The sequence below is a fragment of the Haemorhous mexicanus genome, chromosome Z, assembly GCF_027477595.1.
Source record: "Haemorhous mexicanus isolate bHaeMex1 chromosome Z, bHaeMex1.pri, whole genome shotgun sequence".
NCBI lineage: Eukaryota > Metazoa > Chordata > Aves > Passeriformes > Fringillidae > Haemorhous > Haemorhous mexicanus.
In genome coordinates, this window is record NC_082381.1 from 39,445,407 (window position 1) to 39,589,585 (window position 144,179).

At 40.3% G+C, this 144,179-nt stretch overlaps 2 protein-coding genes across 4 annotated transcripts; both read right to left on the reverse strand.

Moving 5' to 3' along the window:
• Positions 1–17,390: 17,390 nt before the first annotated feature.
• MOB3B (MOB kinase activator 3B) lies at positions 17,391–103,207 on the reverse strand. The gene is made up of 4 exons (XM_059836530.1): positions 103,076–103,207; positions 65,065–65,673; positions 34,239–34,441; positions 17,391–22,333 (listed from the first exon to the last, which is right to left on the reverse strand). Exons 2-4 carry the CDS (start codon positions 65,480–65,482, stop codon positions 22,304–22,306), a joined length of 651 nt encoding a protein of 216 aa, XP_059692513.1. The 5' UTR covers positions 65,483–65,673; positions 103,076–103,207; the 3' UTR covers positions 17,391–22,303.
• Positions 103,208–124,907: 21,700 nt separating this feature from the next.
• C9orf72 (C9orf72-SMCR8 complex subunit) lies at positions 124,908–140,361 on the reverse strand. Of its 3 annotated transcripts, none has more exons than XM_059873268.1 (11): positions 140,211–140,361; positions 138,572–138,766; positions 135,324–135,383; positions 134,321–134,416; positions 133,631–133,695; positions 132,727–132,799; positions 129,662–129,778; positions 128,733–128,968; positions 128,175–128,232; positions 127,578–127,687; positions 124,908–127,495 (listed from the first exon to the last, which is right to left on the reverse strand). In XM_059873268.1, the coding sequence occupies exons 2-11, from the start codon at positions 138,722–138,724 to the stop codon at positions 127,309–127,311; spliced, it is 1,155 nt and encodes a 384-aa protein (XP_059729251.1). In that variant the 5' UTR covers positions 138,725–138,766; positions 140,211–140,361; the 3' UTR covers positions 124,908–127,308. The 3 variants fall into 3 exon arrangements, with proteins under 3 accessions (XP_059729251.1, XP_059729249.1, XP_059729250.1); XM_059873266.1 differs by having other exon boundaries at positions 138,281–138,766; XM_059873267.1 differs by lacking the exon at positions 140,211–140,361 and adding an exon at positions 139,610–139,783 and having other exon boundaries at positions 138,281–138,766.
• Between the last annotated feature and the right edge of the window lie 3,818 nt (positions 140,362–144,179).

Genomic DNA, 144,179 nt, shown 5'->3' on the forward strand with positions numbered 1-144,179 from the left:
TGGCCGCTTGGACAGGCTGCTCAAGGTTCTACCCAGCTGGGGCTTCTAAATTTCCAAGGGTGGAATCTGCACAAGCTCTTTGAGGTGCTTGTTCTGCTGCCTCTGCAGTTCAAAGGTTTTCTGTCCATAAGGCCAGCCTGAGCCTCCCTTGCTTTTACTCTGGTCCACTTCAGCATACTTTTTGTCAAGGTTTGAGAAGCAAGTCTCAGGAGGCAGCTGTGCTGAAGTTGGGTTGGCAGCCAGACCTACCCATGAGGTGTTTTGCCCCATCTATGCTAAGTCAAACGATGAGAGAGCCAAATTTCTTCTTTGACTCTGGGCCTCCTAAACCCAGCAATTCCCACCCCTGCTCAGAGAAAGCAAGATAGCTTAACACACACCTGAACTCCTGGGCACTGCACACTCTATCTGTGCTCTGCTCCTGCTCTGCCTTTCCCGCCTGGGCCGAGAAGTCCTGAGAGGCAAGAGGCTCTCCCAGCGGGGCCTGCAAGAATGGGCAGGAAAAAAGCAAAAGAAGCAATAAGGAGCAGGGCAGTTGGCTCCTGAAAGCTGCAAGAAGCAGCAAGCGGACACACAACAGCTTCGGAAGGCCGAAGCTGTTGTGTGGGGGATTTTATGTGGGTAACCAACTAACTCTGTGTTGGCAAGTCCCTGCAGCAACGGTGGCTCCTCTGTTCCTCACAAGGCTGTGAACTGCGCCTTGGGACCGCTCTCTCTGCTGGCAGCAGGGAGCCTGCACAGACACTGGGCACAACAGGGCTCACTTTCTCACCAGTAGCACTAAAGCACATCATGCTACCGCTTTTTTGACACCAAGGCAAGTTCACAGTCCCTGTCAGAATGGCCGGAAAATGATGCCTGCCTGTGAGAGTGCAGACCCCATTTCCCACGTGTCAGTGGCTGGGCTGAAGCACTAAGTCATGGCAGGACTCTAGCCCTCAGCACCTTTAGCCACAAAGGACAAGTTGTGCCTGCTCAGAAACTTGCAGCTCTGCACTGCACCAAAGCTTTGCACTGAAGCAACCAAAGCTGCCACTGATTGGTGCAGGATGCTCAGGCCCTGGACTGACAACATGTGGAGGTTTGCTGACCTTGGCTTCCCCTTTAGCCTCTGGAGGAAGAGAGCGAGCCAGAGCAGGTTCTGCTGCTGCTGCTGTGGTGCTCTGCAGGCAGACAGCAGCGTGAGGGACAGGGAGTAAGCTGTCATAGAGGCCCTAATTTCTCCTGAGCTCTATCACCAGTGGTCCTAGTGAGAAGCTGTGAATTTCGATACAAGTGGGATCCTCAGTCACTAAAACTCATTTCAAGTGGGCCGATGAGCCTAATGTTTCAACAGGACTGCATATGCTTCTAAAGGAGATATTTCAGGCAGGCTACTATCAGCATGCAGCCTTCTGTCTGCAGAAGTTGACTTTCATTAGTTGAAACCTCCTTAATGGAGAAGGAGGAAACTGATGGAATCCTTTTGGTAGTGCTCATGCAGACATGGACTGACGTGGACTTCCTTTTGGCCTGCCAGCCTGGCACTCAACTGCAACAGGCCAAGGCCACAGCTTGCTCCACCATCCTCAGGGACCAGGAATGTCAAGGGTGCCCGTCCCACTCACCGAACTGTGGACTTGACTCCTTCCACCTCTGAGGCGACCTGCCGGGGCCAAGGGAAAACAAACCAGGTGAGGTTAGAAAATTGCTGGTGCTGAGGAATCCCACAGAACCAGGCCACCCAAGGAGAGAGCCTTTTCCTTTCACAGCCTCTCTACCAGGAGGACCAGTTCTGTAGCACAGCAAGCAAGACTGCAGGCCAATACCCCAGGCTGTGTCTACCTTTTGCTCAGCTTTGCTACTAAGGAACTAGAAACTTGGGGTCGGGAAGATGCAAATTGTTCCTTAGCAGTCGCTGCCTACACTGCAGCTCATTGTCCACCCTACAACTAAAGCAGCTTTCTTCTCCGCTCTTTCCTTGACTTCCTTTTTCTTTTTGGAAATTGCATGCAGCATGTCCCACGTGGTTGCTGTAAACAATTCCCCACAAAAGCTTCTGCCAAACCCCTCTTGGTGCTTGGAGCTTTGTTTGGACACAGCACAGGCCCAGCTCTGGGGTTCAGGAGCCCACAAAATCTGCTCAGCAGATTGCCCTACAGTGCAAAGCCAATCCCTCTTGTAGTACACGGACGGGTTCCAGTTGGAGAGGCACATTCTTTAAGGAGGGAATGCAGAAAAACAATGCCTTCCCTAAGTCCCTTAGAGAACTGCACAGTTTTTAGAAGGATGCCTGCAAAACTCTCCCAGTCTGCATTTTGGAAGTTGTCCACACCCTGCTGGGCAAGGGACACCCTCTTTTTGGCTGAAACTGTTGGCAGGAGCATTACCAAAGTTATGGCATCTTTATGGCATTTTTCTTTCAATGTGCTGCCCCCAAGGAACAAACCTCTACTTACGTCTCAGACCGTTAACAATTCTGCGGGCTGACACGGCCGAAAAAGCCCTGCTGACTGCCCTACGGATTTGCTCCATCGTTCCAGCAGGGCTTCTTCAGTCGTCGGGACGTAAAACAAAAATGGAAGGAAAACCCACTTGCACAAGTCCCCAGACTGTGCAAGGAAAAGAGGAAAAAAGGACACCCGCAGCAATCTGCGGACTGTACAAAGAGAAGGAAAAAACAAAAAGACACCTGCACAAGTCTGCAGACCGTACAAAAAAAAAAAAAAAAAAGTACACCTGTACGTGTCTGCAGACCCTACAACCGCAGGGGAAACAAAAGGATGCCTACACGAGTCTGCCGACTCGTACAATGGCAGGCAAAAGAAAAAGACTCCCTTTTCGGGGAACAGACTGTTGCCAGAGAACTCCTCTGTACAGGATCCTCCTGCAACAAGAACGCCAAGAGCTGTTCTGGACGCTGAGGCCTTGCCTGCACCAGGGCAACCTCCTCGTGACAATGCTGTGACGTGGCAGCCCTCTGATGGCATCACAATAGCAGCTGCTCTGGGTTGCTCTGTGAATTCATGCATGGCAACCGGACCTTCTCTCCAGCTAAATCAAAAGAGAGCCCGGAAAGTTCTCCTCTGTCCCAAAGCAGCACAATCCTCTCTTTCAGTCCATAACCCACAGCTCAAAGGATCCAAAAGTAACGCAAAGCAGGCATCAAGCGCACACGCTGGGTACTTTGGCCAACAACGCTTCTGACTAAAACAAGCAACCCTTGCTTAAACTCTAAGGATGAAATCATGCTTTGGTAATATTCCCGTGAGTTCCCTAAATTGGAATGCCGTCCTTCCTGCCCATTTCCTGCATGGCTAACATCTACCAGAAAGCTCTAGGGCTCGCTCAAGGAAGAACTCCACCATAGTGGGGAAAAAAATCTGAGTAACAAACTACCCATAGGTGTTTGCATGGCACTGGAACAGCGTTTGTGTTGTCAATATGACAGGGACACATCCTCTGTATGGGGCAGCGCCCGTGTCCTCGGCAAGGAAGGGAGCACCCTTGGAGCAGCCCTCACTCTGTGGGTGCTCTCATGGGCGCAACTGCTCGCTTTTCTTTTTGGACAGCAGCTCTTTGCAACATCAGCTGAGCCTGCCCCAAGCCTGGCTGACTGCATCCTGTCAGCAAAGGCATTGCAGGAAGTCTGGAGAGGAGGCAGCGCTGCCTGAGGAGGCTTTGTGCCCTGCCAGCTCAGTGCAGGACTGGCCATCAGGAGGCCTAAATGCTGCACTCGCTGGGAACATTCCCTTGCCGGTCAGCCAGCGCTTAAGCTGTGCCCAGCCCTGGCGCTGTCCATCGCGCTGGCGCTGTGCCTTGCGGCCGGACAGTCCCGTCCGTGGCTCCGCAGCTGCCCGTGGCTCTCCCCCCTCACAGAGGGGCCCCGCCCCGCCCCGGGCGCCCCCTGGCGGCTGCCCCGCCCCGCCCTTCCCGCGCAGGGGCGCTCCCCTCCTCTGGTGCCGCCGAGCAGCAGCCGCCCCTCACTGCAGGCACGGAGGCGGCGTCGGGCTCTGCTGCTCGGCCTGGGCCTTGGCTCCCTCCTTTCCAAGAGAGAGGAAGGCTTCAAAGGAGGCATTTTCCAACTGCGTCCCTCTGCTTTACTTTTTGGGGCAGGAACTCTGCCCTGAAGGTGGCCCTAGGACGACCAGAAGTGCTGGCACAGGAAAAGTCCCCTTCGTTCTCCCACCAGCTGCTCAAAATCACTGCCCAGCTCTGGAAGCAGAAATAGCCCGGGCAGAGTGGTGCCATCCCTGCCCAGCCCCGGCTCTCTGGCACAGCAGAAGCAGCAGTGGCGCTTGCCTTGGCTTCACCTGGGAAGGCTCTGTAGAACTTCAGTGTCCACATCCGTAGGAATAAAGGGATCACGGTCAGTTTTCAAATTTTCTAATTCAGAGGCTTTAATCAGATAAACGTTGAGATCTTCAGACAGAAGACTGCTTGCTTATTGTAGCCAGGGTGAAACATCTCATTCTGAAGCAGTCCTAGAACTGTCTAATGGGTCTCCTGAGCCACTTTGAAGTTTGTTTTAAAGACATAGATTTCAATTTCTTTCAAAAATCGCTATTTCTCCTTAGGAGAGCTGGTGATAGTGCTCAGGAGAAATAAGGGGCCCCATTCAGACAGGTGTGCCGGGCCCGGGGCATTTGAGGGGCAGTCGGGGCCTTTCCAGGAGCCGGGCCGAGCGCCGCCAGCCACGTTCGGCCCGCAGGGAAGGCAGAGGAGGCCCTGCGGGGGTGAAACAGGCCGGGTTCTCTGCTGGGGCGCAGTGGCTTTGGCAGCACCTACAAGGGGACGTGCCTGGCACAGCGCGCCCCAGTGAGAGGGGGTCTGGCAGGCGGCAGACGAGGGTGAGGGGAGAAGAGGATGGGGCTTGGCAGAGTGGGCAGAAAGCTCAGCCCGCTGCTCCCCTTGGCTATCAGGTGGCCATAAAATTGTGTCATGAGATTGCACTCATCATTGATATGGGCTAGTGAGGGAGTGGGGTCAGCAGCAGAAACTGGGACATGCTGTGTGGGGTATGCCGAGGCCCGGCAGCATGGAAGCCACCAGGACACCTCGAGGGAGAGCAAAATGAGATTAGTGGAGGGCACAGAGCATCCCAGAATGGCTGAGAGGTTCCAGACGTGTGGCACAGCATGATGGCGTTGTAGTCTTCCCACATTCCAACAGCATCTGCGTACTCCTGGAGATCGAGCTGCTGCATAAGGTGGCCACTGGGTTGCATGGTGTTGTCCAGCTCCTGGATTGGTTTGAGCTCTGCCAAAACTTCTTGTTGGTGATGAAGCGCCCAGAGCGATTCCAGGACCTCTTTGATTTCATTCTTGTGTGGGCATTGCTGTCAGAAGACAGGTGCAGGGGCTGTTCCACCACGTGCTGGAGGCCGTGAGGCTCTGCAGCAGCTGTGAGGTCCTGCACAGGGACATCAAAGCAGACACCATCCTCCTCCACCTGGCTACGGACGGGCAAAACTGATGGACTTTGCCTGTGGCACCTACCTCCAAGTCTGCACACAATTTGTAGGTGAGCCCACCCAGGGCTTTGCTCCAGGTCCAGGCATCTCGTGGATCAACCACTCATGGCCCAACCTGGGTGTGGCACTGGACATTCCTCCTTTTTGCTGCCAGTCATGGGTACACCAGTGAGCCACAGACATCTGCCTGTAATTGGCGGGAAGAAAGAAGAGAAGTTGAGGAGCATCATTGCCCTTCTTCTCGCTGCTAAATCAGGTTTTGTCTCCCTCATAAAAACAAATGCAGTTTTTCTGTACATCGATGGCAGCTTATTGCACCTGCTGATCTGGGAGGTTTTTTCCCCTGCTGCTGTGCTGAAGGCTGATTTAGCAACATTGCCTAACACGGAGATACAGAGAGGTATCTAATGCAATTGATTTTTTGCCACTTAATCTCAAAGTTCACCACTCTCAGCAGACAGAGATTGGAGGAGACTTGTGTATTCCCTATTTGCTGTTTTGATACACACTTGGCTGGCACAGCTTTCCCTGATGGGCAGTAACAACAAGGGACAGTTCCCTCACAGCCATGCAGCCCAGAGATCTGCAGGGCACCATCAGCACCTGGCTTCATAAGTGACCAGTTCTACTGGGATGGAAACCAACCACAAATCCCTGCTGACTTCAGCGTCAGCAGCAGTGCCAGCATCGGATCCCCAGGTCTGGGGCTGGGCTGGACAAAGGACACACACAGCGCATTGCTCCTGAAGAATGTGACTTTGGAAACAAGCACCTGCCACTCTCTGCTGTTGTTTGTGCTGGGGTCACCCCAGCCTGAGGCACCAGGCAGCCCTCAGTGCCACCTGGGACTGCAGATGACAGGCCCTGGCCTCTGCCACCAAACAGAAGGGAGAATTCACTCTCCAGACCAAGCTTCCAAATGGAAAATGTTGACATATGAGGCTCTCCTGCACATTAGCTGTGCCAGGTACAGAGCCCTGGGGAGCAGCCACTGAGCACTGGGACAAGAGAAGGCCCAGAAAGAGGGACAAACACAGTCAAGCATGGAGGCTTTTCATGATTGCTGAGCCCCAGATGGCCCCCAAGTGTGGTGCCACTCACCAGTCCTTCTGTGTTGACAATGAGCTGGTCCAGCGGGTGATGTCCCTCCTTGGCCAGGCACCACCCAGGCTCTTTGCTCTCCCCTCCCCTGTACTGGCAGCAGACATGCCTACCATCTTTGGTTCTACTTGCAGAGCCTTGTATCTATTAGCCATGGCCACCTGGGAGATGGGAGCAGTCACAGAGGAGACGTGCCATCTGCACCAGGCAGGAACCAAGGCCTCTGCGTGCACAGATGAAAACCTGTGCCCCAACGGGATGTTTTGGCTGTCCTGCTCTTCATTGCCTTTTGGCTGGAAATGCAATTGTACTTTCTTATCCAGAAGTCCTCGCCAGGGCAAAGCTGGGGCAGTGGGCTGTATTCCAAAGGCAGTGTAGACTGGAATTGATAAAGGAAGGAGACCGTTCCCAATTCCAAGCCACACCAGAACAGCCACAGGAGAGACTTTCTATCTTTAAGAAAGAATGGGCAATTCAGAAGTGAACATCGGGCACTATTTCTGGGTGAAAAGGAGGGAAATCTTTCCACCTTTTGAGGGTTTCTAGAATTTTTATTCTGTGTCTGGCTCTGTGCTGGCAATGGAAAAAGTAATCCTGAGGTGGTCCTGGTGATCTGCTCCACCTCCTCGATTGCTTCACTGCAAGTTTCCTTTGTTTTCATTTGAAAAGCACCTCGAGCAAAGATTTACATGGTGGGTGCCCATGTGATGTGTAGAAGGAATAGTAGAAGTGACACCAGTCATGAAAACACCACCAGTATGAAACCAGTCCCAAAGCCAATCAATTTCTCTCAAGTATTTTGTCTCCAATGGAGTCTAAAGGCAATGTAGAAAGCCAGCTATTCTGATCAATTTGACCAGACTAGCACACAAACCTTCCCTGCCTCATTTGCTAGGTTGCAGCCTTCTGCTGCTCAGGAAACAATCCCTGCTTTTGCCTTTACTGCACAGGGAAGCTCAGGCAAAGCCCACCCACTCCCCACTGCCCTCAAAGGCAAAAGGAGTGTCTCAAAATCATCATAGTTGTGCCTCCAAGGACAACAATGGCTTCTGTAGGGAGTCCAAAATGTCTCTCTTACACTGAAGTGTGAAGGAATATGTGCTACAGCTCATGCTGAGGCACACACACAGTACACATCCCTGGAAACATTGAAGGTCAGGTTGTCTGGGTCTCTGAGCAACCTGATCTACTTGAAGAAGTCCCTGATCACTGCAGGGATGGTTGGAGTTTATGACTTTTAAAGTATATTCCAACCTAAACCATTGTAATAGTCTGCTTAAATTTTTGAAAAAAAATTAATCCTTGGCAGACCCTCGCCTGCCCTTGTCCATGTGCAAACAGCAGTTCAGAAAGTTGTGGAACACAACTAACAGTTGCTTCATCTTTGCTATTTCTTCCCTAGCTTTGAGACTCAGTGCCTAGAGAAAAAGCAAACCTGGGATTCTACCTGGTTTTTTTATATCCATATGTGCTCACCTAGACCCCATATTTTAAGCTCCAGTCTGCAGTGTCAATTTCTTCCCTTGCAGAGGTCTAGAGGGGATTTTTCTACACCAAAAACTGACCCCAATGCAGCCACAGCTATTCAACATCCAAAGGATCTTTTCTGATTTTATTGGCTGACCTAGTTAGTAGGAGCTACACCATTAAAAGCACATTTTTCTTCTCTGAGGATTGACACCAGCTTTACAGCTATTTTAAACCCTGAGTTTGTTTTACTATCCTATTTCCAAGAATTGATATTAAAAATGCATCTCTGCAGTGCTCACTGGCCCCTGAAGTAGAGCGTCCATATTCTGGCACAGAGGTTATCAAAAATATCATCCTCACATCTTTATATTCCTCATAAAAATCATAACCAGATGAAAAAAGTAAAATCTATCAGCTGGTTCCTTGGATAAAGAAACAGAGATATTTGGAACTTCATGTTCATTGAACATGACTCAATTGTATGCACAAATATAATGAGATGAAAAAGCATAACTGGGAAGATTGGAGTCACCTGCAACTATGAGTTTCAGTAGCCTCCAAATTCTAGATGAGCTTCGTTTGCATGGACTTTCCATACTCACCTATTTTTTTTGCTTGACTGTAAGCTACAATTCGTTCAAACAACTTAGTGATTACAAAGTTTTTTGTTTAAAGATGTAATTATTTCTAACCTTAATTTCTTTTCAAGCTAATGCAGACTGCAGACTCTTAGTAATTTTTGTTATGGTTAACATTACATTAAATACCTGGGAAATATATCCTATTTGTAGTCTGTAACAGTCTGCCAAACTAAGTGATTACCCCTGTGCCAGTACACTCGAAAGAAATTTTAAGGCTGGAGAATGTTTCTAGCTTAACTGAAGTGAAAAAAGAGCATATTCAGAACTGAAGCTACAAGGTCTCACATAAGTAAATGATATGGCTCCCTCTGCTGACTACAGAAAGACAAGTCAGATTTTAAAGTGTAAACTAAAAAAAAAAATGAAAGGAGAGTTGCAGAAGAAAAATATGAATAAAATCCAGCAGCTGAGAAACAACATAATTATATTAGGACAATAGAGGGCTATAGTTTTTAAATATTTATTTAATCAGCACTTTCATTAGCTGAATTACTTATGTGTATAAAGTGAGTTGATCGCTTTATACAATAAGCAAGACTTTAAAATTGACAGAATAATGCAAAGATGAGAAGGAGGAGCATTTCTGGTGTGGCACACTTGGATCCAGTCTGCAGCCCTTGGAAATTCTGTAAAATGACTTTTGACTCAGTGAAGTGGACTATGATCCTACAGCCATCTCCATTCACGGAGGTATTCACTTTTGTAAGAGTCACTACTTTTCCAAACTTACACTAGGGCATGAGCACTTGAACTCTTTCTGGTGAAAAATGTAACATCTTTTTTATCATTGGAGGTGATAAAAAAGATGTGTGTGTCTCTCTGGAGGAGCAGAAGGCTGCTACCTCTGACTGAGGTAGACTGAATTCAAGTGATTCCTCGCTCCAAAGGAGAGGAATGGCACAGAGGCAACTGGCATGCAGTCATCCCCTCCACAATCATTCCAGGCAATGCACAGACCTGTAAAAGGAATTCAAGCTAAGATTAAGCATAGTGTATGTGACACTAAAGATTTGGGTTCATATCCAAAGCAGTCGAGGAATGACTGATTGGCTAATGAATGAATAGGGGTATAAAGCAATGTTAAAGAGCTACCAGGGTGTTTGTACTGCAAGACATGAGCAAATGTGATTTTGAACTGAGAGGATAGCAAAACTAGACACATGGTAAATGCTAGCTGTGGAAAAGAGTCCCCACAACATGACATCTGAAGTTATCCAGATTGGTTATAGATATATTTTGCTTCCATACAGTGAAAATTAAGATATATGTGTGCATCTGAATTATACAGATAATCTTATAAAAGGTTTAATTTCAGGCTACTAATCCATAGCTGTCTTGCAATTGATCTACAAGAATCTGGTTGTCTTATTATTTACTTTTCTCCTTTTAACAGATCACAGATTCTCTTCCATTTTATTTTTTCAACAAATAACTATAGTCTGACATCTGAAGGAATAAGCATTGCTAGAGGAACAAAGCCATCCTGCTAATTGTTCCGCACATAAACGTGTATTCTACTTAGGAGTATCTCCTCCCCTCTTTGCCCTCATTAAGTGCTCCAGAAGGGAACCAGCTGAGTGTACCAGAGCCAATGTCTCCTGCCCGTGGATTTTCTATTACATCATTTTCTATGATTTCTTTTCCTGGTTTTTCCCAAAACAAGTACCAGAGGAGGCTGTTAGTAACAAAAAATGCCCACAAAAACACAAAATCCCTAGCAACACCCCCAAAAAGCAAAGAAAGAATTAAACTCCAGAACAGAATAAAATGTGAGGCACTTCATACTAGTCTGCAAACTAATTTCTCCTCATGATTTTCTTTCTGTCCATCAATTACAGAATTGTTTTTTTAGTTAAAGCTAGCAAATGGAGTATGTTGCATTCCACTTGGAAAGAAAACACAGATTTTTCCATCTCCTAACTAAAAGTATATGTAGTGTATTCTTTAAAGAATGGAGTTCCAATGCCATTTCTAACATGATGATTCCTTTCCACAGCTTTACTCTGAACAGAATTTTAGCAATTCACTTTTATGCACTTGGGTTTGACATCCAAGAAAAAGGCTTAGTAACTTTAGCCTACAGAGAGAACAAGACAAAAGGATTTGGACTTTTTTTTTCCTTCCCTCCTCCTAGACTTAGGACAGAAAACCTAAGGCAGAGTAGCAGAGATCCTTAAAAATAAACAAAAGAAAACCAAACCAAACCAAGCAACCCAACCAACAACCCATCCACCCAACCAAGCCAAAAAAAAAAAAAAAAAAAACCAAAAAAACCCCAAAAAACCCAACAAACAAACAAACAAAAAAACCAAAACAACCAAATCAACCTGAAGAGCCTAAAGTCTGTACAGTAGAACAACTATAGAAGAGACAGTATTATTTTCCTTTATTTAAAGATAAAAGTACATGGGCAACAGCTGATATTTTTACTTTCACATAGGAACTAGAAGAGTAAAAAGAAAAAAAAAATACTGTTTCAGTGTTTGGACTTGAAAATATTTAACCAGTAATGGTTTCCAGACCTTTCACTAGGAAAAGTTAAATACCATATCTCTGTTTATTGTCTTTTATTACTTTATTGGTTCAAACAAACACTTTTTCTCATTCACTCACTTGTGCTGTGGGTTTCTCTGCTCTGTACATCTCTCTTTCCGAGAAAAGGAGAATGCCCCGTTCCACTATAAAAGGGGACGTCGGGGAGGATTCTTTTTGGCAGATTTCTCGGATGAAAATACAACGCAAATGCAGCAATGTTATATCTGAGAACCGTTTACTGATACAAAAGGGTAAGTGTTTCTACTAAAAGGGGGATGGAAAAAGGAGCAGAGAGGGAAAAAGAGAGATAGAGAAAGAAACAGAAAGAGAGGGACAGCGTTACCATAAGAGCCCTGACGCTCTGTCAGCGTCGGCTCGGCAGACGGAGCAAGCATGCTGCCAACCGTGGTGTCTCTGCGTAGCTCCCGTGGCGGGCGGGGCACGATTTCCAAACAGCAGCTCTCTGCGTGTCTCTTTTTTAGGCGAAGAACAGGCTGCCGTGGCTATGGATGCGCTCCTAGAGGGAACTACGGGTTCTCGGGTCGGGACACCACAGCTGCGGACGCGCCTAAGAGCAGGTGGTGGCGGCGCTGCGGCCGGGTTGCCCTTGGCGGCGGCGGGCAGGTCGCTATGGGCCAGTGCCACGGCAGGCTGGTGCCGCGGGCAGCGCAGGAAACCCGGCGGCGGCGGCGGGCTCGGCTGGGCGCAGGCAGCCGAGCAGCGCAGCGGGGGCGGCGGCTGCGGCTGCACCCGCACCCGCTCTGCCGGGGAGGCAGCGGAGCATCAGGTTGTCCCTGTGGTGAGCTGGTTCGTGGAAAAGGTGAAGCAGGGCAAAGCAGGTACGGGTAGGGAAGCAGGACCATAGGGGGGAAAAGCGAGAGGAGGGAGAAGGGCCAACATTGTCCTGCGAGTGAGCCCTGATCCCTCTAAGAAACGTGCAGCAAGAATGGCTGGCATTGTATCGCAGCTATTTGCTTTAATGTGCTAAGGTTTCTCTCACAGCCCGACTTCACGGGCGTTTTTGGCAGGCTTTCTTTGCGGGCACCCGGGCATCTGCCCCACCAGCCTGTGTCGGGTTCTCTTGCAGCCCGATCGTGGAAGTTTTTCTGCCCTGATCGGCTGTCAGGCGAAGCCTCTCCGGGAACAGGGCTGTCAGCACGTGTACAGCCCTTATAGGAATCCTTCACCTCACGTGTACCACACGTTGAGGCATAAAAAATCCCCAGATTGGTCCCTCTCAGGGAAGTGAATTTCATCCCTCTGAATACGTCTCATAACTGGGCTAGCTGGATCAAATAATGAGCCTTTGGCTGTGCCACAGATGCAGGAAATAGCCAGCCTGTTAGAGAAACTGTTTTGAATGAATGCATTTTGAATGGATACACCTTGAATCCTGCAAAACCACCTCCAAACTAAGAATGGGAAATGGCAGCAAAATTCAGTACCATTTTTCATTCCAGTCACTGAATGAATGAACGTCTCAAAGAAGGTTTTTATGACACGCTTTTGTAGAGGTCAATTTTTCAGCCACGAGTTTGATCTCAGGTGTGAGTTTTGAGTTTCATTATGTTCCTGTTACAGTAGTTTGATCAATTTTCAGAGACCAGTTTGGATAATGGCAAGCTGTGGAAATGCAAGAGCTCACAAATCAAAAGTGACAAACTAAAGACATTTTTTTCCCCCAGCACCTGAAGGGGCAGTGTCAGAAACAACAGCAGTACAGGCTGGCCTTTGACATTACACTCAAGGCCTGCAAAGTAAGTCCATCAGCTTGTTTAGTTGTTTTGCTCTTTTTTTTTTCTCTGCTGTATTTTGTATTTTGGAATTGTTTTTTTCCAATGGGCTGGTATATGAAATCAGCTTGTGAAATGCTGTCTAATAGCGACAAAATGCTATGTCAAACTTAAGGTAGTGATTTATCACAGTTTCTGCTCATTTGCAGGAACACTCCAGTTGTTTGAGATAGAAACCCTGGCAGACACTCAGACATTCATCTACCAGTAAAATATAGTTTTTGGTGTGTTACCTGGAACAGACATTTTGAGGGTCAGATATACATCACAAAGCTCAGGATCATGCACTGGTGATACTAAAAATCGGTTGGTTTTTTTTTTTGAGTCATCTCGGACTCTTCCTTTAGTTCAACCTTCTTCCCATTTTTATAACTATATGTCATGTCCAAGTAACTCTGAGGCAGAAACACAGACGGGGCAAATCTGATTTCATTGCCATGGATGATCATCTTAAAAGAAAATGATCAGCAGATTGTTTGATCAATGCGTTTCAAACACCACTACTAAAACAAAATAGTGTTCTTTGTGCAATTTTCTTTTTTTCATACTGATTTTTTTTCTGCTAGGAAAATCTAGTGCAGGATTGCTTAATGAAGCGTGTCCTGTCAGTGAGACCTGTTATTTGAGGAAATCTGCTCTCCTTCCCAGCCACATGCACTCCCTCATAAATTGATTGACAAAATCATAGAATCATAGAGTAGTTTGTATTGGAAGGAACTATAAGTGTCACCTAGTTCCAACCCCTCTGCCATGGGCAGGATCACCTCCCTCTAGAGCAGGTTGCTCAGAGCTCCATCCACTCTCTCCTTGAACAGCACCTTGGGCAACCTGTTTCATTGCCTCAGAGAGCTCACAGAACCTGCCTTTTTTCAGTTTAAAGTCAAAATTCCTATTCCAAGCCCTTGTCAAAAATTTTCTTGTAGGTCCCCTTTAGGTATTACATACCACCTTTTGAGAAGGATTTTGAGGGTGTAAAGAGTTTTTTAGCTAGTAAATATAATTTGTCTCTTCACACTTTATCATGTCATAGCTCCCTAGAAATTAGGCAATCAAGTAGATAGATTAATTTGCCGTAGTATTGGTATGGCTGGGAGAGGCAACTGGGAGATCAGGTGACCTAATTCTTAGACTTGACTCTGCAGGTCTTACCTGTTTGTGTGTCTCTGTAGCTACTGGTTATTATGAGAGGGTTTGGACTGCACTGTTAGCTTATTTCTCTGATTATTTTCTAAGATAAAGCCTCAGAAAGTTTAAACAGGTGGTGGAATAGTTTTCTTTATTTTGTTGACATAGTATAAAGTGCATGTACAGTTAGTTTACTGAACACTTTTCTTCTGGGACCACAATGGAACGGTTTGTGGAAACATCTGATTTTTACAGCTTGAGACCAGGGGAGGCTGAAAGACAGAGACCATGAGTGAAGTGTGCTCCAGCACAGCATGGTGAGACAAGGCTTGGATAATCACTTAGAGCTGACTTTAGACCTATCTGCAGACTCAGGAGGCCTTCCAAATCTGGGCCGGAATTCTGTAAATATCACTGCATCCACTGATTCTCTTTTTGCTAATGAACATTGATGCCAGTGTGTAGAAAACAAATTGATGATTTGTCTAAAAGGATAGCACCACTGAGACAGAGACTACCGGCAATAACAGATGCAGCTTTGTTCAGTTTGTTCCCAGCCATTTTGATGTTTTGCTGCTCCATCCACACAAAGTTAGATGTGTTCAGCAAGAGCTGTCCTTCAGTTGGTGAAAGTGATGTCACTTTTTAGAAGCCAGTCTCTTGCTATGAGACCTTTCTAGTGCATGAGGTGGTGGCTGTTGCCCGTTGCAAGTCAAAAAGTAACATGAAACATGCTTAACACTGAACAAAAAAAAAAAAAAAAACCTGATTTGCAGAGCTGACTAGCCTGACAAGATTTTGTGGTGCTCTAGGAGTACTCTCTGACACAATTGATAGGTTATAAATTCCAAATTTCATACCTACTCTGGTTTTGGTTTTATGCTTTTGTAGGTTTGTTTTTTTTTTTACTTTTCAATGGATAGAATGTGATTACACCAAGAGAGCCCTACTGTTCATGCACCTCTCTTCCTAACTACTGCTAACCTTTGTGCCATATTTATTCCTGAATGGTTAGTAATTACCCACAGTGTGGCTTTAAAGGGTGCGGTGTAATGTGTGGCTTTTACTCTGCCAGAATGGCTGCACTTCCCAAAATGCATGCATCAGGTAGGTGACACCTTTAGATGACCTGTAAATTTACTTCTTTAATTGCCATGACATATTAAACACAATCTAAGGTTTCAAACCATGAGTGTAATCTGTTCTGTGTCAGATGTAATTTTTTTTTAATCAGGAAGGTCTGCTTGTTTTTCACCCCATCACCTGCTGGGTTTGCCTCACTTTTATTTTATGCTGTCTCCAAGGACTGTGAACAGCAGTTTGGAATAGAAAAGGGAGGCTGGATCCTGCTTTGCCATCCTATTGAGCAGCAGCAGGAAAAAAATCATCCCATTTTTGGTGGTAGTGCATAGCTGAGACAACTTGTGTGGTGCAGGGTGGCGTGTGGGCTTCAATAGCCAGTGTCGCTTCTGCCCCACTCCTTTGCTTCTTTGCTGATGCAGGGAGGTGCCTTCCTCTTGCTGCTCAGCTTTCCCTGCTGTGTGGAATCAGGATAGGAAAGCATGCCACAACATTCTGTAGGAGGGTTTACCTACAGTGCTTTCCCCTGACAGAACAGGTTTCTTCTGGCCTCGACAAGGGGATTGGCAACAGCACACTGAAGAGCCTCATCACTGCTCGACAGCCTAGATAGGCTGCTGTGGTCACAGGCCCACCACACCACTGGACTGCAGGCACTGCTGGCAGTCCCTAGTCCAGTGCCACACTCAGAGCAAGGTCACTTTGAACAGGTTTTTCATGTGTTTAACACGAGTTTCCTGTGCTTTGTGTCAAATTGCTTCTGTCATTGGATACCACTGAGAAAAGTCTGATTGTTTTCTTCACTCACCTCATTAAATGTTTATATATAGGGATAACATTCCCCATTGGGCTTCTACAGCATAAACAGTCCCATCTCTTTCAGCTTCCCCTTGTGTGAGAGATGTCCTGGTCCATTCATCATTCTTGTGGCCCTTTCCTGTATTCCTCCAGTCTGTACTGTCTCTTGTATTGATGTGTCCAGGAGTGGACTTAGCATTCCAGGCATGACTTACCAGGGCTGATCACAGAGGAAAGATCAACTCTTGAACTGCTGGTAACACTCCTCTTAATGCAGTCCAGGAGGCTATTTGACATATTTGCCATGAGGGCAGATTACTGGGTTGTGGTGAGCTTGGTGTCTACTGGGGCCCATGGTCCTTCCCTGCCAAACTGTTTTTCAGCTGGGTGACTCCTGCATATACAGGCTGAGCCTGGTCCTCTCAATTGCAGGACTTTGAACTTCCCTTTATTCAACTTCATGAGCTTTCTCCTGGCATTTTTCTACAAACTTTTGAGGGCCCTCTGAATGGTGGCACAGCCCTCTGGTGTACAGAGGTGCACATGCTACCCTGTAAAACTTCCTGCTACTCTTGCCATTGGGCTTCTTTCAGCTTGCCAAGTTCCTCAGCTTCCCTCAGCAGCTGTTTTCCAGTTACTCCATTAGTCTCAGCATCTCTAATCTTCAGATCCTCCCCATGCCAGAGAGAGACATTGAAAGCCCAGCATCAGCTCTCCTACTGGATTTTGTCTCTACTGTGCATTCTTAATTCCAATGCTCCTGCTCCTCTCAAGTTCTGTACCTGACTCGTATTAGGTGCAGTAATTTCAACATGTAATTATGCACATACATGTGCTTATCTGTGCTTTAGGAACAGGGACAAAGAGAACAATGCAGTGAGTGCCCAAGTCCATATGCTGGAGATAGTTTCTATTGCCTTATTAGACCTCTTTTCCCTCTGTGGCAGCCAAATTCTAACTGAGGCTCTTGAGTTTTGTTTTTAGGAGAGGAAACTTTGCCTTTAACTGGCTTGGTGCTACTTACCCATCACTCCTGGAGGATCCTTGGAGTGTCTCACCAGGACTCAGGTAAAGGACATGATGAAGCCCATGAGTTACCCAAGCTCAAATATACGACAGGCAAAAAAGAGCAGACCAGCTTAGCTAAGGAACAACTACTCATGAGCTTTGTTGGATCCCACAGTGTTGGTGAGAGGCTGGCCAGTTGCATCAGCATGACATTTGGTCAGTTTTTCTTGGTATCACATTGGTGACAGGAGGACTGTGAAGTGCATTGGCAGTGATGGGTCTCACTCACCTCTGAGTCCAGGGAGCATGCCAGAAAATTCTGCTCTGTGGTATAAAAACCATGCATTTTTCTTGCTGAAGAGTTAGATGGCAAATAACTCCAGACACTTCTGCATTGTTATGTGTATTTTATTTAAATTTGTATTCCATTGCTTCATACATTATGATTGGTTTGAAAAGTAAACTTTCCTTTTCTTTTAATGACTACAACAGTTAATGTTGGTCTCTCTTCCCATACAGTTGAACAATTATTTAATAACAAACAACTAAAAAAGTCTAAGACAAATGTGACAGCATTAAAAATATTAACACACCAAACAGAGCTGATTACTGGGGGAAAAAAAGGAATCAATCACTTATTTCTCAGAAAGATGCATTCCCCTAAAAAATACCAAAATTAAAAAATTGTATTTTATGGGAAAGAGCGGGGAGTGTACACGTGAATATGCTGATGCTTCCACATCCATATCCCCAAACACACACAGAGATATATACATGTATATATGCACATCCTTGCACATACACAGACACACATGTATGAGACTGGACAAGTAACTTACTTTTTTTCCTGGGAGAAAATTATTATAACTTTTAATTATATTAATTATATCTGTCTTTAAAACAGGAAAACTTATTAAAACACAGAACAGAAACTACTTTAAGAGCTCTAACAAATTTGGAAATCATTGCCTATTTAGCATAGAACACATAAAAAAATCAACTTTGATAACTTTTTATTTAAATGTACACCATCACCAAGTTCTTAGTGCTGATTTGCCTTTGGAATAATTTCCATAATTATTTAAAATGTCTTTATTAAAAATTTCTTCCAATAGATAGGAAAAAATGTCTAAATACTGACCACTAAACTGGATGCCCCAGTGTTATCCCCTTTCTAAAGCCCATAGAGCATGCTTTACAATAGCAATTATATTTCTATTTTACATGTAGTGACTGCTGTTTTGCTGCTCTTGCAGGAACTTCCTGCTCTCGCTTTTGTTCTTCTGAAGAGATGGTAAACAGCCAGCCCTTGATGGTCTCTCTTCAGAGGGCATAGGTGAGAAGTAGCTCTGCTAGAGGCACAGAGACAGGTGAGCAAGCTACTTTTTGCAACAGCAATGTCCTTGGGGAAGCAAAAGGAACACTGAAGTACTGAAGATTGGCTCTGAGAGTTCCCATGCAGAAAATGAGAAACCTCAAGAACATGCAGAGAAAGTAAAAAGCAATAGGAAGGAGTAGCTTTTTGTGAGACATCTCCAAAATGTGTAATTTATTTAACCCAAAGGTGCTTAAAGTCCTTTTAGTCTGCTGTTAATAGAGCCTTGACAAGAGTGGCTTCCCAACTACAAAGAGTATCATTCTCTGTATTCTCTCCGCAGACAAGGAATTTGTGGTCACTGAGGACAATGTTCACCCATTAAGTTTCTGCACATCTTGAGTTGTTGTCTGTAGGTCCCTGTAGAGTTACACCTTACCTGTTTTCCTCTCTTTCCCTGCCTTGTTCATAATGAATCCATTCATCAGGAGAGTCAACTTGCCCGATGTAAGTTTTGCTGCTTTAGAGCCTGAGTTCTTAGAGAAAATTAGTAAGTTTCAGAAGTCGCCAGCTTCTCTCAAATCTGACAGAAATAATCAGTTTCACTGTTGTGGATTAGGAAAAAAAACCCCACCCTTCAAAAGACCCTGGGACTCCATTGTTCATAAAACCTGAGGGGGGTTATGTTCAGATTTGTTTCATATTACAGTTGTCACTAATCTATGTTAACACAAACCAGAAGTCCGTTACAAAATCTCGTACAGAGACAATCAGTGAAAGCTCTCAAGTCTTTAACAACTGAAGCCAAGTTTGGTGTCATAGGAACCTTTGACAACCTTTCATTACTTCAGAGTATTGCTGAGTTTCAATCAGTTGAAATGATTCCTCTATAAAGGCAGTATGAAGTGCCTTGAAGCTTAACACAACAGCATCTTTAAAGGTAAGTATCAAGGAAAAAAAAATGTAAGAAAAACAAAACCTGACTGAAGAACTAGAAAAGTGATTAAAAAAACACAACAAAACAAAAAATCCAAACAATAACCTCTTTTTTTCCCTCTCCTCCCCCACCATTCCCAATCCCAGAACAATAGGGAATGCTGCCATTATTAGAAACATACATAATAATCAGATCAGGTAGAAAAAGCATTAACAAGCAAAACACTATTCTGTCAGTTTGTGGCCCTGAGCAAATTACTGATGAAGCTGGAATACTTGATCAGAAGAATCAAGAGGAAGGTGCTTTTCTCTTGCTATGGGAAGGGGTAAAATAATACTTTTACATAGTGATGCCACATTCCAGACATTTGTATTTGCTTATCAGCTACCACAGTGGAACAGGAGAGATGGCCTGTGGCATGTGATGGGCAGGTGGTGGCTGACTAGCTGTGCTTCAGAAGCAAGAGTACCTGTTGGGAGATACTCAGCAGAAGGCCACATCTTGTCAGGTGGAGGAAGGAAACTCCACGTTCCTCCTAGGAGAATAATAACCAAAACAAGTACACTTTTCCCTCCTTTGCAGCTGGTTCATCTCCTGTGTGATAATGGGCTTTTACCATTACAGGGATTTTGGTCAGGTCAAACACAAGTCCTCTAGGGTTCAACTCTGCATTTCACTCTTTTGCTTCATACAGTGTGCCCTACCAGAAAATGAAACATAGGGGTTTGTTGGGAAAAAAAACCAGTTAAAAAAAAAGGAAAATGCTTCCAACTGGTAAGTTTTGCATTCACAAAATGTATGCGTTCACAAAAAGGTAACTGAATTTTTTCTCAGGTAATTTTTTCTCAGCCTAATATTCAGACTCACTGCAGTGAATAGTCTCAAAACAGCGTATCATAAGTAGTGTAATAAGATGAAGACTAAATTATGCATAAAACCCCATGTTTTTCAATTTGTGTAGTGACTTTGATCTTTATGCGCTAAATTCCACACCTTTGCATCTTTATGTTAATCTTTCAAATACAGTGCTGCCCCGACTGAGAGCACCACATGGCAACTGTCCATGGTGGCAGTGAAATTCAAGTGCACTGCATCAGCTACAGCTCCATCTCAAACAGTGCCATATCCCAGGCACTTTGGAGGAGTTCAGGACACCCTTTATAAAGCAATTGAAGTTATAATTCCAGGCAGTTGCCAGCTACATGAACCACCCCAAAGAATTAATATTTTTCATCTTCTTTGAAATGAAGCAAGCTCAAGAGTAGCTGTGGTAATGAATTCCAGAAGCTAGTTATATCCTGTAGAAGTGCCAGCAGAACAGAAGTCATCTGTGTGTGTATTCCAATCCCCAGAGAATTAACCTGATTGCAAAGACTACCAAAGGAGGTAAGAACACTTAGGTCCATCCCTTTGAAAGCAAAGGACAGTGCTGCTTGCGTAGCTCTAGAGATGCAGAAAAGCCCCCATCGTAGGTATACCAAATGTTCACAGACAAAAGCACTTTTTCCCAGCAAGAATTTTACAAGTCCTGATTTAAGCGAGCAGGCAAATAAATCATGATGTGCTACAACATTGAGCAAGAAAATATTTGCTGTTAGTCTTTAGTGTCTGCTACCGCTCTATTTCAAATGTTTCAATCACTGGATACTCCATGCGATTTTCTTCTGTTTCTGTCTCAGAAGATGTAAACATACCTAAACTTATTCCAGGACAAGGCAGCAACAGGGTTCAGCACTTACTAGCACCTACTCAGGAAAAAGTAACTTTTCACAATAACACAAGTGTGCAAAATTCATTACAAGGCACAGTATACATAGGTGTGTTCCACTTGATTCCCATTTATTCAGAAGTATTTCTCTTGTGATATTCTGTATCACTTTAATTTTTAAATTTTTTTTTTCAGAAGAAAGCCTCCTCAGGGCATATTTGGTGTAGAAGACTTGATTTGGTGCAATGGATCCTTCTAGACTGTCCATACATGTGTTCATTTTCCAGAATTAAGTTCTGGAAAAAAGTATTGAGTTAGTCCAGTGTGTAAAGCAAGTCACATTACTGGGCATTGTTTAGCTGCAACAGGGACATTCAATTAGTCCCTCCTGCTCTAACCTTTTTTTACTACTCATCTTTACTGTATCTTCCTGCAAGTTACCCAAATTAAATTTATTTTTCTCTGAAAAGATGAAATTTTAGGGTGATTGAGAAGGATCCTTTTCCTAAGGGGATAAAAGGATATGAAATTACACAACAGATTGATGTACTTCATAGGGTACTTCAGGAAAATGATGACTGTAGCTGGTTTTTTTTTAATGTAATATAGAGATACTGAGAACATGTGCTGTCAGTCACAGCATGAATTCAAGGAAAATACTTCAGCACTGCAGAGCTATATCTGGATCCCTGTTCATGTAGCTGAAATCAGAAACCCTTGCATTGTCATTAAATTATGAGTCACAATGAAGCATAAACTGAACTGCCTGTTCAGCTGAAGGACATGGCTGTCTTCCCGGAAACACAAGGCTTGCTAGCATTTGGGAATGGTGGCCAAGCTTTGGGTGGCCTGGAGCGGGGTAGGGGGCATTAAAGGCTAAGTCTTCTTTGATTCCAGAACCTCTTAATAGTCTGTTGCAGTTAGGAAAGAAAGCACATACCAAGAAACAAAATAAAAAGAAAGCAAAATTGCAGATTTCATTTCAAAACAACTAGTCTGGAGGTCAGCCCAAGGACCTGAATTTCAGTAAAACTTTCGCAGAAGGGCACTGTCTGCCACTGTTTGTGGCTGAAGAGGTTCTTATCCCTGATAAAGGAGTTAGAACTGATACTGAATTCTTCTTTTTCTCAATAATCCATGTTGCTCAGATGAGTTTCCTAGCAGCATATTTAGGGTTAACAACATTGACACTGGAGAGAAGCATTTGTGACAGTAATTGTGGCTCCCACCTTTCCTGCCTTCAGGGATTAACAAGCAGGCTCAGTCCATGAGGGCTGTCATATTCTTGAACTCTGCAGTCGGAAGGAAATTGGACTTTGCTTTTGTTCAGTGGGTAGTTTTTAGTGACACATCCTGGTTGTCATCTCTTTCTGTAAAACAAGAAGGGGAAATAAAAAAACAAATGGCATTTGTGATAAAGTGTGCACAGGCCTCTTCACTGTTAGTATTTCTGCAACTCTGAAAATTCGTGTGGTTTTATATGGCACCATGTTTCTGCCCCTTTCTGTCACTTTCAAGGACAGTGAACTTAACTGCAAGTAAAATACAGCATTTTGTAATTTTGACAGCTTTAATACCATTATAAATCCCTAGCCATGTCAGATAAATGGTGCTACATCCCCCTGCCCTAAGAAATAAATCAACTGCAAATGCCAGACACCTTTTAATTTAATGTAAGAAAAAGGATTAAAATCATTCGCATGGAACCTGCAGTCAACAGGAGTCCTAGATATACCTTCTCTGCCTAGTTATTTCTGTCTACCCACAGGCACAAAGGGAACTCAAAACTTGAGGACTTGACCAGAGCTGTGGCATTCATCTCTAGGATAGGGATTTGGACCATTCATAGACTCTGTTAGTAACTGGGGTTTGGGATCCACATGGGATTTCATTTGATCTGATTTACAAACACTCTGATACAAACTCTCTGGTAACTGGCTGCCCCATTCTATAAAACTTCATATTTGTCAGCAGATTTCTGGGAAGGCATTATCTGACCAACAGCCATCCACATATACACCATTTAGCTTGGAGAATCAATTGAGATTTACCAAGTTAAATCTGAAAAATCTCTTAGCTTGCTTGAATAACTTTTTATCATTTTTAAGGTCATTAAGATCTAGTGCAAACAGCTTCATGACAATTTTGTAACCGTATCTTACTCTGTGTTTAACAAATTACTTTTCCACCTAAAATCCAACACACAATCATGGGACTTTCTCCTCCCTTTCCAAACCTTTACCTAGTTTTTCTTTCTTGTATAATTATCTTGCATTACTTGTAATTTTGTTGCCATGCATGTAGCAGAATGGGATGTTGTCATTTGTTATAAATACAATGGTAATTAGTACAGGAGTTTATACAGTAATATGTGATCTCCACAGTGATATATACAGTAAACTGAACTAGTACTGGCTTTTCCTCCAATGTGTTAAAGATGACAAAGCTAACTGTTCATGGAAAAATCTGTCTCCTTTTCTCCTTAAATGTTTTTGTGGGTGTTTTTTTGGGGTTGGTTTTTTTTTTCCCCTTAAACAGCTGGGATTAGCTTTATTTCATTAGAGCAAGGAACACAAATGCAGAACTAAATAAAATTCAGCACAGTGTTGGACAGCTTCCTACTGAAGAATAATTAGGTGTTCATGCATTTCAAGGCAGTTTTTATCTTTGCTGGCCCCTAATTTTGCACATATTTAGTGTCTGCATGTTCGTAGTGTACTTCCTATAATAAAGGCTGATAGATCTGTGAGGTAAAACATTGCATCTTCCTTCTGCAACTTCTGTTGAACAGTGATTTTCAGTCAGATTGTATCATCTTGCCCTTTTATAAAAACAGTCCAGGGAGTAATGTGGACAATATCAGAGCCATTGTAAACTGGGCCACCCTCCTTCAGACACAGTGCAAACTGCAATAGCACCAGAGGTAGGAGTCTAGATATGGATAAAGTTGTCCAGGAAACGGGCAGAGTAGGAACTTAGATGATCTATGCCTAAGATTTAAACAAGAGGCCTTTAAACTAGTTTGCTATGACAACCATGAAGCATGAACCTATCATGCCATTTCTAACTTCTCTCTAGAGGCAGAATTTATGTTTTATAGTTATACAAATTCTCCCAAGCCTCTTTCTCTTTTAGTTCCTGAGGTTTTTTTTGTTATACAATTACATCCACAGTCTTCTCCCTCGATCCTATTTCTCCACCCTGTAGGAGAACATTGCTGCAAATGGCTCCGTAACTTCCTTTCTGCAAGTCCTTCTGTCCCAACAGCTGCTAGGCTACAGTTTTGGAAATTTCACCAAAACTGTAAAGTCAGAAAAACGTTTAACCTTAATATACATTGACATCACTGATGCATAGAAACATTCTCTGTATTGATCTGTATTGTTACTGGTAAATGAAGGACACATACACAAGTACAGTCAGACTGCATGACTGCATATATGTGCTTGAGCTTTTACTGATTTCCCCCAAAGACAGTGAATTAGATGTGCTTTAAAAAAAAGAAAAAGCCCATGATTCCTGTGATAGTGAACTGGTGCAAGCTTTGTGGGAGTGACCCACTTCTACATGTTATTTTCTTAGAGGAATTCACAAAGCAACCAGGAAATAGTTTCTCAAAGAGACTGATAGAATTTGGATGCTGGCAAAGAAAAAGTCAAAATGCTGGTGAGAAGGTGAGGAAGGGCCATACCTGTAGCATCCAATCTTGGCTGGGTGGCAGCATGAGGCAGCATGAGGCATACAGAGCCTGCTGCTGAGCCTGTTACTGAACAATCTGCTCCTGCTTGCCAGACTTTACCCCCTCTGAGATACTTACTTTTCAAAATTAACTACCCCCTCTTTTCAGAGCCTACTGGCATATCTCTCACTGATTCGAATGGGCACCAGAGAACTTAGCACACATTCCCCCCTCCACTGAACTCTGCAGAACAGTCCCCCTCAAACCTCACCAAAGATCTGATCCTTAGTTACTCTGCTGCTGCATAGCCTTGGGTGGAGCACTGTCTAACAAAAAGCTATAAAGAGTATTTCCCAAACATGGCAGATGACAACTAGGTATCAACTGACTTTTCTGAGAAGGCAGGAAAACTGGAAATGCACTTTGCCTTAAGGTACTGTGATACCCAGTCCCAGCTGGATATTGAATGAAATATAAAGGCTAGACAGACAAGGGAATCAGAAAGTCAAACACAGAGACACAGATAGGCACACATGAGCACTTGAAAACATATTGAAAACTTTCAAAGTCTTTCTGTGCTTGTTAACAGAAACTTTCCATACCAGAATTTTGATGCCAGATGCACTTCCTCTTGAAAATTAATTACAAGACACTCCAGAGCATTGTTCTGCATTTCTATATTCAACTCAAAAAAATAAAGGCAGAAGTAGATGCTGTTTTTCAAATCCAAAATGCAAATCAGAAGCCTGAACCCATTCTATGTGTTGAATATGCCCAAGACCAGTAACTGAGGAGAATTTAACATGGAACTCACTTCTAAGGAACATAAAGAGAAACATTTGCTATTCTTTATGAAGTCCTTTGAGCATTTAGTTACTTGCTGGAATTAATGCTAACAAGCCACTCTGTAAGCATCAGGAATCTATCTGATTTGTTAGTATTTGTGATTTCATGGAAGGACACATTCCTGAATATTTTTCAGGGAGTACCAACTTGATTTCACAGATGAAGGGAAAAAATAAATATTTTAAAAGGTAATCAATATTTATATCTAAAGAATGTCTGGCCTTCTCCCTTCCATTATGCCCCAACATAAATTTCAGACACATTCAGCACATAAATCTATACTTAACTATTTCACTTTTTACTCCTCAGTTCACCTTTAAATGTAGCAAGAGAAAAATGGAAAAAATGCAACATAGCCAGAAGTAGCTAAGAAAATCTCTTTTTAATGCGATAAATTTACCTGTGGTAAGATATTGATTGCATCTGAATGGATTAAAGAAGAATGAATTTCCCAATAAAGAATGATGTTCTTCTAAGAAAATTGTGTTTCTATGCTTATGCGAGTATAATATATAGCTGGCAAAACATAAGGCAAAAACCCTTCAAACAAACATCACCTTTGTACCAGTATATAATGGAAGCCAGAGGTGCCTCTGGAAGTAATAGTATTCTGTAAGAGCACCAGGAAAAAAAATAAATGCAATAATGACCTACACTAAAACCAGTGTTATTTTAAAGACTCAAATCCTCCTTCAGTGCCTGGGTCCCATCCTCACTTCCAGTTCTCCAAATTGAAGCAAAGCATGTTTTGATATTCCCGCTCCTCAGCTCCTCCTGCTGCTAGTTAGCAAGCCTAAGGATGATGTGGAAACATCTCCTTTTAACCCTTTGACAACTGTTTTAAACTTAGTGAGGTTTTTAAATGTATATACAAGTGTGTTCACAGACAAGTGTAGAGAAACAGCATTATGTGCCTACAGGCAGGGATACCTTGCCTGGAGGCACCCATCAGCCTGGAAGACCTGACCAAGAGGCAAGGAGCAAGGACGTGCCAGCAGCAGGCACCATGCCAAATACACTTGCCAAGCTTACTGACTCCCCAGGGAGCCACTCATGTCTCCAAATAATGCAACCAAAAAAGCCCAACCCAACCCAAACCAACCCAAACAAAAAAACCTCTACAAACAAAAAGCATTGCCCAGCATTACCCACAGTCTCACAGGTAAGGAACTTAGAATTTTTTCAACCATCCTGTGAAGCAGTGTTGGGCAGAAAGGCAATACACAAACAGGCCTTTCAGTTTATGGACCCTTAACAGTCCAATCCAACCTGACCTGTGGTTCATGACTAGAAGGCTCTGCTGAGCAAACACAAGCATCACTGGGACACACATTTCTCATCCCTACTCTCATGGACAAAAAAAACAAGCCAAAGCCACAGGGAATAGTATATGCACACAGAGAGGCACCAATGCTGCCAGTTCAGAGTCTTTTTATAGTTCAAATCACAACTGTAGAATAAGCAGATGAAAAAGAGAAAGATCTGTTCATCGAAACACAAATGGCTATGACCTCTGCTGCTTTTTCTTGCTGCTTTCTTCACAAACCTCTCAATAGTTAACAAATAATTAACATGTGGACAAAGCTCTTTGTGTCCTGATGACAAAAGAAGCTGTTTACAATGGAATAGCACTGGTCTATGATCCTGTGCTGCACAACTAATCTGTATTCAGATAGCTGATTGATCAGGATTGGAAGGCTGACAACAGAATTGTAACAATAAATTCATGTGCAAAACTTTTTTTTTTAATGGAAGTTTTAGTTAGAACCATGCCCTGAGTATTCATTTAGAAACTGTTCTCCAAAGTTAGTAAAAAAGAAAATCCTCTGCTTCTTCCATTACTGCTCTCTCTGTAGCCTGACTGAAAAAAACCTTAACAGACCGGCAATTGCTGTCCAGTGGGTATATTGATCATGCAGTTATTTCCTTTGTTAGGTTTCACAATGTCTTCCACTTGAATGAGTCTCAATTATCATGATGCACAGTATTAAATTAATCTCTCAGACAATCTCTTTGGCTTCAGGGTAGTTATTTTGAAGCTAAGGACAGGCTGACAATAATCCTGTTTGGTTCCTCCTGAATTTGTTTGGTGATGTTTGCAGGACACAGATAATACTCCTGTCTGCAAATGTAACCCCTTATCACTGATGACAAAGGTATTTATCAACTGACTGCAAGCAGGAACAGGATCAGGGAATTACCCTGCCAAATACACCTGTGAGTAGAGCTAGACCCAGCTAGATACAAAGTACATGCATTTGGATGACTGACTTGCTTAAATCATCATATTCCAAGGAGGTATTTTCACCTTCTGCATGTTTTTGTCTTCTGTAACAATAAAATAAAAGTTGGGTTTAGTGTACCTTACCATATTAAATGGACTTGAAATGGGTTGCTTTTTACACTGAAGTCATGCAGAGTGAATAAGCAAACACTACAACTATATTTAGAAGAAAATTTTTGCATAACGTTAATCAGGAGACATGTTAGTTCTCTACTATGAACTACAATTTTGTTGCATGTAGTAGGTATTTTGCATTGATTATTTTATACACTAACAGATCTGATTAAATGGGACAATAAATACATCTTGCTTCATTTCTTTTTTCTCTTGCAGAACTTCTAAGCTCATGTGACATGAGATTTTTTTTTCTTTGACAATTAGAAAAAGTGGACTTGTTTCTCAGTTTTCTGGTTCTTGTGGGTTTAGAGATAATATTAATAGTTCAATACAACACTCAATAAAATTAATAGAGTTACTCAACAAGTATTGGTCAAATTAAGAAAACACATACTTTTAGTAAAATACAGTAGCTTTTCTGAAATTTCTTCTGTATACTGCCTTTACATTTGCCTTATGACTAGCTAGACTGTTGAAGGGAACTGTTAACTGCTAAAGAAAGGAGATCATAGGCATTTTTTTTAACAGTTAACCAAAATCTCACTAGGAAAGTCATTCTGTCTTCAGTTAAGTACAAGCAAAGCAGCTGATGCCATAGAAATAGTAACTAAAAATGTGTGCCAGAAATTATATATTCAGAAAATCCAGCACACCTTAAGGCTCTGCTTTCTTTGAGCACCAGAGTTGAGAATTCTGTTTTTCAGCAATGTTAAATCCTAGAGTTCTCAATTTCCTTCTAATTTCCTGCAGGACATGGAAAAGATGGCATTTACCTATAACTGGTTTCTTCTTTAGTTAATGATCAGATCAATTTTTTTAGAAATTCTCACTGCTTGTACAATGTAAAGAAAATCCTGTTGGATATTAACACTGTAACTAGATGGGAGGGCAGGAAATACTAGGTTGTTTGGCTTTTTTGGTTGGTTGGTTGGTTGTTTTTTGCACTTCTGAAAGAAAAAAAACCCCCTGTTTTCTAGTTATCAGCTGTGACTGAACAAGTCTGAGTAAGGCTAAAAGTCACATGTTACCTGCCCAAAGATTAAGCCATCCCGGCAGCACACACAACACACTGGAAAGTCTGGACGGATAAACAGCTGGAGGTATCTTTAAAACAGTGTCTTAATATTAGTGTTGTCTTGCTTCTTCTAAGTGCTATAACACAGGACACCTTGAAAAGATCTGAAGGGTGGTACTCTGATGGCAATGAGCAGCAGCATAGAAGTAAAACTGGGTAGCTATAAAGGATAGTGACAACAAGAACACAGTAACTATAATGAGATTAGTTCTCCTGTTCTCTTGAGCTCAAACTCTGCTGATTGGCAAATAATTTGTATTTCAGACTCTACTGATTTGTGGATGTATTCTCTGCTTTTATGAAGAATGTAAGTGGATATACAAAGAATATGGACTGGGAAAGAGCAAATTTTAATTTTCAACATCAACATAAAAAATAACTAGGTGGGAAAAGAGATATTTTGGAAAAAACTCCAGTGAATTAAAAAAGGAATACTTTTATTTTTAAATATATGCTTGAAAATTTTGTCTGCATAAAAAGTCTCTTCTAATCATCCTGTTTCACACAGTTGTGCTTCATCTGAGCACGCCTGTGTCAAAATGCCAGTATTTTGCCATGTTTTGCTAAGTCTGCTACAGCTGAGTTTTCCACTGTGAGTACTGAATGAAACTAGTGCCAGAAGTGTTATGTTTATCGTGTTTCTACTACATTTATGGCATTCTGACAATGAATTGCCTGATGAACAAACATTCTTTTGTGGTATAGACAAAGATGCAGCAAAGTGGCTAATTTTTTAGTGAAAAGACATAAATTAGACATATACCAGTAGCTGCATTGGCCTCATGCACAGAGGCAGAGTGACAAGACATAGAGGGCCGAGGGAATAATATTTATGAGGTCTGTAACCACAGAAAAACAAAAAGCACAAAAGAGAAATTCTCAAGTGTTCACCTGAGCAGTATATGACTATATTACTGTTAATTGTCACATCCAGAAATAGACAGAAGACTTGGTGGAACTTGTGTGAAAACAGAGGCTTCTTGCTTTGGTATCTTGACTTCCATGTTATAATTACTTTTAGGCAGCTCCAAATACCAGATGAAAATGTTTTCAGAAACCAATCATACTATATAGCCAATGGAAGCTTTTACAGTGAGAATAATGAGGCAAGAAAATCCTAATGTCCTTGTTTATCCTGCAGAGGAAGTCCATACTCATAGAGGCAATTACCAGCTTCACCATTTTTATACACTCAGCTCCACTGATGGTCACCACTCCCAGACCCAGTTCAGCCGTGGCTGATGGTCTCTTCACCAGTTTGGCAAGCCTATGGCTGAAAATGCTCTTCCCCTCCTCTGACAGACGGACCCATCAGTGCCCAGCAGGGAAAAGCTTGCTCACTTCCCATTTCCACTACTGAAACTCCTATAGCAACTGCAAGGCAAATCAGCAAACACCAAGTTAATGAACACAGAAAGCTTTGGTCTTCCCATTTATTTTGTATGTCCCAAGGATCCAGTTTGCTGCTGAAGGTAGGAGGTAGAATTAGAAGCAAGCTCTCCTCTTGGTACAGCTCTTATTTTGTGCCACCAGAGTACTTTGCAAACACTTAAATTCAGGCTCACAAGACTTCTGTCAAATGCTAGATATTTTTATATGAAGACATAAGAAGACTGATGAAGAGACCTATTATACAGAGATAGGCAAAAAATCTAAAACAAAATTGGAAACAGAAAGAAAGTCTTTAACCAACAGATCCCACATGACTTAGAAGAGGTTGCTTTGTACTGGGCCTTACTGGAAGGGTTTTGGTGGCAGGGGGCTAGCAGGGTGGGTAATGGTGGCAGGAGGTCATGTACTGTCCTGTGCCAGCCAGCTACTGCCATCTGCCCCTAACACCACTGCAATAAACCCAGCATGGGCCAAAATTTCTGCTAGACAAGCACATGGTGCCTTTGCTCACAGATATTTAAGAAAGCAGCAGCTGTTAAGAGGAGAAGACAAATGATGGCACTGTTGGGATGCGGTTGGAGACATATTTTTGGAAGGAAGGGCCATGTGCCAGAGCCAACACAGCTCTGAAGGGACTGTGGGTCATGGGTGCACAGCAGACCAGGGACACTGTGGAGGGACTGTGTCCCACAGTAAACCCATGCTGGGGTGGAAGAACACAAGTAGGAATCAAGAAGCAACAGACACCTCCCCAGTGTCCTGCATTGCCCCTCACCTCCTTGAAGGGATTATGAGTATCTGAATGTAACCTAGCAAACTCAAGGTAAGTAGAGACCTGCAAGCAGGGAGAAGTTTTATACTGAATTAGAGCCTAGGGAAGAAAGGCATTTCTTTGCCAACTGTTTTGTTTAATTCCCTTTTTTCTCCTCAATACACAGATCAGTAATCAAAAGTTTTGTTAACTGGCAATAAATTGAATAAATTCTATGATTCTATGTTTTACTCATTATGTGCTTATAAAGTTATATGGTGTATTTCTTAAGTCTTAAATACTGTAGAATACATTGTCAGAGAAAAGGGATCACAGGAAAGAAGTAGAAGGACAATACTTGCCATAGCTGTACTAATGTTTGAACAACAAATTTATGTCCTGAGGCAGCTGTGTACAGATTCTCACTAAAAAGTATATTTAGATGCTGTGTTTGAATTTTGACAAGCTGTCACCTACAAGGGGTGAGGGTGGAATGGAGGTAATAGTCACCCCCATGCCTATGGTGTTATGGCTATTGGAAGAGACTCAGAAGTGAATTAAGGTGAACTACTGACAGTGGGAAATAAAGCTGGCCACACAGGGAGACAGCACAAAACAAATAACACATGATGTACTTAAAGTGAAGTATGTTTCTCTATAGCCTCCCCATGGAGCACACTTTAAAGGTCTTCTGAGAGTGCTGCCTCGTCTGTTGGCTGCAAAGAAGAAATAATATGCTTTCAGACATCTTCTTTTTCCCTAAATTAACCAATTGGACATGTATTTTTTTTTCCTCAGGATGTCCTGTGGGGTCAGTGATTATATCAGTTTCCTCTTTTGTCCCATATAAAACAATTCTGTGAAGGACTCAAGAATCTTGCAAATTAACCTGCTGATGGATATGGGAAAATGACATGTAGCATTTTAAACTATAACCACATCTTTGACTGCAGAAAGGATGAGTTATGCAACTCCCAGATGGGAGGGAGAACCCTGTTTGAATTATTTCTTCATTTGATTTTATAACTGCTGCACTGGATTGCAAAAGTCTGATAACATCTATTTTAAACACAGAGCATAAGTCCCACAGACTAATATTATGATTCATCTACTGCCAACTTCCCCAATTATTCTCCCTTCTTTAGGTTATGTTGATAAATCAGTTTCTTCTCATTTATTAAAGCATGTGGCAGTCTGTTTATTTAATCATCTCTTGGCCCATTTTCTAATTAAGGGACATAATGCAGGCTCATTTCCTGTCATGGTGAACCTGGCAGTCCACAGGTTGTCCTCAACTACCACATTAAAATTCAAGACTATTTGTAATGCCTGCTTTGTTTGGCAATTCCCTCTCTCCTCCTTGCTCAGCTGATGAGAAAAAATACAGGCATGTTTTTTTTCTGCATTTCCACACTGCTCGCACCCACCCAAGTCAAGGACAGGAAGAGGGAAGCAAGTGAAACATTTACTTGGGAGATGGTGATTCCCAGCAAAGTTAATAAACATACAGTGATTCCAAGGATAATTTTGTGAAGGGAGGAATACAAAAGGAAAGCACACACCAACTGGAGCACATTCCCATCTTGCTCTGCTGCTGGGCTTGACTAACCTCCTGCACCACTCTGTCCCTATGTGTCAACTTTGTGCAGTGGTATTGACACCCATTAAGTGCAGCTCTAAACCATTCTTGTCCTCTATATATTCTAAAGCTCTTGTTATAGACTTAAGATGACCTCAATTCCTATCTCTGAGATATTCTGATTTGTATCTTGCTTATGATTCAACCTCAGTTTTTAATAGCTACAGGCTAACCTAGCATCACTAGGCTGGCAGAAAAACACTCTTTAGCAGGCCTGCCTTCTACCCCTTAGGACATATTTATATCACATATTAAATTCTCCTGTGCAGAAAAAAAACATAGATACATTTCAGTTTATCAATACAGGCCAAAGAAGTGTCTTTCAGGGGCCTTGCAAACTGTTGAAAACAAGATGATACATTTTGCTTAGTTCACAGACTCTCCTCCAATCAGTTTAAGTATATACAAGAACTACACCTGCAACAGCTCCAATCCCTGCAGAAATGCAGGCAATCATCACTTTGCCACACTTTCAGAATTGTTTCATATCAACTGTGCTACACACGGCCATGTAATGTGCCTTTACATGAAACAAGTAAAACATGATGTGGTGCTGGGTACCCTTTCTAGGTGACATAGGGATTTGGACAACATGATATCCACAGGTGCCAGCCAATACCTCAGCTGTCTTGTGAGTCTGTGAAAAAAAAAAAACAAACAACCAAACAACCCAGTGATTCCAGCATTTCCTAATAGGCTGTATGATAGTGTAGTCCAAACTCTGACCTATGGGGAAAAGTCTTGCTGATCCCGTATAAAGTTGGCTAAACACCCACAGTGAGGATTTGAACTGCTTTCTGCATTGTTCCTTACTTTTCCCTCTCTGCTTATAATTTTCTTTAATTTGCATTTGCAAGTAACAGCAAAAGCATTTCCATTTCTGGGCCCTTGCTTCTGGAAACAATAATTTTAATTTTAATCTATTTCAGTCCACAAGGAAGCTTCTGGTTTTGTTACACTGCTAATTATCTGAACCTCTGTCTCACTTCATCTATCTCACTTAGATTCAGAGAGTGCTCTGGATCTGACACACTCAATACTTACACAAACACCTACTTAAGGACTTTAAAAACCTCACCTTATATAGATAACTGTTCCCTTAACACGCATTTAACTGACTGCTATGACTTACTGCCATGCTGGTACTGACCAGTGAAAACAGACAGAACAAAATTATATGCTAAGTATATAGTACAGGAGGAAGCAAAAGACAAATGAACTTCTATTTTCAAACGTCAGGATTTTCCACCTTATGTTTTTCCATACAACATACATTGCACTTTTTTCTTTCTACAGAGCCTACTGAGGATTTCACAAATACTGCAGCAGAAGGAATGGGTCTATGCAGAAAGGCAGAGTACATCCCTTTAAACTGTCTGTGTTGAATGAAAAACCTTGTTCCTAAAGGAAACTAACTGCAACAAGGATGAGAAAGTCTTGTTGAAGGGAAGAGGAAAATTTCCTAGAGCTTTTGCCCAGGCCCCACACTTACCAAAGGCTCCAGTTCTTTGCGGTCTATGAGGTTGAGCTCTGTCACAAAATAATAAAAATGCTTGTAACAGGTGTTGACATGGGCCTCAGCCCCCATAAGGATGATACGGTCGAAGTGATGGATGTAGACATGAACAAACACCCGAAAAAGCCGACAGAGTATCTTCTTACAGATCTGCAGAAAGTTCTTTGGAAAGGGAACGCCTGTGAATAGAGAAGGCAAGGTTGTCATAGCCATCCTGTCATCCTCTCAAGACAAAAACTTTACAGCCAAGTGTGAGATTGTAACTGCAAACTAGGTTATGACTTCCTAGGCCCCCTTTCCAATCCAGAAGATCACTTTATGCATGCATTTATTTCACAGCTAGCACCAAAGATAGCCAAATACATCAACAACTTTAATGGATTGAGACTGACAGGAACAAGTTATTTTTTCCCTATATATAATTTGATTAATCCATCCAGTATTGTAACATTCAGAAAGGTGATTTTCACCACAGTGCACACCTAACTATTAACATCAATGGATGTACATCATGCAGTAACTGTTCCCCAAAGTGATACATACAGAGCACTTGGAAGTAACACACTTCCTGCTCATGTTTCTCAACAGCAGCATTTCACAGCATCAAATTTAATAACAAATGTGAAATAACTGACAGAAGGACCCTTTGTGCTTTCAACTTCCTCACAGTTACATGTACCAATCTGACTGCTCCTTTAATAGCAAATCTCTTGAAGAGATACACAAATGGCTCTTTTGAAACACTTTTAAAGTTACACTACTTTGTACCTGGAGATTCCAAAGCAGCTGCAAAAGCACCATTTGCTAATAAACTGTTAGGCATCAATAAAGAGGCACAATTAATTTCTTCAGAACTGCTCTCCATTAAAGACTGGTCTTGCATGGAGTTATGTTCCACTAAGCTATCCCCAAAATCCTAAAGTTTCATCTCCTTTTATGATTGTTTCTCAGACATAATTTTAGTGCCATACTTGGAACTTTACTGGTACTCTGCTTTGTTACACAGTTTCCTGATTTTTTAGTTATCTAATTCACACTTTAGATAGATTCGGACCACATAAATGCAGCTATTGCTTCTTAAAAAAGTAGAAAAACCCTCACAGCCAAGCACTTCCATATTGCCTAAAAGCCCATTTCATGCTCTGAACAAGAAAAATGTTTATTATTGGCAGAAAGAAGGTGGAGGTACTAAACTAATACTTTTGCAAGCTTTCTAGTTTTCAAATTTTAGTCTCCTGTTAAATGTTGCTCAGCACTCATAAGAGTGGTGAATTGACAGACAAATTGCCCAGTTTCACTGAGGGTGATGTGAGGACATACAGAGAGAATTTCCATACCAAAACCAGATTTTTGATTACAGATGACATAAATTATCAACTGTGCTGTAACCAGTCTGAATCTGATCAACATAAACATGCATCTTATTTTGGAATCCCTGGCCAAGGAGGCACCAGGATATACCCACTGTGGATATTAACATTGGTGTGTCCATCAGCATGCGAATATGGAAACACATTGGCCTGCAGAATTAAACCTGAACTGCTTCTATATTTGCCATTGCTGAGGTGCCGATAATGTTGGGAAATGTCTTGGGGTTTTTTGGCCTGTACTGGGTTCACCAGATATTTCCAAATCCTTTTGAAATAATTTTAAGTAGCTTGTAGACATGCAGTGCTGCCCTTATTCCTGATGTACAAACCAAGGATCAGAAAAATAGCTGCATCTATCAAAGCATAGCTACTTTATCTTCTTAAGAAATGTTTGCTTTTTATTGTCAAATCCATTCATTTAAATGCTAAAACTATTTTGGAAGGTTACAGAAGAGAAGCCTTGAATGCTCAAGTCATGAACTGAGACATGGTTAAATTTCAGAAATGACAGTATGTACAGATGTCTTGACAATGTTTAAATCACAATTCCACACAATCAGCCAAGCACCTGGATTATAACAATTGTTGTTATTTCCAAGGGCAAAATAAACAAAATCGATCAAAAACATAATAGAAATTCCAAGTAGTTGCTCATTAACAAGGGGGATCGCATTCACATTCCAGATATCAGAGCATGGCTAAATTCAGGAATTATTATAGCAGCAATTTGCTTCACACTTCTGTAAAATATACCCATACCAGAAATTAAAAGATATACCCAATAATATATCCAGTTTTTAAAAAGGGGGAAGGGGAATAACTGGCAGTCTTCACTGCAAGCTGGCTTGCTGAATTGAGAGATGAATTCTTGAAAGCACTGTATTTTGTAATCCAGAACAAATATGTTCCAAAATGGAGAATAATTAGTTTCATCTTCCAAGGATTGACACATAATTGTTACTGAAGAATGTTGCTGTAATGAAGACATTCATACTTCTGTATTAACTAACTAAAACCATCTGAATAAACCAAGATGATAAATCCTTCCTTTCTCTTCAAGATATGTTCTCACTTCATAGTTACAGGCAGTAACTGCAAAAGCCACAGAGCACTGTTTCTGCTGCAAGAGAGGACATTCTCCTGACAGTTTTTTATATGCATTACACAGTCAATTTGAGAACATGTAAACAACACATTTTAAAAAACAGCTGGTATAGAACAGCCTAGGATTCATAACAAACTTGCAATGTTTCCCCCTGCTCCTCACATGAATCAAGGTTTCAGACCAATTGCATAATTTCACTTGCTGTTGCAGAATCTCTCCTATTTTGTGGAGTTGTATATGATGCATTTAATCTTAAATAAAGAATGAAACATTACTGCTATCACAAATATATCATTTGGGCACAGTAGAATTGGTAGTGGCTCTCTGGTTTCTTTCACATTCCAGCAAAACTGATTTACAAACTGACACTATGTCCTAAAGAGTTAAAAAGCATCTCCTAGTATAACTGAAAGCAACTGATAACTTTTTGGTAAACTACCTACACTGTCGGTCTGTCTGTCTGTCCCTGGCACACAGAAGAGACTCAAGATCTAGTCAGCCTCAAGGTACAAACATGCATATTGAGGTGCCTGCAACCCTATTTTGAACATACACCCTGCTGCTCTTTGTGCTCAAAATTAGATAAAAGAGAACAGATTCTGACCTCAATTACAATAGAATGAACTCCAAGTAATGTCATCAAAAATGAAAAAAATCAGAGCAAAACTATTCTAGATTTATATTCTGAGGTCAGAATTTGGCCTCATGTTTTGTTCCCATTGCAACTCTACAGTTATAAATAAATCAGCCACAGAACAGAATAATTACAAGTGTCTCTTGGGACTGGAATAACTTATATTTAGATTCATTTGATTTGTTAAGAAGCCTGTTCTCTGTCCTTCATCTCAGCCACAGCAGTCTTTGCCTTAGAATCATCAAAGCTGGAAGAGACCTACAAGATCATCCAGTCCAACTGTCCGCCCAAAACTATGACTGTAGTCCCTAAACACTAAACCACATCACTAGCACCAGACCCAGGTGCCTCTTGAACACTTCCTGGGATGGCAACTCCACCACCTACCCCAGACAACCTATTCCAGTGCCTGACCACCTGGCAGAGAATTTTTTTTTTTTTTTCTAATTACTGATCTGAATCTCTCCTGTCTCAGCTTAAGGCCATTTCCTTTTGTTCTCTGACTGCAAGCACATCAGGGGCGACCAATCCCCACCTCCAGTCAGCTGGAACTTCTCCAGTTAACCAGGACTGCTGGGAGATGATTGAGAGAGGTTTGGCAAGTTCTTCTGCCTGTTCCCTCATTACTATGAGGTGGACCCATCAGGTGCCATAGACTTGTGTCTAACTGGCATAGCAGGTCACTAACCACTTCCTCCTGGATTATATGGACTTAACTCAGATTCCTGTCCCTAACTTCCAGCTCTGGGGGCTGCATATCCTGAAGACACCTGATCCTGATATTAAAGACTGAGACCAAAAAATAGGCATTAAGTACATCAGCCTTTTCCTCATCCTTTGTCACTACACTACCCTCTGCACTCAACAAGTGCAGAGGGTAGTGTAGTCAAGACTCTCCTTAACCCTCCTTTTCCTGCCAATGTATTTATAAAATGTTTTTTCATTGTCCTTAACTGAAGAGCAAATCAAGCTCTAGCTGAGCTAGAACTTGGCCCTTCTAATCTTCTCCATCCATGGCCTTACTGCATCCTGATAATCCTGTGAACTTACCTCATCCTCCTTCCAGAGACAATAGATTTCTTTTTTTCCCTAAGTTCCAGCCAAAGTTCTCTGTTTAACCAGGTCTTTCTTATTCCTGACAACTTGTCTTTCTACATGTGGGGACAGCCTGCTTCTGAATATTTAACAATTCCTTTCTAAAACACATCCATCCTTCCTGGACTCCATTGCTCTTCAGGGCTAAGTCCCAAAAGACTCTTGTCAAACAATCTCCTAGACATGCCAAAGTCTGCCTGCTGGAAGACCAAGGTGAAAGTTCTGCTGGTGCTACTCCTTACTTCACCCAGTATTGAAAACTAACATTTCATGGTTACTATGCCCAAGATAGCCACCACATCACCCACAAGTCCTTCTCTGTTCACAGTCAACCAGTCTTGCAGAGCACCTCCTCTAGTAGTCTCATTTATCAGTTGTATAAGGAAGCTGTCTTCCACACACTTCATAAACCTTCGAGACTGCTTTCTCTCTGTTGTGCTGTATTTCCAGCGGACACTTGGCAAGTTGAAGTTGCCCACAAGTACTAGGTCTGGAGACTGTGAGACTTCTGCCAGTGCTTGCAGAATGCCTCATCAGCCTGTTCATCCTGGTTGGGTGGTTTAACAGACTCCCACCACCTGCCCTGCAGATCTTTGCCCTGATCTTCACCCACTGGCACTCAACCATGCCATCTTCATCGTCATCACTTTCAATACAATCAAAACACTCCCTAAGGTACAGTGCTACCCCAACCCCTTTGCTGCTTTGCCCATCTCCCTTCTGAAGAGTTTATAGACATCTATTGCAGGTCTCCAGCCATGGGAGTCATTCCACCAAATTTCCATGATGGAAAACTCATCATAGCTTTCCTGCTGCACAATGATTTCCAGCTTGTCCTGTCTGTTATCCACATGCATTGGTGTAGGTGCTGGGCTGTCCATTGCACCAACTCTGGTATGTCACTCTCAGGCTCACCTCTAGAGAGCCTGGCCTTATGCCCTTCCCCTTCTAATCCAGTTAAAAGACTGACTGTATTGCTATCTGCACTGTGACATTGTAAAGAGACAGAATGTAAACCTACCAAACCAGACTGCTCAGTTATGGTTATTAAAAGACAAACAAAGATGTTACTGAAATTTTTGAGCTAGCTGATTCTTTCTGAAAGAAGAATTTCTAAATGAGTGAAATGGCAGCCTTGGTTCATATGTAGAATGATCCACAGTGCTGCCATAATGCAAGAAAGTAACAAAAGAATCAGTTTGGTTAAGTTGGCATCTGAAAGTCTAGAGTTACCCAATACGTTCCAAGAATGTGCGAACAGCTTTTAAACGTTTCAGTCACACAGCAGAAGTTCCTTTAACTCAGAATTACATATGCAATTGGAAAATAATACAGTGGGACTTAGATAGGCATGATAACAAGCACTGTGAATATGACTGTTCCTGTACCTCTCAGGAGTGTGGGCCGTACATACCACTTTTGTACTAAGGGATGATGTACTCCTGCAGAAAAGCTGCACCCAAATGCTCTGGTGAGAGATCACAGAATTGTTAGAGTTTGCCGCCCCCAGCCAACTGGTACCTCCTCGTTTGTTAATACAGGATCCAGCACACACCTTTTCTCGCTGGCTCCTTCACCACTTGCATCAAAAAGTTATCTTCAGTAAACTGCAGAAACTTCCTGGACTGTGTGTGCTGGGCTGTGTAGCCCCTCCAGCAAATACCAGGGTGGCTGAAGTCCCCCAGGAGAACCAGAGCCTGTGCTGCATCACTTCCTCCTCCTGACCATGTAGCCTATGGTGAACAAACACAAGAGTGCCACCCAAATTGTGCCTGTCCCTCAATTCTTACCCATAAATTTTCAGCTGGGTAAAGCTTGATACATTCCAGTTACTCTCTCACATAAAGAGAAACTCTACCACCTCACCTCTCTGACCTGTCCTTACTAAAAGAGAGATTCCCATTCTTTGTATACATGGCAATATTCCAATCATGTGTGCAATCTCATCATGTCTCAGAAGCTGCAATGAGATCATGGCCCTGTGAACACATACACACATACATTTCCAGCTTATTTATTAATTAATTATCTTACTTATTTCCCATGCTGCATCCATTTGTATGCAGGCACTAATATCTATCTATCTATCTATCTATCTATCTATCTATCTATCTATCTATCTATCTATCTATCTATCTATCTATCTATCTTATATATATAAAATATAATCAAGAAGCCACATTCCACGGGAGGGGTGTAAGAGGATTCACCGTAGCCATAAGCACCCACAATGCGTTTTGTGCTTCGATCCTCAACTCCAGGGGCAGCCAAGGTACATCTGACTCTGCAGTGGTTGCTATGACCTGCTCCCCAGGAGGAAGCAATGGCACAATCTTTGCCATTTGCACCCTGCCTCCCAAGTCCTTCAGTTTAAAGCCCATCTCACCAGACTGGCCAGAGTGCTGCCAATGATTCTGTTGTCTGTTTTAGCCAGGGAGATCCCCTTCCCCCATAACAGCCTAAAAATCATAAAAACACAACCCACTGTTATCGAAGACAAAACCTTCTTGATGGTTTTGGCCACAAACCCAGACATTGATTTGAACAATGTGTCTGCCTCTGGCTGTCCTGATTTCTCTAACAGGGAGGACAGATAAGGAGATGACTTGGGCATGGGGATGACTTGTGATATTTTTCACCTGCCTTGCCAGGGCTTTATAGTCTTCCTTGACCCCACCTATTTTTTGGCTTGTGGCGTCACTTGTACCCATATGAAAAAGTGATGGGGGTAGTGGTCTATGACAGGTCAGGGTACCCTCTTGGCAACACCATGGATCCCAGTTCCTGGAGGGCAGGATGCCCCTCCTGACTGTCTATCAGGCCAGCAGATGAACAGCTCAGTGTCCCTTAACAGAGAGTCACCCACTACAATTCTGTGTTTCTTTTTACTGTAAAGTGCTGCTGGTGAGGCTCTCCTTGTTGGCCTTGTTCATGGATATGTAAAGCCTTTGAAGCAGCATATCTGCTTGTGGACCACAGCAGCATAGTAGAACAACCACACTGTTTCCCTGGCACACCAGTCTCCCCATACTCCTTTGATCTTTTTGCTTCTGTTGACTTGCTGGAAAGTCTACTTCTCACAAAAAGCAGGGCGCTCTAAAACTCACAAAACTCAACTGGCCCAATATATTTCTGAAGGTTTTAAGAAAGACTTAAGGTCTTAAAGTCTTTGGAAAATAAAGGGATTTTCCTTTTCTTTTTGAAATCCGCCAGATACCCATGGCTCTCTGTGGCTATCAACTTCATTTGTTACATTTTCTTAATTTGCTGTCAGGTGATCTGCCCCTGTGCTAGAGCGAGGATCCAGATCTCTCTACCCATCATCAAGCAGACTTACAGCACAGTGCTACAAAAGCGAATCATGACATTGATCTTTTGCCTTATTTCTTTGCATATTCCACCTGCATAACTGCAGAGAGTGTCATGACCCTCCTCTCATGACTCACTCTCCAAAGGCACAACTCCTATCTTCTCAAAAAACTGGTCACAAGGACATGGAAATATATGCTGAGCATCCTGCACAGTGATTACCAGTAAGCTAATTGTTTGCTGGTTTAAAACACAGATGTTTTAATGTCATGATGAATATCCTAATTTAAATCCTGTTGATAAAAGACTTGCTCTTTGCATGATTTAAAAAAAAAAAAAAAAAGATGGATTAAGAAAGAGAGATTAAAAGTTAAGGAAATTAACTTATGTCTGGATAAAGGAGGGTAACTAAATATCTGAGATAAATGCCACAGGCAAAAAGCTTATTTCATTTGACATACAAATCTTGAATATTCTTACTTCAATATGCCTCACAATGTCCCTTAGGTCAATTGCACAAGTGAGAGAGGAAATAGAAGAAAAGTCATTATACACATGGTCTTTGTTGCCTGGTTTTCTCTAGGCAAGAATCAGAATGCATAAGTTCACAGAAAGACAATGCTGAGGAGCCAGAGAGAACAATCTGCCCTTTTGTCTGCCACATTACCTGCAGTTCTCAATTGGCCCACAGTCCTCCTGTCTGTAACAAGCAAGGAAAATGACTGCCTAGTTAAACCTTCAGTGATCCAGATGCATGACCAATTTTACCTTCTGTATTTATGTGGTTTGAAGTCATGCTCTACTCAAGAGTAGCTGTTAAGTCCTTTGGCAATTGTGCACAGAAATTTTGATGCACATTTGAAAATCCTTTTACAGGCTACAATCATAATTGATTGTTTTTTAAAAATACATGCTGGGGGAAAAAAAATTGCGTTTTCCATTGTCAAAAGGATTGATACTATTCTATTGCAAATACAGCTTAAAAATGTAACAACCTGGTAAAGTAAGAACTGTTTCCAATTTTGTAATAGCTATAAAGAAAACAGAGTTACCAGAATCTAACAATGTTGAGAAGTTAGCTGAACCAAACCTTTCCACTCTTCCTCCTCAAAGCACAAAACTTTGCAAAAAATGCCCTTTGCGGCAAGCATCTAGCCTGAGCTAAGCATATGTGTAATGTTTTCACAGTGTGTGAGTCAAGGAAGTGTCTATCTGAAAGGCCAATGAAAACAATGTTAGTTTTGCTGGACTTTGTTCCTCAAATAAGTAAGTAGATAGCTGCAAAATATTAGGGATAATCTACACCACTGTGTACCTATATTGTCATGGTACTGCCTTCCCTTCTGCTGTCAAATCAGAAGGAGCAGAAGGAAGGAAAACACTCTTGAGATTATATGGCTTCCTTAGCAAAGTGGTGTACTACTTTCTTTTTAAATGGGAACACCCCTAACAGTGTTACTCTTCAGTAACATAAATCAGCAGGCAAGTCCACTGTCAGTTCTTCAATGAAAGTATTCATGTGCTGTCCTGAAGAGAACTCTAAAGGCAACAGGTTACAAATCAGAAAATTATTGGAAGCATTGCAGCATTTGAACATCCCTAACAGCTCTCTCTACTGCTCTATTTCAAGAAATGGGTGACAGCACTAAAATCTGCCATTTAATTGTCAATTTCACCGCAAGACCAATCTTATAATGCACATACTGTGAAACAGTATGCAAAGCAACTGAATTAAACTCTCCCTGAAATCATAATACAGAGACTTAAATTCCTGCCCTGGATAAACCAGATCCCTTGGACTTAGAGCAAATTTACAAAGGCTGCCACTTGACTGCAATCTTACCTCCTCCCTTTTACTGATTACTTCTGCTGCTGCTGCTGCTTCAGAGGAACAGAAGAGAAAGTCTGCAATGCCACAGAGCAGAACACGCTTGCTGTCTGTTCCAAGCAAAGGTAGTTTTACTCCAGACAATAATCAGCCTGATAAACCCATTACAACAGCTCTGTAACTCTTCAAGGCAAAGAGAACACTGACATAAAAAGCTGCAGAGTCATGATTATGTGTCAGTATAACTCATCTGCCATGGAAGATTCATTTTCCACATAGTAACATAATTAAGTTTGTTGGATTGCTGCATTTGAACAAGTCTGTATGGCATTTACATACATATATATCCTAAACTAGCTGGGAAAACTATTAGAATACTTCTGAGAGCAGAAACCATAGTGCAGGTGAACTGCAAAATGCAGCCTCTTCTGGGACAAAAAATATAGCAGCCACTTGGCAATATAACAGCTTAGGAAGGGAAAAGAGAATTTATTAACCCATTGAATGAACATAAGGAAAAAGTACGTACATTCATACAACACTGGAGCATGGCCAAGTTATCAATAGAAAAGCACTCCTCCCTACTTTTTAATAGCCCTGTTCATACAATACTTACAATGAGCTGACAGTTTCTGGGCAGTGATGTGGTTTTGCTTTCCAGGCTGAGTGTACCACAGCACAGCTTTTACTTTCTTTAACTCCTGATGTCTTCAATACCAAACATTCTGGTTGCCCATTAATTTCACAGGGAAACTGGAAGACACATTCTGTTGTAAGGGCCCCTCTCCAAAAGGGCTGCAAGAAGCAGCAAAATGAAACATTATCAGGAGTAGCAAGCAGCACAGTCTTGGTGATGCACTCAGACTTCCGGTCCGCAGCACACAGATATTCCAGCAGTTAACTGAAAAACACAGGCCCCACATCTGACAAAATTCAGCATGACACTAACAAGCAGCTGTAGTTGACAGGTTAATATCACAAAAGAAAATTTTTCTCTTAAGATGATTACTGTGCTAATGTCATTTTCAGTGGCCCAGTAGAAGAAATAGGCAACTTTAACTCCTGACACCACAGCCCTTATATTCTCTAATGCAAGGTATTTTCTGACTCTTTGTGCCAACTTACGAAGCTTGTATGTGTATGACAATATTCTCAGTGCATATCAGGAGATGATTCATATAAGGAAAGCCATTTCAAATTATTCTGGAAAAGGAACCAGAGTACACTCACAGATGACAGCAATCTCCAAGAAATTTCAGGTTATATCAGCAGGCACACACATGCACACACGCACATGCAAATTCAAAGGAATACAGGGAAGGCTGCAGAAAAGCTATCATTGACTGACAGGTTTGGGTCCAGCAAAATTTCAAAGAAGGAACACAAACCATATAAAGAAAATTTGAATATTTTGATTGCATATGCCCCATAACACTTATGTTAACTGATAAGTATAGGCCAAAGATGCTTGGATTTACAAGGCACTCCAAACCTACTATTGTCTGTGCAAAAGGAGCTACTATCATTTAAACAGATTATTCCAGTATGTCATTAATAGATAACATCTGACTGTTCAGATGCCATGGGGTCCATCTGCTACCTGGAAATCAAAGAAAGCTTAGCCACTAATTTCCTTGAAAATACATCTGGAGAATCAATAAGCAAAAGTATCCTACCTCTTTCAAAGAAAAAAAATCTAAGCAATATAAGAATATATTAATGTCATTAGCAAAGGACAGTTACAGAAAAAATTTCAAAAGATTCAATAACTAGACCTACACCAATGACTTCTGTAAGACACATTCAGGGCCAAGTAAAATTTTGAAGAAAAATAAGTAAATAAACATCAAATGCACAATTGGATCAAAAGTTTTGTAAGGGAACAAATAAAGGGGTTATTTTAAGAGATAACTAGCCAAAAGTAAGTAAATTTGCTCTATCATCAAATTCAGCTGAAAAAGGGAGGTACCCTGATTTCACTGGAGTAAATGTTTCTTTTTTACAGATTAACTACGGGGTTAATACAAACTGAATCCTTCCCTAAGCTGGCATCCATCATCCAATTCTAAAGTAAGGCAAAAGTAAGAGAGTTAATTGTTTCATTCCCTGCAGTAGCACCTCATTAACATGAATGCTTATATTTTTCTTGGACGACAGATTTCAGTGGCCACTGAAGCTGGAGTACAAACTGTTTCAGCATTCTCTGGGGTCTTGCTCTTTATTCTTTTAGCTCACCCACTCATAACATCTTGGCCTGCTCAACTTTCTTTGGCAGTTATTCATTTGGCAGTTGAGCCATTTTCTGCTATTTCAACTTAGTGCTCAGGTATATTGCATCATCAAGAATAATCTGGTGCCCGTGGTGTATAAGACTTTCGTAAACATCTCCTCCCACTTTCAAGATCACAGAAAAGTCTTAAAACTTCCCTACTGCCCCGTACTTTATTCCTTCAGGCAGTTAAGTTTCACAGCACTCCTAGAAGTTCATGCTGTGTATCGCATTAGATTGAGATTGTTCATTGGTGCGAATCATGTCCTGCCTCTTATACATTCCCAGCATCCACTGTAAGGCTTATTCAAAGAACATTGCGATTCTGCCATTCACACAATCACATGATCAAATCATTAATAATTTCTGGAAATTTAAAAGCTACTCCAAGCTTTTCCTTTTCCTTTGAGACCACCAGCATTAAAAGTAAACATTAAGAGTGTTTCATGCTTCTTCTTGAAAAAAAAAAAAAAAAAAGGAAGAAAAACCCAATTCAAAATGGATGACATTAAAAAACAAGTGAAACATACATTGGAAACTTTGTGGCTCTCTCAGAATAACCATGTTAGAAAAAAAGCACTGTGTGGAGTTCAAATGTGGTATTCAGATGATTAGTTTAATAGTCTTTAAGCACCATTAGATAATTTTACAGCTTGTCCCTGTCCAACAAGGGGAAATGGGCCATTAAAGATGCAGTACCAAGAAGGAGCCATCTGCCAAAGCCTGCAGAGGCTGGCTGGTTGAATTAATGTCTGCGTCTACAGCTGAGAGACCTTGCACTCGTGTCTTTGTCTATCACAGTCAACAGGAATTAACAATAGGAAGTTTAAAAAAGAAAGCGGTGTCCATTTCGCTCTGCAAAGAGTACCTGAAGTTCCCCTACCTGTCTTTTGGGGATCATATTCTGACAAATAGATAGCTAGTCAAAACTTTACTCATTGGGTAACAGAATTGGTGGTGGAAGATAACAGCTTCAAATTGCTATCTAGCTGAATAAATCTAGACCAGATGACTATATACATTATAGAGGAGAATGCAGGGAACATGTAGCAGCCAAGAAGAGAGAAAATATAAACAAGAGAAAGATATTATTTGTTCTATTCTAGAAGATAATATTATGAAGAAAAAGAAAAGCAAAAATAATCTGAAACTAGTAATCCTGATCTTCAATATTCTAGTTTTCATAGTCAGGCATACTACAGTGAAGGCAATTTTCAGTTTTAAATAATTTAAAATATATCTGGGATTTAATTCATAATCTGTATTTCCATAGTATCTTTTTCTCTTTGCCTACAAGACAAATACATCCAAATATATTTTCTGAACAAGTAAGTGTGATAAGTAGCTACACTTGGAGAGGTTTTATGGAAATGGATTTTGCTTGCCGAACCTCCTGTTATTCCTCCCCAGAGCCACCTGCCTATGTCTCGTAGCTGCTACCAGCTACATGGCCTCAAGGGGTTTTGAAAGAAGGGGTTTGACATCCACCAGATACAGCAGAGAACATTTTGGCAGGTCATATTCAGGCTAGTTTGCCATCTAGGCTTACACCACAAAATGCCATTTAAAATGTAATTATATGCACATCAGAAACTGTAACACTTGTTGTAAGTGACCACATTATAGATATTGACAGAAGGAGGACTGCAGTGAGGAATGCAGGCTTTTAAGGAAGGAGAGGCAGGCAGGGTGATATGGGGAATAACCTGCTTTGTGAGAACATTTGAAATGCAAACAGGTATGCCTTGGGGCAGGACAGGAGTCAGTGGAGAGCTTCTGCATCAAGATTAGTGGGCAGACCAACATGCGCACTGTTATGGTGGGAATGTGTTATGGCTTGCCTGCTCAGGAAAATGTAGGTAACGTCTTCAGCAAACAAGCAGAAATTTTCACTGCCTCTGGTCCTCAAGGGGAGCTTAACACCCTTTAGATCTCCTGGAAGGACAGTCCAGCAGGACTCAAATAATCTAGGATACTTGTGTGCATTGCAACCTCCTGGAATACATAATGGAGAAGCCAAGAAGGAAAGGTACTCAGCCAAGTCTGATATTTAAAGAAGATGGAAAAACTGTTGGGAAACATGAAAATTAGAGGCTGCCTTGGCTGCAGTGACTATAAAGTGGTGGAGGGCAGATCCTAAAAGGAGATAGGAAGGCAAAAATCAAGACTACAGCCTTGGATTACACAAAAAGCCATTTCCATCTCTGCCTGAAAGAATGCCATGGGATAAAATCCTGCAGAGAAGAAGGTTCCAGTAGGGCTGGCTGATATGAAAGGATCACCTCCTGGAGCTCAAGAAAGGTCTGTCCAGACCTTTCTTGAGCTTCAGTATAAAATAAAGCAGGATAATCTTCCAGGAGGACTGCATGGATGTACAATGAGCATTTTGCTCCTAACAGGAGCTGAAATATTGGAAAGTATGTGAACAGCAACAATAAAGGATTTTACAAGTAAACAAACTGCAAAAGAAAAACAAAGGAAAATATGTGTCTGCTGCTGAATGGAGCATGGGAACTGGTGACAAATGACACAGAAAAGTCAGAGCCTTCCTAGGCTCAGTCTTTACTAATTAAATGTGCCTTTAGAAACATAAGGCCTCCAAGACCAAAGGAAAAGTATGGAAAAAAGAATAATTACCCTCAGTGGAGGAGAACTGACTTAGGGGAAGGTTAAGCTATGTGCTATTTGACATCCATAAATCCATGGGGCCTGAAAAGTGCTGAGGGAACTGTTTCTGCAAGACCAGTCTTGACTACCTTTGAAAGGTCATGGTGATCTCATGTTCCTAGAAATGGAGAAAGCAAAGATCACTTCTGCCTTCAAGAAGGCTGAGCTGAAAATGTGGGGAACTCCAGGACACAGAGCCTCACCTCAGTCTCTGTGAGCTACTGGGAGAAAATCTTACTGAAACACATTTTCAAACATAAGAAGTTTATTGATAGCAGTCAGCATGTATTTATGAGGGGAAAACACACTTGTCCAACCTGATGGCTTTTACAATTAGGTCACTAGTTAGGCAGATAAAGTAAGGAGAGAAGCTGATGTTCTTTAACTTGACTCCACTAAGTCACTCTATCTCTGCCATCACAGACATGCTGGCAAAGTGAGGGTTAGAAAAGTGGACAAGGATATGGATTGAAAGTGGGCTGAGCTGCTGGGCTCAAAGAGTGGCTTGAAATCCAGTTGGAGGCAAGTCAGTGTATCTGTGTATTTGGAGGCTAAATACTGGGGCCAATACAGTTTAACCTTTTCACCAGTGACCTGGTATCCTGGGTCAGGGTACACCCTCAGGAAGTTTGAAGAGGGCACAAAGCTGGGAGGAGTGACTGATAAACCATATGGGTGCCGTGCTCCTCAGACGGACCTGAAGAGGTAGGAAAAATAGGCAGAGAGAAATCTCATTAAGTTCAGCACAGGTAACTGCACAGTACTGTTCCTGGAGAGGAACAACTGAGGCATCAGTATATTTTGGCAGCTGAGAAGCTGGAAGGCAGCTTCGCTAAGGAGAACATTTGGGCTCTGGCAGACCAAGCTGATCACAGGTGAACAGTATGCTCTCAGGGTGAAAAAGGCCAACAGCATCCTTGGCTGCATTAAGAGGAGCACTAGTAGCAGGTCAAAGGCAGTGGTCCTTCCCTCTACTCAGCCCTGGTGAGGCTGCACCTGAGTGCTCAGTCCAGTTCTGGGCTCCTCAGTAGAAGAGAGGCATGAATTTAACTGAATGGTGTCAAGTGCAGGACCCGAGAGATAATGGATGAAGAAACTAGAACATTTCTCATATGTAGAGACGCTCAGAGGTAGGACTATTCACTTTGAAAATAGAACACTCAGGCGATTTTATCTATGTGTATAAGTACCTGATGAGAGAGAATGAAGATGAGGGAGCAGATTCTTCTGCATAGTCCAGCTGGCAGGACAAGAGGCAACTGGCACAAATTAAGAGATGAAATACCACCTGACCACAATAAAATGAGTTTTTGCTTTGAAGGCGGTCAAGAACTGGAACAGGTTGTCCAGAAAGGTTGTGGAATCTACATCCATGGATTGGACAACCTGCTGTACATGGCCCTGCTTTGAGCAGGGAGGTTGGACCACATGATTTCAAGAGGTCTTTTCCAGTCCAAATTATTCTGTGATTCTAATTTTGTCCAATACAGCCCCAAATGTGAGGATCAGTACCAGAGAGCTCACTGTCTTACCATGCTGCACTCATAGCCTTTAAGAAGCACCTTTACACCAGAGCTGCTAGGATGTGATTTAAGCATGATCACTTCAGGAGGTGAGGAGCCCTGTTCCCATCAACCAACCTGGAGTTGTATTGTACAGCTTCCAAATGGACTTGCACAGCTACAGAAGTACTTTGAGAGAGTAACTTAGGTACCAGACCTAGACCAAATGCTACAGATTACCTTGAAAGGTTCACAGAGCAATTCCTTCCCCAACAGCAAGAGAGGAATGGACACACACTTGCACTTCCATCCAGCAGCAGAGCCTAGAGACTGGAAACAGATTCAGGAATGCAGACATCTCAGCCAGGTACCTTGGAGAAGGCAAAATATGTCTTTGACACTGGACAGGTTCTCTTCTCATTGCTGGAATAGTGAAATCTAGTTTTCTAGTTATCACTGGAAGCATTTGTAAATATCTAGCTTGCAGTCTGGGGCCAGAAATTTAGGAGGTGACAGTTTACATTATTATAATATGTATCACACAATAAGACTGAAAAGGACTTGTTCAGTTCAAACATTAAATATTTCAAAAGTCAAACTATTAAAAGAAATGGGGACTGAATTCTCTAAAGGAATAGTATTTTAATAGGACCTTTAAATCCATTTGTGGGCTCCATAGCTATATATCCCCATGATGCTGAAAGGAGCTACAGTTCATTAGTTGTTACTATTTCCAGTGAGCTTTTATGGGTTTAACTGCAGGATAAAGCAAGAGTTGAAATAGCTTTCAAAGGTGGCTGAATTTTTTTCCATGATTGCTGCAGCTGCCTGACACAGAACTTTTTGTCAAAGCAGAAATCCAGTTTTGTTGTGCCATGCGTAAACAGTGCACTACAGTAGTACTGATGTACATCTGAGGATCCCACCTGTTCAAGAAATTTTCTGTGACCTTTAGGACAGTTTTGGCTAAGCAGTCACTTAGCCAAAATGCTAAGTGAGTGGTGGAAAGAGCTGTTAGGGTTTTTTTCATCTACTTTTTGTTTTGGCCTAAACACTCTGAAATACTTCCAATGACAGAAATCATTAGTATATTGCTCCCAGTTATGGCATCAAGAATCAGCGTGTCTTAGGAAGGTTTTATAAAAGATTCAGATTTTAGATTCAAAAATGTCACTGAAAGTCAATGATATTTAGAGCCTGACTCTGTTTCCTCTATATTTATGAAACCAAGCCTAATGATAAAAAATGTCAGGGGAAGTTGCACTACCAACAAAACAGAATCCCAATACAATAAATATAGCTTTTGTTAATTAGCCCTATAAAAACACACATACAGAAAAACCTGCTCAAAAAAATCATGGAAGGTCCTGTTGTCACCAGCATTCACTCTGAGAATTAAAGGATTTTTATGGTTTATTTAAAGAGGAACTGTTAAGACTTATTGAAAATGAAAAGAAATTTTGTATGCTTTAACAGCTGAGGCCTTATAAGAGGAGACATGCTAGAGTAAGCTTGGGCAGATGACAGGAGAGATTAACAAGGAAAACCTTCATTTTAGCTAAGGCTATATTCCATGTGATAATTTTCTCATCTTGAATACATACAACATTGCTTGTTTTATGTCAAATTTTTCAGCTCACACGCAAGCAGCTGAATCCTTAGGAAGATGTTCTCAGTGTACTGCAACCCAATTATCTGCAGGAGGCACAAACTATGCAAAACTAAAACTTTATCCCAATGCTGGTGATAAAAGTCCGCATGAGTGAATAACCCTAGCTCCTTTGAGGCAACAAGCTTCAGTTGTGTTTCGGTTTTTTCCTCCTTTTCTGCTGTTGGTTTATCAGAAGACAATTATATTTTTATAATTTTTAAAAGTTTCTTGATACCTTTTGCCATGCGTTGGGACATTTATAAAAGTCTGCAATCTCTGTGGCAAAAATATATCTTGTTATTTAACTGATATTCAACCAGCTCCAATTACAACACAACCTGAATACTAAAATTAACATTGCTTTCTGCTCAAAAATTTTGGGTCTGGCTGTGACTGCTACTGTGACATAAAATTTTTTCAACATATGCCTGTCCAAGGACAATTTATCATCTGCTCTTTATTTTGCCAGGAAAATTCATGGGCAGAAATTCTCAATGCAGCCCAAAACAGTAGAGAATTGAAATGCATAAAACAGGGAGTCACCACAAAGATAAAACAGTAAGATTGTAATTTGTGAGATTTTTCCTTCTTACCAGAATTCCCCAGATCAGAGAAAATTTTGACTCCTCCAAGACAATCTCTATCATGTGGATTGCTGGAAATTGGGAAGTAGCATCTTTCCCTTTCCCTTTCTTACACTGAACAATGAACATTCCCTGTCTGGCTGAATGGACCCTTGCTTTGACCTTTACAGCCTTGCTTCTGCAGACTGTGAATTTAAAAGCCAGGGATCTGGAACCAAATGTTCAAAGTATGATCTTATAGGTCCTGAGTAAACAAAGAGCTAGGCAAAACATTTCTGTTTGATCTATAATTTTAATTCCCCCAGAAACTGCATCAAGAGGGCAAGAAATGCATGGGATTTGGAGTCTTTCTAAAGCCTTGGAGGGCAAGAAATGCATGGGATTTGGAGTCTTTCTAAAGCCTTTCAGTTTCCATTCTCTTTATTCTAAATGCATATACAAAGCTAGGAGTTTAGTAACAGACAAAGAGTACACTTGGTGTCACTGACACTACCATGTGTTTGTAACCTGTTTCTGGATCCACAAACAAACAAAAAAAACAAGCAAACAAACTGCAATTCAAGAAAAATGCTTTTTACTTAGAATTTCCTACCTGAATAGCTACTTATACACTATGTAGACTACTTTTAGTACCTGAGATTTGGCCTTCAATTTGACAAGTGAAATAGTAACATTTACCATGCCTTATAGGGTTCTTGAACAACTACATCTCATTAAAAAAAAACAAAAAAAAACAAAAAAAAAACAAACAAAACCAAGCCCTAAAAATCCAAAAGAAAGGCAGGCATGGTACACAACTAATTTTAAAGCATATGAATTCCAAACAGATGTGTTATTATAATGCCTAAATATTCACTGGCACTTTTCTAAAAGATATGATGTCATTCAGCATGTGATTTGGACATATTTCTGCTGCTGAGTGCTATAGCCAGCTTCAGGGATTCGTCTATTAGAGGACTGAGTTTTTTCGGTTACTCTGGTTAGTGTCAATGCTGTAAAAATAACAATCACTATTATTTCACCATGCTAATGTTGACAGTATACATTCACTGGTAAACTATAATGTTTCTCTGTTCACCTGAACATCATCTTTTTAAATGAAAAGATACTTCTTTCCATATCCAGATGAGAGGTTAGTCTATCAAAGACATGCGTTCATTGTCCTCCCTTTCCCCCTCCAACTATTAATTGACTTTAATTGTTCCCTTCTCAATTATCTCTGATTCCTGCCGATTACTCAGCAACCATCCTTTTGTTTCTAAATGAGTCAAAGTGCCACCACTGATTCACATTATGAGAAGGAAATACAAGTTTCCACTGTATATTTTTAAGCATATGAAATGACACTGCCTTTCTGAAATTCCTAGACATGATTCACTGTGAGATGGAAAGAAATAAAAAAATCCCCTGTGTCAGCACTGTCAGTAATACCCGTTTCACTCCTTACTGTTGCTGAGATGCTCTCAGCATTTGTCAGGTCTTTCCTAATCTTTGAGTTTCCTGCAGTGTTATTTTCTGCTCAATAATACAAAATAGTCACTGAACAGGTATCACATATACCCCCTACTACAAGGATTCTAAGCATGACTCAAAGGATTTTCCAAGTGAAGCTAACTTCTGGAAAGGGAGACATATGAAATGCTACAGAGAGCTGTTTTTCTAGGAAATTCCTATGTTCATTTGCACATTTGCACATGGAGGAAGCAACTGCTGTGGAAAATCATCTGCTGGACAGCATCTTGGGTGAGTCTTCCGGAAAATGGAACAATTTAGGCCTTGGCTTTTGTGTTTTTTCTCTACTTGGAAACAATTCTTTCAAGTTAAATGTGTAATCAAAAATTGTGTAATGACTTGCAGTTTCATACAAACAGTGTCAGGCACTGAAAATTATGTTATATTTCCACAGTCCACAATATGCACATGTAAGTTTTGTGGCACTGTAATGGAAGAATTTGTACTATAAAGACTTTATCCCTGTGACACAGAGCTTACTACTCAGCCCAAGAATGACTGTCAGGCTGCAGAGCCTTTCTCTGGGGAGCCTGTCATTAATGTGAGTTACAGGGTAGGACAGTGGCCTGGTGTCTCTCAGTCACTGCTTAGGCACACAGAGCCAACATTGAACATTAGGGTAGGAAAAGTAAAGTTTATTGCCTCAATACAGGTTATGCACACCTATCCACATGGCTTGCAAAAGGTAACAGAGAAGGCAACTATTCACATTATTTCTTTTACTCATTGGATCTATTTGTAGTTCAAGAAATAGGCCCTGACACAGAGAGATTTATAAGATTGACTTTAATCTTTTGGCTTTGAACACCAAAAAGAATATGGAGGATGCACATTTTTTTTCCTGTTTCATTGCAAGCAGTTTCTGGAATGTGTTGGCCGATGGTTGGTTGAGCAGCCAAAACTGCTCAGCTTACAGTCAGTTACAGCATTAGGAAGAGAATGAAAGAGAATTATTAAATTCCAGATTCTGTTGTATATCTGTTCAATTCCAGTCAAACAGAAAGTAGATTTTCATGGGGATAAAAGCTCTGCATAGAGGTAACTTATGGGTAGATTGGAAACTGTACATGAAATTCTACAGGACTTAAAAACCATGATCCTGTAAAGCTGTACACCTCCCATGAACAACCACAGGATGGTTTTTTAAAGAGCAAGAAAGCAAATCACATAGAAAGGCCTGTGCTGGTGGACTGAGAAAACACAACTCCCAGTTATCAAGGACTCATCTATATATAAAATATATATAAAAAATAAAATTCAAGGCTTCTGCTTTGATTTTTCCAGGGCATTGAAAAGGTGTAAGAGGGCATTTTATGCTTTCATGGATAGACCCATAAAAGCAGAAAGGAATAAGCTACCAAAGCTTCTAAGTTTTGTTTAGGTTTTCTGAAGTCAGGCAGTGCCCCAGCACAAAACAGGTTTCCATGCTAGAACCAAAGCACACATTTGCCCCTATCAAAGCATGGAGCATAAGCTGGTGAGTACCCATTTTTGTTCAGTTGTTCTAGTGTTTTCAGTTACTTTATTTTCTACCATTCAGTGTGAACCTATGTATAGTACAAAAACTTTTCAGCTATTTACTTTTTGAAGTTTCCATTAGCTAGGAAGTGGCAGAAAACATGTCTTGGGAGTATTACAGTACTGCCAGCTAATATGAACAATTCTATGCTCAGACGCCACTTTTGACAGGAAAACAATTTTCCATTTAAACAGGGAAAAAACTCATTACTTTAAACTCATTACTGGAACATTAAATGAAGAAACATTTTTTTACAGCAGTGTCACTAGAATTTGTGTACACAGCACCAGCTGTGAATCCTGTGTGGTGCCAATAGTTTGACAGCTACGACAAAGACATGAACAAGCTCTTTTCCCATAGTGAACCAATGATGACTTGAACCTGCTTTTAAGAGTAATCCAGCTTTTCCTGAATGTAGCACACAAACTTAAATCTGTTCTATTTTAATGAATTGCTAAATTACTCTATCACAGTCTTGTGGAACATATATGGCAAGCCTTGGGTCTCTTTTCTAAGGACAAAGGGACAGTGAATAAGCAGGACATTTGTGTGTACTGTAGAAAATTTTTCTAACAAAATTAGCATTGCCCGTAACAATGCAAAGACTGACAATGGTGCAAGACTGACATCTGCATTTTTCTCCTCCTCTACTTCCTAAGCAACATTTTATGTTCATGTTCAGGGTTGCATCCACTTACATTTTTCAGAAACAAAAGGGAAACTGTTGTCCTTCCTACTTAAAGTTATCTGTTAACATCCCAGGCCTCTCACAACCCTTAATAATCAATACACTAGAAGAAATACAGCTGTCTTTTTCAAGATCACATCATAGTCTAGATTTCAAGTTGTTTACCTCAAAGTACTGAGTAGCTAAGGAACAGAATATTGACAATCCTCTGCATGAGGGAATACAGTGGCCCACATACAACAAAAATAGTATATACAACAACAACAGAGCTAAAGAGAAGCCACTTAGAGTCTCTGAAATAAACTCCCTTCAGAATGACCCCCATCATTCCTACGAAATAAACTCCCTTCAGAATGATCCCCATCATCCCTACCTTTAACTTTTTTGGTATAGCCTTAACACATGAAAACACACTCATGAAGAAAAGAAATACATAAGATGCAGTAATGTAAACAAGGACTAATCATGTTATGTGCAGCACTACTAGTGAGTGTTCAGCTGAAAGCACAAACTAATATGATGCAGAAAAATCCATCCTAGCAGAAGCCATACTACACAGGTTTTCTCTGGAAATAATTTTTCTTCCTGCAATCTCTTGCTGACTTTTTTTTCCTATGAGCATGTAAAGCTCCTCAAGGCAGAGAACCTCTGCAGAACTAGGCATAGAAATGTACAAATACAGTTGTCTTTCAATGGTTAACATACAAGTGACTTAATCACACCTATAAATACTCCTGTTGGAAAAGTTTGATGGTTTTCTCTGTGGCATTATCAGAATTAACACTGTACTTACAAACTTTTCAGGTTATCTGAATATATAATTCTTGGCTTTGTGTTTAAAGATAAAAGAATCATGAAATTATTTAGGTTTGAAAAGACCCTAAAGATCAAGTTGAATCATAAACCTAACACTGCCAAGTTCATCACTAAGACGTGTGCCCAAGTAGCTTCTACATGACATCTACATGTCTTTTAAGTATCTCCAAACGACTCAACCACTTCTCTGGGCAGCTCGTTTCAATGCTTAACACTGCTTTTCATGGAGCAATTTTCCCCAATATTCAATCAAAACTCCTCCTAGCACAACATTTTCTCTTGTTTGGCTGCTGACTACCTGAGAGCAACGGCTGACCCTCGCCTGGCTGCAACCTCTCATCAGGTGGCTGTAGAGAGCAATGCCCCTCTCAGACTCCTTTTCTCCAGACTAAACACGCCCAACTCTCTCAACTACACCACATAAGACCTGTGCTTCAGACCCTCTACCAGCCTTGTTGCCCTTCTCTGAAATCACACCTCAATGCCCTTCTTGTAGGGAGAGTCCAAAACTAGGCACAGGATTCAAGGCGGGCCTCCACCAGTGCCAAGTACAGGGGGAAGATCACTGCCCTGGTTCTGCTGGCCACATTATTTTTGGCTTTTAGCTGCACAATGTTTTTTTATCCAAGTATTTTCTACATACATATTTGACTATTTTCAAAGAAATACCTATAAAAGACATGAGAACCTGAGAATTTAAAAGCAACTAGTAAGTTTTCTCCCTCCTAAAGTTTCTGCTTTTGCTCCATTTACACAATCTATATGAATTTAGGGGGCCAAATTTCTATTTGAAAGAGGATGGAGAAACTTAAAAGATAGTATTGATGTTTCTGTCTGAAGCAAAAATCTTCTCCTAGATTTAGGTCTTTGAAAGGTTCCCTAAGAGCCACACTAAGTGGCACTCCAGCCACTCAACAGAGAAATCAAATTGAGATTGCTGCGTAAACAAATAAGGACTAAATTATTTTATTTTCATGCTTCTATGATCACACTTTATTCTGATGATTGGTATCATATATCTGATGCAGCTGATGGTTCCCTGTCATCAGGACATAGATCTCCTCCCTTAGCCAGACTGTGCATAAAACGTGCCCCAAAGTACCAGTGCTGTCCTCAGAATATTGACCTGAAGGATGAAAATACATTTCTCAAAATAGGGACTACCATGAGCTTTCTACAATATTTCTGAGCTTAAACAACAACTTCAATTTGGCAAAAAAACATAAACAAGAGGTAGTCACTAAAAAAATTTATTCCTGTGTATCTTATTTGTTTGTGATCCAAACAATGAACCTGCAAAGTCATTATGATATGTAAATTCTTCTCCTACACACATTCTGCCCTGCAGCCTGTGACACAAAGTATTTTTTATAAGGTTTCACATAAGAAGCTATTCTTATTGTTCATCACAGAAAGGAATTCACACATCACTGCAGAACGCACAGTGCTCAGTTCACAAAAACCCACTTTCTAAGGTAAAGCATGTTCAAGGTATCACATTTCCCACACTTTTTGAGTTGGCTCAACCCCAGCATGCCTACTTTAACATTGTAGACACTGGCTGTACTGTGAAGGTGGCTAAACAGAAGAGGTCCCAAGTTCAGTTAGGGTAGAAGTTGTGGTCGTGGCATTGCTGATTGTCTGAGAGACTAATTTAAGTAGTGTCCCACAACATATGTACTGACAACATTCTGGAAAGATGAATTCCTCAAGAACAAGGGAGATGGCAGATATTGGACAGACCACCCCAGTTCCTACACGGGACACCACTCCTTGTGGGTGTTCTGTACTTTTTTCTTCCTCCAAAAACAGCATCAGACTGAGCAGAGATCCGGAAACCTTTGCAGAGCCAGTTAACACATCCCTCTCCTCTCAAGTTCTCCCTACACCACCATTCATGCCACCACTTAAGTTGATTTCCTTTTATTTCCCTAGTTTGAGAAATGGAGAATGGAGGAAGAAAGCCATTGAGACCTGCTTCTTAGTCTGTTAGCAAAAGTGCTTTTTAGCCCTTAATGACTACCATAATACTGAAAATACGTCACACAAGGCATCAGAATCCCAGTACACGTTCTCAAGGTGAGACAGCGTTCCTTCACACCAGCAGTGCCAAATCCTTCTCATGGAGAATACACTAATAGATTTACACTTACTTTCTACTGTACATATTTTCTTTTACCATCAAAACTAGATTGCAGAATGGGTTGATTCATATGTCTGAGCTGACAGTGGACCTTCATGTGCCTCAAATGATACACAGAGCAACAGACCAAGGGGGTACACTGAGGAAGGCATGTAAGTGATATGGCTTCAGGACCAGACTACTAGTCTAGACTACTCCCAAGCTTCAGTCCCTATTTTTGTAAAAGTAGAATACCTAATCAAGGCATTTCAGATATCAGATACAAATAGGGAATCAAATTCTTCCAAGATATAATCAGTCAGCAAGAAAGTAATGCAATGCTAAGAAGACCTGATAGCTAACTGCTAAACTGCTTCACTCGCCATCCAGATGGACTTAATGCAATTTTCATCAATCTTTTGTGATGATACACTTGAAGCATGCTAGGTTTGTGGGCTGGTTCATATGCCAGCTTAGGTTACTTTGAATCACCTGTTAGATCCTGAACTACAGAGGCAGGAAAAAGGTGCGAGGAGAAGGAAGCTCAAATGTATGATCTAGTACTAAAATATCTACCTGATTTCTTCCAAGCACATATATTTCAAGACACCAAACTCTCTAAGAGCATAGCTGTGCTGCTGCTATAAAATACATATAAGCACATAATTCATAAAGTTTAATAACTGGAAAAAAGCTGTAGCCATAAGACAGTCTGTGTTTTGCAGAATTTTCTTTATCTCATTGGCATAAATAATAATTCAAAGCTTTTGCAGGTACATCCATGTTGAAGGAGTGACCAAGAAAAGGGAGCAACAGAAGCAAGCAGGTAAACCTTACAAAATAAAACCCTTCTACAGACCAAATTCACCAACAGTGTGACAGGTGCAAAGATCAAGCAGAAGGGATTATTTGGATTTTACATTGGTCTTCAGGTGGTAGACTACAGCTATATGCATCCAGCACTGGGGGACTGAATTACCAATTAACAGCCAGCAATCTGACCCCTCCCTTTGGTCCTTGGCAAAGCTTTGTCTTAAAAAAAAGGGAAACATACCAGCTATAGAGATTGTATATTTTTTATTGCAGGGTGGGTGTGCACGAAACAATGGCAGTTCCTAGATAGTGCAATTGCAACAGCAGCAAAAAAATGAACAAAAAAATGTATGCAGGAAATGCCAGCAAGCACCACTTTGCCCACACTATGGACACTTCCTCAATACTTTGGAACAGGAATAAGATAGACATAACTGTAAGAAATGAAAACTGTAGAAAATTCTACAATAATAAGTGTAGAAAATTCTACAATACCACAAAATTAGTAGGAAACCATAGAAAATTTTGAATCATGTCTACAAAGGCCCTCCAGAATCCTGATCCGCTTTGTAGGTGCATTGTTGTGACATACTGGATTCCTTTATTTGAAAGCAGCACCACATACATGGTCTGTGCAAAACCTGAGGTTGCTAGCTACCAAAATTTACTAGCCAAACATGGAACAGCCAAAGTATTGATGAAAATACACTAATTTTTCAGCTGAAGTCCTAGGCTGTAAATATGTTCAAAGTATTTTTATTTTTATCAGCCACAACTAGGCTATTTGATTACATTAATAACTTTCTAAATCCTCCTATACAAGAACTCTCATACCTTAAAAGTGATTTTGTACATCTTTTAAATGTCAGACTGTGGTTTCTAAAACTGCTTAATCAGGTTTAAATAAATTTAGCTCTTTTAGTTCCTTAGGCAGCCTGGCAGTGTGAAATTGGAATTAAGAATCACAGAATATTTAAAGCTAGCACTGGTTTTGGGAAGTCTGCATCCCATCAGATGCTTGGGGTGTTATTCTGCCTGGTTTTGAAAACCCTGGAGGATGGAGATGGCACAACCTTTGTTATCTCTCAACTGCTTTATTTTCTTCATTGGGAAAAAAATTTATTATGTCAAGCCAGAAAAGAAGTCAATTTTCTGTTAATTTCAGTAACATTTTCTGTTGTTTGACCATCTTCTCACTTCAGTCTGTGGACCTGATGAAGAAAATATGTGGTGATGTTCCTTTGCCTGTGTTATGCTGGTATTAGGATTAGAAAAAGTGACATAATGGCCGGTGGCCTTAAATTTCTGTGTATCTTTCCCAGTGACTCTTACAATAGAAAAAATCCTCAGCATTCTATTCACTGAAAAGTGAATGGAATCCCAACAAGACATAAGTACTCTCATTTTAATGCTGCAATGAGTACAGGAAAGAACCTTAAGCAAATTAATTTATCATTTTTGGAAATCAGGATTTAAAGGGACCACAGGAAAATAGAATTCTTCTGTGAGAATTCTTTCTAAGAATTCTTTCTTAGCTCCTTTTTTGAGGTTGCCAAAACCCATATGGTGAAAGCCGACACAGTTCAACAAAAACTGCATCTTTTCCTAGGATCTACTGCTTTCCACTCCAAATTATTTCTTCAGACTGTTTACCAAAAGCTGAGAAATATAGTCTTTCTAATGTTAAACAGTGAGACTAGTAGGTGCCCTAAAGAGCAACTAGTACTTACCAAAGAATTTACTCTAAAGCTAAATAAACTCCAAGCACATTACAAAAATTAATTTTGGGGATGGACAGCTTCACTGTAGTGGCTGAGCAGGCATACAGACTCTCCTCTGTTCTATTATTGCATTCTCCCCCACTGAGGACTGAGACTGATCTCTATGTGTTTATTTTCAGAGCTTGTTTCCAGAGCTATCAGCCCCTTACATGCCTTAAATCCAATTAAATAGATAAAGAAATTGGTAATAATGGAAATAATAACAAGAACATAATTGTGTATACAATCTTCTACAGACAGCGAGGCCATTTTAAAACAGTCCTTCAAGTTTTGCTATACAAAGAAGTGGTCTCGATATTCAGCACCTGCTTTTATCACCTGCACACAATTCTTGAGAGTTCTTCTTCTTCCATGTAACCAGCTCCCTGTAAGTGGGAGAGTGGTTTTGGGATGAGGCTCTTTACCAGAAAATGAATAAACCAGCAGGACAGGGGAAAGCAGAAAGGAAATACCAGACCACAGGATGACCGGTAAGAGGCCATAGGCCATTGTGCCAGTATAAACACTGACAAGGTTAAATGTAACGTTTATAACAATTTATAACTCAATTGCAATCGTGGTTTTTTGTTTTGTCTTTTTTTTTTAACCACAGAGGAAAACCACCACCACAAAATGAAGATCCCACCAAACCTGGCTATCCCTACTGAAATTATTTTCCTTGAAACTAGCTCCTCAGTGAAAGCTGCACTCAATTACAGTTCTTGAAATCCTTCTTTAGATAGTTTGCATGAGACATACCAAATGACAGAGGAAAAGTTTAATAGGATTAAGCTGAGAAAAGTGTGTCCAGGGTTTCTGGGAACAGCACTTATTAATCCAACTCTGGATCTCCTCATTGAACTTATCTGCTGAAGAAAAAGTCAGCCCAAATACCATCCACTGGACACTGTTTTTTTTTTTTCCAGAACAACTGTCTTTAGACTAGAAAGATTCAAAGCAATGAAGCAGTCTCTAATTTACTTTATAATTTACTTATCTCTAATTTACTTTTACTCAATACTTTAAAACTGTTGTCCTATTAGTAAGGTCATACATAAACCTGTTTTGTTTTCTGAGTATATAATCTTTCAAGATTTATTTCAGCTGCTGTGAAGAATGAACAATTGTCATATTCATCACCAACAATTTATGTGAAAGAAAAGACAGATTTTAATTAGTAGTATGCCTATGGTGCATAGGCTAACCAAAAGGCTGCTGCAGAACAGGTAGGAATAAACAGCACCTAACACAGCAACAAAGGTTCCCTCTCTGATCACCTGTGAAATGCAGAACAGGTAGCATGCTCAGTGAATGCACATGCTCAGTGAATGCATTTCATTCAACAGCTTTATAAGCAGTACTCAGATAAGTTTACAGGTAGTATCCAAATATGGGACTGATATAAAAATCAAACAAAAAGATTATTTTGAAAGGCAACCTACCCCAAGAACAGATCCAAACTTCCCTTTGAATGTTTTGAGTCCCTAAATAGGGACTTACTCACATAAGAGATACCCAGAACACTAAATTCAACACAGCATATATCTGTCCCTGAATCGAAAGATCTAAAGCCTCCTAAACAATTTTATCAACAGTTTCTAACAAAAAGTGGTTAATCAAAAAGATAATGAGAAGTATGCAGGGGGCCAGCATGGTATCTGCAACAAAGGCTAAAGACAAGGCAGGAAAGAAAAAGGTGTACAGGTGCTGCTCTAATAATGCTCTAAAGGTATCTATAGAATCTCTTCATGGGACTGTCCAATCATTTCAGTCTGCAATAAGAATACGGCACAGTCCAATACAAGCAGACTTGTCCCTTTCTTTTGGATCAATTCAGAGTGAGACAAAGATTTTTATGAACTTTGGGCTTTCCTTTTTTGACTTTTATCAGAGTCCAGCCCCATTTTAGAGACCAGATATCTTTCCCCTTCTTCAGTTGCTTCATGTTTGATTTAATTGACAACAGCAGAAGCTGCTGGGAGAAGTAGACTCAAGAGTATCTACTGATGTCATTCTTAGCTTACAGTAGGTAAACCATCAGGACAAAAGCTCCTTCAGAAGTGTCTTACAACAAATATAATGGTGGGGCATCTAAGGCTGAAGATTATTAGCTGGTTCAGCAAAACCCATCAGCACACCAGCTGTGCTGCCTACTCCTCATATCTGCTGGCAGACAGCAGTTTCTCCATATGCAAACGATACAAAAACAGAACAATATTGGAATACTCCAAGGCAGAAACTTGGTATAATGAAAGCCTGCAGAAATACCAATGGAAGCAAAATTACCTATTTCTCTGCACCTTCAAACAATCTTCAACTCCAAAAATCATTTACCCTGAAGAAACAAAAAGCAACCAACGCTTGAGAAATCAAACCCATTTTTCACTAAACAAAATATATGATACTGTTTCTTCTGATATCATCCTTCTTCTTGCCATGTTGTCAAAGTTCAGATTAAAAATGTAATTAATGCACCCTTTCTACCTATTAGAGTGGAACAGAAAAGTGATAGAAATTATGAAACAAATCATAGATTTGTCCAGATAGATGGCCATAGATAGATAGCCAGATAGATATAGCCAAGTCCAAGTGTAAGGTATTTCAAAGGTCTGGAAACACTGATAAACACAAACTCTCGATGCATGATCTACGAATTAGTTGCAGGCCCTAGCTGCCTATAAACTCCAAAATATTGGGCTGAACTTATCTAAAGATATGGCATTCTTCCTGTTTGTTACTCATCTGGGCCAACTAATACATAACAACTTACATTTCTTAGAGAGAGCTCCCAGCTTTTCTATTTGAAAGCAGTAAATCAGGACCCATTAATTAAAACTGCTAAAAATCATTCAAGTACATTTCTAAAGCGTAACTTTTTTGTTGTTGCATGCAGCCACAGCTAAATATTTATTCTGTCTATACTACACAATGCACTCTTCCACTTTCAGCAAGGATACTTCAACCTACTTGTGCCACTCTTCAGAGAGAATACTATAAAAAGAAATTTGTGAAGCTGTTAACAGCTCTCTCATCTAGGCTGTCTGATTAAATAATAACAATGCTTATTAGTTATATGTAGTACTGAAAACAATACTTTGGAGAATAATTCACTTCACAACTTATGAGTTTTGGATGAGAAATCAAGAGAGGGTGGGAGGCCATTCCCTAAGTTCACTGCATTCTTGATTCTCCACTGTCTTGTCCATAAATGTACACACTATGAGAGCAGTCTGACTAGTTTTGCTTTCCATCCATTCTGTATCTAAGTAGGTGGACAAAGTGCAAAGCCATACAAATTTGATCAGTTTTCAAGAAGGTATTAATGCAATGCTGATCACCCTCAGTGATTAACCTGAGAGACTCATCAGGCGCAAACATTTAAGGCAAACACTACCATACCTAGAAACCGCAGTTAACATTTCATACACTATTTCTGATCCCTCCTACTCCTCACCTGCTGTTCAACAGCTTTTATGTCCCTAAATATGTGGGAAGAAAACATGCTTAGTACAAGAATAAAAGGCAGTTTATCCTTTAGGACTTCTTCCTTACACTTACCTACACTTGTGGGAAATATATCCTCATTGTTGATTTGCACCTCGATCCAGTCCATGAGAAGATTCATATATTGGGGTGCTGGCAATGCTGTGGGCTTCTTGTACTTCAAGTCATCCTGCCACCGATACTCATACCTGGGGCCTCCAGACATCACTGGGCAGGTCCTCTCTGTGCAGAACTCACAGATAGTCCCATAAATGAGGTTGATCCTATTGAAGAAGTCGACAACATGAACAGCCACCCAGTCATTCTGGTCTTCTCCACTGGGCAACTGCACAGCTGCTTTCAAGTCCACGCCTGAGTTGAGAGATGCCTGCGCTCGTTTGTGAAGTTCAAACCTCTGGGTTCCAGGTTCAAACTTGCGTTTTGGGCGGAAAGTCTTATCTTTATTAAAGACTTGCTTGAGTGCTATGGACATGTCTGTTAATCTTCTGCACCGCAGCAGCTGGCAGGAAAGCACGTCTGAGATTTAATGCAAGTATCTGAATAGAGCTGTTCTCTATCACAGGCTTTCCAGGCCCTGCACTTTTTCCCAGAGAAGCTTGTATCAACTTCCAAGCAATTTATTAGCTCTTCCTCTTGAAAGCCTCCCTCAAAGGCTTCATTTCCCTAAGGATACAGAAACAATACACATCAATGGCAAGCTCAGGTCTGATCCTGTCAGTTTGCTACTGTTTTACCAGAATTTTCTAGCAATTATAAGATGAAAAATAATGTGTAATACGCTAGCCTTAAAAACTGCCCAACCCCTAACTAGAAGATTTAATTTTTTTAAAAAGTGACTCATTTTTTGAAGTATTAAGGAATTAGCTTCTCTGTTCTTTAAAATATCTACCCAAATAGAGGATCTTAAGTTATTAGGATGGGAATTCAAGAAATCTTGTATGATCTTCAAATTTTAAAACCAACTTTTTCACTTTGCTACATTTTTACACGCGCTGCACAACATTCAAAATGTGCAGTAGAAACAAAACTATGTGACAATTTCAAATCTTCATCTAACAGCTCCTGGAGCTACCAATGGGGCCTCTAAGAATTTGCCACAGCTTCAGTGCTCATCTCTGTGGCAAAAAGAAATCAGTAAGCAAAACTTATCCATATTTGTTCTCTATTTTAAATTATTGTGGTGTTCACTTTTGCAAACCACACAGAATCAAATAAGAAGGATAACTATGGTATTGCACAGAAATAATTCCTGTTTCCCACAAAACAAGATGGAGATGGAAATTGTTACTTTTATTGACCCACCTTCAGAAATTCAGTAGTGGACTTAGATTTCTATTGGATTGTGTAGAACTATTAGCAATTGTGAAGCCACCACTTTTTTATAGCTCTATTAATCTTCTTTACAGGGGAATACTTGCCATTGTTCTTACAAAAGCAAGAGAATAGACTTTGCGTTGTTCCATCTAACCTAAGCTGGCAGTGGAATGGTTTCAACAGTGAGCCTGACTGAACAAATAAATTACTGCATTACAGCTTTGTTTGCTCTTATATATGTACATGAAAGAGAGTATATTATCACTAAATGTATACACTAAGGAGTGACAGGATAGATAGGTGCTGCTTCAATTAGACTTTTGTTTTAGTACTAAAGATTTTGTGAATAAATATAGAGAATAAACATTTCATTCTGTGAAATATTTAAATTAAATAACACAATATATCTTAAACCTGCACGGCAATACAAAAATCCTCCCCTATCAGTGGCCAATTCTTATGGGATTATCTGTGTTCCACTGTTTCCCTTAACTGAAATCATGTCCATGAAAATTTTACTAGGCAGTATGTGCCTAGCACTAAATTCTTCTGAAGACAGTTGCCTGAGGCTTTGCTGAGGGGAAAAAAGGAAGAGAAAAAGGTGTTGCTTTCTTCTTAATAGCCACAAGAAATAACAACTCCCTTAGTAAAGAGAAATTTGGTGTGCTAGACCCTGTGTCCACACAATAGGATGTAAGTGCTATAAAAAATTATCTTCCAAATACGTGAAAGACTAACATGCAACCTAATTTACTGGCAAGCAGCAGTCATATGGAATCAGCAGAGAAGTGCTTGCTTCAACTTTTCCTGATGGCATGATGGAGGGATATTCCAATCATGACCTTGTAAACAGTCTTTTTTTTTTCCACATCTGCAAAATCCAAGAGGTTTTGGAATTAACTCCAGAGAGATTATTGTCATATCTCACATGCCCCTTGAGTAATATTCAAAGACTGAGATCCTGAATATTCCAGTCAGGAAATTCTTCCCCTGAAAAAGATCAGGGAAAAAAGACTTTAAACAAAAGTAGCCTTGGAACAGTTAAGTGTCATTGGCAGCAAATTAAGGTACTTTTAAATAGTCAATTTAGCCCTACAATTTGTTGTTTGTAAGACCGAAAACTTCCAGCCTCAAATACTCTGTTTATTTAAAAGCCCTTAAAAACATAGATGAGTAGTGCTGCATAGACTGAGCCTGTGACTGACACACCTGAAGATGGCATGGGGCCAATGTCCCAGTTTGCAATAATAAGCAGGTTAAGTCCAGAATTTTACAGCTCAGGTAATTAGGTTTAACTCCCTTCATCACCTGCAAATATTCATCAGAATATGTAAGGAGTTTTATTTAAAACAACAAGCTGAGCAGCAAATAAAACTCATCTTCAAAAGGGACACTTTGAAGCACAGTACGCACTGCAATTAAAGCTCCTTCAAGAAAAACAGAACACACTTTATTTTATAAGATATTTTCTACTAAATATGCAAACAAAATGAATCACATTAAATACTGCTTCCCACTCCTCGCCATATATTAAGGAAATCTGCATAAAATTAATTAATTCAGAGAAAATTCAACCAAAACATTCAGCAAATAACTCATTATCTCAAGTCTTATGTTGATGTTGAAGGTCTCTGTGGAAGCACACACACATTCTGGTCAAATTCACCTCAAAGACTCATCCAAAAAATTATTCTACTTTGCAGCCAGATGAAACTGTTCTTTAACTCACCAGGGCAGAATCAGAACAAGCAAGAATTTCCTATACATTTTGTGTCTGGGGAATCTTCCGTTCAGTATCCTGCAATAAAAGCCAAGGCTGTTTCTCGTTCATCTTTCTACAAAACAAAATTTTACAAAATACAAAAATACAAAGCTTGTATCTCACTGTTTAACTTCTCTTAAGAGATACAGCTCTGCTAAGAGCTTATTTTTTTCCTCTTTCTCTGTTTGGAAATGTGACTGAAGACTGTGCAACGCTAGGGGACGAACAGACTTGCTTTCTCATGTATTCTCACATTCAAGAATGCAAAAGAGAAAACTGTAAGACCTGACCTTCACAAAATACTGCAGTGAATCAACCCTTTTTTTTTTTTGCATCCTGGCTCTTGGTGGTATTTGCCATTGTCCTTACTCAAAAGCTAACAGAAATGAACAAAGAAATAAAAATTTACACTTTTGTAAACATTTACAAGCAACTTCACCACTACTTCTTTGAAATAAAGAAGCTTTTCCTTTACTGACAGAAGACAAAGGAACAGGCTCACCTTATTTGCAGTAGTGATCAAGCACAGGCATTTTAGGTTTGGATCTTTCAGAGGCTGATGCTAATCGGAGAACTCTAGCCAAAGCCATTGTGCTCTAAGACCATCTTTTCTGCTTAGGTAATAAAGTGGCAGGTGTTAATGATAGGATGGCCACTCCTTTGCTTAGGCCTGATTCACTAATCCGTTGCAGGAGCTCAATTGCCTTTAGACTTCCAGCACTCCCTGTACTGCACTTGAATCAACAATCATGACAAGAGGTTTTTAATTTCACCCCAAACCACATGCTGTCAATTAAAACTTTGTATGGGGGAACTTAAAAATCAAAGCTATTTCTTCAAAATTGCATAACATCAGCAAAAATAAAAACTCATCAGATAGCTTCAACAACAAATAACAAACAAAATCTCACCATTTTTAAAGCACTGAGAATGTAATTTGCCTTGCCACATTCACTTCTATGACAGTTTTTACCTTACAAGAATGAAAAATGCTTCCACTTTCATGATCTCAACTGGTCTTGGGAGAACTGCTTCAAAACTGAAACATTGTGGACAATGTGATATGGGTCAGACTGAATCACAGCTCCTTGAAACCTGTGGTATGGTAGCACCCACCCTCACTCTACATAAAACTAAATTTGTCTCTTGGTAAGAGATACTTTGCAGTTTGCTGTTATAGTAATGCCAACAGACTGCTCCTGGTTTATCCTTGCATCAGAAGTGACAGAAACTGGCTTCTAGTCTTTTATGACAGGTTCTAACTATACATAAAGGCATAAAGAATAACCTTATAACTCATGGTATTTGGCTTAATGGTATACTGGGACAGTGTCCTGCACGTCCCTCTGAACTAAATGACTGTCCTGGTATGGGCAGCTCAGAGAGTTAATTCCTCCTAATGATTTAGTTTCTCTTTTTTTTCAGAGCAATGTATTTCTGAGACAGTCACCAACATCTTTTCCTGGTGGACTATTCCAAAGCATGCATAATGCAGCTGAGTGAATTCCCTTGCTGGCAGAACTATGCCATGGTAAACACAAATGTGGAGTTGGTCTCAGGACAACTAGACCTCGTAAGCTTCATCCACGGCATCAGCACCACAGTGACCAACTCTGTCCTCCAGTTCGTGCACAGAGAGAGACAGAAACTTGGCCTAAAATCACGTATACCAACATCTGGAAATAATAAAGCAGTCCTACCCATGTAGATACCATTAAAAAAAAACACCCACAACAAACAACACATCATGACTAGCATCATATCAGAGTCACTGCTGCATTAAAAGCATACGATATAATTTCTCCACATATTTTCTATTAAATCACAAAGAACAAGAATGTTAAATGACACACTGTTTTCTAGACACATACCTTTCATCATGATATTCTAGGGTGAGTTACACAAGCTTTAGAGGTCTGCTGAGAAGGTAGCTGATATAAATCCTGTTTTATTAAACCAGACAGTGAGGAAACATTACTTTTCCAACAAAAAACACACACAGAGATGACTACCCAGCGATGCACAATACGAAAACCAACTCTGCATCAGCTAATTTCTACATTTTTGTATTTTTCTTTTTAAAATCTAAGTCTCCACTCCTCATTCTTTCAGGAGTGATACCGGTTGAGTGTCAATTTCCTTTACTCTAAAGCTGCTGGAATTACTTTATGCTAGAAATGACAATAATGACCTGCAGACTCAAGACACTCAGGTGGATTAGAAAGAAGCCTTCTCACAGTCAGAAACACTTCTAACTATATGCATTCATTTGACATGCAATAACTACTTTATGCTCTGTCTGGGCATGGGGAAAAAAAAGGAGCATGTGATTTTGCAAGAATAACAAAAAAACCACAATTTTAAACAATCCCAGGAATCAGCATAGTGTTCCCATAATCAAAGTATTAAGGCCCAATAGAGCAATTATAAATAACCTTTGATATTTTTCTAAGTAAAAGACTGGAAAGGGAAAGCAAGATACAATGGATAGCTGTGCATAAAACTGTGTGTTTTAAAAATGAATGCAGCTATGAAACAAGAGATAAATAGTTGCTAAATTGGATCAGCCTGAAAAAAGTGATTTATGGTTCTTAAAAAATACTGAGGTTTTCGTAGGGATAAAATTGAAAAATAATATTTGACTAAAGAACACAATCACTGTCATGACTGAGAAGGAATGGCTTGGGCTTAGAGCAGGGCACAACACATGACATTTCTAGTCATTTTTAGACTGATGCCCTTAAACATCACATCATATTTTCCATGAGCATGTTAGGTGATGTTAGGGAGAACTATTGCATTTATGTATCCCAATAATTTATTTACAAATTTTTAATTCTAATTCTTTCAACAAAGTTCCCTTCTATACAGATGGAGAAGCCCCTCTTTCCTTTTAGAAAAAGTGGTTGTACAAAACAATTAGAAGTTGACTTAAACAGCAGTCATTCCTGTGATGAAGAGCATCAGCTGTTCAACAGCAGCAGAATCAGGTATGAGTGCTCAAACCTTAGATGATAAGTGCTGTTTAACAATGCAAATGAAGCACGCTTTTTCTCGATGGGGATAAATGTTTATGTTTTAACAGATGACTGGCTGCTCAACTAGTATCATTCCAGAGTCTTTTACAAATCTTAAATCCAATTACATCTCATCTGAAGTTCTGCAAAAGTACACTGATCACCACAAAGGAACTGAAAATACCCTGACACTTATTCCTGACAAGTTTATATTGGTTACAGCATCCATGGCAATCTAGTTAGGAATGTGGATTTCCTTTAGCATATAATTTAAGGTGAATTGAAATAAGTATCTCTCAGAACTACTGTAAAGAAACTACACAAGGTACATTACTTAGATTACACTGAAATCATCTTATGTTCCCCAGTTATCCAGGAATATGAGGTCTTAACCCATTGCAGGCTGAAAGTCATGCAGGGGTGTGTATGGCTACATTATTTTTCTGAAAACTCAGTCCTACTTCCTCTTCTCTCCCTTCATGTTCCTACCTTCTTGACATCTCCCCTATGATACCTGGCCCAAGCATTTATACATCCCATTGCAGGGAGCTGTATGAGATTGACATGTAACTGTAATAATTAAAAAAAACCACAGATTTTTTCATCCCAATCAACTTCTTTGATCCCATTTGGTCACACAGAACAGGGAAAGAGACAACATAAGAAAAGGTGTGTGGAAGGCAGAGGATGAGACAGATGGACTAAAAGCCCCTCTGGGAGTGGTTATTTAGCTACGGCCACTTAAATGAATTACAATGTTTGCCATAACATAATTTCAGACCTCCCAAACCTTCAAGCAGATTGGGAACTCCCTTCAGCTTAGGCAACTACTAAGAGTGACAGATCACAGTGAAGCACACAGTTCTGACATTCCCTTTGAATGCTGTTTTTTTTTTATTGCACACTGGTTTTTCCAGTTCTCTCTCTGGTTCACAGGCTTTATACCGGCTTGAGCTGTTGGTAGTGCACATGCATGCGCAGTGAATCCTGTGCCACTAATCCAGAATCACTAAACCACATTTTCTAAGTACAGAACCAGCCTCTGCTTTCAATTATCAAGGCCCTGTTACCTGCTACATCCTTCCACCACCAACAAAACAAAGCCTTTACAGCTGCACGTGGCTTGTTTCACCAGCTGCTGTTACAGTCACTGCTCTTATACACAGCTGACTATACTGTCGGACTGCAGGGGTCAGCTTACTAACTGTGGTATGAAGACCAACAGAACCAGCTCACTAACCCTGCTTCTTCTGCCAAAATCTCTACGTATCTGGGGACAGAGACTTCACAACAACAGTGGATGGTTGTTAGGCTTTTGTAGCATGCATGCTGCAGCATTTGCTGCAACAGAGAACAGTTATCCTTCATTCCTTTAAAGTCAATGCACTAAGATCAGGTGAAAGGAGTATTTTCATAGCCTTGAAGAAGAAGAGAACACAAATTAAATTACATTTTGATTCTCTATTATAACATTTGTTTCCTCCAGATTGCTTAATTTTTGATTCCAAGCCATTCCTGAAGATGAAATGTTGACTAAACTGCATTCAGTGGGAGCTGTGATAATGAATTCAGAAACCAGAGCTAAAATTTTACTGTTACACTCTGAAAACACTCCTTTACAAAACAATAACATGTCCTTTTCAAACTTTGGTTGAACTTCAAAAATCTCTCTGTTCTGTTCAGCTTAAATCCTAAACCTACATTCTGGCTTTTAAAAGCACTGACAAAACCGAGTAAACTCTGAGAGAGTTAAAATATTATTTCCTGCCCTCTCCAACATTATCAGATCATCCATGTAATTCCCATATGAAAGCCTAAAACCAAGTCCAGTCAATTCCGTTGAAAAGACACTAGTCAGCTCATATGAGCTATAGGAACTGAAAAATGTGCACATGCAAAAATGTGATTTCAGACCTCATGCCAGGGCCTTTCTGTACAAGGCGTATCTACTAAAAGCCAGTAATTTATATGCCCTAGAACTTCAGGTGTCCTAGTCTGCATGCCCTGGCCAAACTCAAGTTTTATTTTTGGTCTAAATCTTAGCTTTAGGAAACTGTGTATGTGTCTGCTTTAAGAAAAATGTCTAAATCATATGCTCCATCTCAGTGACATTTCAGATAAAGCCACTCATTTTCTTGTCCAAGTAAAGCATGTAAAAAACCAGGGATACAATGGCTGAGTCCAGTTACAAACACTAAGCTGGCAGAGACAAATAGCTAACACTGTGATGAAAACAGCACTTCCCACAAGCAAACGCACTAAACAAAATGTAAAAAGTTCAGCTGACATATTCAGACCCATTAGCCTTAGCCTGGCTTCTCCTACCAAAGCTCAGGTTAATGTGGCAGGATGGACAGCAGAGACACACTGTTGGTGACACAGTGCCTTCAGCAACTGTTCTAAGAAATTCAGAGACATTTTCCAAAGCAAAGATCTGCAAGGAGGCTATGACATCCTTAGCTGGTGCACTGCACTTTTTCTTAACAAACACTGATAAATCTCTATATGAACACGATGATTTTCAGTTACAAAAAAAATACCCTTAACTCCATGTTGCTAAGAAACAAAACTCACCTTAAATCATGTGGGAGTCAGTGCAGCCCCTCAAATTAATGGCAAATTACTCAAAAGTGATAATTTAATTGTAAATATCTTCCAATTATTTATACCATAAATATGTAATCTTGTCCAAATGGACCTCCAGCAGCTGTAGGACCCAATCTATTAATTTTAAAACATAGCTCTGCATGATTATCAGAAAAGCTAAATGAATGAAATAAGAGCAGAAGTCTACTTTCCATGGTTTGAATCAAAGCACTCAATATGGCAATACACAGAGTGGCAGCTGATTATCACAAAATTCCTCTGTAGGAAGGGACCCATCAGGATCATTAAGTTCAGCTCCTGGCCCTGCACATAACATCTCCAAGAGTCACAGCATGTGCCTGAGAATACTGTCTAAACACTTCTTGAACTCTGCCAGGCTTCGTGCTGTGACTACTTCCCTGGTGATCCTGTTCCAGTGCCCAACCATGCTCTGGGGGAAGAACCTTTTCCTGACATCCAGCCTTAACCTCCCCTGACATAAGTTCAGGCTATTCCCTTGGATCCTGTCACAGGTCACCCCAGAGAAGAGATCAGTGCCTGCACCTCCTCTTCCCCTCATGAGGAAGCTCTTACTGTAATGAGGTCACCCCTCAGCCTCCTCCAGACTGAACAGGCCAAGTGATCTCAGCCATTCCTCACACAGCTTCATCTCAAGGCCCTTCACCATCCTCATGCCCCCCTTTGGACACTCTCTAACAGCTCAATGTCTTCCTTGTATTGTGGTACCCAGAACTGCCCCCAGCACTCAAGGTGAGGTTGCCCCAGTAGAAAGTAAAGTGGGAAAATCCCCTCTCTCAGCTGGCAATGCATCCCAGGATGGCCATTTTCAAATTTATATCAAGGAGACAAAGGAAAGTTATTTGTACAGATATCTTTTGAAGACTTCACAGATTTATGATTTTACAGTTCTAAGGGCATGGTGTAGTCACAGCCTGCAATTTGGCAAGTGATACAGTGCTTCAGCAGCATACAGTCACATGTCACAGTCTCTGCAAGTGGTGGTGGGGTCGTGATTGTCTAGTTGTGGGATTTGTGCTTTCAAAATTAAAAGAAATAAATCATCCACAATGTTGATTTCTGCATAGTTTTAACTTGCAGAACTGAACTGACTTGATGGCTGAAAAATTTTTTCTCTGGAGAATAATTTTGATCCCCACCATGTAAACTTTAGCATGCTCAAACTTACCATTTTACCAAATAGACCTACTACCATGCATAGGGGAAAAAAAAGAGAATCTGCTAGATAGAAACAGAATACCGAGGGTGGAGCAACCATCCATACTCCAGAGCTCTAAATCAGCAGTCTTGAAGGACTCACTTGGAGGAAAAACCTGTTTTCCTTGCCATCCATCATATGTGAAATATGAAAGCAAGTAAATTAAGTCAGTGACATCATAAATCAAAAAACAATATTAGAAAGAACATATGAGCATTATAACTACCTCCTCTGAGGAATGCCAGTCTCCTCTCCAAAGACTATACAACTAATTGTTGCTGTAACAAGAATTTTTAACCAGGGAAGAGTTTAGGATGGCAAAAATGTGCTGCCTTTAATGCAGTTTAGCATATAGGAACTAGCCAGCACTGTACTGACTGCATAGCTCTGCACAGACAATAAAGTACCAGCACAAGAGGAGCAATGCACTAGCAGTATGCCCCAGGGAACAACTGTGGAATTGCCTTGCTCCCCCTACACACCGAAAAGTAATTTCCCAGTTTATGACTCACCTTTACCTTTCTAGTGAACTAAACTACTTTGAAAGCCTTTTCTGCATACTTCTTAACCCATCGTGTGCTTCAGAAGGAATTTAAGAAAGCAAACAAAACTAATCACAAACTGATCTGGAATAAGGATTTGGGTAGTTTTTATATAAATAGATCACTGTGGTAAAGCCCTGTATAGTCAGAAGTACAGTATTTGATTACTCTTTACAATTTGTGGTCAGATAAGTCTCAAACAGTACAGGCTCTCCTTCCAACCATGTACACAAAAAATTTACTGTAACAGAGCTATAGCACCAAACTCTTACAAGGTAAAAATAGAGGAAAACTACCTTCAGTGCCAGTTAAGAATCTTGCTTTTCAAACCAAGTTGCCCACATCTGTGGCAAATCAGTATCCAATACTAAAAACTCATTATTCACACAGCATATGAACATAACCAGCCAGAAGGGTTGAGTTCTTTCTCCTATGACCATTGCAAGCAGTTTACTCTGAAGCAAAATAAATTAGTGCTCCTTGTCGTCTGTGTGGCCACAGCTGCCAGCACACAGGGAAAGCACAGATGATAAATTCTGGAAGGTGCCATCTGCATTGCAGTACAGTGGTTCCCCACAGGCTGGCAGTGCCCAATTTAGCTCTAAACAATAGTCAATTGCTGATTTTTATCAAAAATTGACTGTAAAGATGGCACAGTTTGAATGCAGGAGTTGTCAGGTGGCTAAGCTTCCTCCTACAGAATGCATTTATGCAGCATGTTTCCCACACTATCCCCCACAATTTCTGATCAAGAAAAAGGAAAGCCTGGTAGCTTCTTGTTTCTACTTGCACATTTTTGTGCAGCACATGCTGTGACTCAAAAGGAAGGTCTTTGTCTCAGATCCCAATCAGAGTATACCATTAAAAATTTTATTTTGCTGCTCTAATTAAAAGGTCACTGGGGGGTTCTGTGGTGATGCTTATTCAGGACCCCTTGAAACCTTAAGGCCACTTTCTACCATATCTCATCCCATGGCTTCACAGAAGAATTTTAGTAGGAACTGTTAAAAGTGTTGAAATCTTGGCACTTTCTAAGACAGTGTAGATGCTGGGAAAATATAGTGCAGGACAGGCTGTCTTATCAAAGGCACATCCAAATCAAAATATGGTTACTGTGATTACAGCAGTGAAGTAATTCACAGGATCTTCAGTATATCTCTAAACCATGCATATAACCAGTTCACCAGTAAGATTTGGTAAGACTGGCACACTCACATGACACTTAAAGACATCAGAAGCAGAGGTTGGTTCAAAGTAATCATAGCAAAGAAGAAACCCAAACCCCAAAGCACCACCCCTAAACCAACAAAAACAACACCAAAACCAAACTGACAAACAAAATCACCTGCCAAAGACATTGTCTCCCCACTCCCCCCCCTCAAACAATCAAACAAAATCCCCAACTCAAAAAAAGTCCAAAAGCCACAAAATCACTGAAGAGAGAAAACATGTGAGATAAGCAGGAAAAGCCACCAAAACAGTAGAGAAGTCATTGGGGTAAACAGCCTTGTACTATCTGAACTACCTGCACTCAGTCTGAGTCTTCTATCTTATTTCTTTTAACAGGTTGTCCCCAGTGTGAGAATCTGAATATATGGCACTTTATTATGAATTAATACTCCACTGGTGAAACACTGAGTTAAAAGAAAAGCCAGGAGAGCTTCAAAATAAAACCTTTGCAGGTAATTTGGAGAACCTTACACAAATAATAATCCATACATTCAATATAATTGTATTTAACTGCAGAAAAATGACAACAAAAAATATCCTCCCAAAATATCACTTATTGCTTGATTAGTGCCTGGGGTTTCTCCCCTACTGCAGTCTTCTCCTCACTTCTGAGCATTCTTCCAAATGGTAAGCACTTGGATTGGCAATAGGTTTTTTCACCCATTCATCCAGACCATGGCTCAGATGCCATGCCCCCTCTCCCCCTCTCAACATCATGACAGAAACAAGAGTATTTGTTGTATTTTTGAATGTCCTCTGTCGGAGATGGAGAGAGATGGGGAGATTGATTCGATTATCAGAATCCAATTTTATTGTGGGATACAAATGCTTGTGTACTATTTCAGGGAGACTAGTAATGTGTACTACATGTGTGATGTGTAACGACATCTCTTGCTTGCAGAGTTTAATGAGATTTTCTTTTTCCAATAAACCCATTTGATTTAATCTTCTTGCAATCTAGGTCTAATTTTCAAAGTTCTGTTTGCTTTTGCCAAGGCACTCTGTTATCAAATCTCTTATGTGAACCAGGCCCAAAGTCCATCAACTGTCTTGTATCTCCCAACACTACAACAGTCCTCATGCCCAGGTTGTTTTATTGCCTTTCCTCTATTGCTTCCTGCCAGAAACACACATTCTTCAATACATAAAAATAATGGTGCTAGATCTTTTTATCTATTTAGCACTTCTGTTATATAGCTGTATTACATTTATTCTAACATTTTATTATCCACTGGAATTTGGTGGAACCTTTAACAACACTGGGGATACTGATTAAATTCACACAGATTTTAGCACTTGTAATTTATTCCTGAACTGGCCTGAAGCCAAAACAACCTTAGACCTACTTCCCCCTTGGATGCTTTCATCATTATAATTGCTACATAATAAATGGTTAGGAAATTGCATTGCTACCTTGCTATTCTTTACCCCACTTCAATTACACCTTTTGCCACTCATGCATTCCAAACGTTTATGGTCTTGATCCAGTCCCAAATTATTTGAGTATACCCAGCTGTATCACACACATGATCTGCTATTAGAGAGGCAGATACCATCAGGATTTTGAGGCAGCAATCACCACAGATCCCAAGAGTACTCCCAAATAATAATATATCTCTTCTGTGAATAGAATGTCACCCAGGTGACTGACAAGACTGAATCCCCATCCTAGTACAGCAGGGACTGAAGTCCAAATTTTCTTTAGTGAGATGAGTGAGAATCCTGGATAATGAGCCACAAAACCAAGCTTCTAAGCAAGAGGGTTTTTGAGCCACTGTCACTGTCTTGGACATCATAACTCTGGTGTCAGCAAGACTGGAAACTTCAACTATGGGTATTTCTTTAGGAGCCACAAATAACACCTGAGTACCAACGTGTAAAACACGAATGTGCGTCTGCAATTGTCATGATTACAGCCCATTGGATGGTAATGAATAAACACACTGCTTCACATGCAGAAAACACACACCTCACTGATGCTGTAAGAGCGGGCCAAATTCTGATATACTTTCCTATATTGTTCTTTGTGAGGAACTTCCATACCTTCTATTCGTTTCTTAATTTCAAAACACCCTCTTCCATATCTTAACACTTTTTTTTTCTTTCTTCTCTCCTTCACTCACCCAGACACTGCATCAGGCTTTGGTTTAAGCGTCAGCTAAATGGCAGTTCAGAAGAATGACAGGCAGACACTAAAGCAAAGGCTGTGGGCCACATGCCATTTTGTCTCCATCGAGTTTCTAACCCTAGGTTCAACTGTAGAAAACTATCAGGCATATATACAAAGATAGTGTAAACTACCTATATTTGCTGCCCTTCACATAATCATGTTCAGACAGGTTCAATTATTAAATAATTGCATGTATGTGGGAGTACATGCAATTAGAGGATTATTCTTCTTGTGGACTTCCTGTTTTTACAACACGACAACATACTACAAGTCAGACAGCCTGTAAGACCAGAACCTATCATGCAACTCTTCACCTGCTTGCTCTAAAATAAAAGGACATTAGCTCCTTTTAGATCAGAGCCATACTGATGCGGCACACATGGGAGTTCAAGATAAAAACCACTACTCAATCTGTTGTTCATTTTTAATACACCTGCTTAAACTGACATGAAAAGTGTGGTATAAGTGACACACGTATTTAGAGAACATGGTCACTATAAAGGAACATGATAAAATACTTCAAATACTGAATATGCCAGTTATAATTGCAATGGAAAATCTACTATTGCAAAAAAAATCAGGATTTTCCAAATTCTGCTAAGCATCATCATTCTTCTGTTTCTTTCAGCTTCAACTTCTTTATTATAAAACAAACATGGACACTGGCACTGTATTTTCCACTACTTATGGAAAAAAAAAAAAAAGTAGGCAAAACAACAGACAAATCTTGTTACATCCTAGATATTGAAAATTAAAGACCTAACTTGCAATGCAAGCATACATTCAGATTCAGAAGCAAACAAATAAGGCTTGCAGCAGTAAAATGGTCATGTCTATATTTCAACAAAAATAATTTTCAGATGTCCATCCAGACCTATCTAATGGGTTAAATGAGATTTACTTTATTACAAGCATACCGATAGTCTTGTGAATATAATAAAAATGTAAAGTAAGGATGCTTCTGGAAATGTGCAGGCCCCATGCAGACCATATAATTCCATATAATTTAGCAAAGCAGATTCTGTCTACAGTCATGCAGATATAAAATGTAGCTTTTCTGTCCCACAGAGATATGGTAGGTGCTATCCAGTTTTATAGATTTAATTCAAAGCTTGTAAATTTGATGCAATCTCCAGTTTTTCAGGAGACCCACCCATGGAAGTAGAACATAAACCACAGGTACCCATCCAACACCCCTAAAGCCAAGTGACACAATACCCCGAGAAACTTCACAGAACAAATGTCATCTGTGGTAGGTTGGACACATAAAATGTATATGCTGACAGCAGTCTTTGGATAAACTGACTCACATTTCAGCTCCATGGCAGAGATACCATACCTAGACTGTGAAACTGCATACTCCATGCCTGAACTGTGCCTTTTACAAAAGAGATTTCAACATACGGCTGCTAAAGGGTAAGAGGTAACCTTATATGCTCTCTTCTGATCTCTCACATCCCTTTTCATTAGAACTGTTAGATAAATTGCATGGTTTATTCTAGTATCAGGCAGATGTTACAGAACAGCTTCACTGAAAAAATGCAGGAAACATTATGTCAAACTTTATGCTTCTTGTCTGTTTAAGACTTCATAATAGTTTGGTTTCTAAGACATTATCAGATTAATTAGTCTAGGGTGCAGATGGTGCACTGCTGTACTACTGTTCACAGGAGCATCAAAAGATGAAACTTTGATGGAACATATTCCAAAGCATAGGCAGCAAGCCAAACAAGTGAATTGGCTCAACTGCACTTCTTTTTTTATGAGAAGGAATAATGAAATGGACAGAGGAAAGGAGACATCCATGGGGAATGCAAGGAATCATTTTACTAATCCAGGCCCCAGTATCCCAGAAAACTAAAATGATCCATACTATTATCCTACTGTCTACATTTGAATTGAAACACTAGCATGCACACAGTCAATAAACTTTGACTACAAAGACAACTTGTCATTTAAGCTCTAAGTGCTTTAAGCAGAGAATAAGAACTAAGACAAACCTTTTTCCCCCGGGACAGAGCTAAAGAGGAGCACAGAACAGCACAAAACTGTCTTGTGAAGACTTAAGACCCAGCTAACACCTTCTTAAAGTAAAGCAGATTTTTTTTGTGGGTAAACATGTTCCCATACTAGGTAAAATTTCAAATCAATTTTCTGTGTCTGTTTTTGTGGACTGTGTATCAGTTTTCTCTGCTATCATACCCATAACACATTCTGTCATGTTTACAAATCTGAAAAAAATATTTGCTAGCAGTGGAACCTAAGTTGCAGAGGAAAACTTTATGACCCTGCGGAATGTAAGTAGTAACAGACCCTCTTACCTATTTCTGTTTAAGAGAAAAAACAACTCTGGAAATACTTTACCTGTCAACCATGAGATACAATTGGATGTTAAGGACTTCCTAACTATGACACTTTAAGAAAGAGTTCTCAAAGAGCTGATTTAGCATTTCAGAATTGCTCACAGTTGCTTCTTTTTATAATACCATTCTAAACCAGTCCACTAGTGGAAATTCTACCACTAATGGACTGGTTTAGAATGGTATTATAAAAAGATAATTTATAAATGAACTATAATATAATAAAATATAATATTATAAATATTTTATAATAGAATTACCACTAATGGACTGGTTTAGAATGGTATTATAAATCTTCTTTCTACTGAATGTAAGAAATAAGACAGTAGTCTGCAGAGCAAACAAAGATTTGGCCTTCCAATATGAAAAATCATGGTAAAAATGTATTTTAGGGGATCTGATTTCTTGCGTGCTTCGCATGAAGTGCTTTTGAAACAAATCTTGGAATTCAAGTGTCTGAGAGATGTTTAAAAACATTCTGCATGTCCCTCTGCATGTTCCTTCCTCTAGTTTAACTAATAAAACTAGTCTGACCTGTCTAAAGAGAAAATTAGCTTTGATAATGAAAAACAGTGAGTTTATGGTGAATGTAGGACAAATGCCTGATAGTATTACTGCAGCTACATAAAAACAATCATCAGTACATAATTAAATCCCACAGTTTACAAATGAAAGAGCAATATGAACAACACAAAACTATAGCATCAGCTTAATTTACTGCATTGCTGAGAACAAGTCTATATTATGAGCAGCTAATGGCCCTGCCTTAGAAATGTGATGATTACAAAAAATAACTCAGCAACTCCACTTTTCTGGACGATATGTCAAATTGCATGGCATAATAAACAATCACACATACTACAACAAACAAATGCATGAACAAAGTTCTTAACAAGCAACCCGAGGAACTCTCAATTATCTATCAGTATGTAAATTCAGTAGGAAACCATTCATGAAGAACAGAAATCAAGACAACTATGCTTCTGAACTGGCATGGTCTAAAAAGGACTAAATTCTGAAAAGGCATAGGACTGAAAAAAATTTGACTGTATGATTTGAAGGGACGACATTACCAGCCAGATAGACAATTCCACAGTGAACACAACCTGACCACCCAAGCCAAGTGACCTAGCCAGCACTGATGCTTCATCACTGCACCCCCAAGATATGAAAATGTATTGGCTTTCTGGTCACCAGCCCATCCCAGTGCTCAATGTTTTTGCTCCTCAAAGCATGAAAACCAGGGAAGACTTCTGGTCCTTGGAGCAGACTGGTCCAGAAATATGGTCAGGCTAATCAGTGCTTCAATAATGTACACTTGTGGCTCTGGCACAAATAAATACAGTAGTCCAGCAGGACCAAGTGCAGCAGCCACTGCCATGACTAGAACATGGCAAAAGCTAAAGCCTTCATGTAAGCTATGTGGGTTATTTTCATAGCAAAGTACATAAACCTGGAGTATTTCTTCTTGGAAAAGGCATTGGATAGTGGTAAGATACAGGGAATTACAGTAAGAACTGAGGCAATTAGCAGCCTAAAATGATCTTATTTGGCCTCCACTTGTGCCATTACAAGCTATCAGTCACCTTATTGTATTTTCACTGTATTAAATATGTTGCCATGAGGCAGTAGGCATTAAATTAAAAGGCTCTAGCCAGTTGAATTCAGACTCTCTAAGTTAAATTCTTTATCTAATAAATCATATTTACTCCCTATTATTTACTCCCTATTGTTGTGAACCTTTCTGCTGTAGTGTAAATTAACTTCTTATACCTATCTTTTGTGTCTTACATTGAGTTATGACCATCTGTATTGGATTTCCATGGCCTGGTTCTGGAAACAGCAAGGGGGAAGGAAAGGGAGGGATTCTGTGGTGGCTTTGCGAGAGGATGCTGGACACTTCTTCCATGTCTTCCAGAACCAGCTCCTGGTGGCTCCAAAGACAGATGTGCCTCTGGCCAAGGTTGGACCAATTAGAAATTGTGTTAATGCCTCTGTGTTAACATATTTAAGAAGAAAGAAAAACAAAAAGAGGTTGTGCCGTTGTAATTGTGACCAGAGAAGAGCCAAGTGAGAATATGTGAGAGGAACAATGCTGCAGATACCAGGATCTGTAAAGGAGAGGCAGGATGTACTCTAGGCACTGGAGCCAAGATTCCTCTGCAGCCTGTGGTGCAGTCCATGATGATGCAGCTGTGCCCCTGCAGCCCATGGGGATCCATGGAGGATACAGAGATCCACCCAGAGCCCATGGAGGTGCCCATGCTGGATGCCTGGAGGAGGCTGTGATCCTTTGGGAGACCTGTAAAGAGAGGGGCCCTGACCCCAGGCTGGAGCAGCCTGTCCTTGATGGACTACACCCTATGGAAGAGTGACCCACACTGCAGCAGTTTCAGGGGGGGCTGGTGCCCAAGGGAGGGACCAGTAGGTCCCAGGGAGCTGTTGCTAATGCGATGGAGCTGCATCAGAGAAGTTCATGGAGAACTGTCTCCCATGGGAGACACCCCAGGGTGCAGCAGAGAATGACTCCTCTCCCTGAGCCGTGGGAGCTGCCTCGATGATGAACTGACCATAACCCCTCTTTCCTGTCTCCTTGCACCACCAGGGTAAGAAGTAGAGCTGGAAAGAGGGAGGAGTGGGGGGAAGGTGTTGTTAAGGGCTCATTTTACTCCTCATTATCCTGCTCGGATTTTCTTAGTAATAAATTCAAGGCATATCTCTAAGTTGAGCCTGTTATGCATGTGACATTATTTGACGAGTGATCTCTCTCCTGGTCCTTATCTCAACTCAGGAACCCTTTGTAAAATTTCCTCTCCTTTGTCCAGCTGCAGAAGGGAATGACTGAGCGGTTTTGGTGGGTTTCTGGCATCTGGCCAGGGCCAACCCATGACACCATCTTTTAATCCTAACTAGGTTCCTAGATAAGAACATGAGTAGGACAGACTTTGGAAAACAGAAGCTGTATTGGTGATCCACAGCTCTCTCTCAGGCCTTTATTTATTTGCTAAGTTCTGTTTTATTAACATGTTAGTTTGATACAGAATATAGTACATTGAAAAGAGGTTATTAGTTACTGAGGTTATCACAGCAGACTCTGATGCCTCATGCCACGAGGATTCTGCAGTCTGTCTCAATGGAAAAGCCTTGAGAACTCTGAAGACTCTCAAGACTCTGCAGGAAACCTATTTGGTTGAGTAGAAGAGCTGGGTTACACAGACATCTCCCAGTCTGTGCTCCAGTTGTACTGCTAAGAGGTTGATTATTAATAATTTGCAATACTGTCTAAAAAATAATGTGACTTGGGGATTGCATTTGGGTGATTGTATTTTGTAAAGCAGAACACACTAGAACTTAAGATTGCCTGAAGCAAACAGAAGAAAGAAAGTTCTGCACCCTTCAGACTTCTCATAAAAGAGAGAAAAGCTGCTTAGATATGTAGTCAGGAAGGAATGCAAAATCCCTTTACTTGCAAAGGATTTTGCAAGTAAAAAACACTAAAGAAGAGCACTAAGGAAGTTAATCATATTAACCTGTGTTGAACCCTACAGATAACAGCCAGGAGTTAACTTTGACAATCATTGTGTATCCCTTCCAACTCTTTCTTATCCTTATACTCTACTTTTCCTCCATTCCCAGGGACAAAATGCTTCAGCAGAAGGCTTTTCAACCTAAGCACTTTCATTGCAAGACAAGATCTCTTAAAGGTAATGTGAAATCAAGATTTTGTTCAGGGATTACAGTGGAATGCCAGCAATATCTTACATACTATATGTTACACTTCTGAATTGTCTCATTCCATGCATCCCAACAGAAGCACACTGCCCCTGCAATCTGCCACATTTGATGACCTGCAGAAATCAGTACATTACTAACCAAAAGCACTATAAAAATGAAGAAGTTAAGAAATTACACCTGCAAGTATAATGAGATATACAATCTAAGAGAAATATTCCTTCTTTTTAATTCTATAAAGGTCATTAATGTAATTAAGTTGTGTTTGGTAGCTTTATCAGTACAATAAACAAAATAAATCAGATTATGAAAGCTACTTATTTTAATAGTGAAATATCAGGTTTTCAAATGACTGCTCTCTTTGCTGTAAGATATAACCACAAAATTCTTATCAAAACCACTTTCTCATGTAAAAAATATGTCTCCTTGAGTGCTTTGGGAACAGCAGATGGAAGCAAGAAATATGAGAGCAAGCCATTTGTCCAAGGTCACACACCAGGCCAATAGAGATCAAGGAAGGAAAACACTGTTGCCTCATTTGGAGTTGCCATCTGTTCATAAAGCTGAACTCCAAATACATTCTTTAAACAGATTTGGCCCCTCTGTTTAACTCAGCTTGAACCTGCTCAACATAATATATATCCCAATTTCCAGGGATAATGGAGTCCTTTGGATCTAATAAATTCACAGTGGAAATTAAATACCTGAACTTTAGGATGCCAGAAAAATGGATAACACAAACTTGACGTCTTCTACACATACATTCTTTATTCATCAAGGGTTTTAAAGCTGTCCCTCCAAAAGACTTTGAAATAAGCATTAGAGTGAACTGGTTCATGGCTTCAGCACATCAAAAGTTCCTGTATTCAGAAGCTGCCCAAAACATTGCTCTATCATATGCAACCCTCTTCAATTGCCTGTCGTGTGGCTAAGCAATTTCAAAATAAACATGGGTGCCAAAGACCAGTTACTAATGTCACAGAATTAAAAGACATGCCAATTCACCAATTCCACAGGTGATATACTCCCATACTGTCCAACTGCTTACTCAGCAAAGACTAAGACAAGGCTTAGGAACAACCTAAGTTTTAGGTTCTGTGCAAGTTCTTCCACAGACAGATTTCTGCAAAATTCTAAGTAGCAAACAAGACAGTACCAGTAGTTTTTAGTGTGGAGTCACAATCCACACAGCAAATCAACTGAATATCACTAGATTCACTGAGGGTCTTCAAGCAGGAAATTTGAACTGTTTCTGATATAGCGTGAAAGGGAGCTTAGACCAGATGGGGGACCCACTAAGGTCCCTTCCAGCCTTACCCATTTTGTGATTCTGTGAGAATGGATGGTACTGTAGGCACTTCTCTGAACACAGAAGAACAGATAAAGTCATATTTTCATGGGGCTACAAGAGCTATTCCTAACCTAGAATCCATCCTCTTACAGGAACCTCTCTGGTCACACATTCCTGGCAAGGTTTATGAGAGCCTTCAGAACAACTTTGTTACTTAGTAATGTATCAACCACAGAACGTAGTGTTCCTGCAACCATTTAGCATCCTTTAGCCAAGATCATTAGCAAGGCAGGCTTATAGACTTGCTGGTAATATCCATTTTCATTTGTGACCAGCTCCTGCGGGGAAACAAAGCTTATCTGAAACACTAACATTTGATGGAGGGGCAGAACAAAGACGCAAATGACACAATGAGATGGGTACACAAGAAAGAAAAAACAACCAAACACAAAAGCCCCAAACAAACAAAACAACAACAACAAAAAACAATAATTAAGCAGAATATGGCATGGTTATTATGCCTGTTGTCAAACCAAGCCAATGTAAACATTCTTGGTTCCCACCTTATTTTGCAGTTTTTCACAAAAAGTCCACTGCCATGACACCACTTGCCACTGACAGTAATTGCTTAGACTTGCTTAGTTCTCTATGAAAGTTATTAACTTTTAAGAACTTTTTAAGAGAAAACATTTAATTATCTCTTTATTACATTTTTTAAACTGTTTTATTGGAAACAAGACTTTACACAGTCCAAAGTGTCTGTCTTGCTAACAATAACCTTACAAACCACCGTCCTCCTTCAATGATGTTTGAAAAAGCCATTCAAATCTCAAAAAAAGCCCTCAAAATAAACTCAGTCTTCCAGAGCACACAAAATTATCTGCTGAATGAGAGGGAAAACAAGCCTATTGACCAGCACAGGAAAAACCTCATCAGAAACACAGAATAGCTTGGATTGGAAGGGACCTTACAGACCATTCTGTTCCAATCCCCCTCCTGTGGACAGGAAACCTTCCACTAGATCATCAGAGCCCCATCCAGCCTGGTCTTGACCACCTCTAATGATGGAGAGCCCACAACCCCTCTGGGCAAACTGTGCTACCTTCACAGAAAAGAGGTTTTTTCCTAACATCTAGCCTAAACCAGCCATCATTTAACTTAAGGCCACTTCCCCTTTTCCTATGACTACATGTTTTTGCGCAAAGCCCCTCTCCAGCCTTCTCATAAGGCCTCTCTAGGTACTGGAAGGTGTTATAAGGTCTCCCTGGAGCCTTCTCCATTCTAGACTGAACAGCCCCAATTTTCTCTGCTTGTGTTCAGAAGAGAGGTGCTCCAGCCCCCTGATCAACTTAGTGGCTCTTCTCCTGACTTGCTCCAATAGGTCCACATCTTGTGTTGAGGCCCCCAGAGCTGGATGCAGTGCTCCAGGTGGGATCTCACCAAAGTAGAACAGAGCAGAGGGACAGAATCCACTCCTTCACCCTACTGGCTATGCTCCTCTGGATTGTCCTCATCACCATCATTCCTGCCCAGAGAAAGGAAAGGTGATTAGCTTTCCAGTCACACTATTTTTCCAAGCTGAAATAGTATTAAGGTCAAACAGGAGAGAAAAAGGACCAGCTCTTTGGGTAGGAGTTAACCATCACATCAATTTGGCTGTGTGCAGTAAACTTCTCCTTAAGCTTGGGATCATTCATGTCCTGTTAGAAGCTTACTCCCAGGAGTAATTTGGCTGATGGAGATCTCCTAAAATACATTCAGTGTGAAATATTTCCTCTGCAGTTGGGAGTAAACAAGTCAGTGGAGCTTTCCCTATTATGTTTATTGAATTCTGTGATTCAAGCCTAAGGGTTTTCCAGGGGAAAAATAAAGTGATGTCCACACACTTCCCAGAAACAAAAACACTGTTCAGCAGAAAAATCAAGCAAATCTAGTCTGGCATTTTAGTTTCTTCTTTTACCATGACACCTCAACTTTAACTAGACTAGCACTAACTCATACAGGTGAAAAAGCATTAGGAACTTTGTATCTCCTATTTCTGGGGTAGCGTTTTCATAACCACTCTTTCACTAGCTGCCAAGATGACCTTCTTACAGATGGATGAACAATAACGTTAGTCTAACTGTTTATTACAATTGATTGCAAGCAGATGAGAACATTAGTCACAAAAATCTAACCAAAAGAGTCAGACAATGCAGCCAGATGGAAATTCCTTTGGAAAGTCAAACAGTCCCTCACCCAGGAAAATATTTAGAAATTGAGTTTATTGGGAGGGCATAATGCTCTTCAGGTCATAATAGAGAAGAGTTTTGACCAGCTGCTGTTTAAACATGACCAGTCCTTTTCCTCCCTCTATTTTCACATGCTTTTTTCTTCCCAAACAACCCAGTTCTATTCCTTTTCCTGCCTTTAGCTTCTCCCCTAGGCATCCCATAATAAGTCCTGTGTAACCCTGAAACTGTTTTCCTCTGTATGCTGCAATGCGTCCTCTATCTCCAGGCAGCAGAACCAGGAAGGCTGCGAGGTGCTCCAGGACTGACTTATATTGATGCATTTCTCTCCCATGCCAAGGAGATGAGGTTGCCCCAGGACAATGCTGGAAGGGGCCTTTCCTCAGAATCCTTACATTGGGTCTTTGCCTGCCACTGTCCCTTGTGCTCCTCTGGGTTTGAGGAGATAGGACCCAGTAATGGGGCTGGGAGCAGCTGCGGAAAGGGTTACTAAGGCTCCTCCACACCTGCTAATGTTCCTCTGAACTACATAGTGGAGCACAGGCAAGTTTTTTTCACATAAACTAACAGTTTATCACTACTACTTCTTAAGCAAAAAAAGAGGGCAATGCTGAAGGAAACAAAGACAATATGGAAGCTAAAGTAGCAACTCTCTCAGAATTTAGGGTTGCCCAAAATCAAAACTGATTTTCAGGCCTCAGGCCTTTTTTTTCTGCTTTTTTCAGCATTCTTCATAATGCTTTCATTAGACAATCTTGACAAAGAGCCCAGGTAAAACTGTATAATGCTCCCAAGACATGTACTAAATAGATATATCTACTTTGTAAAGAAAAATGTAATTAAAATACAGGAAAATTAAGAAACTTTGAACCTAGACAAATTCATTTAGGTGAATTCAGATCTGGGATCTCAGTTCCATTCAGCTGACACCTAGTCCTTTGTACTAGATCTTCAGCTTTATCCTCTGGATTTTGTTTTCACCTCCCACCTGAGCCATAAAACGTTCATATCATCATCTGCTTTAGCGCAAAATGGGATCCTCAGTCCAAAAGTTCTTTAGCCTTCACTGAAACATAACAGGCTACGTAAGCATAACTACAAGACATTTTGATGCTCACATTTGTTACAAACATACAAAAATGTTTAAAAATCTGTAACAGACAGATTTTTTAAATTATTATCATTGTTGTTGTTGTTGTTGTTGTTGAGAAAAACAAACCACAAAAAGAAGCAACCAAAAAAATCCAAACCAAACAACCACATTCCATCTCACTAGACAAAAAAATGGTTCTTTCATCAGCTCTTGGTTCATCCACCAGACTTCAGAGAAGTGTTTAGGAGGAAGGAACACAATGAAATGCAAAATCCTGAAGCACTGAAAATAAAGCACAGATGCATAGCTTCTGGCTTACTCATTCAAGCCCACTCTTCTCATTCCCACAGGAAATGTATTTCCTTATTTATAGGAAGAGATAAGGAAAGGGCCACTGTGAGGTGCTTGGTCACAGGGTGGCTGGTTTGCCCTACAAGGTAGAATGTGTCTATCTCTCTCCTCTGTTTTAAGGAAAGAAGAGTTCTGATTTAGAAGATGGTAATCTCCATGTGGATCCTCAGATGTCCCCAAATTAGGGGGGTTATGCATAATATTAGGTAGACACTGCTCAGCTACTCTGCGAAGCAATTGTCCTGACTTGTCCTCAGACAAGCTGCACAAAGCAAACAGGTCTCTGATTCCTAACCCTGACCTGAAGGTTCTTATACAGGATATTCTCTCCTTCATCACTTACAATCACTCCATACTGCCTAATCTCCACTTGGAATTTTTTTTTTTTTTTTCCCACAACAATCATATATTTCATGGGTTTTCTATGAAATGACAATGGAAGGAAAAGAGGGATGACAGTGTATAAACAGAATAGAACCACTGAACAGTGAATCAGATCCACTTTTTTACGCAGCACTAAGCTGCTTCTCATATTACTTTAGTACTGGTCCTTATTTGATTTAAATCAATGTTCCATTTAATGCAAAAGATCCATACACATGTACACCAAATTAAAATTAAAAAGACACCTGTGGCAAATCAATGTGCTAAATCTACCATAGCCCTCCTGATTCTCTTTTCAGTCTTTTAAACACAAAAATATCCCTACCACAAATTTATTTCATAAACTAACTTCTCTGAAGACCTCTGTGTGTAGATAATTTGCAACAATACCACAATATAACTACAGCCTTAGCATCAGCAGAAGCAAAACAAGAATAATCGTGGGTGAGTTCCTATATTACTAGGATACCACTGTGTAACTGCTGAAGTCGTTCACTGGTTTGCTAAAAGAAACTGCTTATCCATAGCAATCTTTCACTCTGTCAGACTATAACAGGTCCTCCCAACAGGATTTATTTTTCCTTTAAAAAAATACTTTCTAATCTCAAGATCATTGTGGAATTCCTTCACTGCTTGCATCTGTCCTGGTTTAACCCCAGCTGGTGACTAAGAACCACACAGCCACTCACTCACTCCTCCCCCTTTCCCAGTGGGAAGGAAAATCTGAAAGAAAAGTAAAACACATAGATTTAAATAAGAACAGTTTAATAAGTGACACAAAATGTAATATCATCATCATCATCATCATCACAATGACAAACAACAACAACCACAAAAATAGTGATAAAGAGGAATAAAATCCAAAAAAGATAAGTGATACACAATGCAATTGTTCATCACCTACTGGCCAGTGAAAGATCTGCAGCTCCTGTACAACTCTCCCCAGTTTATATACTGGGCACGATGTTCTATGTCGTGGAATACCCCTTTGACCAGTTCAGGTCAGCTGTGTGGGCTGGGCTCCCTTCCAGCTTCTTGTGCACTTGCTCATTGGCAGAGCACAGGAAACAACAGCCCTAATGGCCAAATCATTAGTGTTTCATCAACACTATCCTCCTGCTGAATCTAAAACACAGCATGCAATTAGGAAAAAAACAAACTCCATTCCAGACAAAATCAGGACAACATCAAATACTTCTGAGCTTATACATTTTCCATATTCTTTTTCAAATATGCCTGTAATTATGCAGACAGAATAACATAAAGGTAAATCACTTTGGTTCACTTTTAGAATTAGCAATCCATAAAGATTCCCACAAGAAGAAAAGCAAATCTGCCTGCTAAATACTTTGTAATTTTTGCTTATCTTAATGTTAAATTCACTCCTCCTTTTCAACCACCAGTGACTTCCTATATTGTGATTATAAGAACCAGTTCAAAAGGCTGGTACTGCACTAGAGGAAGTCAGTGATACATAGAAACATGGCACTTTGTTAATGCATATTCAAGAACCAACCAAGCACTTCAATTTCAAGCCACAGTGCTTATGTGGCACTTAGAAGTGTCATTATCAAAGGCTCAAATTGATTCAGACACTTAGAATTCATCCAGTGGTGCGTACCTGCAGTCCTACTACAACCTGGCCCAAAGAACTGATAGTCAGAGAAGTACATCAGCCAGACACAGGGAGAAAAATTTCAGCTTTACACCAGCTGGAGTAGTCCTGGAGATGGGACATTTTGCTACCAACACAAGTGAATTCAGCCTCCTTGAGAGCTTGTTTTCATAAGAGTGATGTCCAGGTATTAGAAAGATGAATTACTTGCTCGTAGAATAATCTTGTTAAGATTTAGGGCTTGTCATGCTTCAGTGATCACAGACCTAGCAGGAGGTTAGCAGAGCTGGGGGAGAATGATACACCACTGAGAGAAGACACAAAGAATGCAGAATTTATAGGCCACAAGGTCATTTGGGAGAACTCCCAAGATAAGGAAGTAAAAAAGCCAACACTTCAACTGGGTAAAGGGTAATTCTGGCAAGGGAAAATAATGACCATGGACTCAAGAAACACACTAACTCAAGGAAGAGAAAGACTGAGTGAGCAGACTAATTAGCAAAAGAAGCAAGGGAATAATTCTACTAAGAGAAGACAGATTTATAACAGACTAATAACAGAATTATGTAACTTGTAACAAATGAACATTAATACCTTTGTTTGCTAAAATGTAGAAACAGTAAAAAGTTTTGATAGTCTGTGTGCTGGGTTTGTGGGTTTGTCACCCAGCACCCCCTTCTGTGCAGAACTGAAAATAAATCAAATACCTCAGCTCTGTGCGTGGATCAGCCTCTTGCATTAGCAGGTGAAAGAACCCATTTTAGGACAACAATCTTGGTGATCAAAATGGGAGGTATAAAGCCTTGCCTTGCCTGGATCATCTTGCTGCCACCAGCAAAGGAGAATCAGATCAAATAGGATTTGCACCCGTTAGATTGGAGACTCCATCAAATCCTCTCCAGCATCGAGGCGGTAAGCAACTCAAAGGTATAACACTCCAGAGGTATTTGAACATGGGCAAAAGTGGTGTGAATTTCAAGACTGGTGAGTAACAAACTTCATTTTGTTGTAAGTGATCAGTGCAACCAGTCCTGGGCTGATCAGTGGGATTGGTAGTTGAAAACTTCAAGCTCTGTGTAAATTGGATAAGGAAGATTTGGAACAGTGACTGTCACTGTACACAAAATAAATAGTGTGTGAAAGAGAGGAGGTGTCCTCCTATCTTTGCTGACACAAGGTCAGAGCACTGTGTAAATAACAACAGATCAGAATTGGGAAATAAATAAATAAATGCCTAGGCATTCAAATTGTTACACACAAAACTGTGTGATGGAAGAGAGTGCTTTTCCTTTCTCTGACAATAAGGAGTCGGAGCAGAGAGTAAAAAATTATTTGTATTAGAGGTCTGGACCTAAGGATAAAGGAATTGAGTATTGGCAAACCAGTCCAACAATTCTACCCTGTAGCTCTTGGGGTTTTATTTTGAAAAGCTGGAGTAAGCTGGGGAAGATCCAATGACTAAAGATAAAATGAATACATACTGTAAGCAGTAGTGGACACCTTATAAATTGGAGAATTGGGAAAATGGATTTTTGTGGTATTATTTTGGAATTGGTGTTTTGTTGCTGACTTGGTAAATGGGATAAGTTTTGGTTTATGCTGATACTTTTATGACATTGTATAGAGACCCAGGTATTCAGAAAAAGTGTATGTTGGGAGGAGATATGCTGATGTCATGTACTAAGGCGAATATTGTGTGCTGCAGGGGGGATGAGGCAGAACATGTGTGAATGTTAGTTCCCTCCTTTTCATACCATATAACATAGGAGTGGGGATGAACAAAGAGAATATGGATCAAAATAATGAGCATATGGGAAGCATGAATTTTAGTCCTGTTGCTGGTCAGACTCAAGGAAATAATCAAACAGTGATATAGGCAACTTTAAAACAAGCAGCAGAGGTCTGCCAGGTTTAATACATGTGCTTTCTTTTATTTCATAATTGTCAAAATGGAAGTGATCTGTTGGTTTGCACCGAGAGAATCTTTATATAAAGTATTGGCTTTTGGAAACTGAACCTAACAGTTAGGTTACCCTAACTGGGGTCATACTTAGGCTAGATTGATTACCATGTTACTGTGTAAAGAAAAGAGACTGGCATTACAAAAGTGAAAGAAATGTGATAAGCAAGGGGCTTGGGGCCTGAAAGGCCCCTACTTCCCCTGCACAAACACACACATACACTTCTGGCCTGAATCAATGTGATATTTGTAGGCAGGAAAGGTCACTGAAAACATGGAAACGTTATGATGCTGGAGAATTTTTCTACAATGAATGAAGGGACCAGGGGAACATATCAAGGAATCCCCAGGAGACCCTCTAGTTCCAGTAAAATCAGGGGAAAAAATGAATGTTTTATAAATAGCAAGGAGACATATTCAATAAAAACTATCTGTAAGGGCTACGTAAAGTCACAGCACTGATTTTTGGGGCAGTTTTATGGCCATTCCTGCAACTCACAGAGTGGCCAGTTGGAGACATTAAACTGACTCATGAGTTTCTATATGCCAGAATGTTGCTGTCCTTTCTAGGATGAGATTTATTATGCAAGTTAAATGCTTGATTCAGAAAGCTCTATATATATCACAAGGTAAGGCACAGAGGGCTTAAACCTGTTTACTTATGACCCAGACCCCAGAGGAACAAGAGAGTCAGAAGGAACAGGATTTAAGAGCAATAAGCCAAATAACTGTGGACAAATACTGATGTAACTGGTTTGGATTTAAAAGATGCTTTCTTTTGCATTTCAGTGGATGAGCACAGCCAGACTCTCTCCCACACCAGGTGAAAGAACCCACTTTGAGACAATGGGAGGAGCCTTCAGAACAAAAGTTTTCTTACTCTGAAATGTAAGGAATTCCCCTTTTTTAGGTAAAAGCATGCTTTCCTTAATGGATCACAAAACTGAGGCTGATTCATCAAAGCTTCTCTGAACATTGAACTATCAGAGATTTTGGAGAAAAAGGCATCTGTCTTAAGAGCTGTACATCTTTTCTTGCCAACACAGTCATAGCAACATCCCTAGTGAGTCAATGCCTGTGTCAACAACAAGGTTATTTTGCTAATAAAATTTAAGCCATTGCCCAAACAAAACAATTTATCCTACTAAAATCAATAAAATTACATCTTGCTTTGGTTGCATATCTGTTAGCCAGGGATGTGATTATCTTTTACTGACTTTGCCAATTTAAGCATAAAAGTAAATTTTTTCAAGCAGGACTGCCAATTCTAGTTAGAATGTAAGAAGATGAAATGCTCTTACCACATTCTAACCTGCTAATCTGGCAATATCCTCTGAATCACTGGATTGACTGATTTACTCATTTTTCAATTAAATACAGCAGAAATGAGCAAAACCTTTGCAACTGTGTGAAACTGAAATGAACAGTAAACCTTGGCAGGACCATAGTTGTTAGAAAGAGCAACTCCCACACAGTGAGTAATACCCAGCATGTTGTACAGATGAAATAAATTCAGAGATGTGAAAGAAGCATGAAAGCAAGACAAGACAACCGAGAAACTGCAAGCTTACAGATCTGCAAAAAGGAAAGGAAAATAGTGCTCACTGCTTCATCAGCATGACCATTATGGTTCAGAGAAGTTTACTGCAAATTTGCATGATAATGGCATTGTACATCAAAATCTCACATTCAGTTTGTTTTTTCCAAGGAAAAAAAGTGAACTACCATATCATGAACTTTCTGTGGAAAATGGATGGTTATTTTCCCCAGCAATGTCTCAGCGAAACAACTGATTTCAGATTCCCTGCAGAGATTACCAAGGTCACACAGAAGAACATCATAAGGATCATCTATGAGTTCCTTCAACACATCTTCCAACTATTTAGCAAAAATCTTCCTATTGATGTTTGGAATACAAGCAAGATTGAGAACTTCCAAAATGGAATTCATCATCAAATTGAAGAACTGGAGACATGTTTGTCAGAAGAACAACCAAAAGCAAGAAACAGTTTTCAAACGTGGATCCTAAAAAGCTCAACCTACAGCATAAAAAAGTACTTTCAAAGAATCACCAATTTCTTAAAAGATAAGCAATACAGCCATTGCTCCTGGGAAGCAGTTCAAATGGAACTGAGAACATGTCATATAATTTTTGACAGTCTTTTGAAAAAAAAAACTACATAAAGAGGTAAAATCTTCTATGTTTTGTTTCTTTTTAATAATACAATAATTTCCCACATCTTGATATGTTTTTCATATCTACATTTTAATAATTTTCAAATTGACAGTTGGGACTTGCTCTCAAAAACCATTCAGTACTCTAAGTTAAACATGTAGAGTACTCAAATAAAAGGGCATTTGGTACCATTGCTTCTGTAGAAGGTCTTTAAAAATACAAGAGGATTTGTTCCTGTATTGTCTCTTTGCACTACTTTAAAAAAGGTTTGTAGCCTTTCCACATAAAATAACAGTTGTTTTACAACCTGAAAAATTTACATACATTACTGCATAGATTTTATATTTGTAGTACTTCACTAACTCAGGAAAAAAGTACAGAAGTGCATAAGGAAGACAGACCTTTATGTAGTCTTACGCATTATGAAGATCTTATATTACTTAAAAGATGAGAATTTAAGATGACCAGAACATCTTTAAACTCAAAAAATTATGACAGATAGTCCTCCTAAACAAGAAAAGTCAATTACCAGCTTTGATCTTTATTTTGCAAGTATAATTGTCTCCATAGCTTACAGAGATATATTTATAGATATGAAATATACCTATATGAAATATATATATATGAAATATATATTTATATTTACATATATATATAGACAGATTTTTATATATAGCTTTCTATAGAGCATATTGAATAACAGCACAGATTTTTAGGACATGTTGATTCACAACACTATGTAAAATATGAATGCATTCAATGTGCTTCAAGTTCATAAGCAGACAAATTAATCTGAAAAGAAGTACAGTATGAACACATATTAATAAATTTCTTCCATTCCTCTTCCATCTTTCTTTCCTCCATTCAGGCAGAATCAAGCAGTACTTCAAATTATCATCTTCATCAGTTTAACTGTTACTCGACACCTTGAATACCTTATGCTCTCTGTATCATTCCTGATACATTTGAAGGCTGGATGACCTCTAACATGGATTTTTTCCACCTCAGATTTCATATATCTTCAAGCATATCTCTTTTCTCATATATTTTTATCATAAATTGAATGTGTCAAACTTGAATGTAAGAAGAAGTTAAAATATGTCCATGACTTCTGGATCTGGGGAAGAAAAAGGGATTATTTTGCCAAAAAACCTTAATGTACTGTTACTATTACCTGTGGACAGAATCTCAAGATTTTGCTAAGAAGTTTAAGGGCTGGATTGTAACTTGCATTGCCTTCTTTTCCTTTATTCAAATTAAATATATACCTAAAAATCCTTTCTCACTTTGACGGGGGCGGGGGGGGGGAGGCAGGAAGCAAAACTGATTCTGCATGCAGCTGTGGTAATGGATTGGTATAATTCCTTATTCCAGGAATGCAACAACAGGGTATTTACAAGTGCCTGATTTTAGCCATCCAAATTAGACACTGGGCTAGGGTGATCAGGCCCACGCACTCCCCTTTCACATGCTCCTGCTTTACAGAGACAGGGAGGAAAGAATGGCCTTCAGACTCCTGACTAGAATTCTGCTTTCAATCACCAACAGAAAAGCTCAGTTCTTAACTGGTTGTATGGGAAACATAAGAGCAGTTTGGCACACAGATAATGTAACATTCCCAACTTTATTAGTCAGTCTCTGTTTTATTAATTTAAACACCTTGCAACTACGTTGACACTGAAGTGATTTTTGGTATCTGCAAAATATGTTCAAGTACACTTAACTCAGAATTATTTTTTTTCCTTAATTTGCTGCTTTTTATGTGTGGTTACTGTGGGGAATTAACGTAAATCAATTTTGGATACCAAACTCAAGGAAGTTGACAAACTGAAGGCCATGACCTTGAGGTTTCCCTATGCATAATGTATCAGGCAATATGGTAAAAAGTTGTATCAGTGTACCTATATTTACATTTTACTTCCTTTGCTCTGCTCTGCACTCAATTCTAGTCTCTAATAAGCCAAGAGTCAGCACAGGCTTCAGCAGGTACGACTGGTAACAACCTTGCACAGCCTACTGGATTCTAGCTAGATTCTATCAGTTCTCCATGGAATCACAGCACATTTTGGTTAGGTAATGACAGCACCTTGACCTAAAAAGAGCTCATCCCTGGACAGTGTGGAAACATTCACTTCCTCCATCTGCTCTTCTGGGGAGGTACTTCAATGAACAGAAAGAAGATATGCCTATTAACTCAAGCATTCCTCATTGTCAATTGTGACTCACACTTCCAAAATGCAGGCTGTTTGGGGTTTTTTTTTGAAAGGGAGGAAAAGTGACCTCATTAGACGATAATTTGCGGTATCCAGGTAAACTTACCTAACTGATGTCAGCTAAGCTTTTATGGGGAACACAGCTGTTTAAGAACTGCCCATGCTAGCTCTCTGAAAAAAAAAAAAAAAAAAAAAAAAAAAGAAAAAAAAAAGTGCTTTTACAAGTTACAGTTAACTGCATCTTTTAGAAGAAAAAAGAAGTAACTGTAACCAATACTGTTTTCACATTTCTTTCCTGGAATTCAGTCTTAACCCTCCCTGAGGAAACAATATGCAACTTTCTACTCCTGTGGAAAGAACTGCATTTTCTGAAACTGAATATGGTCTTCTACTATTTAAAGCCAAAAAACTAAGTATTGATTTTTTTTTTTCTTTAAATGAGTCCTTAAAAAATTAAGTACTGAACAGTCTCATGAAAAATTCTAGACTACTGCTGTTACATATAACTCTTACAATTAAACTTTTTGTAACTTTCTATCACTGCTGTAACTGGAGATCAAAAGAAACAAAACCGCATCTGTTTGTTCAGGTTTTTTTAGCATATTGGCTTCAATATATCTGTGAACAGACACCACTTCAATGTCTACCTTAATCAAGCACTCTAATACCATGCCAGTGGGTACAAGAACAAAGAACAAAGGGGGGGGGGGGGGGGGGGGGAGGGAGACACTAAAATGGTAAAGTGAAAACAATTACTAATTCTTAAAACTAGTAAAAATTTCAAAGCCACCTAAATTTTTTTGAAAAAAAAAAAATTAAATTTCAAGATCCTCTTTTTTTTTTTTTTCTTGGTTAAAAGAAGAAAAAGTTAGAGCTCCTATTCTGCAGGAAGCATTATCTGAAGATCTGAAGTGATCACTGCTAGCATTTGTCCTGTATTGTACTGATCAATGAAAGGTTGGATTACTTTGAAATACAGACAGTTGTGAGCTAGAAAAGATAAACTGCAATTCTGCTGAGATGAAGAGCTGAAGTGAGGAAAAAATAACCAAAGGGCAAGAAATCAGCCCCCAGTCACACCTTTCCAGTTTCAGGACACTGGAAGTGCCACCCAAGTCAATGTCTGGTATCAGGGCTCATAAAGCTGCTTAAAACATCCACTCAGCACCCTCTCCAGAGGGTGCATTCTTCCATCTGCTACAATTTGCTTTAAAACTTCAGAGTGGTGTAATTTTTTTTTCATTTTTCTATACCCAGATGGTAGTAAGTGCTAAATCACAAAAACCAAAAAACCAAAATCCAAAACTAATGCTCGCTACAGTGGAAAGAGAGTTATTTTTCAGACAGAAGTGGTCATCTATTACCAACCACCTGGATATACTGCAAGCTATTATCCATAGAATTTACTAAAGTCTCTCTAGATTAAAAACCTACACCTTTTGTCAGCATAAGGGTGTATTGAATCTTCAAAAGAGAAAAAAAAAAAATTTGTTTGTATTGCCGTGGTAAGCAAATGCCCTCAACAGCAGAAGCAGCACATGTCTTAGATTAAAAGTGATGACAGATTTCCTAGACCAAACAGTTCTTAGAAACTGTTGGCCAAAGAGCCCCCTGCTGTCAAAAAGTGTGTTCCCATTAAGCTTTTGATTAGGCTAAGTCCCCTGTTATCTTTCCAGGGGAAATCAAACAACAGTGATGGTTCACAAGACCAGATGACCCAGTTTTACATTCTTTCCTCCTCCCTTTCCCTCTTTCCAATCTCACATCCTTGTCCTGCTTTAATAGTTGCTGAACCTTTTCCTGAGCCCATGAGACAAACAAAAAATTATCCAAAACAGCCAAACAAATAAAATCCATACTTTTGTTCAAAGGTAAAGATTTAAAATCAGAGAAAAACACCCACTGCATGTGAAAACCAGCAAAAAAGAGAAAGGGGAGTGTTGCAGTAAGATTGGGTAACAAGAACAGTGAGCAAAACCTCCTCTGCTTTTCCTGTCTGGTCCAAAGGCCTTTAAAAGAACCTCTCAGTTACACCATGTATAACTGATCTTCAGCCATACTTGCAGCTCCTTTGAAAGTATTTCTCCTTTAATATACTAATATGCTAATTATCCATCACCAGAACCTTAGTGGCATAGCACAGTGTAGTTTCTCTGGAAATAAATTTACTTCTATAGTACCTAGTTTAAGATTCCAGTTCTAGCTGACTCATTTTAGGTTTCTCTCTCCATCTTATCTGGGCAGTTCTTGCCTAAGTCCCTGGCTCAGTAGAGGCTCACAAAACATTTATTTATCTGTCAAAGGTACCAAAGCATCTCATCCTGAGATAATACCCTAAAACAGAAGAATGAAAATAGCATTGTGTTTTGTCTTAGAAAACTCCATCTGAAATCTCAGTTTACCTAACTAGTGATAAAGACTAAATATTAAACAAAGACAAATATGTTTGTCCTATAACATTTTTAAACAAATGCTATTCCAAATGACTCTGTGGTCCTTGTTCCCAGGGCATTAAGACCTCTCTGTTTCTCTCAGCTTCTGTTTCAAAACACAAGTACCTTCCCCAGGGACCTAACAATTCCAAGTATTTTGCTGGCAGTTAATAAAGAATATTTTTCAGGAGAGAAACACCAGCAAAGAAACTGAAGTAATCTGGTCCAGTCCCAAGTCTCACGTCACTCACTAATGGGTTCTAAGCAGCATCAGCTACTACACCAACACACCAGCAAACTGCATAAAATCATCGCTGCAAGAGGCTTGATGCCAAGCAACATCCTGACATTCTGCACCCACCTCCTTTTCTCTTTAGCACTTTCTGGAATTCAGTATTGCTTGACTATACTCTGCCCTGTGTCCTTTTCTTTCTACCCTACAGTCCGCTTTCAGATGTGCATATAGTCTGTCTAAAAAACATCAGTTTCCTCCTTCTGGTGTATTTTGGTGGATTTCTTTTTTTTTTTGTTTGTTATGTTTGGGGGGTTTTTTTTGAGGGGGAGGGGGGTGGGGTGTGTTCCAGGAATGCTCCTTTCTGTGCCCCATGGAGCAAGGAAGCATAACCTGCTCAGAGGTCACAATTACTGGTCCACTCAGAGATGTGTGCAAATCTTTAATAACATGCTTTGCTGTGGAAAAGAGGGAAACAGGCTCGCCTCTACCTGCTGCAGTGCAACCAGCACATAAATGCTCCAGTTAGGTATGTCCAGGACATTGTCTCACAAGTATCTCCCATTATATACAATTTATATCTGTGTGCAAAATATAGCTAAAAGGCTTGGAGAATAGAAGCAATCCTGATGCCTATATAAGAAGTTGTTGAAATTTAAGCAGGGCTGGGAAGGGTCCTCAAACACCTTTATCCTTTAGACAACCATACAGCTATTCAATCAGAATATTTTATTTATCAAAGCTGTCCACAACCAGTCCCAGAACAGGCTGATTTGACCATCAAATGGGAGCAAGAAGGCTTCTACATCTTCAAATGCTGGCTGGCAGCAGTCTTGCCAGAAGACAGATGATCTGCAGGGTCAATCAGCTTCAGCCAGGACTCTCCAGGAGCTTTTGCCTGCGCCTGCACTGCAGCTCTCTTTTAAGCCAACAGTGGGTACCTCTAGGACGTGCGAGTCCTTGCACCGGCAATTACGCATTTCTTTGTAACAAGCCCTGGGTCAATCTCTGAGAGACCAGCCGTCAGGCTGTCACACTGTGGTTGCAAAGACTTGCAGGGATTTAAAATACCATGTTCCACTAGGGAACAAGAAGTTTAATACAAACCGTTTTTCCTTAAGCAACCTTGCAAACTAAAAGCAAAATCCAGCGCCCCAAGCCTGTGTCTCCACAACAGACCTGGCAGATCAGCTGCACGGCACGTTTCTTGAGACACTAACTTCGCGCACAGCATTAAAGAAAATGCAGTAAAATTGCCATTTTTAAGAGGCTGTGTCTCAGCGTTTGCCACGGAAGACGACAAACTCCCGGCTGACTCTCCCACCCCTCTGTTCTACACGGTTACAGCAGGACCAGCACTCAGGGCTGCGGACCTCGCCTCCCTGCACCAGAGCATGGTGCGGAGAGGCGGCCGGGAGCTCTGCGCCCAGCCCGGCCCAGTTCGTCCCTCCCGTGCTCGGACACCCGCCGAGGGCAACAGGTCCAGAGAGCCCGCGGCTCCCGGGCGGCACGGAGCCGGCTCCTGAAGTTCTGGAGGAAGGACAGAGAGACTTACCTCTGAGAGACGGAATGGGGAAAAGGGAAACGAACAAATAAACAAACAACGTCCCCCTCACCCCCCCCCAAGAAAAAAAAAAAAAAAGAAAAAAAAAAGAAAGAAAAATAAAAGGAAAGAGAGGAAAGAGGAGCACTTGGGAAAGCGCACCTTCGTACGGACTCCAGCCCAGCCGCTGCTGCTGGGAGGGAAGCGCGCTCACCAGCACCATCCCATCTTCCCAGGCAGCGCCCACCACCTGTCGTTCCGGCCGGGACCAGGGGCAGGTTCCGCCCCCGCCGCGCCCGCCGAAGGAGAAGGCCCGGGGGCGCCGGGGCAGTGCGGCCGCGGAGGAGCAGGAGACCCTCAACGCGGGGCCGGCAGCGGCCAAGTCCCCGGACACGGCAGTCTCCGCGGGGTCGGAGGAGCTGGGCTATCACCTCCGCTTGGACGGAGCGCAGCAGGGAGCGGGCGAGCGGCTGCCGCACCGCAAACGCGTCCCGCTCGCGGCGGGAAGTTTGTAGGCGGCGGGACCGACCCCCACCCCCCCCCCCCCACAGTCGCGTGCGCCGCCCTGACCCATCGCAACCGCTCCCGCCTTACCTCCCGCCCCTCTGGGCGCCGCTGCCCCTTCAGGTGCCTTCCTCGCCTGAGGGTCGGGAAAAGAACGAGACAGCCTAGCCTGGCTCGGCTCGGCTCGGCTCGGCTCGGCTCGGCTCGGCTCGGCTCGGCGCCCGTCCCGTCCCGCCCCCCCGGGCGCCACCCCCGTCGGCCCCGGGCCCCCGCGCTCCGCGCAGTCCTTCCGCGGCGGAGGGCGCCCCCTGGCGGGCCTTGCGCACCTGCCCGTGCGCGCCGTGGCCCGGGCCCAGCGCGCCCCGCTGCCCCAGCACACACGGCCCTGCCCCAGCACACACTGCCCCGGCCCCAGCACACACGGCCCTGCCCCAGCACACACTGCCCCGGCCCCAGCACACCCTGCCCCAGCACGCACTGCCCCGGCCCCAGCACACCCTGCCCCAGCACGCACTGCCCCGGCCCCAGCACACCCTGCCCCAGCACACACTGCCCCGGCCCCAGCACACACGGCCCTGCCCCAGCACGCACTGCCCCGGCCCCAGCTCACACTGCCCCATCTTCAGCACACACGGCCCTGCACGAAGGTCAGCCCATGTGCCACAGAACCACAGCGCATCCTGGTCTGGGAGGGACCCACCAGTATCATCAAATCCAACTTCCGGCCCTGCATAGGATATCCCCAAGAGTCACAGAATGTTTCTGAGAGCTTTGTCCAAATGCTTCTGTCAGGCTTGGTCCTGGGTACCCTGTTCCAGTACGCAACCACCCTGTAGGCAAAGAACCTTCTCCTGATAGCCAGCATAAACCTTCCCTGACACAACTTCAGGCCATTCCCTTGTGTCCTGTCACTGGTCACCCGATTCACAAACTTTGTGAATTTGTGATTTGTGACACTGGTCACAAATACACATTCTGGAGAGGAGATCAGTGCCTGCCTCTCCTCTTCCCCTCAGAAGGAAGTTGCAACTGCAATGATGTCTCCCTTCAGTCTCTTCTTCTCCAGGCTGAACGGGCCAAGTGACCTCAGCTGCTCCTCATATGGCTTCCCTTCAAGGCCCTTCACCATCTTTGTGATCCTCCTTTACACCCTCTTTAATGGCTTTATACCTTCTGTTATGGCACCCAAAACTGCACGCTGGACTCCAGATGAGGCTGCCCGACTGCAGACGAGAGCAGGACAATTAATTCCCACAGCTTCTGGGAAGAGGCCTAAAACCCTAAATTAGGTTTTGGGAGAAAACCTAACTTCAGTTTAGGCAACAAATGTGGACTTTGACCAACCACAGAACCTGAAGCAATAGCAGTAAAAACCCTGGCCCCTGACCCTCTTTCACAGAGCTCCTCGCAGACACAGTGTTATGGAGGAGTTTGCCTCCATAACAGTATCCCAGATGATGTGGTAATCATCAGCATAGACACAACCCTTATCTCAGGGTTGACTGATAGAATAAATAACAGTATCCATATTACTGTTTTATCAGCTAATGAGATTTTTGGTTTATCTAACCCATGGCATTTGTGGGTGTATGTTGAGACGCAGTTATATGTATAGAAATATCCACCTTCGCAATCAGTTACATTGTCTCAGTAGGGAAAAAACCCAACCATAACATACATTCTCCCCGGTGACTATATATATACACACAAACTGGAAAAAACGTTCTTTCTTTTTCATGCCTACAAAGATTTCTTACACCTTCCCATCTGACCCATCTTTTCCACAGACAAAAAAGAGGCAGGAGGTGGGAGGAAAGAGAGAGAATAACAGCAGAGACCTATTTCACTGACATCCAACTAAAAGCAGGGTGGTTATATGCCAAACTCTTTGTTCTTAGATGGAAAAAATTCAAACCCAACAGCAATGCTCAATGAGTTTGGGAAATCTTGGCTTTGCTGCCCCAACAAACCCCAAATTTCCCTATTTTCAAGCAGCAGAGACCCACAAGGGTACAGCGTGACAAAGATGCAAGACAGATAATCATGCAAAATTGAAGGTGGTCTGTGAACAAGAGCAGTGGGGCAAACATTGACCAAGAACCGTCCACTTAACGGGTTTGCAGAAAATAGCAGCAAATCAACCAGGTTTGTTGAAGACTACTGTGCTTTCTTTCCCGCTGTGAAAGGCAAAGAAGGTGGCCTCTTGCCCTGTTGTGATCCCAACTGTACTGTCACAATAGGGCCATCTTTTGTCTCTCTTCAGATTGGAGATGAAGTGAGGTAGCAGCTTCCATGTGGCAGAGTCAAAGCAGAACCTTAGCTGGCTTGAGGAAAGGACCAAATCTGTGACCTCTTAGATGAGAGGTTGGATTAGGAGCAACTGGCTGCCAAACCAGAGGAGAAAAGGTGGATGGGTACCTAAGAAGCTGTGAGCATGTTGTGACTGGGATGGAAGATTGGTTTGCTTGGAAGGAAATACTCTATTGTGACTGATTAACTTCTTTTTCCTAACAGTTGCAAATAAAGATAATAGAAGTAACCCTTGCACCTTCACAAACACTGTAAGAAAAGCCCGAAAAGTGACTCTTTTTGAAACAATTTTCTATTTTTTATGAGGCAGCCATGATGTTCCTCACAAAGATGTCTGAACAAATAACAGTAGAAATAATCTTTTTTCTGATAGCAGAAAGGTTTAAGCAGGTTTAAGTCCCTGGTAGAACTGCTTTTTTATAACATTACCAATTCCCTGCTTTCAGGCAGAGTTAGTTCTTTTTTTCTGCCCTGCAGCCAGGTTTGACATTGACATTACTGTGTTTCATATTTCTCTGTACAAAATTAATGACAATAAGAAATGCATACAGAGAGTTTGTGGGATCACAGCCCGAAGAAGGAGTAGGTTAAAAAAGAGAGACTGTCAAACTCCAAATTTCCTAAGGTATTTGGAAAGACCTAAACATAATACTAGGACAATGCCAGGTTAAAAACCAGTGACACAGTAAAATAATTTTCAGACAAGCTCCCTGTTAAAACAACTGGACAATGAAAACAAGTAACTGTCTTCTCATTGTCGCCAAAAGTTAAAAGTTTGCATCCCTTTAAATGTTGGAGGCTCCATGGAAAGATGTTTCAAAAAATGCAGTAGGTGAAGTTGAGAAGATCCATTTGGTTATATACACTCAAACAGGGGCAGACAGTGCCTTTGAGGACAGCATTTTCTTTTCTGTGATTTATAATAATTAAAGCATATCAAGAACCTGCCAGCTTTGCTTAGGAAGAACCTATTTTTAGTGACAAAAGAAGAGCCCCAAAAGGACAAACTACAGACACAATTCTTTTCCTGAACTTCAATCCACAACCCCTTTATTTTCTAACCATCAGAAATTACTAGAATGCTTAAAAGCACATCAAGGACAGCTGACTTTCTGAACAGAAAGATGCCTGCTTCTCCATTCTCTGTAGTTGTGTTGCAGTCTGGATCATTGCCATGGCTACATTCACCAGCATGTTTGATGGAAGTTGCTCCTTTGCTGCTGGGAGAGAAGCCAGAAACCAGAGCTGTGAACCCAATCAGCCAATTTACTTCAGCTGAATTTAACCAGGAGTCAATTCAGTCATCTATGCCCTATTATTCTAATCTCATGCAGCAAAGATGTTAAAGTCAAGGCTCTTTCCTCTTCCTACTACACAAAATATACAGCTAAAGAAAAAAAAATAGTAGGTCTTCAGATTAATTGTTGTCAGTACAAGCAAACTGAAATGCAATTTAATTTAGCGTCAAATGGTTGAGGACTGCTTAGTCTCTGCCACTGTTGGGAATACAGGATGGAGAATTATACAGATTGGACAATTCACACTGGTACAAACAATTTGAACTAGCAGGAATATCATGTTGTGATGTTGCTGTTTAGTACTAGGTGTGCTTGGATGCTCTGAAAGAATCAAAATTTTGTTAGTGGAGCTTACAAGGGTTATTTTCCTGTGGCTCTTCTCTGCCTGTTTTTTTGTATTGTTCTGGGGTCTTGTGCCTCATAGGACTAAATTCACTTTGTCTTCTTGGTAGATGACAAAGTTTGTGTACGTCTATTTTTCTGCCCTGGCATAATAGGATGGAACATACATTTTTGTATTTTTATCCCTTAGCTGATTTTACAAAAAGGGCTGGCAAAATCAAAGTTGAACTGGGGACAATGAGAAAAATACAGACATGTATGTAACCACGATGCTATCATAACCACTGTTTTCTTGAGAAAGCAGGATAAAATTAGTGCATGCTTCATCTTCCTTCCTTTTTCAAGTGGTCAGCTTATGGTTTTGATTTGAGTCTACAAGAAATTGCTGTGGCTTCGTTAAACCAAATTTAAAGATAACTTTTATGACAGACTTCAAACTACAGCATTTTTACTCCATTTTTACTCCATTCTACATCAAACGTACTGGTTTCGTTTTATGTGAAAGCCCTGAATCAGCTGTTCAGGTTCTGGTACCAGACTGGCCCCTGTGTCTTGCAATGCCCACCTGGACTCAAGCAGGGTCAGATGCACAACCACAAAGCACACAGAAATGGCTAGAAGGCATTTACTACCTCAGCTCTTTAGGTACCCTTTGTATCTGTAGAGGAGATATTCTATGTCCCTCTTAAAAAGAGTTTTCCTTTTTCATCACCAGCATGACTTAGCTTTCCTGTGTTATTTGTAGAAAAATTACAAACATAAAAATTTGGAAGCAGTCAAAAAATTCAACACAGAATGCAGGCAATCAATTAATGAAACTCTAAATAGGCTCAAGCCGCAATGTATGCAAACCTAAATATTCTTTCTCCCTACACTCTTTCAGTTGGTAACCCAGAGGGTACTTCACATCAGTATCCATCATGGTAGACTCACGATTCTAACAGCTCTTCACTGTTCACAGCATGACCATGCTGTATGTGGTACTGAGCATTAAGTTCTGACTTAACTCCACCTTTCCACACAGTGAAGGCCTGTTGTCACAAAGACATATTTAATACAAGAGCGATATTTCATGCTATACCAGATCCTTCACACCACACTACATGAAATTTATGTGTATGGCACAGAACTAGTGCAGTTGCTTCTCAGATAGTTCTGGAAACCTGCAGAGTGTAGACCAGCCCAGGCAAGGTCACAAAAGACCAGAAGATGGGCTGCAAACAGCTGTGGCTGCTCTGCTGATGTGTGCTGAATGCAGGATGATGATGGGATTGCTGAGAGGGTGTCCGAAGCACAGTGGTGAAAGAACTGTTTTCTTGGGAGGTGCTACCACCATGATACATCATGCACCCACTGCAAATACAAATGTATCTCTTCCATACATTCATTACTAGCTTCATTTCTAGTCCCTAGCCACCCTCTAGGGAGTGCCAGAAAAACTTGGACCTGAAAGTGTGGTCTCTACCTCCTGTTCATGTGGGACAAATAGACAATTTACCTTCCATACCACACACATGTGCTCTTGTGATTACAGATAGAAGGAGACTGCTTCTTTCCTATAAAAAGAAGATGCACATTTTTCTCTCTTTCTCTCTTTCTTTCTTTCTTTCTTTCTTTCTTTCTTTCTTTCTTTCTTTCTTTCTTTCTTTCTTTCTTTCTTTCTTTCTTTCTTTCTTTCTTTCTTTTCTTTCTTTCTTTCTTTCTTTCTTTCTTTCTTTCTTTCTTTCTTTCTTTCTTTCTTTCTTTCTTTTCTTTCCTTTCTTTCCTTTCTTTCCTTTCTTTCTTTCTCTTTCTCCTCTCTCTTTCTTTATCTCTCTCTCTTTCTTTCTCTCTCTCTTTCTATCTTTCTTTCTCTCTCTCTTTGGTGTAAGTGTTCTTAATAGAAAGTCCAAGTTCTCTACTCCAAAGTCGATGACTCACATGTTACTGTGCATTATTTTGTTTTGTTGTGGTTCTTTTTTTAATATGGAGGCTGTACACTGAAGTTGTTGGCATAAAGCACAAGTTATTATAGCAGTAAATCTTCTCTCTGTTATATTTAGAAGCTGTGCCACCAGTACTGATTTGCTCATTCTAAAGAAACACAACCTAGAAATCTCCCACTGACATACCTGGCAAAAGAAGATGTTAGAGTAAATTTCAAGCAGTGTCCTTGCTTTCATTAAACACAGACTCAGCCTTTTCACACATCCACTAATTTTCAGGGGGGATTGTGTTGGGGTTTTTTTGTTTTGGTTTTGGTGTTGGGGGTTTTTGTGTGTGTCTGTTTTAGTTTGTTTGTAGTTTGGATTTTTGTTTTTTCAATTTAAGATTATTTTTTCTGATTTGGAGATGTTTCAGTAAACATAGTATGGTTGCAAGCAACAGCTGTGAATTCCATGTTACAAAAAGCACTGTAAGACTGGTTTTGTCATTCTTTTGGATGACTTATGGAGCATCCACAAATGTCTCCTGTATAATGACTACTTCTTACAACCCCACTTCATCACTCACAGAACTTCCAAGAGCCAGGTTATGAGGAGAGAAAGTTCAAGAATTCTGAATAAAGCCATTGGATGGCTCCAGAACAGCTTTATTAGGTTTGGAATCCTTTTTTGGTTGATGTTGGACAGAGGTTATGATGATCCTGTCAAAAGCCTATTTTTTGGTTCAATGATTCAGAAAGGCAGCTATTCCCTCTGCTGATTGTCCTGATAATTATAGTTGCCCATAGAAAAAATTATTTCCAGCAACTGAACGGCATCAGCAAGAACATTTGGTGGCCTTGTAGTGGTGCCAGAAGCCTAAGCATGTTTTGCTGCACATGTGCTGTTGGTTGCTTGCCTTTATTCCAGCTCTGTCACAGCTGCCTCGAGAGCTCATTATGTGTCTGGGCCGAAAAATTGGTGAGGAGACAAGAAAAACATTTATCCAAGGTCTGACACTGGCACTAACCTGTGGGTTGGGTGGTCAGAGGCAGTTATTGCTGTGTCAGTGTCTCATGGAAGGAATCATGTTTTGTTGGAAAAGCAGGTGAATGCCAGCAGACTAAATTTGCTGGTGGTTTCATGAGTGAATAAGAAACCCTGCTGAGGTCAAAAGACCGGCATGAATCATCTTGTTTCCCTTGCTACCTGCCTGTTTCTGCTCATCTGTGGGATATTCTCACGGTTTTCTGTGGCTGAAAACTGAAGGAGAGAGGCAGAGACTTGTGCATTTCTACTGTAATGAAATCTCTTTGATGTTTGCCAAGCAGTGTGAGTGATGCTAAAATTAAAGAGAAAACACCTAGGAGTACCTAGAGGGGAAAGGCAACATGTGCCCAAATTAGTAGTCTCACTTTTGCATTAAGATAATTTTCCTAGAACTCTCCAAAGCAAAATATAACTCCTCTGCTGCTCCAGATTTTATTGTGAAGTACATGGAAAGAAGTTTTACCAAATTTTAGTGGCATGAACTAGGAAAATCTTCTGCTTCTAGAATAAAAAAGATTATATATTTTATATGAAGGTGACCAAGAGTGGAACTCAGGGCCCTTTGTGCCTCTGAGATTAGAGAATTATTTGCTATTCCTACCTGCAAAAAGTAAACAGCAAAACTCAATCACTGTTTCCTCTGACTCAAACAGCTTAAGGTTTCTCTTAGGACAATGGTTATATTCAAAATGCTCTCTGGACTTTAGCTTTTATAATGACAACATCTCTTTAGGATTTTTTTTTTTTTCCAGAAATGTGTGGATCAGAAAGTGCTATAGTTTTAGTGTATTTTGACAAAATGTAAGTCCTCTCCTTATAGTTTTTGGGGACTTTGTTTGGTTTAGTTTTGTGGAGGTTTCTTTGGTTGGGTTTTTTTTTTTGGTTATTGTTTTTTGGTGGTTTTGTTTTTGTTTTTGGTGGTTTTTTTAAAATCCTTTGCTTCCTCTCTCCTATCAACAGCAGAAAGAATGCATTTCTGGAACTAATGCCAGAATTTTGTCTCCTCCGGGATTGCTGTAACATTAATGTAACATGAAGGGGCCTAGGACTCTGTCAGGTCCACAAAGCACACACTGGTTCAGTTTCTGGCTCTACTAGGAGCTATTTGATGAAGGATTTAATTTTCAGCAACTCAAGGCACATTTAAAAAAAAGGTTAGCCAAAACCAGCTTTTCCCAATGACTCCATAGAGCTGAAGGATATATCTACAAGTGAAAATCATTATAACCTTTAGAGCACCAGACAGGACAGCCTGGATGCTTGATTTGCCTGAGAACATTAGCTGAACCAATGAGCTCTGCACAGTGGAACCCTCTCCTTCAACCCTTGCTATCAGAGTTTTGTAAGAGGACACTAATGCACAGTAACCTCTTCAGGAGAGGAAAAAAAGAGATCTCCAGGTTTCATCAAATATCGAACAAGTTTATATCCTCACCTAGGCCCAGCCTACTCACCAGCATTTGCTACAGTAGGAAATGAATAAGAGAAATACTCTGTTTAATGTAGGACACACAGAGGTGAAAGAAATATATAGCTACAATGCTATGGAGAGGCAAGAGGACTATCACCCAGAATCCAGCCTGGCTCCTTCCTTATGTACAAGAGCTATTTAAAATACATTGCTAAGCAAGGCTACTACTAGGTATGCCTACAAATTTTCTCCTAATCTATTTTCCCTCCACACTTAGAGTCCTCCATGGAACTTCTAAACTCCTGCTTAAAGCTACCATGATCCCTGCTCCATCTATGCTCACAAAAAATCATCAAAGGATCATATGCAAACTGTCCTCTTCACCACCATTCCCAGTGATCCCACTATTTATTAGGGAAGCTATATGCCTTTTTGAACACACTCTGAATTATTTTTCATTAAAAAAATCCATTCAGTCCATGTTGTATTAGTTTGGCCTGCCATTACAGGGCAAATATCTTAGGAAAGGAAGAAAAATATGAAAACTGCAGAATTTCACTTCTATTCTTCTAATATTTCAAGAAGAGAGACCCACCATGAACCAATGTCTGCCATGCTTTGTCACTAAATACTTGACAATAAATAGCTACAGAAAAGTTTATGGTGTCTCTTGCATTAAATTTATTGTGAATGACACATCAGAACAGTTTGGGTATGATCATACACTTTAAAATATATTTCTCCCCACAATGATAAATATTTTTGATTAGCACTTAACCTTACCTGATGAGTGCTGACAGAGCATTGTAACACTTTCCAGAAAAACGTACCTGCCACTGGAGAAACTGTGGATTCATGTTTCAGATTCTGGCTGGCCTATTCCCTACCCAGCCTTAATCTCTCCTTCTCTTTAATGATATCACTTGGACACCAATACTAATTTGGAACCTGGTAGCTCGCTTAAGTGGGACTTTGTGACAGGAGAGCATTACACTGCTGTTCAGACAGCTGCACTGGCTGCATGGAAGTCCCCAAGGAAAATCCAAAGCTTTCAAGGCCCTAATTGTTTTGGATCTGGTTATTTTATGATCAGAAGAGGCACTCAACATTGAGAAGCCTTGATATAGAAGAGAAGTGGATGGCAAGAGCGCTTGAATATTCAGGTCTGTTCATCCCCAGATTGAACTCCCACACGTGCTATTAAAGCCTATTTTCCAGTCTGATGTCTAGGAGAGGGAAGGCTTGCAGAAGCTTTTTGCAGCATATAATTAGTTTAGGAGCTCAGTGCAATAGCATCAGCTGGAAGAATATAAAGATGATGAAATCCTGTAATTTTGAACAGTATTATTAATTAGGAAGACTATACAGTCCTTGGAAAGGCATTTCTGGTGTTTACATCTTGTAAAACATACCTAAATAAAATATACTCTCATATAACTTCAAAGAAGGTATTCTTTGAAGACCCCACAAATCCAAATGCTAAATTAAATTTGGATTCAGAATAACAACACAGACCATGGAGCACAATATCATGTGTTTATCTTAAAAAAAAAAAGAAGTGTTATTTAAGTCACTCTTTTATCTAAAGATAACCCTACTGTCATGCATACAAGGATGGTTGTGTTATACACCAAAGCATGGACAAAGTATTGATTCAGTGAAATGCATGCACTTGCTTGAACAGCCCACAACATGAGTGGTCCTGATGTTCCCAAGAAGGGCTCAGACCCATAAATTCTGCAACAGGAGAAGATAATATTGAGGTTCTTTCTTTACTTGTCACCTGGTTCTTTCTTTGGCCCTGTAGGCTGCAGCTTCAGTTTTCAGCAGGGGTGTGTCGACTAACCTTATGTGCACTGTATACCAGGGAGGAGCAATTTTTTTCTCTCTGCACTCTGTTTCACTGAGTGGATTTATAGGAACATCCAGATGAAACAATAACTCTTCATGCACATACAGCAATATCACCTGGGTCCTAGAAGTTTTGCAATGTTATTCCAACCACAGCAATTGAGGGAAAGGCAAGGACTCAGTATTGCCTTAAAAAGTATACAAGAAATTCTTCATAAACTAAAGGATTCAGGTAAATGCAACTTCAAAACACAGTTATGCCACAACGCTGACATTTTTCAAAGTGACTGTCTCCTTCAACACTAAAGACTCAATTAATAATATAGGCAGATTCATAGTCTAAAATCTCATCTTTAAGCATTACTTCCTTTTTAAAATGAATATGCTAGCTTTAGTAAAATTCCATCTCTTAGAGCACCAATTTCTTGACCACTGGTAAAATATGATGTACTTATTCATTAAAGAGAAGGTAGAAGCATATCTTGTCCCCTCCCTGAGCTGTGGAAATGTGAACTAATTCATCATAAGGTAAAATTGTACATTACAGCTGGTCAAAAAGACTAATGGAAGGGAGTGGGGAATGATTTCAAAATACAGAACCAGTCTAAATATTCCTGTGGGTTCTCTGCAGTGGTACAATTTGCCTAGAAATAGAATTCTCTAGTGAAAAGCAGAGGGTTCAAATAAATGAAATAAAATGTACATAAGTGGGTTCTGCCTACATACAGGACCATCTTCTTGGTGTAACTCCATTGGGATTCTACTGCCTGAGCATGAAGCCATGTCCAGACACTTTCCTTTGTTTCCAGGATGACTATGTTATGAATATTTATGTAAATACATTCTCAGACTACATAAACTAATCAGTGTTTGACATCCAGATGGCTGAAAAACCTTTTATGGGAAGGACTTCAAATCACACTGAACATAAAGGGAAAGTGAAGAATAAAACTGAAATTTCAGTTTCCAGTGCCATTTTGTACCTCACCTGAAAACTCTCTGTCCATACTATTTTGTCCTTGCTGATGGTGCAATACCTATACAGTAAGACACAGGTTGAAATAATGCTTTAATTCCTTCTATACATAGGTAGATGACAGAAAACATTCTTTCTGTCACTGGAAACTCTAAGTGGTCTCTGAGTCAGACTTTATACTCTAGAAAATATTATTTGAAACTGAAGAGAAAAAACATCAGTCTGAACTGTCCTTATGTTTAAATTCCCCATACATTTTTAATCACACACACTTGTATCAGGTTTTAGTAAACTAGTGCAAGATGTTTCTGTTCCTGTTACCATGGATTATGTTCTCACAATTTTAGATTCCACTATGAAACCAGTGGTTTTAGGTCTCCAAGTTGCATGATAATTTTCAGATTTACTCATGGTTCCCTGAGCCTACCTGAACCCACTACATTTAAAGAGGGTTGTCTTTTTAATCCACTCTAACCATGCCTTCAGCAAGGTCGTCTGGTCTGGTGAAGATCTTGACACAGGCCAGCTCATGACAAAACATTCTTTACAGGTACTTCCAAAGTAGAGACAAAAGAGATACCTGAACAACCCTGAAAGTAATGTCCATTCACAAATCAGGATCAAGACTGTAAAATCCCATCTCAAACTCCTACAGGGAAGAAGAAACTAAAGGAAGAACTGAATCCTTGTCTGAAAATATTGGAATTACTCTTGAACTACATCAGAGAGAAATTTTCCTTGTATATTTTTCAAGGTCTATGTAATTCTGGCGTGTTTCTGATTTTATAGTTACTAAACAACTTTCATGAATTACTTGAAGTGGGAAATTATTCCAACACGATTGCTCCACTCCAAAAAGTTCTGTGATCATTCTTTCTGAAGGGGGTCCAAGGGTATGATAAACTGCATGCAAAAACATGCAAGAATTCAGAATGCCTGAGATTAAAGAAGAGAGAAATTTTAGTTCATCAGTTTGTCTCTTTAGCAAGTAATACTGCCATTTATATGGGATGTAACATATTTTGTATATAACAAATGACAAAGTATGTAAAAAATGTCCTTGCAAGCTTTGAAACAAAACAGTAAAAGCCTATGAGAAGTTAATTCCATTACAACTTTCACATTTCAGCACTTATTGTATAGATAATAAAGGACAAACCAATTAATCTCAATTAAGGCAGCATTTATGCAACTGAATCACTCAAAAATCAGAAATCTGTTGCATTTGGGTTATTATTTAGGGTTTTCCTTTTTTTTTCTTTTTCTCTCATGACTTTTTCTACTTTGCTTGTAGTTGTTTTACAAAAACTGTTACAAATAATTTACAGTTTTCATCTCACTCTTTCTAAGCACCTTATTGAAAACTAGTTACATGAGTTATATGGCAGATTTTTCAGGAAGGTAATTAGTAAAAGCTTCTTTACTTTCTCCCTTGCTTTCTGCTTCCACTTCCGCTTCCATTTCCCCTTCCCTTCCTCCTGAAAAAAATTATGTCCAGAAAAGGGAGCAGACAAGCTTGCCATCAGAAATATACCTGTCACTTTCCATTGGGAAGATTCAAGAGTAACCGAGTGAGGAATTTTCCTGCACAGTCAGCAAGGAAACCTCTGTGCATAACGGAGACACCAAACTGCAAAAGAAAAGAAGAGAGAAAGACTTAGGCTGGGGGCTGAGGTTTTTTGCCTTCCCTTACTGACTGAAGATCAGCATTGTGGAAACACCACTGTGCTTCATTGCTGGTTTGGGGCTTCCAAATGAGCAATCCTGTCAGAAGCTGATCATGAGTGTCTGCATCACCAAGGCTGTGAGATATTGCATACGTACATTACAGAGCAAAGCCTAGCTTTCTAACTGACAAGCCATAACTTGGTGCAAATTGACTTTGGGACATGTCTCTGCTTGGGGCAAAACCTAGCTGTTTCATTAAGTAAAATTTTCTACTTTAATGAATTTTTTCTGCCACCCTTTAGCCCAGAAGAGTTGTCATACAGTCCCCAAAAAAGTTAACAGCAAATAAAATGTCTCCTTCAGAGAAGTTGCTTAATAAAGCAAACCGGTACTAAAACCTCTCAGACCCCGAATAATTCCTCTGGACTATTTCTAGCTGGCTTCAAGCTGCTTACCACAATCACTTAGGCAAATCAATGAGGTACAAACTTCATCACTTTTTATCTCTTCAGCTGCCTATCAGTAAAGTAATTTGTACTCATCAGAGCTGTCTCTTTACAAGACAAGTGAAATTAACAACCCAGAGCATCAAAAAGCTGTCTAAACGTCACACTATCCAGATGACTGTACAATCACTGGAGCTGTTTTTTCCAGGTATGTTCAGCAGATGAAGCTAAACCCCAAGATGCTGCCACAATATAAGCAACTTGTGGTTTTACTAGCTCCTTCCAGCGTGTGGTAGATGACATTTAGCTCTCTCCTGCCTCAAAAATCAGGGAAACACATAGATCTTGCCCTTGTCTTTTTCCCCCCTCACCTACAGCCTTCCCCTACCCAGAGTCAAGGAAAATTCAAAGATGAAACACTAAAAATATTCTGGTTCCGAAGTCTTTCCTAAGTCAGCAAAATCTGCATTGCTTAACACGGCCTCAAACACTATAAGAAGCAGATGGGCCTTGCTCTTTTTGGAAAAAGTAACAATGCTGTTTTAATAATGGCTTTATTTTTCTTCAGCTGTTGGCAAGATCTGACATGCAGAATAGTCAGCATTCCACAATTTCTGCCCACAAGCAAGTGTGAGATGGCTCCAAGATGCCTTGCTTCTCTGTACTGTAGGAGTTTTTTAAATGAGAAGCCAAACTCCTAGTAATTGGAGATGCTGCAACACAAAAAGCCCTGGGAAAGAACCTCAAAAGTAGAAGGGAATTAAATTGGCCTACATGGGAAATACAGGAACCTATGGCAATGAACATAGTAACAATTTTTTATCTTTATACTCTTTCAAACAAATGGTGAAAAACTTAAAACATACTAAGTTTTTCCATAAACTCATCCCATGGCTGATATCAATAGATGTATTTCAGTCTACTTCAACTCCCTCTGAAGAAGTCACATGTCCTAAAAAAACTGTATTATAACAGTTTTAAAAATTCACCTTATAATAAAGCATGTACTGAAATATTTACTGAGGCATGTTTCTGCTTGCTTTTTCTGATGTATGCTGCTTGAATTTTCTGCTAAAAATAAAAATGCTGCCTACATTTAGTGACAAATTGAAAGGGAGGAGAAAGAAGGAAAGAACTGGATAAATGCATTTCAACAGTCCTCTACAAGAAGAAAGAAAAGTATGGTAATATAGACCAGATGTGATGAAAAAATAAAAGTACATAAATATGGTCATTCTAGTATCTATTTAGTTTTCATAATTCAGATTTTTTTTTTAGTGCTGAACATTCAAATGCATTTGGGATTAAAAGAGACCATTTTTCTAATGGAGACACTGATCTCGAAGCAGATTAATTTCTACCCCATGCCACGCTACCTTTGAAAATAAACATCCATAGGTAGTCTTTTTCTCCTCTTCTTTTAGAAGTTTCTGGATAATTAACCCTTTTGTTTCCCTCCTTTTTTTTTTTTCCCCACATTTTCTCCTTTCTGTTTTCCTTCTTCCCTCTAGTTTAATTTAAACACTCCTACTTGCTATTTGTGATCAGCAACTTAGGACAGAAGACACATCCGTAGTAGTGTTTCAGTTCACACGGAGAATGCTCTCCTAAAATCACTCACCGGGTCATAATTTTTCTTCACTGTGGTTTGCCCCACTTAATGGTCTGCATAAACTGGATTGCATCCCGTTAAACTGAATGGGAAGAGGTACTCCAGCCAGTGGGCAGTCAGGGTACGGGCTAGAACGAGAGCTTGTCTGAAGCACGGTACTGCTGAAACACTGAAAGGCACATGGACCTCAGGTCCTCAGCACCAATTGTTTTGCTCTTTGAAACCACTCCCACAGCATTTCACCAAGTGCTAACACGACATAGCAAAACAAAAGACATGCATTTGAGTGCCCCCCCCCCCCCCCCCCACACACACTGAGGCTGTGTCCTGTGAGTACTAGTGCTGGCTTGCATCTCAGTGCTGTGGTTGTCACATACATCTTTGACAGTCTCCCTTTGCACCCCTTGATCACCGGGCTCCCCAGCACAGCACTGATGGTCTGTCCCAGCTCTGCTCTTGCCAGCATCCTTTTGTTCACCTTTCTTTCCTTTCAAGAAGTCTTGAATCAGTTTCTCTGACCACCATGGACGGATTTTTTTCCTCCCTGCTTGGGAAGAATTTCCCAAGAGCCTAACCACTCCAAGTCCTCCTCCTTCTAGCCAAATCCTTTGTTTTCACTGGAGTGAATGCTACCCTTTCACACAGTCATAAGCATGCAGTTTGTTTTTGCTGTGTCATTGGGCTGTTCTTCTCAGCTACTTCCTCAAAATATTCTGTGAATTCTTTGCAAACAGTGAGCATTTGAAATCCCACTGGCTGCTCCTCGATTGGTTCAGTCACAGGCTCCACCGACAGCAGCAAAGTTTCCAGCAGCTGCCTGCAGATAGACAGGAGGTCTCTGTGCACTGAGCAGGGCAGAGGATGGCTTTGTGACCCCTGTTACCCAAGTTATCTAAAAGCCTTCTTTTCACAGCCCAAAGAATTGATCTTTCATTGCACAGCAGCATAACACTGGCTTGTTTTGAAGGAAAGTAGTAGCCCTGTTTGGGTTTAAAAGCAAAAATGTTTTCAATCTCTGCACAATTGGGCTCTTTGGAGTTCAGACAAATGGTCTCAAGTGAAAAATTCTTAATTCTTTCCTATTTAAACTGTTTCAAGGCCATGTGGAGATTTCTCTATTTATAGTAGAAAAACCCTGTTTCTCTCACTGAGCTGTAAAGGTAAAAGGCAGAATTTGAATAACAGGACCAGTGAGAGGCGACTGGAGTTCTTGTCCTGCTCCTTTTCGCTGGGGAAGCCACATTTGGTCTGGGACTCAGAACACCAAATTGTCTGCCTCTTGGATTCTCTCTCCATTTTCTTTCAAAATAACTTACCTCTCTTCCTCTCTACCAGTCTCCAGCTATCTTCCCCCTTTTTTTTTAAGCTCATTTGATAGTTTTTCATAGTGTCTGAAAATCTGAGTGGGCCTGGGAGGATCAGCAAACAGTTGAGACCGCCAGGCAGGAGCACCTGCCCTGCAGCCTCCCACAGAGGGCAACAGCATCTTTCAGAAATGGGGCTGCAATTGTTTCAAAACTGTTACTCTCGGGTTCCTCTGTGGTCACAGCCTGTGGCTTCAGCATCACTCCGGTAGCTCTCAGTTGTCCAAGTCCTGCCTCAAAATTGCTGCAGTTTCCAAATATTACCTTTTGTTGAAGGGTTGTGTTGATCCAAAACACACACCTTTTGGCAATTATCCCAATGACATGTTTTTATTACTGAGCATCAGGAATTAACAAAAACAAGGGACAGCTCTGTATCCAGTTCATGAATTTGCACTCCCAGATAAAATTACCAGCAGAGAAAGCCACAAAAAAGCCACATTAAAAAAAAAAAAATGGAACATTAAATACAGCCTCCACCAACATAACTCTCCACTCAAACACTTTAATTTATGCGTACACTCTATTAAGAAAACTCCTTAATTTAAAAATAGATACACTAATGTGTGATGCTACAGATTTGGCTACCTTTTATTAGTAATAAGCACATTTACAAGCCGACACTTCTCTGGAACTAATTAAAGACATCACATTGTCACCACATCCATGAGAATAGTTAAACAGACAGACATTTATTTTCACATGTAACAGAGTAGTAGGTTTGCTCATAAATGGACAAAGAAATCTATTGATCTATGGAAAGATGTGAATGAAAATTCAGTGATTAATTTGAAAAGAGACATGCTGAAAATTAATGAGGTCTATTAGCTAAGAATGTTTTTTAATTTTTTTTTTCTTAAATGCATTATAAGAAAGGTGACTGGAACATTTTATTTTATTTTTGTTCCATCTTCACAGTTTACACTTTATGTAAGTAAGTTTTATATCTGTGAAAGTAAGTAAGTAAGTTTTATATATCTGTGTGAAAATTTTGCCTGAAATACAGATAGCTATAAAGACAGTTCAGCCCAATGCTCACAGTCATGCTGCAACTATCCTAAAACATGTTCAAAAATATAGCTGTTTTTTATGGAGAGCTTGAGAGAAGGTGAAAGGGTCCAAAGTACAATTCACAATTTATAGAGCTACCATGGCAACTATTAGCTGGCATCGAAGAGTAACTTTATTTGATGGAGTCACAGGAAGTCAAACATCCACTGCAAACATCCACTGCAAACATCTACATCCATCTTGAGTGCACGGCAATCAAGACAGGCTGGTACCATGCAACTTCCCGCACCATAACAAAACCCTTGTTTTATGAAGTGCTGTACTGCTACCTCATGCTCTTATGCCCTATAAGGAACCATGGTAATGACTATGTTTTTCCATCCTGGAGATCCTGGCACTGAAACTTGGCTTCCTACACATTCTGCAGCTCACAACCCTCTTCGCCTTGGCATACCAAAGGTCCTGTGGGACATGTGGCCCTACAGCAGCCAAGGTCCTATGGGAGACCTGTGACAGACCACAGCAGATGTGTGAGAAAACAAGTTACTCTGCTTCTCTGGTATCTAAACTGTTGGTGTGTGTAGGGAGAACTTGCTCATGCTCAGTATGAACAAGCCAGGGGCATGGAGGATAAAGTCAAGCAATTATGCCTAGGAGTAAGTCCAAAAAGGCTGAAGTGTCCAATGGCTGGACAGATCTGAGTGCAAAGCTACTCACAATGAGCTTTACTGTTGGTAAAGTTACATATGCCCAATATGGCCAAAAAGCCACATATGCCCAGTGTTGCCTAAGTGAACAGTATCAGAAATAACACATTTGTGAGTGGATGTAGGAAAACTAGGACTAACAGAAAAAAAAAAAAAAATCAGGTGTGGGGTGCAGAGAGGAGCTTGATGGAATAAGATGCAAAGATGGCAAAAACGTCAGCTTAAAATAATAAAAAATGAGGAGTAAAGTATGAAGTCAGGTAGAGCAAAAAGGAAGGTGATTCTCCTAGCAACAACATCATGAATATTGGCAGATAGTGATACTGACCTGCATGCCCCCACACACTAGGATGCTAAAGGGACACTCCTTGGACAACCCATCATCTGGATGGTGTCCATTAGATGTGGTGTGGGAGGAAATCACTTTGCACCTTTGCATCTGCACATTAACAAAAATGTAATTTGACAACAATTCCATGCTTATAGGTTTCACTGGACTTCAAACCTATAATTAACAGCATCAAACAAGCCTAATACACTACATTGTTATTTAATTAAAAGCTGGTATATCTGATTGCCTAGATCACTGAGAACTTTGCTGTCCTACACATTTCCTTCTAGTGTGATCATTATTCAAAAACATGTCAATCATGTTTGCATTAGCTACCTCTCAAGTCTCCAGCCTCAAGGGAAAGCATCAGACTTTGGCCGTTATGATGCTAAAAGCAGACAACCCAAAATGTTCTTCATCCTGCATCCAGTTCTCTGCCAAAAACTGGTATGAAGTTAATTAGTCATTACTTATTGTCCAGGTCCCTTGTGCTGTTTTGTTGGTGGAGCTGCCTTTGGCTACTAAAAAACCCCAAATGCCAGAAGGTCCTTCCTCCAGATGCTAGGTTATCAGAAACTATTTTCATATACTGCTGTTACAGAGGCAAGGCAGAGAATGTGATGAAGTGACACAGGACAAATCTCCAGTGAAGAGGCAGCCTGAGAGAGACAGAAATCTCAGCAAGGACAAACTCCTTTGTATTTCTGTGGATGAATGCTGAAGGCCAAAACTGCAGTTCCATCAGTCAGCTGAACACTTTGGCAAAAAATATTGAATTATTCTGCGTATAGGCTGCAGTACAAATTTCCCTGACTTCTAATTTCTTACATTCCTGCTTCTACTGAAAACAAAAAGTCTGTCAATTAATCATATTTAATTGAGGCTGGAAGACACGCTTGTACTATAATGAAACCATTTTATAGATAGAAGAGACTGGCATTGAACTCAAGGTTTCATCCATTAGCTTTTGGCTGTTGTACATTTTCAAACATTTTGGCTTTTTGTTAGATACAGATTAGGGATGAAGCTTCAGACATTTGCCTTTGAGAATCACACTTTTACTTTGAAGTTCAGCAAGAAATGAACTTCACTTACTCTCGCTTAGATGTGTACATTTCTCTATCTTAAGTCTTTGTTTCCTTTCTATAGAGAGATGTTTCTACAAAAAAGTCCTGATTAACCCTCATCTTTCAATTAGAGGAGATGCTGCCAATTATTTTAACATGCGCATAGACCCTATAGACACCTACACTTTTCTTTTTGGGATTCATGTACTAGCATATCTTAGTTTTACTGGTGAACCCAGGGCCACCTCAAAGCTTTTGGAGTGAAGTTCTGGTCAAAAGAGACCAGACAATTCTATGAGCAATGTTGACAGGAGTTGGCCTGGTCCAAACAGGGGGTTGGACCCTTACCCTCCAGAGGTCACTGCCCACCTGTTTTCTCTGGCCTAAGGAAAAATGGCTGTGGCCTGCCATTACAGCACACTTTGTCCAGGTAAGCACCTCACAGGGTCTCCATTCCTATTCCTGTTCAGAGCAGGCTAAGCCCTGTGGTCAGACCAAGGCTCAGGATGTTATCATGTGAAGCCTGGAAACCCTCCAGGTGGAGAAACAGCACCCCTCTCTGAATGCATCCCCACTGCCCAGCTATCCTCCTGAGCCAAAAGCTCACTAGCACCCAGGGCCTTCTCCCCAGAGCTGCCCATGGTTTCATAGCTTCCACAGCCCAAGGCAGGGCTGCCCTCTTCTGCTGCCAAAGGACATGGGAAACCCGTCCTTTCCTCCCACCCTGGTCCCCATGGACAGCTGCCCTCCCCTTGTGCATGTTGAACAGTGATCCCTGATTTGGCACCACCTGTAAACCTGAAGGCCTTGGTCATCTTCTCAGGTCACCGATAGAGACATTGCACAAGACAAGCTCCAGAGGAGACGCTTTGGGATCCCACAGGGCACCAGCCTCCAGTCAGGTATGACCCAGTGGGCATCCTATCTAAGCCCAAACACCCAACCAGATACATACCACTCTTGTGGGGGACACATGCCCACTACAACACCAGCTTGGCTACAGGAGATTGTGGGAAGGTGCTGGAAGCCTTGCTGAAGTCAGCCTGTTACATCCCGTTCTCCACATCCTCAAATCCAGTGATTTTATCACAAAATATAATGAGGTGGATGAAGCATTATTCACTTTCTCAGTCTGTGCTGGTAACTCCCAATCACCTTTTCCTCCCTCATATGGTAAGACACAAAGTCAAGAGGACGCATGGCATGATTTTGTTTTATACCTGAGTAAAACTGGTGAACCTGCAATTCCTCAGCAATTTGGCTCTTTTCCACTTATCAAAGTCCTCCTCCATCTATGTTACAATAAAGACAGAAGTATCTAAGAGAAAGGAACAATTAATAGTTGCCATTCTGTGTTAAGTAATTTCTCTTTCCTCTGATCTTTTGCTTTTAAAAGCTGTCCAATAATAGTCAAGCAATGCTAATCAAGCAATGCAGGGTATCTCTTATTATTTTATTTAGAACTGAAGTCTGACTTACTTGATGGTTGTTGTCAGGAATGTATCCTTTACTTCATACTTCTGACCTTTAATTGAAAGTGTCCTGTGTTTGAAACTTTTGGGTGGGCATATGAACAGCATGGCTTTGAGAAGTGAGATAATTACTTTCTACAACTGAAATATCATGTGAACAACATTGCAAGTAAGAACATGCTGCCCTGGAGCTTCCTTAGTATTTTGCCCAGGTGGGAAGTGTAACTGGAGCTCTGTGTCAGGAGATAGGCAAACAAGACAACCAAGTTCTACTCTTGTGCAAAAGCCTACTCGGCATACTAAGTACCGTTTGTGCCTCCTCACTGCTGAAGAGGACAAAGTACTTGCTTTGTAGGCTCTGATTAAACAACACAGGGGACCAGCCTGGCTGTTTGTCCTCATGTTCTGGATCACACTCCTTTGTGCTCACAGGTCTGAGAATAGAAAGAGAAAGCTTTCTAACATCATTTGCCAGTACAGAACTGAGTGCAGAAGTCCGGGCACTCGGTATTGGTGTGACAAACTACTGGCTTAGAGATAAGAACATCACCAAAATGCCTATTCTGCTCTAGAATAATGCTCTGACATTACAACATACCGGTATTCAGATAGGGAATATCCACTGTGGTCCTAATAAGTAAGACATTCCAGTGGATATCTTTCTGTGCTACCTTTTTAGGAGTGCAAAGACCAGGAATAATGTGCTACTAAAAATGCTTGAAAACAGTACTTACTTTTCAATCCAGCTGGAAGAAATAGATGTGCCATTTTCTTTTAAATATAAGGAAATAAAATCCTGAAGAAAGGTATTCACTGACTACTAGATAAAACATTCTAACCTCTCACCTATGGGTTTTAAAGTTTTTAAAATTTGTAATTGAGTACATCAGAGGCATAGCAAGTCCCATCGGTCTCAGCTTGAAACGACTAAGTCCTTAACAAATGAAGGAAAAAATAACATGTAACTTTCATCAGTGACAGCAACCAAGCATAACTAAATTTAACAAGAAGGAAGAGAGGTTTCTTCTTTGAATTAAAGCATAAAAGATAATGATGCTTTTAGATACAGAGCAGAAATACTGAGAAAAAAATCAGCAATAAATAAAGTCCAAAAATTGTGCATGAATTTTATTACTTTGTTTCCTGAGCTAGATTTACAACACAACATGCAGATGCATTTAACAATGTACTTCACTATACATTCTGCACTTGTGACAGCTGTGCAACAGAAGTAGCAATTTAATTTCCAGTTTTTAATAACGTCAAAAATAACAGAATCTTCAGTAAACAAAAGCTTTACTGTTAGTAGTGTCAGTGTTGAGTTTCCAATGCTTATCAAGCTGAAAGGATTAATTTCAGCAGCAGATTTAAAGCTCTTATATTTTGACACAACTTCTACATTAGAAGTTCTAGCAGTGTTTATTACACTTTATTACATTTACCCATGAGAGTAACAACTTAAGCACATTCAGGCTCTCATGTCTCGATAGAAAACACAGAAGGGAACAGTAGTGGTTGAATGACAAACAGAATCTCAGCACAAGTAACTTATGTAATTCTAACAAGTTCCTCTGATGAATCACCAAGCTTACTGCAAGAGTTCTACATGCATGTACAGTAAAAAGATGGCTGCACAAAATGTCAGTTCTTTTGCAACCTGCTAACAGTGATGATGCAAACTCACAAAAACGGCGTGTGGATGGGGCTCAATTTCACATCTTTTAGAGGCTCTAAACATTTGATAGAGAATCTTTGTCTTTTAGGAAATGTAAGGGAATTTTGGGCATCAAAATAAAGGACAGTATTTCTTTTAAAATCTGAGTATTAGACATTTCAGAAAAAATGTGAATCTAACCTATAACTTTTCTGCCTCTAACACTGTATGAAAGTAATACTAAAAAGCTATATTGAAAACAGAAACCTGTTTACAAAGGAGAGCTATAAAAAAGGTAAGGAATAAAGCAGCCATGGCTTCTCCAGTCAGTGTAACTCCTTCCCTTTTCCAGTGAATATTGAGTTATGACTTTATACTGAAACATGACACAGACAAATTCCTATACTTGTCCAAAAAGAGCAGAGATACAACACTGTGCAGTAGAGAGAGACCTCTGATTTCTGGGTTAAAAAAAACCAGTCTGGAGTCACCTGACACCGCACTGCTCTACATGCTACTGAGAAAGAAAGGTTGAGACATACCAACAGAAAATGTGTTTTGATTTTCAAACTAAGTTGGAGATATGCTAAGCTGAACTAAAAACATAGGTAAGCTCTGTGACTAGAGTTAACTTACTACAATGCTAATCACATTAGTTCATAGCCGAGCACATCTCTAAATTAAAGATTACTAAATATATTAATGGTGACGTAAATGAAAAAAAAATATTGTTTTATCTTTTACTTCGGCTATCACCTTGATGTTCTTTGGAAGAGTCTAATACTTTAATCTGAATATTTTGACAAGCATTGGAACAATCTGCCCAGAAAGTGGTGGAATCACTGTCCTGGAAGACTTAAAAAAATGTGTAATTTGGTACTTAGGAACAAGGTTTATAGGTGAACCTGGCAGTTCTGGGTTAATGGTTGGACTCAATGATCTTGGACGTCTTTTCCATTTCTAATGATTCTATGAGCCTCATGGAAACTGACAGTGCAACTACCAGTAGCAGTTTACACACAAAAGGACTGACAACTGCTGTGGAATGACATGAGTCTTCTCTTTTGTGTTTTGAAAGACCTCAGTTAGCTGATCACTGACCAGGATCACTGACTCCACTGCAGGACAGTCCAAAAATATAGGATAAGAGTATCCTGGCTGGCACTTACATGCAAAAAGCTGCTTGAGTAATGATCTAATTTCCATATGCAATGTACTGCTATTTAAGCTGCAAATAATCAACAGTCTGCACTCAGAAATAGCACTTTGTAGTATATTAAAAACAGCAAACATGTTTAAATGCTCTAAAGGAAGAAGGCAGTAGTGTTAAAAGAGGCAGATGAGTAAAAGTCATATTTAAGATTTGCACCACATACATAAGAACAACAGTTTTAAAAACTCTGAAACTCTTGGAAGGAGCATCTTCTGCAACCTCCATGGTTAGTGAGGACATTTACACTGTTCTCTGTGGAAACACTGAAAATACTGACACAGTAGGACAGGGAAAATCTGACACACACCTGAAAGAAGTTTCTGGGGAAAAAAACTTAAAATGCTTTCTTTTATCATACACCAAAACATATCCACATTTATCCACTAAGCCAATATGGGAAAGGAACCTCTGGTAACACAATTAAAAAAAAACCACACAGATGAGACCAATTAATTAAAATCATGCTTATCTAGATAAGCTGAAATTCCCTCTAACAAGACCCTTACTGTTTGAGACACACCTCAATGTTACTGTCCTGATGCTTCACCCTCAGTCGACAATGCTTATGACCAGTTTGGGGGTCCCATGACAGATTTCGTGCTCTGCAGGACTGCAATATCAGATGCAGGGAAGACTTTAAAATGTCATGAGCATGTCACGTTCTTGTACACTAGTGTAGAACGGCCTCCCAAAGATAAAGGAGTGTAGACCTGGTTTAATCTTCTCAGCCAAAGCCATTATTATGTTAAGATCGCCCTCTGCTGTCAAGTCGAGATCTATCTTTAAGCTACGAAGAGACTTAAAAGGTTTTTTGCCTTTTTGCCTGCAAGGAAATAAAAACATGTGTTTTAAAAAAGAACAAAAGAAGCTTCTCTAAATCTGCTTTCCATCATCTGTTCACTTACGTGTCATCTTCTATGTACTTAATTAAAGTTAAGGCTTTTCTGTGAAGGACTAGCAGAAATTGTGCAAGGAACGTACTCCTTAGAGACAAGCCAGGCTTCAGGTGAAAGATCTGTTAAAAATTAAGAATATTAGGTAGACATGGAAATTCAAGAATCATTTCAAGAATCTGGAAAATAAAGAAACATTGCAAACACACATAAGATATCCTTAATTATAACAAAGCAGGCAAATAACAGCAGTTTTGTACATAGAATGCTTTCTATGTTTTCTATCTGCTCAGATACAATAAATGAAGCTGTATTACAATTCTGTTTGGACAGTTATCTGAAATTATTCCTGGTCAGGCAGTTTTTTCAATACTGTAATTGTAGACACTATTGCACAGCAATAGAAAATGTCCCTTGTTTTTCACACTTAAACAGGGATTTCAGTTTTATATCAATATTTTTCTTTCTACTTATCTAGAGTAGAATCACAGCAATAGTATGAAGAAAAGCTACCAAACCATTAAATATTGTGTTTGTGTTAAATTAGCTGTCACTAGGGTTAAAAGAACTGAACTGTGTTTCTTTTTCTCTGAAAAAAGCAACAATTACCTGATCCAGGAAGGCTTTTACTAATGTATCTCTATGTACAATATCTTGAAAGACATTTCTATAGAAAAGAAAACAAACGAACACATGAGTTAATGCTAGTAAGGGATATTAACCTTCTAGGAGTTGAACAAAGCAGTAGCATTACTGTTGATAGTCTGGTTAAAATTAAAAGTGAATTTAAAATTGTAGTAAATTATAATTCTGGTATTTTTAAAGATAACACAGAATTTTAAAGCACTGAGATGAAAGGACATAAATCCAGAAAAGCCACTGGTGTCTGTCAAGTACACATATACCTATTATATCCCTAATTACAACAGGGAATAAAATTAACATGACATGGTCAGAATTATCACAGAAAATTAATTTCAATAGTATTTGATATAACCAAACTAATGAAGAACCTGGTCAATTCTGCCAAAACAAGTGTAAATACCAGAACTGAATAAGTTTTATTTCTTTTAAGAAGCTCCATGTACTTTATTAGCATGTAGGCTCTGCACTCTACACTCTTACCCCAAATCAAGTAACTTTGTGAGATGTGAGAAGAATACGTACAAATCAGGTGTGAAACTCTCATCTGTGTGGATAATATGATCTTGAGACATTTCTTCATCTGAATTAGCCCTCCAAAATGCTGTCAGTTCAGATCTCATGTATCGTCTTTGGTTATAGATGTGTTCATGGCAAGGGGGCATCTGCTTCACTGTATTGACATCCACATCTATATGGGTAGTAGGGTATGGGGCATACATTACTTGACGGAAGGGCAACACAAAGCTTCCTGTTGCATCCTGTTTTAGTGGGAAAAAACCCCAACTTTAGTTAAAAACACAAAGCTGCACTGGGACAAAACAATATTAAAACATGATGCCTACATTTTATAGGTATTTTGTTTGGAATGACTGGTGGTTGTATTGCAGTAATAAGTCCTTAATACTGGATGATTTCCTTAACAAAAAGGTGAAAACAGGTATTGAGGTGACCTGTGTATTAGAGTATTGCATCACCTGGTTTGTGAGCCCATGAGCATTTTAGTATTATAATTATCGGGTAAGTAAGTTCAGACTGCTTGCAAGAGCAAGAAGCATTATTTTTCTAACCATATTCACCCATTGCTACAGACTGTTTAAAATACTTGGAAACTCCAGGCCTGATATGACTGTTCTTCCTTGGTTTTGTTAAAACACAAAAACTTAAATGACTTTTGGAATTCTGGCCCCAAGCAGGCAAGAGTGTATTATTATTGTACCTCAAAGTATAGGAACAATCGTAAACAATCCTCAAGAAACAGATGTGTCATAGAAAAGACTGGCTTGGAATTTTAACATGAAGATAATTATAAGGAAAGTTACAATGCCAGAAAAATGACATCACGGGACAATGACACATGTTTTTGAACATGAATGTCTGTATGTGTGTGCATAACATACATTGAAGAATGTTCTTAAACTACAGAAGAACAGAACTTTCCTTAGGATACTTACTTTGAGTAAGCCTTGAACAAAAAGTCCTGACTCATATTTGAAAGAGGACTCACTTCTACAGAGTCTGGAACATTTCCGCTCAGATGGTGTGAGAAACAGGCACAATGTTCTTACAATCTGCATTAAAAAGAAGTTTAGAAAAACATGAACATGTAAGGAAATAAGTCTGACTAGACTGTACATTGAAATGCCTTGTATTGGGCATTTCAAATTATGAACAAAAGAATTCACCACATTTACTAGAAAAGCCAAAACTTTATAAAAGGCCACAGAACAGGGACATGCTTACTTTTACTTATTTTTTAATTACTGGCACTGCAAGCCATACTACTCCAACTTTTCTTGTCAAATGATGAAAAAATCCTACACATTCTTGCAACCAAAATTGTTTTTTACCCAATTATGTAGAACAAATCACTTTTGTCTTCTACATCTTTCTTTTAATATACATGAGTTACTGTGATTACTTTCCTAGCCTTTCAGGCCTCTTATTTTTTGTTCATTCCATACAATAGCAGTTATTGTCTCAAATCAAGCACAGTCAATTTTGTAAATAAGCACTGACGCTTATTTCCTCAGTAATTTCCTTACACTCTCTACTACAATGAACACAGGTACTTTATCACCCATCTTCACACTTCTCAGCAGTAATAGCTACTAGTTATCCCTCCAAATTCCATTCTGCTCATCTTTCAGTCTTAACCTGTGGTGTCTTATCTGTGTCTGTAAGATATGTGAAAATGCTCTGTCCTTGCACAACGTGTTTCTGCAGTACCTAAAACAATGACAACATAATTTGTGATTGAGACTTTTTGTCACAATATGCCACAAGTGGTTTTATTTTCCTTTGAGGCAAGCTGAAATTTGCTATTAAGAAAGCAGTTACTTCAGAAGAGTTGTACCATGGCACAAGGAGCATGCTGCTAACAACATGTGTAGAATTAACTTATGAAATTTACCCTCAATGTATCTTGAGGCTCACATTCTTTTACACTGTTTTTTTTCTATGCTGTCTTGCTTACTGATATATTATTTTCCATATTCATAGCCATTTAGACATTAGGTCATTTTTATTAAGTATTTAATGATCCATAAGCTTTTTATAACTACTTAAGCTTCCTCTTGTATTATATATAGCATTTCTCTTAAACATATAACATTTCTAGTAAATTAATTGTGTGTAAATCTTAAATCTCTGAAACAATACATATTAACTACAGTTAGCTGTAGTTGCAGCTAAGATCTGAGAATTTTATTTTCTCTGGTTTGCTGTTGCTTGTGGGCATCCACATTTACTGCTGATTTGATCAGAGGTGCTTTATCACTGCTGGTAATACACATGAAAAAACGCATTCCCTCTGCCCCAATTCCCTCTGCTTTTTAAAAGCATAATGAACTGTTTATTTCAAAACATAGGTTTATTAAAGGTACCTTTAAATTTAAAAAAAAATTATATTTCATTAAGGCAAGAAGTCCTTTATGCTATAAAATAATATAAAGGGCTTCTTGTATATAGCATGTTATACATGTATAGCATGTATAGTCTACAAATAATATATAATTTATTCAGCAGGCCCACTGTTCCTAATTTTTTTGTTTCACATTGAAGAAATAAGACACATGTTCCGCAAAACACAAGCAGCTCATGACACAGAAGCCTGTTTACTGCCCTGTGCAGGAGAAATTATGGAAATTAACTGTTTAAGAGCATACAGACAATACCCAATGACATAAGTATTGTCTGTATACTCACCACTACCAGTGTTCCCCAGAGCTCAGTTCTGGGCTTGGTCCTATTTAACATCTTTACTGATGATCTGGATGTGAGGAGTGAGTGCACCCTCAGTCAGTTTGCAGATGACACCAAGCTGGGCAGGAGTGTTGATCTGCTCAAAGGTTGGAAGGCTCTGCAGAGAGGCCTCATTATACAGACTTATCAACGGGCAAAGGACAAATTGCATGAGGTGCAAAAAGGCCAAGTGCTGGGTTCTGCCCTTGGGTTACAAGAACCTCATGCAGCACTACAGGCTGGGAGCAGAGTCCCTTGAGAGCTGTTCAGGAGAAATGGACCTGGGGGTGCTGATTGACAGCCAGCTTTAAATAAGCCAGCAGTGTGTCCAGGTAATGACGAAGGCCAACGGCATCCTGGCCAGTATCAGCAGGACCATGGCAGTGCTTGTCCTAGTGTTCTTGGTTCTCATGAGGCCACAGCTCAAATGCTGTCTTTACTTCTGGGCCTCTCACTTCAAAAAGGACACTGAAGTGCTGGACTGCTGGAATGTGTTCAGAGAAGGGCAAAAAGGAAAGGACTAGAAAACATGTCTTAGGAGGCATGGCTATTTAGTCTTGAAAAAAGGAGGCTCGGGTGACATCACTCTCCACAACTCCCTGAAAGGAGGGTGCAGTGAAGTGAGGACCAGTCTCTGCTGTGCCTGCAGTGAGAGGACAAGAGGAAATGGCCTTAAAATGAGACAGGGGAGACTTGGATTAATTATTATGGAAAAATTTTTCCACTGTTAGTTGTCAGCACTGGAATAGGTTTCCCAGGGAGGCGGTGGAGACCCCATAGCTGGACATCTTTAAGAGGCATCTTAAAACTGCTGCTGGGTAATGTGGTTGAGTGGTTTAGGGGCTGCAGTGGCAGTGCCAGGTGGATGGTTGGACTGGATGACCTTAAAGGTCTCTTTCAAGTTTGATCATTCTGTGATTCTATGACATAGCTGAAATGGACAAGCCAGTCAGGTCTCTTCTATTTGTGTATTTTAGCTAAAAAACCTGATTTTAAAAGCTCAGACTCATTCATTTACTACTCATTTATGTACTGCATCAGTTAAATACATTGGTTTTCTTACAGTTGTCAGAATACAACTGAAAGTTGTCAGAATACAACTGAAAGGCATTCAATTTTCTGGCAGAATTCTCTTCTGCTAGACCAGTCAACTGAAGATAGCCAGACAATAGCACTCCTTCCTTCTTCAGCCTCAAGAATGTTTACAGATTATCTTTGTACCAAGTAACTCCTAGTATTTAAGCATTTAAGTTCAGTTTATTAGAAAGTATGTTACCTTATTAACTTTTTCTGCACTGCTTCCTACAACTACAGAACAACCACAGGTCTGCAGGTGTGAACTAATTGCACTGCAAGTAAAAACAGACATAGGTTAATACATTTAGTCAAATTTTTCAAATGAAACAATTGTCACCTTCACAAGAAGAGAAGTGTTTCAAGCATAAATACAGCCTACATGCCCATAACCATAGAAGCATAGGTTCTATGGTTATGGGCATAAACAGCAGCATAGGTTACTGCTGAAATCCAAAAGTTCAATGGTTTCTTCAGTACTGGAAGCACATGTGATGGTGTATAAATAGATGGCACCAAGCACTACATATATGAATGCAGTTATGCAGGAAAGACAATGAAATGTAACAGAACATCAATTAAAACCTATTAAATACACTATCCCACAAGAAGGGACCAAGTTGTTCTCAAGTTCAACTCTTTCCACTTTAAAATTAAAACCAGGGGTAAAAGAGAAATACACAACTCAACAGTAAGTATGCTATATGCCATACCATTAAGGATTCTTATTTAGAGTTTATGCACACCCCAGGTTTTTTGCTATTTTAAAAAATGGAAGACTGATTTTGAGTCTTATAAAATTAATTGTAGATATCAAAGAAAAACATGTATTTGATAGGAATTCTATTATCAAACAAATAATCCTGTGACAACAGAGTCTACAGAGATGCAGCTATTAGCCCAGAACCATTCTTTTAAAATGGCAGAAAATTTGTAACATTTTATTGACAAAAATCTCAAAAAGCCAAACACATGTCATTATTCCCACTCCTATAAAGAAATCTATTCCAATCCATGTTCACATACACATGCAGATAGATACATTTAGATGCATACACAAGTTTAAATCATTTTACTACAGCATAAATCAAAACTGAATTTCATACTTGAGGAGAAAGCCTTCATGGCAGCTATCCCCAATGTCATCATCATTTAGCACTGTGTCACTTATCTGAAATGCAAGTAAATATAAACAAAGTTAGACAAGAATATGATCACCTTCCAATTAATTGTTTTTTGCTTTGAAACATGGGAACTGTTTAAGTTAAGTTGTATGGCTTCCCCAAAAAGCATAATCTTAAGAAGACCTGTCTTCAGACAAAGCATTTTGAAAATGAGAAAGTCACTTGATTATTAAATCTTCACCAGTCACAGGTCAGGCTTCTCCTAGTGTATTTTTTTTTTCTGTAAAAAATGTACAGAATACTTTAAATTAGTGCATGTCATATCACTTCTACTTCTTCCATGAGAACACCATAATGTGCTGAAACAGGTATGAACATCAAATCCATTAATCGGCCCATCCACTTTGGTTTGCATGAAACTAGCTTTCCATTGGTAAAATGACATTATCCTATGCAGTCAATTTTGCTAAGTGATGACCATTAAAAATACTGCCATGCATTATGTCACTTAGGAGAACTTGATGTGAAGTAACAGAAGTGTACAAGAATTTAGGAAAATGGGGATTTTCTCTGGCAAAGTGAGTACCCAAGTAAAGGCCTAAAGCTATGTTTTATCCAGAGGGAGAAAGCCACTTTTCAAAAATTCAGAATAAAAAAAAAACAAGAACTTACATCTATTTCTTCTGGAACACTGTGTGATTTCATAGAAGAAAGAAGTTCCATTACAGGAATGACTTCTCCTGTCAGCATTGGAATGATGCTCTGCCCCTGAACAATAAATAAGATGCTTGAAGTAAAAGCACATTCATTGGGTAGTATCAGAGGTTACTACTAACATCAACTTGCAGTATTACATGCAAAACATCCTAACTTCCTTCTGCTTGGAAGGGTAGTATGTGCATAAATTAATGCACAGACTTCTTGGGCTTTGCTCATCAATAATTATAAACAGGAACATCTATTTGGCTTCTCAACATCACACCTAAAATGTGTATCTGGGTCTTATGCTAATTTTCAGCATCAGTTTTGATTGGCCTAGACAACAAGTATTTGATGTGAGATAATTTGATCATACTATGCTACATGCAATGGCTGTTAAGCATTTTATGTACAAGTCTGATCTTATAACAATGACTGGAAACCAAAACCAGGCATATTACTCATTAACAGACAAAAATACTTTCCTGACTTATTTATCACAAGAAAAGGAAGCCACAGTCTCAAATGTAGAGTTTCAGAAATCAAATTCTTTTCACAGTCTCATCCATTAAGTCTCCAAGCACATGTCAATGTGACAGACTCTGTATGTCTCCATAATTCTAAACCTAATCTCCTATCCAAACCTTGACAGGAGGCTGGCATGACTCTATGGAAGCTGCTACCTTTACAGAGCTTCAAGTTCAAGTTAATAAGTTTCCTGTTCTGAAAGGTAATATTCTTCACAAATTTCTACTTTATCCCTAAAGTGATGAAATATAATTTCCTTTGATTTGGTCACAGTTTCCATCACCCTGTCTTTGGAAACTTTGCTTAGTGTGCATGTCACATTATTAGCCAGTCTAATGCATGCTCCTGGGTCCCAAAAATAAGAAGCAACACCAACTTATACAGTCATAAGAGGCAGCCAAATGGTTTTGCAATGGTGTGCCACATGCATCCACCAGATGACCCTTACCTGATCCTCCATTCTTTCTGTGCCTTCCAAGACAATCTTCTGGAAATGTTCCTGCCTCTCCTGTGCAAGAGAAGCCGTTAAATATAAACACTCTGAAATTTGTACATGTATGCACACACCAGTCACTCAGTACAGTTTCTTCCCTGTGGAGTCAGGCTTCTTCCATAGAAATTTTGATGTTCAAGTACTTTTTCTTTTACATAGTTGACTTTAGCAGGAAGTGATGCTGTGCAACACAAATCAGTGCTCCCTGCTCTGCCCTCTACTGCACATCTCTCATGTTTGGGCAGGAAAGGAAGGGTTTGATGACAATGTCAAAACATTTTCATCATTACAGATCAAGAAAATGCTAGATGATCAGATTATGGTGAAGAATTCCACTTTATGTATGAATTTTTATTTTCAGATGGATACAGTATAGATTTAGGATTCCTGACATAAGGGGAGAAAAATAAGATCTTCAGAATGTGAAAAACTATTTGACTGGGGAGGGTGGGAAACAAAAGGTTTTTTTCCCCCACCTCTTGAGGCACTTACAAGTCTTCAAAACCTTGTTTTATAACCAAGTACAGGAGACAGGAAATCTCGGAGTACACAAAACAGTGTACAAGAGGCTGAACAAAGCTCCGAAAACAGGCTCATCAGCAGCTGAATAGCAAACTGCATTTAAAATGAACTTACAATGGAATGAAGTTATTATTCACATAGAGGATTTAGCATTAATCGCTGGAGCATCAATACAAGTCACAAAAAATAGCAGACACTGGGAGAACTAATGATATCTTTTGCTAGATGCTGACTGGTTATTGCATTTTTATTGGCTAATCATTAGTTTCCTGTGACTGACCTACTCAGAGTTAATCAACTTCAAGTGTGAAAAGAGTTTGCAAGAGGTTTTTTTTGAGCAGATTAACAGGGAATAAACTATAGTAGTTTGCCCTTAAACAGCAATAAAACTTTTCTAGAAAACATCTAAAAGAGGCATCAGTGAAAAACAATACTGGGACAAGGCAGATTCCTTCAGGGCACCTCCACCCTTCAGTCAGAGAAGGAAGCCATCCTTGACAACCATTTTAAAAAACTTGGTCTTCTTCAAGACTGAACAAATGGTGTAAGCCACTTCTTTTCCAAAACATAACTGTTGAAAATTATTAAACAAACATACCAAGCATAAACTGGAGTAGGTGAATGGGGTTTCTAAACGCAACTTGCTCAGAATTGCCTTTCTTTGCCAGTCTGAACACTGCTCCATGTTTCTCCTAATTCTTGAGTTCAAAAGGCTCTTCTCATCTTAAGTCTAGATGGAAATGTTGTCTGGCTCTACACAGAAGTAATGAGAGCTAATACTCACAACTATTAGAACATCTAGAACAGATACAGATAGGACTTGATAATTTTTTTTATTTGCTGAATGTAACCATAGCTGCTAAAATGCCTCAAAATGCAAACTACAGAATGAAGCGGTTTTAATTTATTATCACAGTTGCAATTATTCTACAAATCATTACAAATCATGCCCAAATTTTAATCTACATTTTCCAAGCCGTTTTCTCTTTTCTGAATTAGACTGAAAAACTGCAGATATATGCAGAGATATGTGCTCTCTCTTAAAAAAAAAAAAAAAAAAAAGTCCATTTCAGAATTCAGAATGTATTGCTGTCTTAGCTAATTCAACTGACCTACCTGCTTAAAGAAAAAAAAAAATTATTATTCTTGATGCTGCTTGAAGGTCACTTCTACTGTGAAAACATACTGGTATGGAGTAATAGCTAAGAACTGAGAAAATGTATTACAGCAAAAAATGATGAATAATTCTTATTTAACCACTCTCATTAGAAGTCAGTGCAAAGCACTAAATGAAAGAAGCAATGTAATCAGGACCATGAGACACCACTCACATTAAAATCACTAACATCTAACAGGGTTTTAAAAGACTAAATAAGGAATTAAATATTCGTGTTTCTACTATATTGAGAAAGAACTTTATGTACTATCCTTCCTCTGAAAAGTAAACCCCAGAAACTATGAAAACACAGTGTTTCAGAAAGCACTACCAGCCACAGTCAGGCAATACAGCAAAAAGGAAACACCACCAGAAAAATAATAACAGCTTGTTATTTCTGTAATTACTTCAGATAAGAGTACTCAGAGTATGCTTAACATATGCTGACTACAGGTCTCAGAACAGAAGATACCAGACAAATGTGCATGACCACATTCATTACAGCTGATGGTCACTCTACTGCTCTAAGACAGCTTGAACTCCATAAAGATGACAAAAAATTTAATTTTTACCATTAGACTGTTATTTAGTTTCAAGAAAAATAAATAAAAGATTTCACTTAATAAGAAAATATTAATGTTTTACCCAAAGGTCAGAGTTCTAGCGCTAAAGAAAAATTTAGCGCGTCTTCCTTTTTGAGTTTCAGGAGTAGAAATGTAAAGAAAATGTACTTTTGTAGATCCCCCTTTAGTTCTACAGAGTTTAAGTCCCGACAAACTGTTTGTTAATACCCTCTTTTTTAAAAAACAAACATATAACAGGAATGGGAAGATTAATTGCATCAGTTCCCTTTTCTGGACCTCAACAAGGAAAACAACAATTAGAAACACAGTACATTTACAATTATACCTATTTTAAATACACAGATTAACAGAATTAAAAGCAACAATTTATAAGAAATTAAGAGAGATAAAAAGTGTACAGGAAACCTCTTTCAACTACACAGTGTCATAGAGGCTATATAGTACCAACAGGATAATCCCATGGCTAAAAATCCCAGCTTTGAATTTGCTGATTTATAATCTGATAACCTTTAACCTTCAAAACTGTACAGAGATTGGCCTTTTCTGATTTTGTGTCTCTGGGCTCCACATAATATGTCACAGCATCTCAATTTTTGCTTCTGCACAAAGACAATCTAATAATTATTTTAAGTAATGAACAATAAACTTACCTTATGCATCCATATCCTTCCTTTCCTTATAATATGTGTTAACCTATCCACACATACTCTGTGAAGGGGCAGGTAGAAACCAAGTTCACTTTGAGGAAGTATAATTGATAGTCCATATGTGCTTCTGTCTCCGTTCCAGTTTCCATCAAAGATTAATGACACAATGATTACTCTTTTTTCAGCCAAAACAAAGAACTTCACGTCTATTGCACCACTTTCTGCATTCCGAAGTATTTCTCCATTCAGGGTGTGGTTAGCAAGAAAAGTTATTTCACCGTCACTGAGAAGTACCTGTTCTGTCTTTGGAGCCCAAATGTGCCGCACTCGGGGGCCAAGAATGTTGTCCCAGTAAGCAAAAGTGGCAGCTAATAATGGTGACTCGCCATTCAGAGAGATCTCTGTCTTAGCAACTGCAGGAGATGGTGGTGGACAAAGAGCTGACATGCCTGTTTCCTTTCTCTTGTCTAACTAAAATGCTTACATTACCTAAAAAAAAAGAAAAAAAATTGTAGAAAAAAAAAAGAGCAGCTGTCATAATTATCTCATCTTCTTTTTACATGGGCAAATAGTGTTAGGACTTATTTTAAACTAAGACAGGAAATATTTAGATTAGATGTTGGGAAGTAATTCTTTGCTGTGATGGTGGTGATGCATTGGAAAAAGTTGCCCAGAGAAGTGGATGGCCATTCCCTGGTAATGCTCAAGGCCAGGCTGGATGGAGCACTGAGCAACACTATTTAGTGGGATGGCATGCCTGCCCAGAGCTGGGGCATTGGAACAACATCATCTTTAACGTCCCTTCCAATCAAAGCCTTTCCACAATTCTTTCCAGATGACACTTTCAAGAGGCAATCTGGCTTCTTCACCCGAGATTTCATCACAGACTTCAGTCAGAAAGGAAGTTTGTATATATACATATGTAGGTTTCACATAAAAAAGTGGCATGCTTTACAATCATTAGTCAGACCTCAAATGCCCTTTACTCACTAGAGAAGTATGATGAACCTGCCAACGTACAACTTGTGTACGAAAACTGACACAATAAATCTATCCTTTACATCATATGCAGGGTGTTACGATACAAGTGCTCTGCACTTTATAGAATACATTGACAGATAACTTCTTATCTTGAGTGGACACAATCCCTGAACATCTTCCCTAGCTGTTTCCACCAACTCTACAGCTTCCCCATTCTGATGAGGCTGCAGAAGCTAACAGGAAGTTCCATCTTCCCTAAAAGTTAGGCTAGAGTCACAGGAAGATATGAAATAAAAAAGGTTTGCAAACAAATTCAACCAAGGACAAAAAGCTGTAACAGCTAGAACCCACCCATATTGAGGAAAACCTCTCATGAGGGAGGAACTGGCAACTTTTCTCTCCTTTCTGCCTGCAGCACTCCAGATGACAGCAGCGGGGAATCCCACCCAGGACCAACAGAGCAGGAACACACACCTCACTACCGCAGCTTAACTCTCCAGAGCTCTGCATCTTAAGCGCTTTTTTTTTTTATTATTTATCACCTCACAGCAGAAGTGTAAAACCTCTTTCGCTCCGGCTTCTTCTCAGGAGGCAGCCGGTGCCCCGCCCGAGCGGCAGTCGGAAAGCCAAGGCCATATGACACCGTGACTTCACGATTTTCAGGGAAGACACGGAGCCAGCCACCCCCACTGACCCCTTGCACCCACGGGCTGACCAGAGGCTCGTTTTCACCACCGCCTCTCCACCGCGGCCGCTGCCACCGCGGCGGCTGCGGCACCTTCGCGCTGCCGGCCGCGATCAGGCCCGTGTCGCACCGTCCGGATCTGGTCTGAACCTCTCGGGAAGGCAGCTGCTGGCTAGCCTCGCTCCTTTCCCCGCAAAGCAGAGAGGCCGCTAACACCACCCCCAACGCTAACACAACCCCACCACGCCGGCCCCGCGCCCGCCTCACCTCGGCTCCGGCCGCTGGCCCGCGCCTGCGCCGCCCCGCCCCTGCCACACACCGCGGGCTCCGCAGGCGCGGCGCCGCCCCGGGCCGGGGCAGTCAGGCCGCTGTTACCGGCCGGGGCGCCGCCGTGCGGGGCTGTGCCGGTGTGACTCTCCGGACAGGGGGAGCCGTGCCGGTGTATGCCTGGCGGGAGGAGTGGCTCCCGTCTGGCGGGTCACAGTGGAAGGAAGTCGGCCCAACCCAGTGTAGCTTTTGGAGGAAGCGAAAAGGCGAAACTGCATTGTGCTGGGAGCAACCGGCACTATTTATGGAGGGGCTTTCAGGCCTAAAAGAGGAAGTTGGTAATGATGGATTTGGGTTGTTATCCAAACATAGTGCATGCCGAATGGTGAAGGTGAGCGGGTTTGCTGTAGTGTTGCAGGCACGTGGTCAGTGCCTGTAGTCCTCTTACTTAATTAGCAGTCCTGTCCGGGGGCCTGCGGGAAAGCCAGAGAGGAACTCGTCATTAGGACTTGTAATGACAGGACAAGAAGGAATGGGTACAAATTAAAAGAGGGGAAATTTAGTTTAGATATTGGGGAAAAATGCTTTACTGTGAGGGTGGTGAGACAGGAGCAAGTTGCCCAGGGAACCTGTGGATGCCCCATCCCTGATAATGTTTAATGCCATATTGGATAAGGCCTTGAGCAACCGGTGTAGTGGGAGGTGTCCCTGGATGTGTGTGGGGGAATGGAACTGGATGGTCTCTAAGGTCCCTTCCAACCCCTTAGTATTCTATGGTTCTATGATTGAAATAACCACAGACACACATTAGAGGCATTTATTTATTTATAGCCTTGAAAATAGGAGTATCCTGAAGAAGTACCCTGAGGTTGTATTGGGAAGTACCCTGGGGATTTGTGTCTTTGGCCACTTGAACAGGCCCATACAGGAAGTCTTAATAGGATACAAGAGACCTGAAGTGGGATTGTTTTTTTATTCATACCCTCCAACTTTAATCACCAAAACCACTCACCTCAAAATTCACAGAATCATTAGGGTTGGAAGGGACCTCTGGAGAAGATCCTATCAAACCTCCCTGCTCAGGCAGGATCATCTAGAGCAGATTACACAGGAATGTGTCCTGGTGGGTCTTGAATGTCACCAGAGACACTCCATGACCTCCCTGGGAAGCCTGCAAAAAACCCTTTAATGATAGACTGTTGAATAGCATCACATTGAAAAATGTAGTCTTCAGCCAGCTAAAATTTGCCTTTTAGATTACTTTAATTAATGATTTTAAAAACATGCTGAGCATGAAATTACTTACGTCTATGTGTTGGATTGTAATTCTAATTACTGAGAAGCAAAACGCCCAATAGAAGTAAAAAAAAAAAAAAAAAAACAGACAAAATTTGTATAACCATTACAGAAAAGCTTGGAGGAATAATGAAATTAAACTGGTTTGAAAAGTTACTGCTATTTAATTTGTTTAATATAAAAATTGGACATCAAACTGTGGCATTTTACTGCTCACCTCTTGTAGAAATGGTAATCTATGCAATTCATTAAGAAAGGGTTTGTGTCTTTAGTGTAAATTTATTATCATGCAGTTGTAGGTACCAAGCTGTACAGTAAAAAAAATGCAATTGGTATTAAATCAATAATGATACTGAATAAGTAGACTTCAGAAATGAAGATGTAAGGGTTGTCATCATTTTGTAACTGGATTGTCGTGTAGCCTTGCATAAGGCACTTAGTATTCCTGTTCTCCCATTATTAATTGCCCTGAGAATTCTACATTTAAAGTCAAATAATCATTTTCTACCCAGAGAAACATAACCATGAATTACAAGTCCTTTATTTTTTTCTTGAAGTTACAGATGAATCTCTGTAAGTGCTGTGGTGAAAGTGTTGGCAGTGTAAAATTTCTGTCTATTATTACCACTGTGGTTGTTGTCTTTTTCTTTTCCTTCACTGTTGAATACTTTCTTCTTGTGGAGAAGAGAGTAACAGACTTGTTGCGTATAATCTGAGGAGACTTAACAATATTTCTGCAGGTGCCTTTTGTGGACACATCAGATAAGTGATGGGCTGCAGTGCAAGCAGTTATTTTTCCCCTGACAGAGAGTACATGTGGCTATGAAACCTAATGCTGCACATCTGCACAGAAATTAGAAAGTATGCAACACAGAGAAGATGAAAACAAGCTCAGGCACTGAGCTCAAGTGAAAACACATCACAATTTTATTTCTGTTTTTACTATGGCAACCTGAATCATCATCATGACTTAATACTTTAGAATAAGGGAGAATAAGGGAGTACATAGGCAAAAAGGGAAAGAAATAAAATATAGTGGAATTGAGTTGCTCAGCCTGGTGGAGTAAGGTCAGGGAAACTTGTGGTATTACCTAGCTGCTCTGCGTCAGTGAAACCATGCGTGCACTCAGCGCAAGCTTGCATCACTTCATAAAACTAACGTTGAAGAAATCTAATTTTAATATAATGAAATTCTTTTTCAGCCAGAGCAGATCGGCAAAAAATTGATGTCCGAGGTAAAAGCAAGTGGGAGCAGTTTGTTCAGGCTTCACGAAACAGGGGCACTCAGTGATAGTACAGGTATCAGTGCTGAGATTACACTTTATGTACATAAAAGCAACATGAAGTCAGATTTTTGAGAAAACAAAGCTTGGACTCCCCTGTCCCCAGCTATTAATTCTTAAAAGAGGTGAATGATGGGCTTTTCCTCAGTACTTCTGGTTTATGGTTTAAGGCTGTTTCACATCCATGTTTAAACCACTGAAGTGTGCTTGTGTTCTCGCTGCATGTTCATTGAGTCTCTTGTTGCTAGTTTTAACTTGCTCTTAGAAACACTGGCTTTGGTAAGTACTAAGACCTATACAAATTTGAGCTTGACCTGTGAATATGAATTGATTACACAGAACTTCTGGTATTGATTCTAGCTGCCCCTCACCAGTCGTTTGTATCTGAGCGGTGCTACCCTAGACTGCTGTCATTATGTTAGTACTTTGCTGATCACAGAATGGGTCAGTTTGGAAGGGACCACAGTGGGTCATGTGGTTCAGCCTCCCTGCTCAAGCAGGATCGTCCCAAAGCACATGGCACAGGATTGTGTCCAGATGGTTCCTGAATATCTCCAGTGAGGGAGAATTCACATCCTCTGGGCAACCTGTTCCAGTGCCATCACTAAATGAACAGGCATGACAGTGTAGGAACCCATTAGTTACAGAAAGCAGCTTGAAATTACAGAGCCACTCAGTTGAAGTTAACAATTTTCAAATAGAATTTAAGGATACAGAATTTTGAAGTGCTGAGGTATTATTTCATTTTAAGAGGACTCCCTCTTCCCCCCCACCCCCCATGATTGTTACACATATGGAAAGAGTGATTTGATCTGCTAAAGGAAAGTGTTGTATCTTCAAGCCCTCATGACTGGTGAAACTGCTACAAAAAAAATCTATAAATGGGTGGTAGGAGGAAGCATGTATATGACAAAAGAGCTTTTAGCAAATAGCTGTGTTCGAGCTCAGGAAACAGTGGTCGTCCTCTGAACAGATGTCACTAACTTTTACACAACAGCAGTTCAGCTTTGTACAGGCTGGAGCAACAAAATGTGGATTTAGGCAGTAAAGATAGTTAACTCTTTTTTGACAGACTATGGATTTAGGCAGTAAAGATAGTTAACTCTTTCTTGACTGATGAACTCACACTGACTGTTCCTCTTCAGCTGCCAGAAATTAAAAAAATTGAAAATCAAAATCAGTGTCTTAAAAGATGCCTACCATCTATGGGGTCGGCTGTCTGTCTCTGCCCCCACACACGCTCAGGATGGTTCTTGCACGCTGGGCTTCAGAAGATGAGTCTGGACGCTAGGTTTTTTTGGTCTTCAGAATTGTTTATTATTTCTTATCTATAAAGTCCTTTCTCTGCCCGAAGGATCTGACCAGCACGGCAGCCAAAGGCACTCTGCCC

Excerpts from the sequence above, each read along its gene's own strand:
- C9orf72 (XM_059873266.1), bottom strand. The coding sequence starts at position 138,724 with ATGTCAGCTCTTTGTCCACCACCATCTCCTGCAGTTGCTAAGACAGAG. Across the intron at positions 135,384-138,280 it reads GAAGGATATGGATGCATAAG|GAGAGGCAGGAACATTTCCA; the intron begins GTAAGTTTATTG and ends TCTCTTGCACAG. Across the intron at positions 128,969-129,661 it reads TTGTTCAAGGCTTACTCAAA|GATGCAACAGGAAGCTTTGT; the intron begins GTAAGTATCCTA and ends CCACTAAAACAG.
- MOB3B (XM_059836530.1), bottom strand. The coding sequence starts at position 65,482 with ATGTCCATAGCACTCAAGCAAGTCTTTAATAAAGATAAGACTTTCCGC. Across the intron at positions 34,442-65,064 it reads TATATTTCCCACAAGTGTAG|GCGTTCCCTTTCCAAAGAAC; the intron begins GTAAGTGTAAGG and ends CTCTATTCACAG. Across the intron at positions 22,334-34,238 it reads GCAAAGAACTGGAGCCTTTG|AAAGAGATGACAACCAGGAT; the intron begins GTAAGTGTGGGG and ends CTTGTTTTACAG.